The sequence below is a fragment of the Thunnus thynnus genome, chromosome 2 (assembly GCF_963924715.1).
Source record: "Thunnus thynnus chromosome 2, fThuThy2.1, whole genome shotgun sequence".
Classification (NCBI taxonomy): Eukaryota; Metazoa; Chordata; class Actinopteri; order Scombriformes; family Scombridae; genus Thunnus; species Thunnus thynnus.
In genome coordinates this window covers 5,725,690-5,841,355 of record NC_089518.1, presented here as the reverse complement: position 1 = coordinate 5,841,355, position 115,666 = coordinate 5,725,690, and the positions used below count along the sequence as shown (strand labels likewise).

The 115,666-nt window shown below is 39.0% G+C and overlaps 2 protein-coding genes and 1 long non-coding RNA gene across 7 annotated transcripts; all 3 read left to right on the top strand.

The window, feature by feature from the left end:
* The first annotated feature begins 430 nt into the window (after positions 1-430).
* Positions 431-91,752, top strand: si:dkey-61l1.4 (collagen alpha-2(I) chain). 4 transcript variants are annotated; one of them, XM_067600731.1, is made up of 69 exons: positions 14,657-16,188; positions 17,216-17,305; positions 18,100-18,247; positions 19,138-19,296; positions 19,548-19,740; positions 20,498-20,605; positions 21,774-21,851; positions 37,997-38,467; positions 40,483-40,527; positions 41,402-41,521; positions 46,572-46,610; positions 46,710-46,763; positions 46,919-46,972; positions 47,062-47,169; positions 47,256-47,309; positions 48,758-48,811; positions 49,321-49,365; positions 50,883-50,936; positions 51,026-51,070; positions 51,193-51,246; positions 51,357-51,401; positions 51,490-51,543; positions 53,309-53,353; positions 53,448-53,501; positions 54,991-55,035; positions 56,218-56,271; positions 56,730-56,837; positions 57,731-57,784; positions 59,460-59,513; positions 59,626-59,670; positions 59,768-59,821; positions 59,973-60,017; positions 62,037-62,090; positions 62,196-62,249; positions 62,490-62,543; positions 63,021-63,074; positions 65,354-65,407; positions 65,574-65,618; positions 65,717-65,761; positions 66,592-66,699; positions 66,850-66,903; positions 67,023-67,076; positions 67,265-67,318; positions 69,849-69,956; positions 70,042-70,095; positions 70,272-70,379; positions 70,475-70,528; positions 70,688-70,741; positions 72,583-72,636; positions 72,745-72,798; positions 73,230-73,337; positions 73,480-73,533; positions 74,376-74,429; positions 74,518-74,571; positions 77,284-77,337; positions 77,416-77,469; positions 77,620-77,673; positions 78,510-78,563; positions 78,657-78,710; positions 78,820-78,873; positions 80,817-80,870; positions 80,979-80,996; positions 81,081-81,134; positions 81,380-81,442; positions 82,200-82,365; positions 83,770-83,876; positions 85,754-85,834; positions 85,926-86,108; positions 87,544-91,752. In XM_067600731.1, exons 2-69 carry the CDS (start codon positions 17,251-17,253, stop codon positions 87,697-87,699), a joined length of 5,187 nt encoding a protein of 1,728 aa, XP_067456832.1. In that variant the 5' UTR covers positions 14,657-16,188; positions 17,216-17,250; the 3' UTR covers positions 87,700-91,752. The 4 variants fall into 4 exon arrangements, with proteins under 4 accessions (XP_067456823.1, XP_067456832.1, XP_067456815.1 ...); XM_067600722.1 differs by lacking the exons at positions 14,657-16,188; positions 17,216-17,305 and adding an exon at positions 431-969; XM_067600714.1 differs by lacking the exon at positions 14,657-16,188 and having other exon boundaries at positions 16,201-17,305.
* A 2,134-nt stretch (positions 91,753-93,886) lies between these two features.
* Positions 93,887-107,340, top strand: man1b1b (mannosidase, alpha, class 1B, member 1b). 2 transcript variants are annotated; one of them, XM_067600659.1, is made up of 15 exons: positions 93,887-94,164; positions 94,314-94,440; positions 94,989-95,107; positions 95,889-95,997; positions 96,197-96,315; positions 98,892-99,019; positions 99,109-99,218; positions 99,448-99,627; positions 100,161-100,309; positions 101,111-101,299; positions 103,019-103,209; positions 104,573-104,693; positions 105,027-105,221; positions 105,354-105,485; positions 106,885-107,340. In XM_067600659.1, exons 2-15 carry the CDS (start codon positions 94,434-94,436, stop codon positions 107,089-107,091), a joined length of 1,956 nt encoding a protein of 651 aa, XP_067456760.1. In that variant the 5' UTR covers positions 93,887-94,164; positions 94,314-94,433; the 3' UTR covers positions 107,092-107,340. The 2 variants fall into 2 exon arrangements, with proteins under 2 accessions (XP_067456760.1, XP_067456768.1); XM_067600667.1 differs by having other exon boundaries at positions 94,943-95,107.
* Positions 107,341-107,839: 499 nt separating this feature from the next.
* On the top strand, positions 107,840-110,449 carry LOC137190944 (uncharacterized). The gene is made up of 2 exons (XR_010930324.1): positions 107,840-109,949; positions 109,983-110,449. It is a non-coding gene; the product is annotated as an uncharacterized lncRNA (long non-coding RNA).
* Positions 110,450-115,666: the final 5,217 nt, after the last annotated feature.

Here is a 115,666-nt window from a genome sequence, read left to right as displayed (position 1 = left end):
TTATTAAGACATTCAACACTCTTCTTTAAAATAAATAAAAATCTCACCTCTAATCTGGAAGAAATAGGTGGACTTTTAAGAGCTGATCACGTTCTCCTGATAGCAAACAAACATCAATACATCAAAAATATTTATGATTATTGATTCTTCTTTTAGTATCCTGTTTAGTGGAGCCATAAACTGTTATAACGTGCTATGGCGAGTCAGTGTCAGAAATAATTGAAGTAAGGAACTGAGAGACTATTAGTTATCCATAGTGTTGTTAATAAGGATGGCTAGACATAAATGGATAAAGCTCTCTAGTTTTATACAATACTGCATTCAGTCAAATGAACAAAATGAACAGTTTCCATTATTTTCTGATAGTGAATTTGCTAAAAGCTAATTAGCATCTAGTCTTCCAGTGGGCGGGGCAAGAGCGCGTCAGGTGAATATGATTGTTTTTTAAAAGGGTCAAACGTCAAGTGAGAGGAAGAACAGAAAAGAGGTCAAACAAAATAAAAGCATTCACAGCATGCTTGTAAAGCACTGACTCATATTAACATGTACAAATATTAATGTGTGTATATAATATTATTGCTGTCTAGCTTGTTGTTGTTGTTTTTTTTTTTTTTTACTGTTGATAAAAGCATTACATTCAATATTAGTTTCACAGTACGTGAATGATTTGGCAGTCTAGACCGGAAGTACAACTGTTAAGTACTGCTAGCTTGACGCTGCTGAATAAAACTGATGGAAATGTAACAGCGGAGTTACTGATAACTAACGATGAAATATACATACACGTTTTAACATGAGGCTGTTTTAATGTTCGTCCAGACTTTTTTTATTTATTAAAATAATAACGTGACAGAACAAAAACGATGTTTTCAGTGCGGAAAGTTCAGCTACTGTTGGTTTATTTTGTGGCACTTGATGCTGTGGACGTAATGTCTTTGCATGGAAACACATGGAGTTTTCAGCAGACAGGTAAGATTAAATATATTCTACCTATAATACTTTCACATAACCATTCAAATATGAGAAAAATGATGCAAGTGGACAACCGAGAATTGCGCCATAAAACTTGTGAAGGTCTCAGTACAAAGTACCACTCTGTAATATTTCTACTTCACTCCTTTAATGTTTATGACATGAATATTACGTGTGTAAATGAGATGCCAAGTTGGCCAAGATTATCCTACAGGTGTTTCATAAATGAATGTATGATCTTAACTAAATAATTTTCATTGTGTGCCTGAGCTCTTAGTTTAATTGATTGTTCCTCACAAATCCCCTGAAATCTTTTATCATGAAGCTACATTTGCAGATGGGTCCCTGAATTATGATAATGAGTTGTAGTACCAGAGACTTCCACTGAGAGCCGCTGTTGCAGCACTAAAACATCATCTGTTCTGCTGTTTATATGCTCTGCCTGCAGTTAGTGTGTACTTCCTGTCCTGGAAACAAAACTTACAGGTAGACCACCCACCTGATGCACAATCATCACTCTGTAAACTTTTTATTTGTGCTCATTCAGTTGACTGCCTGCATATACTGCACACTGTGACTCTCACTTTGGGCTGAAGGAGTTTTCCATGCCCCCCTGTCACCACCCTGGTCCTAAAATGCACCTCCATATACTGGGGAAAGTATTCCCTTAATGCTGAACTACACTATTTTGTAGCTCTCTTGGGCTTTTAAACACACAATATGTTATTTCTGCCGCTAGTGGTCTCTCAAAACAATAACAAAAGAGAGTCTGATGATGTTGTGAAGTAGCGTGGGATCATGGGAGTTGTTGTCTTCATCAGTTTTCATCATTCAGAGGTCTCCTCCTCTCCAAAACAAACATACATGGGGATTAAAACTGGTAAAATCACTGAATAAAGCAGTTTCACATAAAAAAATCTCTGATGCTGTTTGGGAGGGGCTCTGTGTGAGCCAAGCTGCTGCTAAAAATGACCAAGATCTAAAAAGTTTATTGTAAAAATGTGGCTTAAAACTGAATAAAAGTCAATTTATGAGAGTTTCTAGCGGACAACCACAACACTGATGTATTATTCTTCAATGTGAATGGGCCTCTGATGTCTTTTAATTGAAGATGCTATACGCAGGCAGTTGTGGTGATTGTGATAACTAGTATCTAGACTATTGGCATGTCCCCAAAAGACAAATATTAAGGTTTTCTACCAGAATTGTATTAACAGTGTCATGGTGGAAACTCCTCTGAAACAGCTTTGTATGTCTCTTTCTCCTGAGAGGTAGGAGGTCTCTCCTTTCAGGAAAAAAAACCCTCCTCCGTCATGTTTAACAATTTGCATGATAATGGATGCTCACTTTCTATTGCTTGTGTATTCTAGAAAATGATACATAGAGTTGTTGAAAAATTCCAGCAACTTAAACATCACATGACCTGTCTGAGTCGTGTTGGTGGGACTGATCTTTTTTTTCTGCCTTGTTTCTTTGATTTGTAACATGTTCTATGATAAAAGGCCCATATTCAGCAGCCCTTTGTCCTAAACTACAAGTCAAACATAGGAAATATTGTAAAGATAAATGTAGTGTAAGGAAAGGGAGGCGCTCCTGTGTATTGTACTCCTGTAGGAACTTTTTTGGTGCTAACTGGTCTGATCCTGGTGTACTTGGCACCAAGGCCCTGCTGTATACAGGTGGATATGAGTGCAGTATCCTTCTGAAGCCTATTAAAGAATGAGTTGGGGTATCTCTCCTGAGGGAATTCCTTCTTTTGATGTGTGACATGCAGACAGTGTGGTATTATCAGCACTGTTGTATCTTATGTAATGTTTGAACAGTACACTGGGCAGAAAGCTGATCTGTGGGCTCTGTGTTCTCCTCTCATGTCACATCAAAGTGCCGTCCAGCTCACTGAGGGTGGGTCAGGGGATCCATCCAAGTCCACACTGAGTGCTGACGACCAGACAGCCAGTAATTAATGTCACTCAGCCTTCATAGCTGAGCCTTGAAGGCAGGGAGCAACTCTGTCTATGTCTGCCAGCTGGTTGTGTGTTTGGACAAATCAGTGTAACAAATAAAAAGCTTGTAATGAAGCCAAGACAAGACGGACTGAAGGGAAAATTGAACTGTATTTATCCTGTATTGGACAGAATTTAATTATTGAACTACTACAAACAAAGTGTATGTTTTCATTCCATGAAGTCCAAAGTGCTGAATGTAATGCCTTTAAGGACCAGTGTGTAGAATTTAGTGGCATCTAGTGGAATGGACTTGGCAGAAAGGGAATATAACATTCATAAGTATGTTTTAACTAGTATATAACCCCATGAAAATAAGAATTGGTGTGTTTTTGTTACTTTATAATGAGCCCTTTATATCTACATAGGGCCCACCATGTTGCACCGCCATGTTTCTACAGTAGCCCAGAACAGACAAACCAAACACTGGCTCTAGAGAGGGCGTAGGTTCTCCTACACACTTTGAAAGGGACAGGGAGGGATTTCCAGTTGATTGCAATCTGCAACGTCACCGCTAGATGCCACTAAATTTTAAATGGCTTGCTTGAGATGAAATGCTGAATCTTGTTGTAGTATCCACACTGATGGTCACAAGTTAAACAGATGGCAGGCTGATCAAACCTGGTGAATACTGGCCGTGTGACTACACAGTTTACACAATATTTAGCCACAAATTCTACTTCTAGTGCATGCACAATGACAAACCAGGTGAATTGGCTGAATATTGGCCACTTTCCCATGTAGCTAACGTTAGCCTTGTTATGCAGTGTGTCCATACTTCATAAACGCTTGTAGATGCAGCTGCTGCACAGATTGAAATTAAAAAACAAAGTCAGATTGTAGAAGCAAAAGATCAATTATGATCAGGGACTTCTGTGGTCTAGTGTTGTATAGTTTTATTGTAAGTTTTGCCTTTGCTGAGATGAGAGGATCTGCATGGAGCAGCTGCACAGCCAGAGAGCAGGATGACCACAGCATCAATACAGGACATGTGAGGGAAAAGAGGGATTTTAATTCAACAGCTCAGATCATTCATTACCAGGCTGCTGGAGCATCTACACAGAATTATTTAGACATGTACAGCATCAATTCCTCCTGACTCACAGGGATAGGACTTCTCAGCTAATCAACTTTACAGTGATAGTTCCACAAATAGAAACTTAAACAAACGATTCCAAAATCTTAATTATACATTGATCTGACAAACGAGAAATACAAATTTAGAAAATTGAATTCAATTTTACAATTTTCTATTTTTCATCTTTTATATGGAAAATTGAACTGATAAGTGTTACATGGACTGTTTTTCTCTAATCGACCTTCCTGAACCAACTTCAACAATTTCTTCATCTAAACCATCAACATGTCTCTTAGACTCTATCCCAACTAGGCTGCTGAAGGAAGTCTTACCCTTAGTTAGCACTTCTTAATTAGATATGATCAATTTGAGGAATTTCAGTCAGGATTTAGATTGTGTCATAGCACAGGGACAGCACTGGTGAAAGTTACAAATGACCTCCTAATCGCATCGGACAAAGAACTTTTCTCTATACTTGTCTTGTTAAGCTGGTTGAAGTCCTGTTTATTAGGGGTGCACGATTCAGGAAATCTCATGATTAGATTCGATGCCGATTCTTGGGGTCACGATTCGATTCACAACGCATTTGCGTCAAAATCGATTCGATTCGCAATTCAAAATCAATTCTCAATTCAATACATTCATAGATTTGATTTTAGAATGATGTTTTGAGTAACGCTTTCCAATTGACTGTGGTAGACACATTTATAGGTCTCAATGAAAAATATCACAATGAATCAAATGTAAAAATTTGCTACTCAATGTCAACCTGAGTAAGATTTATTTTCTTTTAGTCCACTCAGTCAATAGGAAACCAAAGCAGCCCTGAGACAAAGAGTAAAATGAACACTTAATACAAAAATAAAAGTGATTGCAAAGATAAAGTGCTAAGAGCAAAAATTCAAATAATAAGTTAAATTCATACTTCAAATAACAAAATCAAATAAACAATAGCTGCCTGCTACATTTAGCTGCAAGGTGCAAACCAGAAAAATTTATCAAATTGGTCAAATTGATCACTATAAGTGAATGATTATTATAACCAATTTTTCTTTCCAATTTTTCAATTTTTCTTTCAATGTTTCTTTTTCTTAATTTCTCATGCATATTACCATCTAATTGACATTTGTATATTTATTACATGAATATAAAATGGGCAGTTTCACTATTTAGGAAATTTTATTGTCTGTTTCAAAATACAGAACAGCTGTTTCAAACGCTTGTTTCGCTGCTGCATCTTGTTGGCTCGTTTTTGGCAGTTTTTCGTAAGCTTCAAGGAGACTACGTTTTTCATTGAGATAAAAAGACTTTCTCATTCCCGTTCTCAGGTAAACAGCTGGCAGGCTGACGAGTTGTGAGTTGTGCGTTAAACTGCTGGGGTGAGGGCCGCAGCGAGAAAGTTGAACCAGAACCAACTTTTGGAGAAACGTAACCTGTAACGCCACAAACCGTAGCATTTGTAGCATAGGAATAAAACGTTATTTTCTGATTGTTTCACGGCAGTCATAATAAATATGCCCACAACCACACAAACCTGCGGAGGTGTGCTGCAACGCCTGATGATGGCATTAGTCTCGTCAAGCTACTCCTATCCAAAATATGTCCAAATGATTGCCTTCATTGCCGAAGGGGCAGGTTGTATTTGTTTTTCTGTCAAGTAACGTTACTTCATTGCTCGCGGTCTCTCCATGACAAGCACTTCACTTCCTTCTTGCCCCCGGAGTTGGTTCTGGGCGGAAACCAGTGTGGCGTCATTGCGCCATCTATGTGATTTAGCGAGCTAACTCATGTCAGGAAAAAATGGAAAACAGCATTGTGGCAAGACTGAAAAATGTGGATCGATTCTTGGAATTTCTGAATCGATTCTGAATCAATTCTGAATCGGCAGAGATAGAATCGCGATTCTTATGTGAATCGATTTTTTTGCGCACCCCTACTATTTATCAGATAGACACAGAGCTCCACAAGCTTCTGTCCTTGGACCAATACTATTCACCTCATATATGCTTCCTTAAGTTAATATTATTAGAAAACACTCCATAAATTTTCATTGTTATACAGATGATTCTGAAATTGTCATGGTTGGCCCTAAACACCCGACATAGCTACTTTAGATGGCATTACACTGACCTCCAGCACCACTGTAAGGAATCTGGGAGTCATCTTTGATCAGGATATGTCCTTTAACTCTCACATGAAACAAAGTTCAAGGGTGGCCTTTTTTCATCTATGTAACATTGTAAAAATCAGGCACATCCCGTCTCAAAAAGATGCAGAAAAACTAGTCCATGCATGTGTTACTTCTAGACTGGATAATTGCAATTCCTTATTATCACGTTGCCCTATTTCTCCCATTTTAGCTTCACTGCATTGGCTTCCTGTAAAATCCGGAATAGAATTTAAAATCCTTCTCCTCACCTACAAAGCTCTTAATGGTCAGGCACCATCATATCTTAAAGAGCTCATAGTACCATATTACCCCACTAGACCACTGCGCTCCCAAAATGCAGGCTTAACTGTGGTTCGTGGGGTCTAGAATGTAGTAGAATGGGAGACAGAGCCTTCAGCTATCAATCAATCAATCAATCAATCAATCAATCAATCAATTTTTATTTATATAGCGCCAAATCACAACAAAAGTCATCTCAGGGCACTTTTCACATAGAGCAGGTCAAGACCGTACTCTTTAATTTAGTGAGACCCAACAATTCCCCCATGAGCAAGCACTTGGCGACAGTGGTACGGAAAAACTCCCCTTTAATGGGTAGAAACCTAAAGCAGAACCCGGCTCTTGGTGGGCGGCCATCTGCTTTGACTGGTTGGGTTGAGAGAGAAAGAAAGAGGGGGGGAGAGGGAGGGGGAGGCTACCAGACTCCTGTCCTGTGGAACCATCTTCCAGTTTCAGTCTGGGAGGCAGACACCCTCTCTACGTTTAAGAGTAGGCTTAAAACTTTCCTTTTTTATAAAGCTTATAGTTAGGACCAACCCAGGCTCTCCTTGAACCAGCCCTTAGTTATGCTGCTATAGGCCTAGACTGTGGGGGGACTTCCCATGATACACTGAGCTCCTCTCTCCTCCTCTCCATCTCCATCTGTATGCATTCATGTACCATTAATACATGTTACTAACTTGGCTTCTTCACCGTAGTTTTTGTGCTTTCTCATCTCACAGGTTTCTATGGATCGTGGTCTCTGACTGCCTGGTTATGGATCGCAGGCTTCCATGGACCGTAGCTGCAGACACTGTGCTGCTGTGGTCCTGCTTGATGCCCACGCCTGCTATTATTATTATTAGTCATATTTCTATTATTATTATTGTTGTTATTGCTATTATTGTTGTTGCTGTGTTCCTCTGTGTCCCTCTCCCCCCTTCTTTCTCTCTCAACCCAACCGGTCAATACTGATGGCCACTCACATAGAGCCCAGTTCTGCTTGAGGTTTTTTCCCATTAAAGGGGAGCTTTCCTTGCTACTGTTGCCAAGTTCTAGCTCATGGGGGAATGTTGGGTCTCTGTAAATTAAAGAGTACAGTTTAGACCTGCTCTATGTGAAAAGTGAATTCTATCACTGTCACTTTGTTTTTGGTCTCCATCCTGACGTCAGTGGATTGGCTTTCCAAGCACAAGGCGGGAAATGCTTCACTAAAAGCTGTTGTATCTTTTCAGTTACGGCTCAAAGGCAGAGGTTTGGCAACATCCAAGAACAACAGCATGCAGAGCTGAGGTGCTGAATGGAGCTTTAAGTTGTTTAAGATCTCTTGTGCTTAATAATAACTGATGACTGGACCTTGGCAACTGCTCTTCTGGAAACATCAACTGCCTAATCAGGCCACCTCAAAGTCAAATGGAGCAATAATGTAGCTCACTTAATGTGGACAAAAGACCACCTGACCACCTCTGATATCATAACTCCACACTGCCATGTGAAAAAGAATATATCACCATCTCTAGGAGGTTAGCGCACATAGATTTAGATTCCCCTTGAGTAATCACTTTGCTGGGGTAAAAGGTATATCACTTTACTTTACAAACAGTGGGTTGATTAGACTGTGACAGTTTTGGCACTGGGAGAAAAAAAAAGCCTTCTTCTGTGTCCTTATGTTGAGAACAAGACTGAGAGTTACATTCACACTACCGGCTTTGTGAAGCTGTACGTAGGCACAGTGTGTTTTCAGCTAAATGCGAACATCAGGGTGCTAACTTGCCCTCAATGAAAATGTAGCAGATGTTTAACATTTGTGTTTACCAATTAACACAAAGTACAACTGATGGGAATGTCTTTAGTTTAGCAGGTAATAAACCAAAGTACTGAGTAGTGAAGTCAAACATTTGACCTGATGATGGTCAGTTGTTTGACTTCACTACAGATCTCCATGGTTGTTACAGTTCTTCCTGAGGGGGAAGAATGCCTCTACCAAGTGTCGTGGGAATACAACCAATAATTGTTGAGACATTTCACTCTGAACCAAAAAGGTCGACGTCATGGTGGCACTAGAGAAAAGTCAGCGAATCATCACAGTCATGTCCACATGAGGACGCATCCTCCATCTGTGAAAAGGTTGCTCCTCTCCCTTTTCACTAGGCCCTGGTCCCCAGCATTACTAGTGTTTTTGTGTTAAATCACTAATTTCAGTCCAATGTGTCTGTTAATTTATCAGTGATATTACACAAATGATGGAATAAGGGTTTCATTTGGGTGGTTTGTGTTTCATAATGTTATATTTTATTGAAGGGCTCCAGTCCTGCTGTGATGTTTATTTTTTGAGAGTTTTGTGATGGTTGGACAGATCGTCTGCTTAGTGATAGTGTTAACAGGTGTGCATCATTAGCAAAACTAAGTAGTGAGTCACTAGGCTCTGTCAAGTTGAGGTAAGAAAGATAAAACTGTTCTGTAGTAAATGACATTCTGTATAATTTGGTGTACTCATGGCTGTGCGTGTGTGTCCATAGGAATTCTACATCCATGTTCTATATATTTTGAAAGCATGGTATCAGTGTAGCTCACCCTGTGGTAACCTGAGTAGATGGTATGTTCCAGTTATGTGCGGCTGAGAAGGTAAAAGGCCAGTCACTGTTCAATAAGATGGAATAGGGAAGACAGTAGGTGGCAGCTTGCTGTGAGGTTACAGATCTTATTTGTTTGTTTGTTTGCTTGCTTTGGCTTAAGTTATTTTTGAATTTGCCGGGGCTCATTTTTGCCTCTGTTTCACTGCTGAGCTGCTTCTTTAACATCATCTGCCCTTTATATGGGGTGGTGGCTCTACACCATCTAATAGTTGTTGAAATGGTTCAGTCTGGACCAAAGTGATGAACTGACTGACCAACATTTCCATCCCTAGAGCCACACTGGTAGTCCGGGTAAAAATGATATTTTCTGAAGCTGAAGTCTTACTCTAGCTTTGATTTGTCATTCATCTCTCAACTAAACTCAACAATTATGAGTGTGGAATATCTGAGAGATCTGAGCTTCCCAGAGTCCTTTAATCACCAAAAGATTTACTTTATCTACACTTTTACTCTGATCTCAACAGAAAAGCAACATTTCAGGCAGTATGCAAAAAGTCTCTAATCAAGTTCACCAGCTCTCAAAATAAGAGGATATCCTCTCTTTGCTGCGGAGACACCTTGTATACATTAACGTGACTGATCTGTATTTAGTGATGTGCTTGGTTACAGTCTTTGAAACCTGAGCTGATAGCAGCAGGGGAGCTTTATGCAGCCTGGCTTGCTCTCATGTCGCCATGGCCTTGATCTTTGTGACTTTGTGACTCCTGATGCTTGGTAGTGTCAGCTGCTGTGGATGTTTGGCTCTGAGCAGCTAGTAGCCAGCATGGGGTCCTGGCAACTCAGCTGACCTGTTGGCAACATAAAGCAGCTGCAGCCTGGAAAGCACATCTGATGTACAAGGGTCAGCTCTTTGGTAATGAGACAGTATCACGAGTTGACTGCTGTACAAGTAGACTGCTGTAAAAGTTAAGGAGGACTTTAACAAGGCTACAGATCATTTCTTTCAGTGTGATGCATGTGTTTAGTGCTGGTAAAATAAAGATTCATCATAATCATAAAATTAACATTACTGTCGTTTTTCAGGAAAATAGGATCTCAGGCTAGGCAGTCTCTAAAACCTACAATAAAGACACTTTACTTTTAAGACACTTTACTTTAAAGTGCACCACCAACCTGGCAAATCATCTGGGTCCCATACCACCAGGGGCCCCAAAAGCCCTGAGTGTACCAGCTGATGGTAATTCAATTACATGCAAATTTGTTATGGGATTTCTAGTAAAAGATCAATTGGGTATTGCATTGTTATGTAATCTTGTGGCCCTGTCTTGTAAAAAAGCCATCTGTCAAAATCTAGTACAGTGAACAATTTAAGTTCATATTGGGTTCACATAGTGCATATTCCAAAATAAAAGCATGTTCAATCAAATTATCATAAACAACCAGGGAGTAATCCAGTATAGGAGTACTAGTTGGTTTCTGCGTTTCTGAACAACATATAAACAAGCTGCCATTTCAGTACAGTGCACTGTGTGCTCTGTAATCAGGGCCTGGTTAAACCATTTGGGGGCCCTGAGGCAAAAAATTAGCTGTGGACCCTCATCATCTCACCCCCCAAGTTCATACATTGTCTGTGCATTGCACATGTATGAGTTAGTAATTAGTTTATAGCGACTACATTATTTAGTAAAAGCACCATTCTAAAATAAACCCTTTGGGGTTCTTACCTCTGGGTTGGTTTTCTTACCTCTCCCACATAATCCCTGCTATGCTTGTTTTTTATATACTTTTGTTTTTTATCACTTCCTTCGTGCTAATAAATAAACTAAACTAAAATAATAAAGGCCTAAAAATCTGATTTTAAAATTTTAAACTCAGGGCCCCAGTACAAGATGTGGCCTCAAGAAAAGCTAACACTTCAGTTGTAGTGTACCACAGTGCTGCATACAGTATTAAACAAAGCGCAGGAAAGGTTCCAAAATTAAGACTACTGAGAGACCAGAGGAGCTGTAAGTTGGTAACTGATTAAGTCACTCAGAAGATGGCAGTGGTAAATGAGAGACCAGCAGGATTTCCTCCTTGTCACTCTCTGAGGTGAGCTATCCATTGTCCAAACTGGGCTATTAATTTGCTGCTCAGGCTAGTAGTCTACCTGCCTACCTTGGCAACTCATTGGATTGGTAACTGACTAGACTCATAACCAGCATATGAGTCCTGAGCTGCATGACAACGGCGAGGATAATTACTTTTTCAGTTTCCAATGGTGAATTAAATAGTTTTTTCTTTCTTGCCAAGTTTATTATTACAGATAGTTTACAATTTTGCTGCTTAAATGCTTTTTCTCATAATATTTGCAGTGACATTAGTGGCCTTAATATGAGCATTAAAGCAAATCCATGTTGCAAACACATTTTACTGTCCATAAATTACTTTATGTTGTCTCACGGCACAGATAGGCCGATCATTACACACAGACAAGAATATCACTGTTTTATAAACTAAATTATAAATTCAGCAAATAAAAATACATCCCTGCTATTGTCTGTATATTAATGGGGATGTTAATTAAAATGTAGGCTTTAGTGACTAAAATAGTAAAGCTAATCACTAGCATAGGAAAGAAAGAGGAGGAAGAAGAAATAGGAAGTCCTGCCAGTCTCTCATTCACCACCGCTGTCTAATTAGTGACTAAATCAGTTGCTAACTTTGACATAGACATCAGCTCCTCCTGTCTCTCAGTAGGCTCAATTTTAGCACTTTCGCTGAGTCATAACCTGAAACCTTTTGATAAAGCCCTGTTTCTGGGCTTAGACTATTTTTCACATGTGATTGTCACAGACATACTGTACCATAATCCCACCAATATTAGTTTGATGTCAGAGGAACTATCTGAATACGTTTTAGTTTTGCATTGAATTTCTGATGAGTGTCATTAACCTGGCTGCAATAAATATAAACCATATGCATTTGAAATGTAATGCAATATGGACAAGTGATTGACCTGTAACAAGAAGCCCAACTACTGACACTCACATCACTGGGAAAACACAGTCATCATTTCTACAGGACCCTCGCAGGGACATTCTGACTTTACAATAAAGTCACAAGTAATGAAGAGTAATAGATATCTTTATCTTTATTTTATCAGGCTTTCCATTTGTCTACCCTGGGTTTAAAACAGAACTTTGAACAAATGAAGGGACAGTTTACCACAGTAACACTGTATATCAGTGTTTACATCTGGATTTGAAGGTTTCTAGGATTCCTGACAGTGTAAATACAGTAGCTTTTACACTCTTGTTCCATTACTGCAGCTCAGAATTTGCAGGCGATTTTGTGATGATGATTTGAAATAGAAAGTGTACTTGTCCTTTCAGTAGGAAAAAATCCACACACTGTTAATTAGCTCCCTGTAAACTATAAATGCCACATCTTCGTCTGCTAGACTTTATCAGACATTTACTATTTTTCTCTCCTGTCCTCTTCTCTCTGCTTTGGAAGCATGCATCTTCACTTTTAACTATTTGATCTCACTGAATGTCACGTTTTGCTGTCACAATAACTGCATGTCTCTGCAGGTATCACTGTTTCATCTAATTTCATAATAAGTACTTGCTTACTAACCTGAATAAGAACACGATACACATTGTATCACATCTATTTTTGAAATGTGGAAGTAATTTACAATCTCAAAATGTATTTAAAGGTATTCTTGTGTTACTATGTAATACAGATTGTAACTGCAAAGTCACGTATGGTCATATCTGAAGTTTTAGGCTAATAGCGTAGAAGTGTTGGGTTTCTACAACATTGGGTCACCCCTTCAAGTCTAAATATTATTCTTCTGGTAGGGGAAATGAGGAAATATTTTAGGGTCAATCTTGCTGAAGGCAGAGAATGTGGAGAATTTGAAAGCAAATGCTGTTGTACCCGTATCTAGGCCAGTAGGTTAAAGGTCATGCATCTGAATGAATTAAGAGGTGTTTGCTAGCTGTAAGACTATTGCTGAAACCTACAGATGATGCATAAAATGTCTAACTATGACTCACATCATCACTATCACATTACTGTCCCCCTTCAGAGATCAAGAGATTCATGTGTACAAGATGTTTTCCCTCAACACTGCTGAGTCACAATTATGTGATAAACACATAAGATCCATAAATCCAAAACATACTTTAACACATGGGTGCTTTATCCCAGAATGCCTGTGTCCTTAAATGGTTTTGATTACCTGGAAGCCACAATTAGAAGTAGCAAAAAGCAGCATAAGTTGTGTATACCCTCTTTATTTCCTAGGTCTATATAATCTCTCCTCATAGAGCAAACTTCAGTTAGGAAACCATAACAATATAATACTTGCTGGTGCTGATGAAGGTACTTTTTCAAGTTCCAATTAAGACAAAATGATCAAAAGGTTGGCTCACCTTCCTCTCTTCAAATGTTGACTGAAAACTTAATTTTGGGGAAAATGCCAAAACAACACTGGTGAAGTGGTAACTGGTGAAATAAGCTGAACAAGTGGAAATATTCCGCTTGCTACAGCTAATGTTGATATTTGCAATGTTATTTAAAGCACTTGTAACTTTGAATTTGCACAAGTGCTTTAATGGATTTTAAATTCATGTAATGGTCAAAATCAAACAGGTTTATTTAGAGAACTGAAGCTGGTAAAAGTGTGTAATATGTAGAAAAAAAAGGGAGTTTGGCACTAAAGACTAATACTTAAAGATATCTACTTGATTTGACTCATTTGGACGCAACTTCATGTTAGTTTCAGATAAGCTTTTAAATACATTTTTGCACAGAAGGAGGACTGTGGATTTTGTCCCTTGTCACTTACACTGTAAGTGCATTATGAAGGGATCTTCTAATGGTCAGTCTAAACAGGAGGAATGATTACAGCAAGAGAAACATGTTTCACTGTTCATTCGGGCTCCTGACTGTTGTTTTAAGACAGACTTGAAAAACTGAACTTGTCCTAGTAGATTTATGTGTCAATGATATCTAATGATGGGACTTTGCCGTAGTTTTAAATCAAAAGTTGACTGAGCTCTTCAATAATAAAATTGAACTATGTTATATTCATACCTAGAAGCTTTTTACTTCAACTATTATAATGTAGGCTATGTAATGCTGGCCACTGATAGCTGGCAGACAGGCTGTACTGGCCAGGTACAAACATGAATCCTCACCAAACTGCCATGAGGCTGAAGCCAATGTTGAAGAACCTATACCACCAACAGCTGCTAGATGCTGTCTCCAAAGATCCCTGTCTCCAACCGCCCCATTCAAAAAGCCTCAACTTCTCTCTAGAAATATTAAGTTAGTCATTTTTTTCAACGAGTCATTATGGTCTCAATCTCTAAAAAAGTTGCTGGTGGTCATTTTAGAAATTATTGCTCTGTTAATAAGATCTGAAGACTTATAGTAGCTTTGATGTCTGCTGTGTGGGTGTTGATTGACAGCTGTGATTGACAGTTGTCTGACCTGCTGCTCTCCCCAGCTCCTGGAGTCGGACTATTGTTGCAATTTTTCACCAAGTTTAATGTTACTTGATTATGATACCTGCCCTGTTAGCACAATTTAGCTAAAGTAGCTAACATTAGCCCAAGTAAGCTAGCGTTAGCTTGGGTCTGAGGTAGCAGGATGTTTTTCCACCCTGCACTCCTTTATTGGAAGGTCCCGGCTCCAAAAGGAAAATGTGTCACTGACCATAAGCTGCAACTCTGAGCTTCAAACCAGCTCCAATGTAAACCAGCGGGTGACGTCAGACCTCGCTATGTCTGTCTTTATATACATGCTGTGGTTCAGTCTGAACACCAACACAAGAGGACAGTATCGACTGTGCCCTCTGGCAGCTCCAGACACACTCTAGCCATGAAACTCTCAGTGTTTGGCGTGGCTCCTGAGAGAGTTAATCCCGAATTTACCTCTCATCTTCTCTCAAAGCATGGAGTCAGGATGCCAGTTTCTCTGCTGCTATCTGGAGACGTCAAGTCAATCTGTCTGCTTTGAAAAATAACACCTTTCCATCTACGTGTTCTTCTCTCTCACTGTGCATTAATGGGACTTGCTGTGATCATGTTCCACACATAACGGTTAGGAGTTTCTTCTTCCACTCATATTGAGTAGTCAGGAAAGCTGGTGGTCATTTTGGTCACAGAATGCACATACTACAGGAAAAAGAGTACGATATAAAATTAATACCTCCACACAAGAATGCATGTCTCTTTTTCAGCACCTCACTCAGCCTCATGCTGTATAGAATATACAGGCTAGTGGAATGCAGCTCGTGGTTTCAAGCCAGAGCTTTCATCACATTATCAGAGCCCAGTCATGTGTGACTGGAGTCTCGATGATGGAGGATGAGGAGGACAAATGCACTGAGTGATGAGCTTGGTGTGTGTCTTTCACTACACATACACAGACCAAAAAAGACACTATGTCATGACATTTCAAGAAAAACACTTGTTTACTGTCTCGCTTGATCAGATGAAAATTGTTGTCTGTTTAAAATAGACTTTAAAATAGACTGAATGTGGGTCAGATCACTTATATTTCTTGACAAACAACAGCTGGGTACATTGGGCCACTTACAAAGACAAAGATATCCACTAGCTTTGTTTTTGGCACATAGTGATGTAAGAGAAAATGTCACATCCACCAATGTTCCTATATTTAGAATTTTCTTCTAGACACCAATAAAATTCAGGAGTGGTTCAGAGTCAAATATAGTCAAATAGATAGTCTGCCTTTCTGCTGCAGGGTCTTTATGCACGTTGCTACCTGGGAGAACATACTCTGTTTTACCCAACAGTGTAACATCACATATAATGGTTTTCTCAGGGTGACGGCTTCATATTTAGGTCGTGAAGAAGTTTGCTTTAGCAAGATTTTTTTTGGCATCTAACTTAATGTCAAACTCTTCCTTCTTTATGTGTCACAGTATGGCATTTCCAGCTGTTTTATTTCATTAATTTTAAATTTGGATAATTTTTTACTATTTTGGGGGGGCTAAATTTTCATCTGCTGATTTCCAACAAGACTTGGAGCTGACATGATGTTTTTCTTGTGACCAGTGTTGGAGAGTTGATATTAGCTCTGGTCCTGTACATGCTAGCTTGTTGCAGGGTAACTCCAAAGTTGTTTTACTTTTTATAAGTTTTATAATTTCTTAGCTGGCTCACTAACGTTAGCTGCTGTTAAAGCTACATTGAGGAATCAGTGAGAACAAAGCAGCTTCACGGAGAGGACGGGACTTCATGCAGTCACTGTGGCTAATGTTAAGCTAGCTGTTGATGGTCAGTAAACCGCTGCTGGCTGCTGCTTGATAAACCAGAACATTTCTTTTTCTTCTTCTACATGTGTTAAACACAGAAGATGGAACATGTGGCTGCAGAGGCTTTCAAGCTGGTTAAAAGCAGCCAGACTCAGTAAATGAGTAATTAGTTAAGTAATGTAATTACTATTTAAAGGAGCGATATGTAATATGTAAAGGATTGCATTTTTCAAGTAGCTTGCCTTACACTGTCTGGAACACTTTTCATTCATCAAGTTGAGACAAGCAATTCACAAGTTTGTGCAGTTTTGTGATTCTGACTTGACTCATACAAGCAAACCTCACAAAAAAGAGTAAGAGAGATTTATGATAAGAAAATGTTCTTGCATGATGTCCAGTGACTGCACCCTGTATCTCAAAAGTCCTGTTGTCTCAGTGGGCTTGCTTTGTTTGCTAAATGTTGTAACTCCATTATAAAGAAAACCCAGATGACACTTATATGGATGCATACTCTTTGGGGATTAGCTCGATAACTGATAACATATGAATATATGCTGATTCCAGTCATTCTGCAGATGTAGATGGAACTGCCTCTGCTGGCTAAATGTGTCCTGTCTGAGGACATTCCCCTGTTTCTTTCATGTTCCATATTACTGGCAACAATAGAATTGGCTTTAAAGCAGAATGGCCATGCCAACATACAGAGGCACCCGTATGACTGATAGACCTGTTGGATCCTTATGTTGAATAAAATATAACATTTTGACACGTCACACTCTGTGGATGCAGTTACATGCTGTTAGTGCCGCTGACTCGCTCACTGTTGAAGATCCTCAGCAGTGATGGTGCATGTGTTTCCTTTATCCATGGCTATTAAAGTGCTGCTGAGCCCCAGTCCAGTCAGTGAGAAATGGATGAATGCTTCATTACCCCCCCACAGTGGGTGTTGGATTTCACTACCATACCATGGTAAATGACTTCATCGGCTCTGCAGTGGCATGTAACAAAAGTTCAAGTGTTGGGTCAGGAGATGAGCTAATGGTGAGGCTGCTGTTATGTTGTCTCATACAGAAATATGAGTCTAAGCATCTAAATTACAGACCCCATAGTATTCAACCCATTTTTTCCATTCCATATTTCAAGCACCCAGATTGCAAAACACATATAAATCAACATTTAAATGTATGAATCCACATGATTTCAGATATTGATTATAATGACCAGATTTTCAGTAACCACACCCAAAATCAAGTGATCATAATGCCATGACTTGTGCACAGCACAGTATGTAAAAATATATGTAAGATAGTTTTTTCAGTACAAGTGGTTGTTTTTTTTGTTTTTTTTAAATTATTTTTTAAATTAATTTAATTGTCTAATTTTAAGTAAGTAAGTATTTTTAATTAATTGTTTATGCAGCTCATTAATTGTTTATTAGACAAAGGAGTTTCTAATATTATGCCCCCCTCATGTATGTAAATGGAGTAGATAAATTATTAGAAACACCTTTCAATATAACGCACTCCAGTACACTACCAACCTATATAACCATAATAAGCAAAAAGTAGAATTATCACCTTTCTGACAATATCAACAAAAACTAAAAATGTATAAGCTTTGTAAAAGTAGACTTTATGGCAGAGCCATTGTATTTATTGCATTAGCATGAATGTTTCACTCATCTTTACTCTCTAGTTTGGTCTCCACTCTAGTCTTTAGCTTGCTCAGTTTACTTCACCAGTATTGTTTTGGTTTCTCAACAGAGAAAGTGGATTTGTTGCAGCATTTCTCCCAGATGGTGGTCAATGCCAACAACGTGTCCTTATCAATGGATGACCAGAAGTGTCTTACTCTTCAAATTGGCATTTATGCCAACCTGATAATGGCCACACAGCAGATGTTCGGACCAAGGTACTTTGTTTTAATTCTTTAATGAGTCTCCACAGATACACAGTCAGCCCTCTGTGTATGTGACCATGACAATAAGAATCTAAAATTTAAAGGATCATTGTGACATTTTTGGGAATATGACTATTTACTATCTTTCTGTGAGTGAGATGTTAAGATTGATATCAACCACATGTCTATTAAGTACAGAGCTGAAGTCAGGACACAGTTAGCCTAGCTTAGCATAAAGACTGGAAGGAGCTAGCCTGGCTCTGTCTAAAGTTTAAAAATACACCTAATAACAGCTCTAAACCTTACTTATTAACATGTTGTATCTCATTTGTTTAATCTGTGTAACACATTTTGTTCAATTTCCAGCAGAAATGAAATAAATATCAATTGTCATTGTTTAGAACCGAAACAATTAGTTGATTGAAAGAGACTTTTAATTGCCAATTATTTTGATTCATTTTTTAAGCAAAAATGCCAAAAAAGTTGATGTTTTCAGCTCGTTAAATGTTACGGAAGAAACGATTTCAGGACGTAACCTCTGAACTCTGGGAAATTTAATACATTTCAAAGACAAAATGATTATTCAAGAAATGTGTTGCCAGGTTAATCAATAAGAGAAATGATAGTTAGTTGCAGCCCTAAAGGTGTTGGCAGATGTATTTTTTCAGACAGAACCAGGCTAGCTGTTTCCTCCTACGTCCAGTCTTTATGCTAATCTAGGCTAACCATGTCCTCACTTCATACTTAGAGCACAGACATGAGATTGATATCCAACTTCTTATCATCTACATGTAGGTCCAGTATGTCTTTGTGTTTGCAGGCATGCATGTCACCGGGGGGTTTCTTCAATTGTGTTTATGAGTGTACAGTCTTCTGTTAGTGTTTGTGTGTCTTCCCTGCAGGTTTTGCGATGAGTTCAGTGTACTGCTGGAGCTGCGCAGCTCTCAGAAGGAGGAGAGCAGTGTGATGACTCTGTTAAACTCCCAGCATCATATCCACTTGCAGCTCCGCCTCGGCCCACATTCACTCACCTTCATCTCCACCCAACACAGAGAATATGAGTACGTCTGGTCAGTCCTCTCCTGCACTGTGATTAACCACGGCATGTACAACACACTCTGCTCCAGTAAACTAAACAGCTAGAAGCAGCAGTTGTAATAAACCAGAATTAAACTATCTGATGATCTGATTGTGTTAGATCTGAGCCATAGTTACGACTTTTTTGTTGTACAAGCAGCCACAACATGCTGTTTGCACTTTTATGTCTCCTCTCTCACAGGTCCTTTATCTCCTCTATCTCTTGCTAATATAGGTTTCCAGTGAGGTCTATGTGTGATGGCCAGTGGCACCAGGTATCACTGGGTGTGTCTACACTCTGGCTGGAGGTTTATGTGGACTGTTGGCTGGTGGAGAGGGTGAACTGGGCCTATCCTTGGCAGGGCATCTCCACTGATGGCCTGCTGATGGTTGGAGGCAGCCTGGAGGGCTTTGAGACACCCTTTGAGGTACGAAAGTGTACTTGCTTAATTTATTACCTGTGTTTGAACACATATTTTAATGTTTGCTTGGTAGTAATTTATGTGTGTTCAGAGGGCTGAACTGATTTGTCTTCTGCCACTTGGTGGCAGTAGAGAAAGGATGTTTGTATTCTATGTGTTCCGCATTTAATTTTGAATAGTGGAAATGACTGTGTTACTTTAGTTTTATTGTGAAGGAAATTTGCTGTTAACTTGACCTTACAATCAGCATTTTCTTCTCGCAGGAATGATCAAAGTATTGCTAAAGCACAGGACTCATAGTGCACACACAGGGTATTTAACAGGGTATTTTCAGTGCTGGAAGAAATATTCAGAGCTAACTGTGGCACAACAGTAGTACAATATACCCAGAGTAAATAATAATAATAATAATTAAAGCTTCATAAGTGGAACGTGAAGGTGAATTTCAGACCGCAGTTACAAACTGACTGCAATCAAACACTTTTCAATAATAATTTAGTGTGACTGACCTGAGTGTAGTTACATAACTGAGTAACTGTGGGTGATCATATCCATTCAGTTTTATGGTCAAACCCAAACACATTGCTCCCTCACCTGTGACACTTGAAGTCAAGGTCAGAGGGACAGTACGGGAAGATCCCAGCAGGGTTCCTCAGTTGGTGGAGAGAGAAGAGTCTGTATGATGAGAGGGGGGGTTGAGGGTCTGTGGTTTACCTACCTTTGACCTCTCTGCAGGGTCTCATTTTCCTATTGGTGTCCTCAGGGTGCAGTGAGACAAATGACCTTTGTGATGGGGGATCCAGACGCTGCAAGAGGCCACTGTACTCTCCACCAGCCTGCCTGTAACCCAACAACCTCCAACACACACTGGGTAGGAGAGTCAGAACAAAGGCTATAGATGAGATTAGAAAACATGAGAGAAACCATGAACATTTCTTTCTTTTTTTGGCATGAAAGTGGCAATAGATATGTAATCTTAATACTTAATACACACAACAGCCATCAGACTTGCATTCTGTGACAAGTAGACACAAACAAACAGTAAATCCATGGCCAGTTTGATGTTTTCTTTTTGTTTTCTCTCTGTTCATTTAATTTCAATGCAAATAGAAATGTACTATCTATTTTATGGATTCATATAAATGTGCATTTATTAGACCTCAACAGCAGGAATAACTGGTAAAACCACAAAGATAAGATCCATGTGAGGATAAACCAGAATCTCTTCAGCTGTGTAAGGGCACCTTTACACTGTATGACAACAAGTGTGTAAGTTTATTGCATGTCACTCTGTGCAAGAAGACTATAATAAAATCTTGATCATAATCCGTGTCAGACTGCATGATATCAACTTGAAGCTGTCAAATTATGTGATGAATGTGTGGTGAAGGTATATGAAAGCAAAGACATGTCATCAGTTCACATCATCCATCTGCTGTTTTGAAAATACATCAAAGCCACACACACTTCTTTCTTGTTTCACCTCTGTGGTTTAGGTTTGTGTTTTTCCCCCTAACTATAATTTTAAAAAATGGCACTTGTGAAATGTCACACTGGCCAGTGTATTCTGTGTCATTTCATGCGTTATTCCGATTGGTTGGTTTGTAGATATGGATTGTAGCAGCAGTCACATTAAGAGAATTTGCTCCTAAATTTCTGAATTTAGGAGCAAATTGTGTCAATCCAAAGCAAAGTTTTGGATTGACAAAGATTTCATCACATTTTCCTCATGTTTGTTAACTTTAGTCTCAAACAATTCAACCTCGCAAAGTGTAAGGAGGCCTTAAGCCGGTGTTGAGCCAGTTGATCCCACATATTGGATGTATGTGACTTTGCCATAACAGAGTTTACAAGCAGTTTTAAAGTCCTTTTGCCTTTTAAACTATGAAATCCAAAATAGTAACTGACTTTGAGTTTAGGCTGAATCTGTTGTTTTTTCTCTCAGAGTGACTGATGCTCATACTTATACCATTTATCGTATTAAATATAACCAAATGATTAGTTCACATCCATGCTTTTTCCCCTCTCTGCTCATTTAGAACTTGCGCTCTGGCACCAGGCCCCATGACTCATCTAACAGTGCAGAAGGATCTGCAGACGGGGAGTCCATACATCGGGTGAGTCCACAGTAAGAAGCTTGTGCACTGTTGACAAGTAGTTGATGTAATGGACTGTTTGCATTCATTGCACAGACATTGATTTAGGTTTGAATCCTGTTACCCATCTGAGTGATGGCTCATGTGGGGATAGCGGTGCTGTGTTTGCTCACATCATGTGTCTTCACAGTGCAGCTAGTGGTACAAGCTCCTATGTAATGGTTCTAACACAGTGAGGGCACAGAGGTGACAAGTGAAGAATGCAGAGGAACAACGAATGAATGGCTTTAAGTGTGTTCTGGGAAGTTAATTATAATGGAAGCAAAACATATATTACTGATTTGTAGTTTGTCCTTGTAAAGCACAGAGCTTCTATTTCCCAATGGGGAAGGGCAATATTTCATTAGCAGCATGGGAACAGGCCTGTATCAGCGCTCAGTACATCACAGCAGCATGTTGTATGTCCATGCACGTGCAAACGCTGAAGGATGTGTTGGCTCTGATAAACGCCCCTCAGGGAGGATTGTGGTTTGGCCCCTTGTTCATTCATTACCGCTTCTTCTAGCTTCATCCTCAGTACCGCCACTATCCACCCTCAAATGATATTCGCCAACTTTCCGCACTCAACAGAGGATGTACTCTTCAGGGTGGTGGGAGCCTAAAAGTTAGTGGTTCAGACGGCTATGCGGGTTGGGAAAATCTGGCTGGAGAAATTGGATGATTAAAGATCTGCTTGCGCAGATCTATTTTTTTCCTTCACCACATTTTGTACTAGCAGTAAAGCAAGCCTGCTTCATCTGAAGGAGTGTATTCTTGAATTTTGAAATAAATGGTGATGATCGTTTGAAAATTGTGCCACTGATGTCATACTGTAAACCACTATCACAGCACACAGGTCCATACTGTTTGTCTGATCAAACACAAGTCAGCAAAGCCAACTGTAATAGAGTCATTTTTCTTTTTATTTAGGTTATTGTCACTGTCAACTAATGTAGGCAATGAAACAATAAAAACTTATACACCATCAGAGATTTTGCCATTCTCTTTATATTCAGTTAGCTGTCACTTTAATATCTCTGGTTGTATCAGCCCACTAATAGGCCACTGTGGGCAATATTGCAAATCAATGAGTATAACTGATTTATTACAGTATTGGGTTTTTTATAAGATTTTTTTGCATCAGTATAAGCTAAAAGAAGCTTAAAGACTCTGGAAGGAACTGCAGTTGGCAAAACTTCTAGTCATATGTCCCATTGTTAATGTAAAACTATTGATTGGTACAGTTTTAATCCACTGGATTTGCATTGTAGAGGATTAACATTAGAAACATTCATGTCATAACAATTTGTTTAATGATTTTCCAGAAAATGTATAAACCAGTGTTTTATCCTTTTATATCGTGATATATATCATTACCCTCAAATAAAATGACATACTCCGTGTTAGAGGCCTACTGCCAGCTGTAACTGTGGTGAAAACCCTCCATATTCTTTCAAGTGTCCATCACAAACTTTAAAAAGTCTATTTACCTGTTTACTTTGTGACCCCTCTAAAACAAAGATTTAAAGTCGGAGGCCCTGCTGGCCCGAGGAAAGGTCAGGAGGTCACCAAAAGCAATTAAGATACATCCTCTGGTTACTGTGAATATCCATATAAGTCCATGCCAATAGTTTCAGTTAATCAGGCTGTCTGCTTTCAGACAGTACTGAACATTACTGACCATCACTGAACAGTGCTGAAAGAGACTATTTGTATTAATAAATGCTCACAGGAAAATGTAGCATTTGGTTACTGGATTTTCATCAGACCGTTTACTATTTGAAGCAGCTGCTTTTTCTTTAACTGAATGGCCTGACTGTTATTAATAAAAGCAGTATGTTGCTGACTGTAAAAAACCTTTCTCAGTTTGTTTTGGAGATGGGTGCACCCAGTAACATAATACAAAGATCCTCTTACATATGAAGCCAGAACAATGACACAAACAGCAGACAGACAAACAACGACACAAATTACAACCTCAACAATTAGCACAGAGTTGAGTCGACACCTCCCTGACAGAGAGTAAATAAAAACTGAATATTTTATTATTTTCATTTCATTCATTCATAAATAGAATTTGTTAGATGTTTTGGTTTCAATACTCAAAACGGTCTAGAATGAGTGGTAAACTTTACTAGAACTAACTAGAATTGTAGTTTACGAGGACCGAGGACAGGATGCATGACCTCTGTTTAACGGCGTCCGTAGTGTTGATTTGTACTTTTACACTGCTGAGACTTGCACCAGAGCCCCTGGGCTCCATCCACCTGTTCAGAGGTCAGGCAGAGTGTGACAGATATGTTGTCAGGCTCTTCTAGCCTACAGGAGGTAGGCTACCAACAAAAGTTTGGAATTCCCCAAAGAATTGAAAATGATTGAAATCATTTCAGCTCAAGAAAAAGTGCAACAGTTTAACATGGTAACACATTGGCCCTTAACTAATAAATGTGTTGACTTGCATCTTGTCAAGATGTTTGTTGTTCAGTTTTGGCCCATATAGCAGAATGTCAACACTAAAGTGAACACGGGCAGACACACAGGACGTACTGTTTTATACTACATTGGCTGTCTGCATAGCTGGATGTGTGCAGGCGCTATCATAAATTTTGGGCTGTAAGCTAACATCCACAGACCTCTGCAGACTTGGCCTGGTGATGACATTGACATCACATAGACCCTTGTGGCTATGCAGACAAGTCAAAGTATAATTTGAGTTTAAAGCAGCTTTTTAATGGATGTTTTGCCACTTGGGGGTAGCAGGGTAAACACAACACTGACATAAATATATCATACATACATATATCACCTTATAAAGCTGTCATGATGAACATGCCAGCAAACAGTTGCCTATTTACACATCTGGCAGACACAGAGCAACATTAGCATTTATTTATGGGGGCGCTATGGAGCAATGTTTTGATGAGCATCTCCCAGTTTTGTTGTATCTTTTGTATCAAGCACATGCACAAGGACACACATACAAGCAGGTGCAGATGACATGATAAGTACAGTAATGCAAATGTGTAGTGGTGCATGCAAGCCACACTATTTGACCATTTGTAACAATAGCATTCAGTGAACACAGGGATACACCAGCAGTAGGCAGGGAAGAGTAGTAGTATGTACACTACTTTTGTAACTTTTTAACTTTTGTCCCACAATGCAGTCAACACAAAATTATAGTTTTGTAACACTTCATCTGTCACCTGATCCAACAAAAAGTATTCAAAACCTCAATATCACCATCACTATAGAGTAAACTTTTATAGTTACAGAATACTGAATAATGATACAGAATAAGTTAACAGCAGAGTGATTTTGGATACATACTCTGCAATTATTTCAGGATGAAAGACATTTATATTGTAGTAAAAAAGAAACAAAAAATACAACGGCACTGCGCACAAACGGCAAATATTTAAAGGCACTTTCATAACATGTTATTATTACTGATAGTGAATTTGTCATATGAACATGATGCAGTATTCAGCCATGTGTCAGTGACACATGTTTGAACCCTGTGATGATGATGATGATGATGAGTTGGGTGGAGAGACAGGAGCATCATCATTCAGTTTGGAGGTCAGAGTGTCAGTCCATTCATTGCGAGTCAAGGCAAATCTGTGTCAGACATCAGCCCTCCAGATGGAGTGTTTTACAACACTGAACTATTTCACATCCAACTCAACTGTGAGTGAATGTTATTCATTGCAGATTGTCTTTCATGCTTCTTTGATCAAGACCGTCATTCATTCAGCCATTCTTTCACATGCTGTGAAAGGTTTGCCTGTGTTTTCGGCCCTGATCTCACTGAAGTTGAGATTTTGCTCATATATTTTCCCTCATTTAGTTCTTGATCTTATTATGCAGGTTAGTTTCACTGAGCATAGATGTACTTTTGCAGGAACACACTTAAACAGAAGCTGCACAGGCAAACCTGAACCTGAACCTGACCTGACCTGAAAAAAAAAGAATCAAAATTTTAGTAGTCAACTTATTTTACTTCTTTCCTGTCCCAATAATCACCCTATGACCCCTCTAATTTATCTTGTGACCCATTAGAAGGGTCCCAACCCCCAGGTTGGGTACCACAGCAGCTGCAGTTTTCTGTAAGTGAATGGTCTGCCATCACAGTACAGTATAATGATGTAGAGAGAGCAGACATGTTCATTTAAAGGTGTGAGCAGGCCAGCTCAGTCTAAGACAGTTTAATAGACGAGGTCCCTCGTCCATGGGTTAACTGGAGGGTAAATCCACCTGAACTCACTTTACTCATCTTTTGAGGTTGCCCTATAAATCTTGCATGCAATAGTTATGACTCATGGACTTTTGAAAGCAGACTTGTTAGCTTAATGTTTGACCATATTTTAAATAAAATGATTACATATGTCGTTCATCATATGTTACATATGTAATTTAATCTCTGGCAGAACTGACGAGGCTCAAAAACAGTGTTCAGAACATCACAAGATCACGTGAAAATCCATCTTGTCAGGCTTCAAGTGACGTTCGAGAGATGTGGATAGTTCTATCCTTGTGTTACTATTGCTTCCTGCACACTAATGATGTCATTTAGTTCAATGGAAAAAACTTTTGTAATTCTGCTTTTTTTTTTTTTTTTAATTTCACAAGTAAGTATTTGACCAATGTTTCATTATGTTACAATATCATTTCTTACTATTCCACATCTTATTTTGTGAATTAAAAATTATTTTGGTGATCCATGACTTGACTGTTTTGGTTTTGAGTGAAATGTTTCCACAACTATTGGATTGATTCACATGAAAATTGGTACAGATATTCAAGAACTCCACAGGAAGCCAATGACTTGCCAATGACCCATTTCATAGAAGGTCAAAGAGCATTAGCAGATCAAAGTTTTATCCAGTCTAATACAGTGAAATACTGTATCTCAACATCTGCTAGATGGGTTGGGATTGACATATTTCATCTCAAGAACTATTGGATAGATAGTGGCACCCACAGTATGAATTGTTGGTTTATGATCCAAATGCCTGCAAAACATTCCAAATGTTAGCAACACACAAAACTAAGATGTTGAATATGGAGGACATTATACCCGCAAAACGTCAGCATGTTAACATCATCATTGGCAGCAAGTTAGCATTTAGCTTAAAGAAGTACAGCAGCAACTGCTCACTATCTGAAAGCACTTCATAAAATTTAAGAGCAGGCTGATTTTGAAATTCTCCCCTGAACATGTAGTTGTAAACTATAATGTGGATGTCATTCAGTCATTCATAGTCGAACAGTTAAATCGATTTTTTTTTGTTAGATGTCAACATGTCAACTTAACATCATTCACTCCAAACAGCCGCCTTAATGTTTCTGACAAAATGAGAGCAATGAAGCCTCATGCAGGATACTGAAATCTGACTGTGTGAATGTCTTTTTAACTTTGCTGTCACTTCATATCCTGTAGAGTAGTTATCAAATGTGGGTTACATCTTTAGCTACACAGAAACAGTAATCAGTCATTATTCAGAATGAACCGTAAAGGCCTACAGTGTGAATGTAGCCAAAAAAATGAAGAGCGCAGAGAGATAAAAACCCACAACAAACCAAGCGCAAATCTGTTTGCATATGTAGAGATATGAGTCGAGGCTCTGCACCCGGCTGCTTGTCGCCGCTTGGCAGAGGAAATCTGCAGCAAAGTGTGGGTTTAAAGTGGGGCCTGTGCTCTGTACTTGTACCATATCCCAGATGTCTGCACTCTTTTCAATTGGCAGTGCTTATCTATCATCTCAGACCTCAGCCCAGTCTGACTTCACATCATACTCTGCGGCCTGTAATTTGGTGTAACCGACTTCAGCTGAGCACAGTGTGTGAGAGAAGAAACTCTGCTACCACATTAACAAAACACATAACCTGATGTAAAGCAGTCGCTGAGTCTATCTATGTCTGTTTCACACCCGACGGAAACCTTCCCTGAGAAAACATATCACATCCTAACAGCGTGCTGTAATAGAAAACAGACGGTGTATATTTGTGATGGGACTTAAACCTGTTTATTTGCTGAGGGATTTTACTCTTTAACACAATATATAGCCACACCTTGAAAGCCTCATTGAAGACAAACATTCTTAATGTGCTTAATGCCCTCACTCTTACTGACCACAGTTTCTCCTTCTTACCTCTGATCCCACTTTTTAAAACCTCTGAGACCCCCACCGCTCACTGTGCTGCTGTGGGTCTCCTCTGTAATTCTTCTATAGAAATCAAAGCAGCCTCAGTGAGATCATTAGCAGATTGTTGCTGTGGTTTTATGCTCAGAAGCCACTTATTACATGAAAGACTTCTGGGGACCATTTACAATCACTCTGACAATATAGCCTATTATTATGGAGAGTTGTCTAATTGTCTTTGACACCATCTAATGTAGTGAAACCTGCTTAAAGCCACCCAGCTGCAGCGAAGCCATCCCACACAAATCTGGAAAAGCAGGGAAGAAGTAGGAAATGGTTCAGATGTCCTGGATTAAACACTAAACAAGGAATTAAAAGTATGAAAAATATGTACTTTTGAAATGGAAAGTTTATGTATTAACACAAGGTGTGACTGTAAGGTTCTAGTTATATATTTTGGTTCATCTGATAAGAACAGCTATATCAAGTAGCCTGCTTAATATAACTGTTCTTGTCAGGTATAAAGTCTTTGATTATATAATAATGCAGAGTCATTTAAAATTAGCTTATGTGGTACCTAACTAACTAACTACCTAACACTTAACCTAAGGTATTAACTATGGTGAAAATAGCTGTTCCACAAAAATCTGGCCTTAAATTACAACAACATCAACAACAGTCTGTTGAAAACTTCTTAGTGTAAAACACTGCCCAAGTTAATACTTTAATAGTTACAAGTTTTTGGCAACCTAGTGGTGCCAGCAGGAATTAACACAGCATATTATAACACTTCTTCTAGTCCAAATAATGTAACTTTACAGCACAATTTCATGCAAGCATGTCAGTGTCATTAATTATACTTACCGCAGTCAAAATATCAAAGCAACTTTTTCTTTCCGCTGTCATCTTTTCAACTGTTCCAAGGAATAACTTCCATCTGCTCAGGGAGGATGAAAACTTAATTCTATCGCAACTCTACACTGTTTCTAACTTGTATGGTACAACCTATTTGTATAAATTGGTATGTTTGAACAGATCGCATTGTGTTCTACAACACATGATACTGACATGAATCCACTTTCACGCATTTGTCATGTATATTTCATTCAAAACTTCTTGTTCCTAGTATGTCCTGCTGTGCAGAATTCATTCACTCAATTTTTTACTTCATATTAAATTCATGTATTCCAATGATTGTAAATTTCACATTTTTTTTGTCCAACTTAACACATTCTACTCTAGTATTAATTTTAGCTCCACTTTTAGCTTTATTGTCCCTTATATCTCTCCCTCACTGTTTGATCCTGCATGAGTAATGGCTGATTTGATTTCCACATACATGGAAAGGTGCCAGTGTGGAAAGATGTTTTTAAATTTCCCTACTTTTACAGGAGGTAACAGTATCTCATCAGGCTTTGATGTGACAGCAGCAGCACAGGAGATAAGCATCCCACCTCCTTGGCTGAGTGAATAGTTTGGGGTGTGGCAGCATGTAGTGCAGCAATACTGTAGAGTGTGTATGGCAGCAGAGTACTGGGTGTGTCTCTGTTGGCTCCATGAGGGACAGTTGGAGGAGGAGAAAAGCCTACAGCTCCTGCCCTAACAGGACCAGTAGACTGCAGCATATGGACTCTGTACTCTGCTTGACTTCAGCACAGCTGCACTGAGTGAGGACATGCTGTAGCCATGTGGATTATGTTAACCTGCGTGCTGGGCTGCCTTTGGCTGCAGGAGACTCTTCATATGGGACTGGCTATGGATGGGCAACAGACAGATGTGGTATGTACTGTAAGGGATGGGACAGAGAGTCAGTGTTAGTTAGTATTAGAAAGTGCTGTGACTGGCCCTCCTGGGATGCATGCATTTTGTTGTGCTTGTTGTATCATGTTAAAGATGTATCTAAAATGACATTCTTGTTCTTGCCATGTAGGAGTTAATTTAGCTATGTTGTCACGGTTCTTCTAAAGTCCAGCCAGAAGTAAACGCCCTTTATTCATAGAGGCCTGTTTAAATCAATCCATATGAAGCACGTTGCTCTCTGCCAGCACATATGGGCAATTGTATGCTTTTTTTTTGTCTCTGATCAGATGTTCTCTGATGAACTTAAACAGTGTGCACAGAGCACGAGAATGTGAAGCAGAAGTGAAAATTTGGCACCGGAAATTCTCCGTGCAAGCAAAACAACAATGTGAGGGCAACTCAGACCTCAGATGCTACTAATGCCTCCTGACCTCCCCGCTGACCTCCCTCCACGCTGAGTACACACATCTCCTTACGCAATCAGACCTCCTTCAGCAAAATCCTGAACAACCACTGCAGTCGTTATGTATAGCTGCAGATGATGGAACATGTTTGCCCAGCTGCGCATTCAGACCCTGTTTCAGCAGAGGTCATTTCCTCACCTAGAGATATAGATTAGTTGATTTATTGCAGCTTATAGTTGTCGCTGACTGACTGGATACAGATTACACTCTGAGAGGGGCCAGCCTATCACAGGGCGGGATGTTAATCTGTCATGTCACCGGATGATGTGTTTGGTTTACAGTTATGTCAAAGTGTTACCTCAAATGAAACTGAATAGACTTCATTTTCAATAGTTTGATGCAGACATTGCATTCACTTCTCATCACAAAGTATACCATGAATCAGTGTATGACTGTCAGGTAAAGGGTCTTTGTTTTATTAAAAATGTCACACTTTTTCATAATGGCAGTCAAATCAAGAGCTGCAAGAATGAAGTCACACAGTGGACAGTTGTGACAGTAGCTGTGGGATTGTTGTGTTTCAGTCAAACTGCCAAAATACACAGAGTAAGACACAAGCACAACACACCTCTGGTTTAACTTCTCACTTTCACTCGATGTGAGAGAGAAACCCCTGCACTCACGTTTTACTGTTGTTTCCAAATGATCTTACTCTGCTTACATATCGCTGATAAGATTGCTCACAATCAACAGATGGATTAGTTCAGCTTCTGAATTCATGCTTAAGTAACATACAGTATTTACTATGATCAAATCTGCTTTGCTTTCACACCACAAACAAACAGCAGTCCTTTCGGTGCAGATCCTTTACTAGTGGTTTCCACACCAGGGTTTGACCAATCCAACCAGGCAAACATAGTTCATCTGATCTAATACTGCATAAGTCAAACTCCAAAAATACTGGGTTCTACATTTTTTTTATAATGCAATAGTAATACTAATACATAATTAATAGTATCTTTCATTAGACCCTCCCTGCCTGGTATATGTCCGTGTCTTTTAAACGTGTCTGTTTGTAATGCAGGCTTAATGGCCCTAATTACATGTTAGGGTCTTCTCAAAATATATATTGTCTTAACTCGTTAGTTGGGTTTTATCTTCCCTTTTCCCTCCTTTCTCTCAGCTCTTCTTCCATGTCTTATTTCCTTGACACCTGGGCAGAGGAGGAGTGTGTGCGTGTGTGCATGTGCGCACACACACACACACACACACACACACACACACACACACACACACACACACACACACACACACAGAATGCTGGAGGGAGTGATTAACGGAGCAATGAAAGATGCTTCTTGGAAACTCTCCTCCAAGGTAAACGACAGCATCTGCTGCTTGTTCCAATTCCTTTAATAACCTATATTTATGTTTTCCTTTACACTATTTGTTTATATACATATATATTTTCCTGGCAAATAACATAAAAAAATTATTCTTCTTGTCTTAAGTCTAATAAGTGATTTAGAGCTAAATTTCTGTATTTTTAATGTACTGATCCTTAAATAAAAATGAGAAAACTACCGCACGCCATCTCACTTACTGCTGGAATATTTCTTAGTTTACGATGTGTTTGACCTTCATCAGGTATATAATACACTATAATATATACTGTAATATAATAAGTGAGCAGTAAGCAAGACAGTCTGCAGTAGTTTTCTCATTTTTATTCAAGTTGTGCATTCCTCTGATGCACCTGTTACATATTCAGGTGTACAGGGACTTTTTCAGTATTTTTAATGCACCAACCCTGAAACATATATTTACTTTCACTGATGGAAAACAGAGACTAAGATAATACTACTGTATATTTATCATTTACCACACAACTACAAAAGTAAAAATAGAATTAAAGCTACAAGCAGCGATGATCAGGCCCTTGCATCTTTGTGCACGTTGGAGTGTGCCGCAGTCAAAGTGCTATAGTGGAGCAACATGACGCAGCAATACTTTTACCAGAGGGCAACTGACACGGATATACATCTTCATGAATACCAGACATTGCATGTAGGAGATGAGTATCACCTCCTGTGTCCACTATGTGGTGCTAGAAAACACCCACTAAATTATGTTGCTGCATATCAAATGTACACCACACACTTTGAATTTCATGTAAATTAAAGGAGCTTTGTAACATAAATCTTGCTTCCTGCTGCCACTAGGTGGTGCTAAACAAGTGAGTCCTTGATGCAGCAATGCATTCATTGGAGGTGGTCTGACATACATATGCATTTTCATGAATATCGGATGTTGCTCAAAGGAGTTATATATCACTTCCTGTTTCTACTACGCAGAGCTAAGAACACTTACTAATTATACGTTATGTCATTGTATATCATGTTTAGACCACACCATGTAAATTTAAATTGGATGATGTTTGTCACATAAGGCTGACTTCCTGTTTCTGTAAATGGCGCTATGACTATGAATCAATATTGATGTGTAGATGTGTTAAGGCCTGGACTCTTGTCAAGCATGAGAAATTCGGGGCAGATTGGACGATGAAAGTGAAGTTACAACAACTTCTGTTTCATCATGCAAATTGACTGGCACGCCATGTCAAGGGTGTTCCATGAAAACTCTAAATTTTGATAACTTTTCATCACACAGGTCTTTAGATGATATTGACCAAATTTGAAATTGCTCTGATTAATTCTCTAGGAAGAAGTTCATTAGTACAATGTTAATTCAAAGTAAATAAAAAATGGCTGACTTCCTGTTGGTCTTAGGGTATGGCTCCAGGAAGCTTTTTTGTTAGTCTTAACATGATAGATCTGCCTACCAAATTTTGTTAATTTCTGTCAAATTTAAAGGTGGGGGCTTTGACTTTGAAATTTTGTAGGGGGCGCTATTGAGCCATTTTGCCACACCCAAACACAAGACCCATATCGCATATCAAGTTGCACCACTTCTGATGAATCTGCAAAGTTTCGTGACTTTTCAAGCATTCCTAGCACCTCAACAATGCTAAAAGTAATTGCAGGGTGCTATAGAGCTGCCTTGCCACACCCCAGCCCAGTTGCAATATCAAATCAAAATATTTACTAGTTCGAACATGGGTGCAAAGTTTTGTGTGTTTTTGCGCATCCTGAAGGCCTCAAACCTGTTCGTAAAATGAAAATTGACACACAAAATCCAAAATGGCTGACTTCCTGTCGGGTGAAAAAAAATTTCTGGGCAGTATGATGAGAGCAATGATCCCACTGAATTTCATGAATATCAAAACAACCAAAATGGCCCTGTGTTTGGGGGTGCTATGGAGCCAGTGGGCCAGTGGGCACAGGGCCATTTTGGAAAAAAGTTGTTTTGATATTCATGAAATTCAGTGGGATCATTGCTCTCATCATACTGCCCAGAAATTTTTTTTCACCCGACAGGAAGTCAGCCATTTTGGATTTTGTGTGTCAATTTTCACTGGCCACTGATGCATGTGCAAAGTTTCATGAGTTTTCGAGCAGCCTTAGCCCCTCAAAAACTCATTGACGGTTCACAATTCATTTCGAAGAAGAAGAAAAATTCCTTCAGATACAATAGGTCCTTAGCACCACTCGGAGCTTGGGCCCTAATAAAGCAGGGAAAGCATCCCCAATGGAAATGACATTGTTGTTATTGTGGTAAGAAAATGTATTCTTTCATAGCATTCACATACAGTACTGTATTAGATGAGCACTGGCAAATCTTCTGAAATGACTGCCAACAGTACACTTCAAACATGGACAATTTGGGCTCAGCCTTCCTCAGAGTGCGTGTGTGTGCGTGTGTGCGTGTGTGTGTGTGTGTGTGTGTGTGTGTGTGTGTGTGAGGAAGGAAGAGTTCAAAATGTTTGCGGTGGGGAGTGGACTATTACCAATCATTTAATCAAAATGAAATGTAAGAAGAAAATCATTGATTGCTCACCTAATATGTGAATTCTATGGATAGTTGTCCCTGGCTCGTAGCACACTCAAGGATTTCAGGAGATTAAATATGAAGGATGATGTTCTTCCATTTGTTCTGCAAAAGAAATATATTCCCTTGTATTGCTTCACAACTGACAAAACATATTATCACTGACTCAGTGGGCCGGTAAAATGCCAAAGTCATGTAAGATGTTGCCTGAGTGCTTGATGATTTAATTTTTGACCTTTCTGTTCTATCCTAGATAACAGAGCATTTAAAGTGGAGCCACATCTCCTCACTGTGGCTGAATTGACTATGAAGGATCAGTTATGGCCCAACTGCAGGGATCAAGACTCTGGTGCTGTGTGCTGACTTAAGCAGAACACCAGACCAGGCCACTGTCATTCATGTTGTCCTGGTCCTTTTTAGTATCCCCTATACAGATGCAGCTGTAAAATGTCTGCACCAGATGTGTTTAAACATGACATGCATGGCCTCCAACTGTCCAACTGGACAAACAATATCATTTCTGGCAATGAGACAAAATGCAATAGAAATATGTTTTTTCTTGGCTCGCTGACACATGTGTATCCAAGAAGACTCATATAAACAAGTGATGTATGGTTTTCATTAGCACTACATTTCCAAGCAATGTGTTTTATGTGAGCCACTAACAAAAAAACAATTTGATCCATTTAGAATAAAGAATACAATGCAAATGAATTTTGTATTAAATGCTTCATTCTCAGCTTCTCGTTATAATGTAAAAAAAAAAATCTTGATTTAACAAGATCCTGTAATTGCACAAAATTAACATATCTTGTCGATATAAAAGACAACATACAGACTTATCTCATTAAAACAAGAAACTTTTCTAGATATAACATGAAAAGTTGATGTATTGTTATTATAAAAAAAGAGAGAAATATCCAAATAGTGCCTAAAGAGAAGCCATCGTACCCTTCATCGGCTAGAAAAATTGACAACAACTAATTTTGAGTTTTATTTCATGCTTAGGATGAGACACAGCAAAAGTATCACTCGTCCATCCTTTATCTGCACCACTTATCCTGTGCAGGATCATGGGGTGGCTCTCAGTGGTTACTAAATAGGATTTTGTCCTGATTAAAAACTATATATAATTATATGTTGAAATAGAACAATACAAATGTCTGGTCTATGGTGCAGGTGTAGGAGTGGTGGTGGTGGATACAGACTAACTTTATTCCTTGCTGTCAAGAATGGGAGACAGGAGGGTATGAGATGTCTCTTCTAGTCAGATAGCACCTGTGGTCTAGAAGCCAACACCGAACGGACTGGTACCCAGTCATAGCCTGGTTGTTGACCATCACTGATCTAACAGGATTTACACATAAACAAACAATACAGAAGCAGCCCACAGTCATAAATATGCAAACATCCTGTCACATTCATTATGTTCTACATTTATATTGATCTGGGCTACAGTGTCTCTGAAAGTAATGTAGAGATTGTTTCCAATCTCATATCTGTATGGTGAATATGAAGCTACACCCAGCAGCTGGTTGGCATAGCTTAGCAAAATCCTCCTAACCACCTCTAGAGCGCACTAATTAGCATGTTACATCTTGTTTGTTTAATTCGAACAGAAATGAAAAATGACATAATGTGGTTTTACAAAGGGTTAAATTTCATTTTTGTTGTATTTAGGTTGTAGACAATTTTGAGACAAATTATTTCACTACATTTTGTCTGCTTCATAGTTATTGTGACAAATTGTGTGGCCAAGGGGCTGAGGACATGACTACACCGAGAGGCAACCCTTGTGGCATACGGCTGGACATTAAAGGGGCTGATGATAGAACATGATCAAATCTCTACGAAACAATAACATAATTAAAATATAGGAAAGCTTAAAGCAAAAAAAATGATGTCCCTCTGTGGAATCTCTGAAGAAGCTAGATGTTTCTGGTCATTTGGATGTGGCTTACCTTCTCAACTTCAGTGTGGTCATGGTCTGTATGCAAGTGTTGGTTTAGGATTTGATTTCTTTGTCTTTTTATACAACGATTCCAGTCTGTCAGAGCAGGAGTGATGAGCAGTGTGGGCAGATTAGCTGGACAAATAGGCTCAGGTGCAGAGCGATCAAGTGTCTGCTGGCTGGGAGAGCTGCAGCAACAATGGCAGCCTGTCCGGGATAAAGGAGCATTGTGCTCTGCTGAATAAGGGGATTTTGTGCCTGTATTGCCTCTGTATTCAGCCTCCTCTTCATGCCACTCAGCTGAGCAGCACTATCTTCTGATTTTGTATTACAGGTGGTCTTTGAAGTCTATCAGTGCATGTACACGGTGCGTTACTTTCTTTAACACTGTGGCTGATTTTTTTATAATGTTACAGTTTCATTTAGCAGACACTTTTATCCAAAGTGGCGTACATCTGTGGGTAAATACAGCACAAACAAGGATCTAGTCAGAATGCGATTAAGTGGCATAAAACTATCATATCAGGTCTGATAGATGCCAACAGGCAATGCATAGAGTGCATAGAAGCTTTTCAGTCCATCAGGTGCAGAGGTGTTTGTGAAAGAGCTGGGTCATTAGCTTTTTCTTAAAGATTTAGTGGCACTCCGTGGATTGAACAGAGTTTGGTAACTCATTGCACCACCAGGGAACTACAGAAGAGAGGAGTCTATCTAGCAACTTAAGGCCCTGTTGTGGTAGTAGTACAAGGCGCTTTTCATTGGCAGAGCATAGTGAGTGTAGTGAGCTGAATTTGAATTTTTGTTTCAAGCAGCAGAGAGTTATCTAACTATTTTGTGCAAACCTTACATATTTTTGACTCCCCTCTGGGAGCATGAATGTGCTCAGCGAATTGTATGGAAATCTGCCTTTTAGATTTTGCTATTTCTAATAAAAAACATGAAATATTTTGACCTGTAGTTGCAGCTAGAAGAAAAGTCAGGTGGCTACCATAAAAATTAGGATTCATCCTCTTGGGACCCTGAATATCTGGACCAATTTCCATGTGTTGGTTAAAGGGAAATTTTGGCCTGATAGTGCTGATATATAACCAAAATCATTGACAACAATCCATTTTATCCTTGGGGTGTAGCAAGCGTGAAGCTTGTTCAAAATGGGAAAGGATGCATCATCTTGGGCACATAAATGTGCTCAGTGAAGTTCATGGAAATCGGCCCATTAGATTTTGATATTTCTAATGAAAATATTAAGCATTTTGGCCTGCAGATGCTGCTAGGAGAAAGGTCAGGGGGACACCATAAAGATTAGGATTCACTTAATTGGAACCCTGAATATCTGGAGCAAATTTCCCTTGCTGGTGAGGGAGTTGATGTGACCTGACAGTGCTGATATGTAATCACAATCATTATGAACAATCCTCTGTGGACTAAATTCAGCTCATTGTTTAACTGTCTGGACCGCAACTTTACTGTTTTGGTTCATTCTCAGCATAGACTATGAATTTCCATTCATAGTCCATGTTTCATGCCAATCTTGCCAGTAGCTGTCAAGCTTTCTTGCTGTAGATGAAATGTGGTGGACTGGCAGAAGATGAACTGGGCTCTCAACTGGGTGGCTCCTAGTGAAACATTTTTATTGTGTGGAATAGTATGGCCAGAGAAAGTGAGTCATATGCTTACGGCAGGCTATATTAAAAGATCCACTGCACTCAACTACAGTTGAGTGCAGGCAATAACTAGAGGGCGATGTCTTAAGGGATGTTATACAACCTACCAACTTGATGCTACTCGAGCTACTCTACTTCTGGTGTCTATTTTTCTGAACTACACATATAATACTGCTGAAGACACAACTGTGTGATTCTTTTCTGTCTCCTTCAGGATCACCTGCACTCAACTACATTTGAGTTGCTTGTTGATGAACCTCACATCCTGGTGGCCACCAACAGTGAAGACAGAACACTTCATGACATTGAATCCCCGCCAACTAACCGAACATTAGATGAAAATATCGTCCAGAGAGGTGCTGCGGACACAGACTTATACAACCTTGGCGACTTAACCTCACCTGATTCCCTGCCACAAAAATATGAAGTTAAACCTCACAACATTAATTTCCTGATGGAGGAGAACATGGTACCATCAGGGGTGTCAAAGGGACATTCGGAGACGCACAGCCATCACATTCTCCTAAGAAACAATGATGGAGTGAGGTTGTCCAGTCTGCAGCAGAGAGACTCATTGCTATCGGTACCTGCTAGTGGAACAGGGACCATCATCTATGGATCAGACCAGAGAATCTATCGAATCCACAAAGGCCCTTCAGGTCTGATTGGACCACAGGGGAAAAGAGTAAGAATCTGTTCAGGATGGGATTACTTAGACAAGGTTTAGTCCAGAGACCCTCTTTTATTATGATTTAGCTTGAATAACCCATTATGGAAGATACTCAATTGTTGATTTAGTGCTTAAGTATATAATCAGAGAGATGTCTGATTAATGTAGCAATCCAGTCTTCACATGCTATTAACGCACTGAAGATACAAAATACTGACTTAGGACTGGATCAGACTGCATGATGTCAGTCTGACCTAACAAATGTGGTGTGTCACAAACAAAAATTAGCAACTAACTTGAACCGTTCGATCCTGCATAGTGAGTGTCAGAATTTTTCTCTTTCTTCTCTTGCCTTGTTTGGCAACTTCTACAATGTGATGTTGAGCAATCGTTAAACTCTTAACATTGAGAGGAGAAAGGAGGGAGGGAATTGTTGGAAATGTGAAGTCGGTCTGTGACACTTCCTTTCCAATCACCTTTTGTATGTACCTCAAATTTTGAAAGAGCCATGATTGGTCCAACGTGTAGTTTTCCATGTTTCTCTGCCAAGTCATGGCCAGAATTTGACTCCATGATCTTCTCTGAAACCATTTTAACCATTTTAAAAGTCAAAAATATTGTGTGGTCTGATCACGGCATTGAGTCGGAGCTTCAAGTGCTTTGTATGTTTATCTGATGTTAGCAGAATGACTTTTTGCTTACATATAAACTAATGTTTGCCTTCTTTTCATTCATTACTCACTGGACTAATGACTGTTTTAAAAAAAATCTAATTGATGCTTAGTCATCAATGTAATTTATTTAATTTAGTTGCATTTAATTCAAATTTGATTATATTGACTTTAAAAAAATGAAAATAATTAAAGGAATACAAGACATCTCAGTGAGATGAAAAGACTGATATCAATTTGACTGCGTGTTATGAACAGAACCGGAGTTCAGACATAATTAGTGTAGCTTAGCATAAAGACTGGAAGCAGGAGGAAAAAGCTACACCTGGCTTTAAATAGTTCCAGCAAGTAAATCGATTAATCAATTTGTTGATTATCAGAGAATAAATTGCCAACAATTTTGGTGATTAATTAATTGTTGTAAGTAATTTTTCAAGCAAAAATGGCAAAAAACTAATGGGTAACAGCTTCTTAAATATGTATATTTATTTATATATATATATGGTTTTCTTAGTCTTCTGTTAAAGTACAGTGATTATCTTTGGGTTTTGGACTGTTAGCTGGAAAAAACAAGAGTGTTTGCTTGTTGAATACATCACCTTGGATTCTGGAAGCTTATGACATGCATTTCCCACAATATTCTGACATTTTATAGACCAAACAATTGATTAGTCAAGAAAAGAGTTGGCTATTTAATCAATAATGAAAACAATTGTTAGTTTCAGCCCTACACTTTGACAGAGCTAGACTGTTTTCCTCTGCCTCCAGTCATTATGCTAAGCTAACAATGTCCTGACTCCAGCTCTGTATTTAACACACAGACATGAGATTGATATTGATCCTCTCATCCCACTCCTGGAAAGAAAGCAAATAAGCTTTTCAACGTCTTCAAGGACTATGGGGGTCTGCAAACCTCAGTTTGGTATCCACTGCTAAAGGAAATAAAGTTCACTCTAGGAGACCTCTAGAACAGATATAGCTTTTGTTGCTGTTGGTACCAAAATATCATCACTGGTTTAAACTGTTTCTATTTTCAATGCAGCAGATTTCCCCCCAATGGCTTGTGTAATTCCCCAAATTACGTCTTTTTAATGTGCCTGTATTTTGGTTGTAAGTGGTGGTTTTGGTCATTCTGTGCAAACAGTGTGGTTGCATCAACCCACGTGAAATTGACTCATACTGGTTTTTATTCAGCTTGTAAAATTACAGGGTAAAGAGATTGCTTTCAAAACACATTGCATTAATAAGGTCTTGGCAAGACAACAGTGACCTTTTCTATGTAAGATCATCACACTGTAGGAAATGTCAGACAACATAAGCATATGGTATAAATAGCTCAATGACATATTGTCCTTACAGGGATGTGCTGGGAGAGAAGGCTATATTGGATTTAAAGGTGACAAGGTAAGATGTAAGCTTTTTTGTTTTTTAGTGATCATTAATGGAAATATGATCATCTTAGAGGACATGTGCCTTGTTCTAAGTAGCAGGTATATGAATTTAAACTTTGCTGAGTAAAACCCAGCTCGTCAAGCGTGCTCCAGGTGTTACTCAGCAAAGTTATTCAATTAACTCATTAAAACTGCTTTCTTGAAAGGGGCCCAGGTTTACTTCATTGTTTACAGACATTGATAATTGAATGTATTTTTTAAATTGATCTGAGTACATTACAACCTCATATTTAATTGATGTCAAAATAACACCTGTCAGTCAATTTAAGTACCTTTTACAGTTGTAATTCACCTCATTTGTCTACTATAGATTGTATATACACTTTATATATATGCACCAAGGAAAAAGTGTGAGTACATGGTTGCCTTTTAGGTCTACTATTATACTGGCTTATTACAAACAAATCTAGAGCTGTAAACATAAAGCATATGGACTGACTACATGGACCGTGTAGGGAAATTCAATTCTAGTGACTGACAGCAAGTTATGCAGCACTTTACCGCGCCATATGTGTTAACTAACCGTATCTCCTCTGGAGACGCAAAGAGCTTGTGAAAAAAATAACTGATTATGCACTTTATTAGTCCAGACTGCAACAAGACCTCATAGCATGTCTTTAATAACCAACAGCTACAAACAAGACTAAAACAAGATGTTTTACATCTTAATAGCCAATTAGTTAAGGGGGCCAGTCTACGCTATCAGAAGAGAACTAACTTTGCAATAGTTGTAACACTGAAAGGTTTATATCTGATCTTTTATCATTTTTCCATTCATGAAATAAGTGTTTAACTTCCTGTCAACACTCTTATCTTTTCTTATCTAGGGTTCTCAAGGCATACAAGGTGTGGATGGGAAGAGAGGGGAACCGGGGCCTCCAGGACCTCCAGGACTTCCCACTCTGTACCTATGGCGGAACTCTGAGGAGGACTGGACTGCTTTTAGGGTAAGTCTAAATGCAAACACTCAGACTACGATCCAGCTGGAACTGTTCTGAAACTTTGAGGATTTGGGCCACACTGTATGTTGGTCTAAGAAACAACAGGACAGAGTGCTCTTCAATGTCCTTTTTAACTAATTTGTCCTCTTGAGATTGTCCTCACCACATTTTGTCTATTCTTGACTGCTAATTTCACCCTGTCTTAATACCACAATATTCCCAGCCAGCTTCCTATGATTGAAAACAGTGGTTTAGTTAATGTAGCAACTATAAGAACCTTTAAATTGGTACAGTTCAGTGAACACATACAGACCAGTATGATGATGCCAGTGCCACAGGGACAGCAGTTTCCAGGAAGGTCACAAGTTAGACATTTTCAATTTGAAAATTACATCAGCTCTTGAAAATGAACAGATTACACACAGGTACCTAGGTCTGTACTTAATATTCTATAATAATAATATTCTATAATCTATATAAAATGCAATACAAAAAAAGATTGTTATTAGATTTCCTTCTTTATATCACTATATATAAATCAAAGAATCTCTGTCTGTCTGTATGTATGTTTGTCCTTCGCACATCTCAAGAACCGTTCATCCGATCTACTTCACACTTGGCAGGTGTATTCTAGGGGACACAATGCAACACATTCGGTATTAATAAACTTGGAATAAACAAGCGATCAGCGAGCCACTCCTCTCTGCAGCAGCTGGGTGGAGCCTCTGGGCTCTGTGACTGCATGTCATGATCAGAGCTGCACAACCCTGCCATGAGAGAGATGACAGGACGAACGCATACATATATATGGGGTTCTCCAGAAATAATAAGCAATCGGTCTGCTCTGAACAGGCACGTTTTGAACGGGCACTGCACTAGTATTATTAAAAATGTGAACCAGCCCTTAATACCTAGCTTAAGTCCTACTGTCAGCGCCCCTCTTCTCCTAACTAACCCCAGCTATTCAGTTTCTCTCTAGACGTTCTCATGTCTCATATAAAAAAAAACTCTTAAGGACTGCATTTTTTTTAGCACCCTTATCGTGAATCCTTTTTTAAAACCATTCTCCCATAACCACATTTATACACCACTGGTGGCGGAGTTGTTATGCTAGACTTGCTTAGCAGTTTGTATAGCTCATTGTTCAACCTAGTAATACAAAAGTGAGAACAAACTTCATAGAAATCGTCTTGATAAGTTTTAGTCCTTGGGATCAGAGATTTATAAGATTAAATCAGGCTTTACAGTGTCAGTAAAGCCTGCCGATGTAGTAGAGAGCTGTCTCCTAATAAACACAGCAGGGGAGATCCTGGCAGTGGTTCATGCAAACACCTGCAACAATTACAGACAAAAGAGCATTCACACATTAAATAAAGGACAGTACCTTTTTCATTTTTACACTTCATACAGTAATAACCATCCATCAGTCCCTTTTTAAGTTAACTGGTATTTGATAATACATGTATATAATTTTGTAGTGTGTAAATTTGCCCACTGCATCTTTTAACTGACCACCATGCCTTTCCATATATGCTATTCTGTGTATGAATTAAGAATCTTTCACAGCTCTTAAATTTTGACAATTACCCTTCAAATATTTGCCATAATTTTATAAAAGCCTCAGTGTGCGCACTGTCAGGCAAACACTCCAAGTCAGAAATCTTGGTGTAATCTTGGACTCAGAGTTCAGCTTTAACAGCCACGTCAAATCAATTATGTCCAGACAGGGCTCAGAGAAACTAATCCATGCTTTCATTTCCAGCAGGTTAGATTACTGTAATCGTCTATTCTCAGGTTTCCCCCCAAAGAACTCTCAGACAGCTTCAGCTCATTCAGAAAGCTGCTGTTGAACACATAGACACACACAGCAGTTCTCAGGTCTCTGCAGTCGCTTCCAGTTTTTCAGAGAATAGGGTTGAAAGTACTGCTGCTTGTCTATAAATCTATAAATTAGGACCAAAATACACCTCTAACTGTCTCTTACCATACAAACCCTCTTGGCCTCTCAGGTCATCAGGTAGAGAGATGCTACCTGTTCCCAAACTAAACTTGGTGAAGCAGCATTTAGTTACTCTGCACCACAGAGCTGAAACAAACTTTCAGAGAATATTAGACTTGCTCCAACTTTGATCATCTTTAAATCCAAGTTATAAACTTGTATGTTCTGCACTTAAGCTTGCACTTACATCGCTTACATCTTCCTTTAAAAAGGTTTACATTTTTATTTGTATTCAATATTTTTTCATGCATTGTGTAATGCACTTTGAATTGCCCCTGTGTATGAAACGAGCTATACAAATACACTTGGTTTCCCTTGTTTTGTCCCAAATGCCATGACAATCCATCCAATAGTTGCTGATTGACACCACAGTCAAAACCACAAACGTCAACCTCACGGTGGCGGTAAGTCAGGGCACCACCGAAGTCAGAAGGCTTCATTCTCTGGGAACCATGAATCTTGAAACCAAATGTCATGGAAATCCATGTAATAGCTGTTTAGATATTTTGGGCTGGACCAAAGTGGTGGATCCACAGACAGACATTGCCATCACTAGAACCACTGTGTTGTCAGGCTAAAGATGTAATAAACCTGATTTATTCCTCAGTGGATGTGAAAAAGATGTAAATATGAAAATCAAATCATACAGTCATCATCAAGTCACATGGTTTAGAATTTACAAGCAGCACATTAAAATATAATAAATGCTTTATGATACATTTTTAAATGTTAATTAATGTGCAGTATTTGTCAATTTCTCCCATGAAGACATATTTAATAGTATTACAACTGTGTTTTTCTATATTGTCATTCATTATCTGTTTCTACAGCAGCCTTCACTTATTGCTGAGTTATTGAGTAGTTAATGCATTAATAAACACTTATATCTGCTTACAATAACATTATAGTGTTATAAACAATATATTAACTGTTTATATACAGATTATAAATGCTAAATAGAGGGACTTAAAGTGAGGTGTTGCCTATGGTTTTCCCATGACAACAGTTATATGCAAATGCAGTGCTTGTGCAGTGTTTTTGTATGGATGGTGACCACATGGGGAGAAACGGGTTTTTATTTCAGGCAGGGCTGAGTAATCCTCTCCCAGTGTGTTGACAGTGTGTTTAGATGGTTACAGCTCAGGCTCAATGAGAGCTGATGTGTCTGCCAAGCATTGTAACTGGAGCCTGTCCAGACCTCATGCCTGGGTCAGGCCCTGCTCTTTGCTTTTTGACCAGCTATACAAGTGCGTCGAGCTGGCTGTGAAAGGCCTCAGTGTTGCCGCTCTCTCAGAGTACACTAAAGGCTCTGACTGCTCTGTCCACAGAGACACAGTGAGACTTAAGGGAGGTCCAGGCTTTTCCGCCAGTCTGAGCGTCACCTTGACAGGGTTGGCCAGCCTCCACTCATGCCCCTGCTGCAGCGCCACAGCCAAGACAAATATGACCTAGAGCAGCAGAGCTGGGTGGTTTAATAAACCAGAAGGACTCCTGTGTGCTGGAGTCCGAGTGCAGTGACAGTGAGCTCTGTGCCATATCGCTTCACAACCATCAGAGCACTGCAAGATGCACTGCATGGAGCTCTCAACACTCATGTCTTTTGGCTCCACCTGACTAAGCAGTCTCAAAGACGTGAAGTGTGAGAGCCAAGTCAGCTAAGCATGCTCAAACAGCTGTGTGCTCACTCTCAGCACAATGCTGTGTCTGGGAACTTAAAATCTATTTGAAATTTAAATTCTCCTCACCTTTCATGTAAGGAAATATCAACTATTATGATACTATAACTGTTGTGCATATTTTTTCCATTTTTAAAGAAGATAAAACAGTTTTTGGACATTTTTGTTTAAACTGGCTTTGCTTGGAGAAACGTTGTAAATGTCTGTGGTGCATTACTGAGGGGAGCACTTCATGTGTTGTACTACAAATGCTTTTCCAACAGGCCCATATAGGATTGTCTATTAACCATTAGCAGATGAAGCTGTCTGTCCCATTACAACATTCAACATTTGGGAGGACCCATGGTGCTGTCAAGTTTGTATTTCACTTGCTAACATTAGAACGAGATGTTAACTTTCATTCATGTTACTTCAGCACCTGCTGAGTCAAAGTTTGTCCCACATAATAAAAGGGAGGGGTTCTATCTACTGTAGAATTAGCTATCTCTCTTTCATGGGTCTGTGATGGTGATGGCAAAGACCAGACCTTCAAACTAAGAGCAACAAATAGTCCTTTGACCTCTGTACATTACCCCAGGATTCAAATCAGTCATCAGACATATAGCAATGTATGGAATCACAAGCTAAGTTTCTATTTAAATGTATGAAATGTACGTGTCCATCCACTACTGTTATGTGAATATTAGGAGTTGGTTCATCAAGATAAATAGCTGGTGGTGCTAATTCTCCAGCCGGTGCCGTTAAACCATTAAAGAAGAAGAGGACACAACAAGATGACGTCATTAAAAGAGTGGCAGTCGAAGCTCAAACGATGCAAAAGCATGTGGAAAACATTAAATTCACATAAAAAGAGGTAGATGGAAACACATTTCTAGAGTGATGGAAGTGCTCAAATTAGTGATGGCAACAGCTAAGTGGTTAACTGCCTGTGTGGCCATTGGGATTTCAGGTAAATACAGTAGCAACCCAGATACTGAACCAATGAAATAACAGAACTGACATTGTCAGTCATAACCAAAACTTCATACCCTCTGTATAACACTAATGTAGCAGATGCTATACCTGCAGAAAAATGAATGAAATTTAAATTTCTTCTTTTTGGTAATTATATTTTTTTGACCAAATAATTACACAAGTCAAAACAAACACCAAATATATTCATACTGATTTCGTAGCAAAAATGTACTTAAATCTCAGTTCAACTTTAAGAGTTGAATTCAGATGTGTCTCCTAAATAGCTGGGAGTAAGCTGTTCAGTAGAACATTACAGTAAATGTCCAAAATCTTCAAACCCTGTATAAGCTTTATAGGTTTTTTTCTTGGTGAGAAATTACTGTATATCTTCGTTTTCATTCCTAATGATGGTCGCTTATTTCTCCAGAGATCATCCTTCTATCAAATGCTCAGAGCTGGCTGGCCGGTGAGTAGCTCAACTTTTATTAAAAGTGAGTAGCTTAGATTGGATCTGAGATGTTCCATCAGAGTAGGTCACTGATATAAATTTCCCATGAATCTTAAGGTGAAGCCTGGCCCACCTGGAATGATGGGTGAAACGGGCAAGCCTGGCGCTCCAGTGAGTTTAACATCTATTGTACTAACATGAGTAATTTTGTATGATGATGTCTTTGTTTTTCAGTTTTTTTGCCTGTCCTCTTTAATCCTGCTCTATCTTTTTATTGTTCAAAAAAGTATTTTCAATGTTGTTATTAAAATGTATTTATCATTAAGGGTATTCCTGGCGACCCTGGCAATAAAGGAATACCAGGACAGAGAGGAGACATGGTAAATGTTGAAATTGAAAATCCTTTCTGCAGCATCAATAGCTGCATAGTACTTGCAGACCTGATAATATGAAATTGTATGTTTATTAGGGTTACTTTGGGCCAAGAGGTGTCACCGGCCAGGCAGGGAGGTGGGGCAGGAATGGCAGTCAAGGAGTGGATGGGCGTCGTGGGCCACCAGGGCTACCTGGCATCCAGGTGAAAGCTACTCATTAGTCACTTGGTGCTTTGCCAATGCTTAGCCTTTATCATCTGGTAACATTTGTACTTTTTTTCCCTATCAGGGTCCCAGAGGTTTTAAGGGTGAAGCAGCTCCACAAGGGGAGAAAGGAGATGAGGTGAGAGTTTCTTTTGGAAACAATCAGATAAATCAAGTAACTAAGAGAATGTCAAGATGGTCAGATGTGCCCAGCTGGTACCTTCAATTATTTAAACACTCAACACAATAGGATCTAACAGTGACTGAAGCAACTATTTTTACCTTAAAGGTATACTATGCAGGATTTGTCAGCATTCAATTCATAGTGAATGACGAGAGGGAGCAGCGCTGGCGAGAACAAAGCTGTGAATCAGATAAATAAAACATTAATCAGATTTTTTCACATTGGTTATGTTCTAAAGCACAAATAAACACACCCACACCTCCACACAACCCTACGTGAATGTGCCACCGTGCCGGATTTAGTGTGAATGCAGAGCTTCATCCTATCCGCTGTGGCCTTTCTGCTCTGTGCATTTTTAGCTCAGCCCCGCCCTCGGTCAAGCAGAAACACAGACCTGCAGCTCTTTATACATCCATGACACAGAGAGAGAGAGCAGAGCGGAGCACGGGAGAGAGACAGAGACAGCGATGTAATTTGGTTGCTACACTTCAAGTCCTGACCTCACACCCTCTGCACTTATTGGCTGGGGGCTGCACATCCACTGCCCAAGGGTTGATGCCCAGAAGCGTTCTTAACATAGCAAAACAATAAGAAAATACAGGCAGAGGACAGGGTCCCTGCAGATAAATACACCGCCACACGCATCTAGTGGGTCATGAGTGATGATTGAGAGGGATTACTTTTCTATGAGTCTATACATTGTTTTTTTAGGAAAATCCTGCATAACATACCTTAACCCTGTGAGGCCCACTGTTGCAATATTACAACAATCACTTTTAGCTATCCTAAAAAAAAATCTGTAAATGTTGTTTGTTTAAATGTAAATGTCTGTTTAAAGACCACATTTACATAGTCAATGGGTCCTATTGTTTATCCTTGCAATGCTATTGGATAGTGAATGTGTTTATAGGTCCGGCCATCTGGCCATGAACACACACTGCCTGCAAACTTTCTGTCAAGCTCATTTACTTGTTTTATTGGACCGGATTTGTCAAGAAAGAAGTAAGTAACATGCCATGAATATTTTTTTATGATGATTACAATGTCTAGAACATGTAGATACTTAGTGATTGTGTTACAGGTTTAAGCAAATCTCCAAACTTTCTTTCTGAGATTTCGTCAGAGGTCAAGGTCAGCAACTTACTGGCCCTTCTGGAGCTCATTGTGAGATATTTGCTGCCCTCTCACTTTCTCAGCAGAGTACTACATAGTATATGTTAGCCTGGTGGTTAGAGAGGAGTCAGTTTGTAGCCAGTATTTGCATCAAGGCGCCTAATTGCCACCCACTGCTCAGTGGCCAGCAGACTGCACTGGGCAACTCTGGGTATGAATGGATTGAGTTCAAAAAAGGATGTTGCTATAAAAGCACTACATTTTTTCCCCCTCTGTGTCCTCAACTGCAGGGTTTCACTGGTGAGCCTGGACCAACTGGAGACAGAGGGAGAACTGGGGGAAAGGTGGGTATAAAAAAAGATTGAAGAATATCTGCCTCCTCTGCTGTGATCCTGTTCCTTTATGTGAACTGCAAATGCCATAGCAAAGGTTTGACTACATCACCCTCTAGTGGCTTCAAATATTGATAGCTTCTACACCCAAACATACTGTATGTTGTAGTGCCAAAATTTTTGCTATAACTACATCTAATACTACTAATAATACTACTGATAGTTTGTGCACACTATATTATTTCACAGTCCGACTTTCATTGAATTCAGCCTACAGTACTTGACATGAAAGGCTTTTTACACAAAATAAAAGAATCGTGGAATATGTAAATATCACTGGGTAACATCATCCTGGTAGAGTGCATGCATCTCTCATAAACTTTCAAATGATCTAATAGAATATAATTCATTTGAAACAAGAGAAATGATCTCTTTCACTGTTTGAGTATGATGATATAAGAGAGTGGTTGGAACTGTAATATACCAACTGATTTCCACTGCATGTTGTTTGTGTCCTCCAGGGATCTAAAGGAGAACCAGGAGAAGCTGGACCTGTTGGCCCTCCTGTAAGAGTGACAATTTGTTAAAAGTATTTATATTTAAAGGAGCACTCAACTGATGTAACTGAGTATATCTCAGCATGTTGTATAATGTCTTCTGTAGCTCTCAAAGAGCTTTGTCTAGTCTTAAAAAATGACCCTAAACCCTGTCAGGGTTATCATGCCATAAGTTTAGGTTACGAAGGTAACCCCGGTTACAGCTTGCCCTGTTGTTGGATTTGTTGACTGTTTTGGATGCACTGTCTCACCCCCCTTTGAGCCTTTGGATATGGTAGATCTAAAAGTGCTTTCAGTTAAGACTGCTTTTTTGTTTGCACTGGCATCTGCTAAGCAGGTCAGCAATATTCACACATTTTCAGTGTACCCTGACTGCCTTCAGTTTGCCACAGGAGAAGCACGTGTGGTGCTACAGCCTAATCTGGCCTTTATACCCAAGAACCATACTTTGGTGTGTCTTCCTCTTGACCTAGCAAGGGTAACTTGGGCCATGGAGCTTAAAATGCGTGGGCATTTACAAGTCAGGGAGGGCCTAAAGATGCTATCGAGTTTCAATGTTGCCTGTACCTATACATGTAGGACTGAAAATCAGGATATTTTGGTGTCTTCCACATTTATTTTGACTATTCTCTCTATCACATGTTCACTAACTATAACTCTTTACTACTACAGGAAATATTGCACAAAATATAAATGAGAGGTGAAATGGGATCTTTGCAGAGAGCAGAGAATTATTATACTCAACTGATGGTAGACATAATTGACATCATTATTTGAAGCCATTGTTTGCGAGGCCTGGAAAAAAAATGTTGTTAGTTGTGTATTTTTTTCTGATCTTTTTGACATTTTCCTTCTCCATTATTCCACTGCAGCACTGTACTACAACTAACTTTAATTATGGTCACTATCAATTTATCTACCAATCAATCATTTGGTCTATAAAATGGCAGAAAATAGTGTCCATCCCAATTTCTTAAAGCTCTAGGTGACATCCTCAAATGTCCTTCTTTATCCAACCAACAGTCCATAACCCAAAGATATTCCATTTACAATGATGTAAAACAGAAAAAAGCAGCAAACCCTCACATTAGAAAAGCTGGGCTGTGAGAATTTTTGATATTTTTGTTTTTGAAATGACAAACAACTAATCAATTAGCAAAATAGTTGAAAGAGTTGATTCATTTTCTGTCAATCAACTACTTGGTTAATGGAGAAATCATTTCACTTCTACTACAGTATAAATAAAAAAAAATACAAAAACAAATCAGTCACTAATACAGTAACTGCTGGGTCTGTTTTTTTATTCCTAGATAAACAATTGTTTTTAACGTAATTAAACTTTTGAAAAATTTGATTATTTGCCAAATAGTCACATTTTTACATTCACAGTATCAGAGACTTTGCTCTTCATCTATTCTTTTTCTATCAATCTATTGTTGTTTTATTACGTCTGAACTTGTTGGGTAAAACTATGATATAAATCAGTTCAATTTGATGATAACCTGACTGCAGTTTGTGCTTATCAGGGTCCTTTAGGTAAAAGAGGCATTCCGGGGCTTCCTGGAGCACCAGGGCCACAGGTAAGACGTGTGTTTTAAGGTACTACTCTGATTGTGTGTTTATTCTCCTGACTGAAACATCTCGCTGTGTATTTGCCCCGCTTAATCAGGGAGACACTGGGGATGATGGAATGAAGGGTCCTGCGGGATCGGTGGTGAGCATGAAATAGTGTTTGTAATTGTGTCACAGTTTTCATACAGCTGCCTCCTACTAATGATGACTTGCTTTTTGGTAGAGATGACAAGAATTACTAATTTTTCAGTTGGGATTTTCTAGGGTGCGCCAGGGGCCACTGGCGGTATAGGACCACGTGGACAGAATGGGTCTGAGGTGAGTTCATATAAGGAGGCTTCAACATATTCCTTCCAATCATTTTAGTTTAGTCCAGTGAAATAACATCCATGTATTATGTTTACAGTGTTTTTCTGTATCCTGTACAGGGTGATCCAGGTCCAGGTGGTCCACGAGGCCGTAAAGGCCCTCCAGTATGTCTTCCAGTTCACCTATTAGACTTTCCATACTGGAGAATCAGTGCAGCAGTTTAATTTTTTAATCTTACTGCATCTCTAACAGGGACCTGCAGGATTAGCAGGAGTGACAGGCTCACCTGGACCTCGAGGAGCTCAGGTAAATTTAATCTGAGAATAACCACACACATGACCTCACATGTACAGGTTCTTCCCCTGCTAGATTTGACTAGTGTGGATATTTGAATGGAACATTATTGGCTAGTACATGTAACACAGTAGCCAAGGTCAAGGGAAGAGTGTTTCTGGTGTGTGTGCCAGGGCTCCTTATCATGTAAAAAAATATGGACGCACTGTGATGTCACCCACTGGTTTTTGGACTGCCGTTTTGAAGCCTTGAGTTTGGCAATTTGACTGTCACCATCTTGGATTTGACCATCGCCATCTTTGATTTTTGGAGCCAGAAGTGTCCACATTTGGATAAGAGGGTGGAGCTGACCCTAGCAATAGCTTGGTTAGCACCGGTTAGCATGTTGCATTTACAGTTTATGATTAATTGTGATAATGCTAATCTTAAGGCTAATTTTTGCTAGTGAAAAACAGGCTTAAAACCAATAAAACAAAATGTACTTACCGGATTAACTGAACATCCAACTCCTTAGAGGGACTTTTAGTACAACCAAATACTGAACATGACTATTTTAGGCAACCAAAATGTTAAAATTAACTTTCATGAACTGAAAACACACTATAAAATAGTGGCAGCTACACCTATACTAGGATCTAGGGTTACGCCATTGTTACGTTACGTAATCAACGTTTTTACTGTGGTAGTGACTTGTCAATCACAAGGTAGCCATGCTAAACTGCTCTATTTTACTCTAAATGAGCATCATGCTGTATTGAAGAAGACTTGAAACTAGCATTTGAGACCATAGACTCATTAAGAAAGTGTTTACTGAGGTAATAAATTAAGTGAGAAGTAGGGTCATTTTCTCATAGACTTCTATACAATTGGATTTCTTTTTGCAACCAGTGGAGTCGCCCCCTGCTGGCCATTAGAAAGAATGCAGGTTTAAGGCACTTGTAAGACATTGGCTTCCCTTTTCAGACTGGGAGTTACCCACTTGCTCCTTACTGTACTGATTGCTTGCAAGATGCAATTTGTGAATCATCCCAATAACAACATGTAAATGATTGCTTCAGTTGTACATTTGTGCTAATGCCCCATCAGGCTGAAATACTAATGCCTTATAGAAATAAAGCTGTGCTATCATACCTTTTTCAACAAGGGATTACTGTAATCTCTCAAATATTGTCTGAGGCTGTTATTTACCTCAACTACAGACAGAACCAGGCCTTATCAAGAGACTTATATTATTCCCAATTTTCCCTGTTTTATTTGAAGTATGTACATCTTACCATATTTTAATAAGAAGCCTCCCTGTTTCCTGATCTGCTCCTGTTTTAATTATTTGCTGTTAATGAAAACTTAAAACTTCCTCCTTGTTTACCTGTTGTCTTGATGAATCCAGTATAAATGTACAATTCCACATTCAACAAAGCCACATCATACATCCACTCTGTTGCTTTCACTTTCCCTTCTCTAACAGAAATACTGTTTTCTTTTAATGAATTCATATATTGTTTATAATTCCATAGAGTTTTTTGATCACTGTGAAGCTACAGTCAATGAAACGCAACATGTTTTGCACAGACATTTCACATTAAAAGCCTTTCATTGTCCTAAAGTGCATAATCACCCATCTTAATAATGGAATACAGAATATTGAGGATCTCAGTTAACTTGAAATCATCTGCTCACTTCAAGGAAAATAGCACAATTTGGTCCTGACATGCTTCACACTATCATAAAGTTTGGATTTGGTCTCTTATGCACTATTATACTGGTTTGTTGTTGTCAGGGACAACCAGGCAGTGATGGCCCCCATGGTCCAAAAGGGGACATGGTAAGTTTTAAAAGAATAATCTGCAAAGTTGTGTTTGCTCAGTAACCTAATTTAATCAAGACTATGATACTGATGTCCTTGCTCTCTCTGCCAGGGTGAAATAGGGCGTATGGGAACAAAAGGATTGCCTGGCATTGAAGGGCTCATGGTAAATGATATGTTTTTATTATGTCTTGTGTTCCATTGCTTGATTCAGTAACTGTAATTAACTGGCGTGAGTTATACTTTAAGTAGAAACTTGTCTTGTATGTAATGGAGATGGCTGGTCTGTGGTGGGTTTCTGTGGATCTACAGTATAATGTGTCTGAGTTGTGGCCAGAGCTTAAGACACAAGACTTGAGACTTAAGTCACAAAAATGAGAACTTAAAGCTAGACTTGGAATTGACTGCTTTAAGATTTGACTTAATTGACACCTAAAAATGTCACTTGACTTGAGACATGAAAGCAAAACACTCAAGTCTTGACCTGTGAATCCCATCACACCAATATAAACAGGACATGGAGAGGCAAGCCTTGCATGGCCCCACACATTGGATGTTTAATTGACCTTAAAGTCACAAGTCGCAAGGAAGACTTGAGACTTAGTTTTGTCTCAACTGATTTGACACTTGACTTGAGATTTGCTTTGACAGGACATGAAACTTGACCTGGGCTTGTCTTGATTGACTTGAGACTTGTTTTGACAAGACCTGAGACTGACTTGTACTTGTCTAAACTGACTTGGGATATTTTGAGACTTGCTTTGGCTACCCTGAGTCATTGACTTGGTTCTTATTCAGCTGACTTGGAATTGACTTGGACTTGCCCCATAAGACTTCAAAACAGCTCTAACAGTGACTCCAGCATGCACATGCTGAAGGTCCAGAGTGATAAGGTAATGTAGTGGCGGTGTACATACCAGCCTACAATTAAGTTAGGATTTTAAGTCTATCTATTTTAAAGGATAAGGCTGGTGATTTTCTATATTTTTCTTACTGTCAACAAATCTCATGTGCAGAGCCAAACCAAAAATGAATTGATGATTGCTTTTATTCCTCTTTGGAGCTGTTTCTAAACAAACTAACATGCCCATATTCTTCCTGGTCAAGGAACATGACACCCAGTGCAGCGGTGTGGCTCATTGAAGTGTTTTTAATAGGTTTTGGATGTCAATGGAGGTCTACAGCACAGAGGAATAAGAAATATCAGACTTTGGATGCACAAACAATACTTGATAGTAGATCAATTCATTGTTGGTTTGGCTCTGCACATGAGATTTGTTGAGAGTAAGAAAACTATAGAAAATCGCCAGTCAAATCCTTTAATGTGTTTGGTCATTTGGTCAGCTCATTGACAGCAACTATTTGAAATATTACATCTAGGGTATTATTGAAGACTGTCTATTGAATATGGCTGACATCTGACTCAGCTACTCCCTCTCCTTCCATGTTCACACCTGGCTCTGCTTAAAGCCTGTGACAGCTAACACTGTGGGAGTGTAGCAAAGGAAAGTAGCCTCAATTTGAATTCCAACAGCAGTCAACAGTGGCCAAGCTGCAAATGCTATTTGAGAGAGCATATATCTTCCATTTGTGCACTGTTACGATGCAGGCATGTTCATATTTCAGGATTTCTCTTTGTTCTGCTGTTCTTTTAGGGGATAACTGGGAGTCCTGGTCCAAAAGGATTTCCAGGTGCCACAGTAAGAAGCATACTCTTCTGTTTTCAATAAATGTCAACATTATTTTTTTCTATTGAGGTCAGTGATCATTAAACGATTTCTGGCCAATAGGGGCAGAAGAACTCCAAAACAATGTGACACTGAGCACTGATATAATCTTCTTATTAAGCTATTGTGGCTAACATGTTAGCAAACACTTGCCCATTTACACATGCAGCAGACACAGAGTAACATTAGCATCTCATTGGAGTCATGTTTATGGTCACTTAAGGAATTTAAGTACAATCTAAACTGGCTTTTATGTTCTGCTTTGGTCTCCAACAACTTCTGAAAAAGTATCTGGTGTATTAGCTGATAAATGTTCCACTTTCTTTACTGACTAGTCTCTATAGTAACTGTGTGTGTCTACTGTTTGATGCTGGGCAGGTAGTGTACAGTGGTTTTTATCAGAGCTTTGTCACTAAAAACAGCTGCTTGCTGCTGCTGGAAACAAGATTGATGAGAGCACTGAGACTGAACAACAACAAGCTAAATGAGACAAATCCTTAGGTCATCACGCTTAGTGACCTCTATAATGTTACACACAAGGGTATAATTTCCACTGAGGGAACTTGTCCCACTCATTTTTCAAAATCCCCCTCCTTCAAATTCTGCCTCTCAGGCTGCATACAAGCTGCCATGTCTTATTGATGAAGGTTGTTGGGGATATAGGTATGCAGGAATATCTACTACTCAGGGCTGTATAAAGGTACTGCCAACTACATTTTTCAACGAAGACTGCAGTTAAAAACATTTAATCTGTATTTTTGTTTACAGTAAATGTTGTCTTAGAAATAAATCAGATAGTAACGCACAATGCTTTTTGTGGTAAAGATGCAAATAAAACATTATCTATCAGATAGTATCAGGTAGACCTGCCTGTAAAGGATGGGGGTTACAATACAGAAGTATTGTATTGTGTTGTAGTACAGTATTTTTTGTTGTAATACCATTAATATGGGGACATTTAATTGTACCCCTCCCACTTCTGGAACCAAAACTATACCCTGGGTTACACACAATGTCAACATATTCCATGTTAATATAGAATATTGATTAAATATTGGAAATCAAGTCCGTTTAGTCTTCAACCTTTTTTAAGGAGTTAAAATGATTTCAGCCAAACTCAGAGGGCTAACATAGAAAAACAATGTTTATGTCTAGGGCTTCAGAGGGCTGGATGGTGACAAAGGAGAGGCTGGACCCAAAGGCGACAGAGTAAGTAAGAGGAAGACATCAATGACAACCTCTAACTAAAGGCAGAGAGACAGAGATGAAACTTTGATAATCCCCCAAGTTTCCAGTACCGAATTTAATTGAAGTAAATGGAGTCTTGAGAAATTTTAAAATGTATTTAAATAAAATCTAATTAAATTAAAAAGTGTGCACAGCATGTGAAATGTTTTTAAAAATGTAATATTATATATTATATATTTATTTGTGTAATAGACTTATGTGTATTAGTTATTTCTAGAATAATTAATAATCTATGTTTACTGTAATCATTGTGTAATTACAGTAAACATAGGTGATAATAGTGGTCACCAGTAGCATCTGTCTTATAGTAGAGATTTTGCTAGTGCTACTGTAGTGTTTTTCCAAATTCACACTGCATTTCCCATAACCCCCACATGCCACCTTTTAAAAGACTGAGCTACAACTGATTGTTCCCTTAGGGCCTTCCAGGTGTTTCAGGGATCCAGGGTAGTCAGGGAGAGAGGGGTGAACATGGCACCTCAGGTCTTCCAGGAGTGAGAGGTCAACCTGGGCCCAAAGGAAGAGAGGTATACAGATCATGACATCATCTGAAATCCAACATCACACTGTTGACACAGAAGTGTCTGCTTTGCTAGTATTTTGTCAGTGTAAGATAAGCCTAAACTAAAAGTCTTGATCCTATGACACCCATTCTTCAAGTAGTTTCAAAAGTAGTCATCTGTTTTGGTCATGGTGGCTGTATTTCTGAATGTGATAATATTTTTAAAAGCTAGGAATGTCATCAATTTCGCAACAAATTCATAAGCTTTCATAGTTCATTATATTTCATTTTCCTGTTACGTTTTAAAAATAACGGGGCAGCGACTCATCTCGAGCTGTTTGAGCAGAACTTTGAAACATTTTTGATGAAAATGGCTTCCCATGATTTTGAAATCCACAGAACATTGCAGGTGTAGTTTGACAAAAATAGCCACAAGAGCCAGCTCTTCCAGAACTTTTAGCCACATTTCATAGCCTTCATTGTAAACACTTAACTTTCGCCAATGAAGGCCTCTTTCGTCTTATCTCAAGTTGCATTTGGAGTCAAATCTTTTTAAGACTCAAAATTCATAACTCAGTTACTTCAAAATCAGTCAAAATGTTTTAGTCAAACTAAGGAAATTTTAAGCTCAATCGCAGGTCTAGTCTAGTTAAAAATGATGCATACTAAATTTACATGAGCGTATTATCCAAAGTACATAGAAATATACCATATAAATAAAATGTGCAAAATGTAAAGATGTGTCCACATCTAAACTGGAGCTGTGTCACCTTATTGCTGCTTGCAAATATAATGAAGAAGTCTCAGAAGATTTAAACGTTGTTTGATTTTATGGAGTGACTCATTTATAGTCACTCCATAAAATATAGGATGTCATGTGCTATAATTGTAACAGGTTTCCCTGTCATGTCTCCTCAGGGTGAAGAGGGGGAGACAGGCCTCCAGGGAACGTTTGGGAAACAGGGGCCAAAGGTCAGAGGCTTTTATAGCTGCCCGGTCAAGCAAAGCTGATAGAGTAGAGCCATATCTGTCACAGCTTATTGTTACATCGCATTGCACTTAGCAAAGACAGACTTACTACTACTACAGCAGAGGGTAATTTTTAAGAGTAGTAGTAGTTAACATGATTCCAAGTCTCCACATGATTGCCTCATAGTGCTGAGGGGAACTGCAGGGTTTTTGGATAATGGGTTCATCACTATGGGCGACCACTTTTAGTCATTTGATCCATTGTTCATGTAAAGATATTTATTAGTGCAGCTTTAAATGTGATTTTAAAAATATGGATGAAATTATAGAAAACTGGTCAAAATAGAAGAACTAGAAAGACAGAAAAAAGCCAAACTGGAGCAGGGAGAAAATTATGACTTTGGTAAAGGAGGAATATCAGAGAAAACACATAATTAGGAGAATTTGGTACCACAACAAGAAGTGCGGATAGTGGAGATGCAAGCAATTTGATTGCAGACAAAAATGTTTGCACAAAATGTGGTGTAACATCTGTATGTTTGGAGATACTGTAACAGCTTCAAGAAAGCAATCAGCTGCAAATAGAGGACTAAACCCACCCTATTCGTAATTACATATATTGCTGGAACTCTTAAATTTTAGAGCTTTATTAAGATAAAATGTTTTTATTCTTAAGCAGCTGTGGCTCAGGAGGTAGAGCAGGTCGTCCACTAATTGTAAGATTGGCGGCTCAATTCCTGGCTCCTCCAGTCCGCATGTCAAAGTGTCCTTGGGCAAGATGGTGAACCTCAAATAGCTCCTGATGGCTGTGCCATCAGTGTGTGAATGTGTATGAATGGTTAGTACCCTCTGGTGGTCAGTTTGGGACCTTGTATGGTAGCCCCTGTATCCATTCAGCATATGAATGTGTGTGTGAATGGGTGAATGTGACTCGTAATGTCAAAGTGCTTTGAATGGTCGGAAGACAAGAAACGCGCTATACAAATACAGTCCATTTACCATTCTTAAGTTTACAAATATGAATAAAAGTGAACGATATTTGCTCTTATCTTTTGGTTTGGACCACTGTCCAGGGTGCTGAATCTGGACCATAGACTGTATGATCTGGGCCTGTCCTGGGCATTCCCAAACATTCACACCAGAGCAGGCAGAAATCCCACTGGTTGGGACTCATGGCCAATAGTGTGATCAACCTCATGATTTGTCTCACATGCCAAGCTCACTATATGTACCTTGTTTTGTTGTTTTGTCTTTTGCCAGTTGTTTGCCTGCCCATTTTGGCAGAAGATTCTCTTGTTTTGATTTCAGCAAAGACAAGAAATATAAAGCTACTTTAAGTGAAAAATGACGAGTGTGTTCCCTGCACTTATAGTAGGTCCAATTAAGCAACATCACATGGTTTATATATACTTCAAAATAACCCAAACAAGTTTCTACTCAAGACAGGGCAAGTGACAGGTTTACATGAACTATGCCAGATAGCCTTGTTTAGTCACCACTACATCATCCTTTCATAGTTAAACCAGTTCAACAAGATTTAAAACTGAATGTAAGTAAAGTATCCACCTTAACCAGATACATGGTTGTTTTAGTGTCCTTTTATGAAACTGGATTTGAAATGGAATACTCTGTTTTATATTGTATGAAATTGAATGTCTGTTTTTTATTCATATTTAAGGGTAACAGAGGTAACTCTGGACAAAATGGGAAGTTAGGACCCAAAGGACCAAGGGTAACTATCACCTGGACAGTAACAAGTCAAATAAATTAATATCAGATTCAGTGTAATTGTTGTAAAAGTTGTTTTTATTTTTTTTAATCTTTCTGTCTATGTCCATTTGCAGGGTCGCACAGGACTCCCTGGCTTGTTTGGTTTACCTGGCCTGCCGGTAAGAACAAATAATTTACAAAGCAACTCATCAGAGCTGACAGTTATTGATAGTGCCACAGTTATATACTAAACCATATTTGTGTTTATTGTTGCAGGGTTTTAGAGGCCGAGGTGGGATTGAGGGACCGGAAGGAAAGCCTGGTACACAGGTTCCCATTTTATAACTTTTCATCTCATATCATTTATAGTTCTTTCGCTGCACTACTTACTGTTCACCAGCTCCCAAACTCTCATCAAGCCATCTCAACATTTACATTGTGATATGTTTGCAATGTCATGATATATGTTTAACTTCTGCAGGGTGGTCCTGGTTCTGCTGGCTCTCCTGGCCCTAAAGGAGACAGAGTGAGTTGTTTCCCTTTTTTTTTAACCCAGAGCGAGGGGACAGGATGGGGTTAAGAGCAGTTCAGTGTGTTGGTAGCTGAGGACTTCCATAAAGCACGCTGGTAATAGCACATATAAGAGGATGTTAGTTGGTCCACTGGCATGTTACAATAGTGATCTCTTAAGCCCCTTTTACAGATGCAGTCTGGCCCTGAAGTGTTCAGGAACATTTCCTGCATGGGGTCACGTGTGAATGGGAGCAGGGATTGATATTCAGGGAAATCTGTGCTGCCAATTTTCCACCTCAAGACCTTCTAACATTTCAGGGAAAATGCTGGATACACAGGTGGAGAAGAAAGAGTTAGTCATTTATTTCTGTCTCTATAAAGGTTTTTTTTCTGGCTATTCTTTTTGGCAGTAAGTGGGCAGATCCAGTCACCATTGTATCCCTAAATATAATTGGTTACAGTCCTCGGCTTTTATGATTGGCCGTTGTCTTTGTGTTGGCGCAAGTAAACAAGAAAGGACAAAGATATACTGTACCCTGTCACTACCATGGATGTATTAAGAGAACTGGATACAGGAACAGCGCATAGAGCATGTGCAGTATGTTTTCAACGGGAGGTGGCTTTTTTGGCTTCATGCAACACTGAGCAACTTTCATAGGAATGAACAGGGCCCCGCCTCCAACGCTTTATCCAGTTCCCTTTATACATCCTGAGCATAGACTGTAAAAAAATATGGACATAGTCACTGTGACATCACCCATTGGTTTGTGAATTGCCATTTTGAAGCCTCAAATTAAGCAATTTGTCACTATCTGGATTTGAATGTTTCAATCTTTGATTTTTGGAGCAATAAGAGACCATATTTGGACGAGAGGGTGGAGTTGACCCTAGTGCCAGCTGCTAGCTTGGTTAGCACAGTGCATTTACAGTCTGTGGTTAACTGTGATAATGCTAATGCTCATGCTAATTTTTGCTAGCGAAAAACAGGCTTAAAACCATTAAAACTCAATGTACTTAGCAGAAAAACTGAACAGCCGACTCCTTAATTGCTCTTTTTGTACAACCAACCACTGAACAAACTTTTTTAATTTCCCAAAATGTTACAAATAACTTCACAAACTGAAAACACACTGTGAAATAGTGGCAGTTATGCCTATGCCCTGGGGTTACGCCATGTTTATGTTATCAATGTTGTTGCCGTGGTAGCAACTTGTCAATCACAAGGTAACCACGCCCTAAAGCATACGCTGCTTTATTAGCAATTTTACTCTAAATGGGACCATAATTTACAAAATGAACATCATGCTGTATTGAAGACTTGAAACTAGTGATTGAGACCACAAACTCATTAGGAAACAATTTACTGAGGTAATAAATCAAGTGAGAAGTAAAAGGAGAAGAAGTCATTTTCTCATAGACTTCCATACAATCTGACTTCTTTTTGCAACCAGTGGAGTCGCCCCCTGCTGGCCATTAGAAAGAATGCAGGTATAAGACACTTTCGCATTGGCTTCATTTTTCAGACCGGGAGCTACTCGCTTGGATCTGACTCAACCGTGGATATGAGTCTTGCATGCGTTGGTCGGCCAGTCAGTCCACCACTTTGGTCCACACTGAAATATCTCAACAACTATTTGATGGATTGTCATGAAATTTTGTACAAACATTTATGGTGCCCAGAGGATGAATCCTACTGGCTTTTTTGACCTCTGTGATCTGCCATGAAATTTGGGACAGATATTCATTCCCAACTCAGGACGAATTGTAATTACTTTGATGACTTTTCTTCTGGCGCCATCATCAGGTTAAAATTTCAATTTGTCCAACACTTTGATTTATAACTAAATACCTGCAAAACTAAAAAAGAACATTCCCATCAGCCTCAGCTGTTCTTTGTGTTTACTGCTAATTAGCAAATGTTTGCATGCTTACGTGCTAAACTAAGATAGTGAACATGGTAAACATTAACTAACATCAGCATGATGCTAAACAGTGACATTAACATTTAGCTCAAATCTGTGTTCACATGAAGGGATTTCCAGGTGTGGCTAGTGATGCAGGGCAGACAGGTTCTCCAGGAGCCCTGGTAGGCCAACACCCTCTAGTCAATTTCTACTCACCATAATCTCATACCAGTGAGCTGATTTGAAGATTTGAATATGCTGACAGGAGTCATTTTTGACTCCAACAGGGTCCTCCAGGAAAGCCAGGTCAAGATGGGATTCCTGGACCAGCTGGGGAGACGGTGAGCAGATCCTACTTGTTTTGATGATATTCAGCTACATTTTTTATGTAGATATTAATTATTTGTGGTACAAACAACATTACATGATTCTGGTTGTATGTGAGGAATATTTTGGTGTTTAACTTCAAAGACTGCAGCAATAAAGAATAAATATAGTAAAAACTGAATTAAAGTAATTGGTTTTAATGATTTGCAGGTTTTATAATAAACACATGAATACTTTATTTTAATGTCTCTTAGGGCTTCACAGGGAAACCGGGGTTTATGGGCCCCCAGGGGCCAGTGGGCATGTATGTAAGTGACCTTTATCAATTGTTTGCTTGGCTACTATGCTGACTAAACTGAAGTTAAGATATTGATTTGTAAGAGGTGGGTGTGTCTGACCTCTTTTATTCTGACAAGATGATAGAGTAGAGTATTTGGAGCAATCATAAATGGGTTTTGTTCTTGCTTTGAGTTGAACATGTTTTTCTTTTTAAACTCCATTGTTACAGTTCAAAGTAAATGGTCAAGTGTTTTATTTTCCAGTATTAGTATTTTCCAGTTTTTCTTAGAGTTGTTTTAACCTGCTTGTTTGAATATGAAGCAATAGAAATAGCTAATAAATGTAAATGAAAATATATAAACTTTTTATTTGTAATTAAGCATCTGTTTGGTTAAGATACTAACATTTTCTAAGACAACAAATGGTTAACTCTTGAATCTTATTTCAAACATAAGTAGAAGTGGCCTGAAGTTACATGTAAATGTAAAATCTCTACTTCTCCACAGGGTTACCCAGGAGCACTGGGTCTGACTGGGAGACCAGGTCACATGGGGCAAAGGGTAAGGCATGGTTCCTGCCAAAAGGTGGCACAACAAAATCTGTATCATAATAGCCTGTGAAGACAGTTTTATTCATATATGCTTATATACAGTACATATGCATATAGCATATAGCATATATACATATATACCTTTTCTCATTTCTGTTTGTACATCCTCGATTCCTTTCCTCGCCTCCTCTCCTCATGTCGTAGTCCCTCCCACCTGAGATGTGAGCGAGGAGGGAAGGAAGAGACTAGAAGGAAGAGAAGTCGAGGCAACAGGCATTTAGCAAAATGAGACATCCTTGCTTTGGAGCTGTCATGTCAATTAAATATAATAAACCTGTAAAAACACTGAATAAAGCAGTATCACTTAAAAAATCAGTGTTTCTACGATGCTGTTCAGTGGATACAATTCTTTCTCATTAGTGACACCTGTCACCGTTAAATGAGCTGCAGTCAACATCCTGTTGCTCGTGCTTGTGTGCATGTTCACAGCATGAGACTATTGCAGGTATTTTCCTTGCTTACACTTCTTATAATTACATAAAATATCTCTAACGTTGTGCTTTGCACCGCGTTTCAGCAAAAAATCTCCCCCTCCCAGTCAGTACTAAACACCAGTCGGCTCAGTGAGCTGTGCAACAGGCTGCGGTCTTGTTGTGAAATGTGTACTTATTACGACCTTTGGACTACCAACAGGAAAAACAAAAGGGGTTTTTTACATACTTAACAGCCAACATAATAACATACATGTTACAGAAATACCAGAGTGGAATGCCAACAGTTTAAAAACAAAACAAAACATAAAGCTAATGGAAATCAATTTGTTTTGGTACCTGAAGCCTGCTACCTAGTGCTTCTGGTTGTATGACAAAGCATTCATGTCTTTCTACTGCTCAGCATTACCTGCCTCCACTCCACCAGAAAAAGTTCAAGAATAAAAAGAGCCAGTTTGAGTCTCTTGATGCATGTCACTCACCTCTCCATCACCAGTACAGACTGCTTACTGTTGCTTGATTAATAATGTAATCTTTTCATGTTCTCCTCTTCAACATATTTGCATTAAGGTAGTTCATGGAAACAGGCACTGATTCATATTTTATTTTGCTGAAATTTTGAAATCTGCTTAAAACAGAAACATAAATTCATATCCTGTATGGATTAGTTTACAGACCAGGCATAAACCCTAAATATATTTTGTCGTTTTTCCTACATTTGTGAAACATTTGCTCCCTCAATGGAGAATAAGGATATTATATCAAAACTATCAGCCAGATTGTCGTACAGATAAACCAAATTGATACATTCTCAAGTATTCTGATGATACAGTTCCTGTCCCGGCACCTGAGGGTAGCGATGCCTTGAACAGGTAACAGTTTGAACCCGTGTTGTTTTCAAGACGCACTCCAACAAAACTTGTCGAAACTTTGAGTAATTTATTGCAGCAAAAAAAAGGTTACAAACGCTCTTACAAATAGCTGATGGTGTGAACAAAGTGGTCGAGTGGAGTGATAATAATGCTTTTGAGATTAACACACACACGCACACACACACACACACACACACAAAAACAGAAGAAATTGTATTTGGTTCATCATCTGACTCTCAGAAAGTTCCTGTTGTTATCCATAATGAAAAAATCAAGCAGGTACTTTCATACAAATAATGATAGAACTGTTATCCCGGAAAGATCACATTGAATTTGTCTGTAAAAAGACAAAACTTCTACTTATGTGATTATGAGTGTTCTACAGTACTGTAATACTACATGGTACAAGTGTATGTCCACTACTTTAAAGTCAAAACTGCTTCACCAAATGAAAATTTGCTCAAAGATTGCAGGCCAACCCCTTGAGAAACTCTGTTAATCATCATAGTAACAGATTAAGGCTGGCCAACAGTATTGTCTCTGATCCCAACTATGTCCTGAACAGTGAATGCAAATTGTTACCATCAAAACAGAGATACAGGGTTCCACGATTTAATAGGGTTAGACTGAAGCACTCTTTGGTACACCAGTGAAAATTAATCCCAGATCAAATGTATGTTGAAGGGCCTTGAATATTGTCTTCTGTGATTGTAATGTTATGTTAAATGTATGTATCTTTGTTTTTTGTCTTATTTTCTGTCTTTTCTGTAATGTCGCAAACGGAGCTGCTGTGATACAAGAAAAAATTCAGACTTCAAGTATTAACATCATCAATATCATCATCATATATCAGCATGGTATTTGGTGAGGTCATTAGAAATAAAATCAATCATCATCTGTCAAACTAACTTTTGACTGTTCTGCAGGGAGATGCTGGTGTCAGAGGCCGTCCTGGCGTCCCAGGAAAGACTGGACCTCCCGTGAGTGTGTTTCATAAAGCTGGGTTTGAATCATGTGCACAGACATACACATGTGTTTCTGTTTGTCCTCTCACTTTCCACCACACACTGTGTTATGTGTAGACATTTCTACACATTTGTTGATCTTAGTTGTAGCCTACAGTATATTGATACACTGTCTTCTCAGGGTTTGCAGGGCCCTCCTGGTGAGAGAGGGTCTCCAGGACCACAGGTGAGAACAGGACTCTTCTAGACCTTAAAAACTTTGATTGATCAGACATCATCAACCACACTAATGTAAGAGGATACCCTGACCTTAACTCCTTTCAGGGCCGTCAAGGAGAGTTGGGGCCCAAAGGCATTCACGGACCACCAGTGAGTAGCTCCTGCAGAAAAATAACATCAATATATGCTGTACAGTATGCTGTATCTATGATCAATGAACAGTCTGACATCTGGGTGAGCTCATTACATCCCTTTCTTCTGTATATCAACTTGTTTCAGTGGCTGATATTATTTAAATATGTATATTTATGCTAGGATCCACCTCTCAATAGTAACCCATTCACTTCAACATACAAACTAAAGCAAAATTCTTCTAAAATTAAACTAGACCTTACATGCAAGAAGTGAGCAGCAGAAGAAATTGCTCACAGTGCAAATAAAAACAGATAAACATTGATAAAATATATTTCAAATAAACAAAACACATTATACATGATATAAAACAGTTGTCTGTAATAGAACTGAGAGCTTGATATAACAATTTTATTACCTTTCTTTACTTGGAGCACTCTCTGTTTTTTACTGGAGAGTTTGCATTTTGACAAGATATAAGATTTCTGCAATTACTTTGGGGAGTACATTGTTATTGTAACTGATAGAAATGATGGACAAAACTATGAAAATAAGATGTAAATTGTAATAAATAAATTTTCCCTTACATCCATTTTGCTTCAACATTCAATAAGCATACAGAGAAAGAAATAGCAGTTCCTACACCAACACCAACTGAAGTGGAAGAATATGGATAGAAGAAGTACTAAAAGATGAGGCAAAATGAGTGAACTGAAAAAGTAAATTCAACCCATAAACGGTGGATAGACTGCTTTGATTATCCTGATGAATTTCAGTGTATAGTAAGATTCTCTGCTTGTTGTTAACTCCAATAAATTTCTTTCATTTACCATTATCAATGTTTCCAGGGCCCTTCAGGCAAGCCAGGACCACAAGGTGGCATGGGGAGCCCTGGTCCCATAGGTAGCCAAGGGCCTCCAGGGCCACCAGGGTCAGCTGGACCTAGAGGGTTTCTAGTGAGTGGGTACTTTTCACCTTTCTCTCCGTTCCATATTTAAAAAAAAAAAAAAAAAAAATTCTGTGATGCTGCCCACGTTAAAGCATGTAGTATATACTCATAATATTGTCATGCAGTATGGTTTACTGTATATGTGTCTTCTGATCAGGGAACAACAGGGACTACTGGACTGATGGGTCAGGCTGGAGAGAAAGGAGAGCAGGTAACTGATTTTACCATACATGTCAAATATTCCTTCAAAATATCAGTCTTCACAAAACCAAATGAGTCCAAGATGAGAAAGAATCATTTAAGCAGTAATTAAGTGTGTATTGTTTTTAGGGAGCAGTGGGTCCTGCTGGTGATGTTGGTGCTCCAGGTCTGAATGGGCAGAAGGTCAGTCAGCACCAATTACAGTATCATATATTACGTTCAGAAACATATGAAGTCTTCTGAAATTATTCCAAAACAATGCAGTTTTTTCACCTAATTATCCTCAATATTTCACAAATGCAATTCTATAATAATCAGGAACATTGTGATAAATTGCACCATATTAATGAAAGGTATGATTGTCATGTTAGGGTCCTCCAGGGACAGCTGGTGAAGAAGGGACTCCCGGAACAAAAGGTGACCAGGTCTGTGACATTATTACTGAATTTTATTTTCAAAAAAATAAACACGCTCACACACAAACACATTATATATCAGATATCTAATGTTGTAATGGATAACTAATTCTAGGCTCATGGATAGTTTCAAGTGTGCTGCACCTCTTATCACACTGGGGTTGGATAATGAGCCATATTTTCAGATGGCCATTGTGTTGCTGATATCTGATATAATCAGGTAGTGGGGGGCTCAATCATGGTCTCATCACACTACCAGTGAAAGCTACACTGTCAGAGAGACAAAGATGTGCTGTGACATGCATGCAAACATAATCATATGGATAGACAAGCAGTTAGCAATGTGAGACTGACGCACAACATGACATTTGGCCTCATTCACAAACAGTGCGTACTCACAAATCTGTGCTTAATCCATGCGTACAAACGTTTTAAGCACAGATCCGGGATTAATCAATTAGACGATGTTTAGCCGGCTACAAAAAGCATCGTAAGCTGTGATATCTGCCAGAGGCGGTGTTACTAAGTATTGACTAGGTAGGGTGCCCAGACTTTTGCAAATGCCACCATGATGTTTTGTTTTTTTTTTTTTAAAAAAATGAATAAATGATTTATGTCATAAACAGTAACCATTGCATTACTGTTTCCAGAAAATATTGTGTTTTTTTCCCCATATCCTGTAGAGACTGTGTTTACATGTTTTCAATTTAAAAAATCACCAAAATATGTTATTTGTTAAGGGGAGGCCAAACTTTTGCATAAAACTGTATACAACATTAAAAAGTCTGGAACTGCTAATACAAAAAAAATAATAATAATAAAATAAATCACATCAACTTTTTTTTAAAGGGAATTTAACTTGCCATAACATCATCTACAGCCTATGCAGGGCACAAATAGGCTGTTCAATATTTAAAAAATCTGAATTGAAGCATTTCCATCATGTGAAGCCCCCCTCCCCTCACAAATGTGTTTTGCTTCTTGTTCCTTTAGTTGGATGTTTTTGTCTTCACATTGCAGAATGATATATGTGCAGAATTTGTTTTCACATTCATCTCCTGAAGGAGCAAACTTTATGTGTTCACAAATCTCAGTTCAACATCTGTATCTATGAGCATGATTAGTGACATCACAACTGGTTTGGTTTTGATGTGGAAACTTCAAGCCTCCAGTGCACATAAACTTCACAGTGAGGTTGGAGACATCTGTGTCCAGTAGTTAAACTTAGAAGATAATAGAGAATATTATATATATATTATAAAATTTGACATTGTGGGTGTAGAGTTACTGCAGGGTGTGGTTGGGTGTGCTCTGTTGCACCTGAAACCACACCTAACATTTCTGTCACAATGTACTGACACACCCTGGAGTACACTACATCACTGCTGCTGGGTGAGAGACAAACCACTGGAGGTCAGCAAAACAAGATTTTCTGGTTGTTAGGTTGTTATTTAAAGACCAGCTATTGTTCAGTTACTGTTGTTTATGTATGGGAGCTTGACATGTTAGCCCATATATTGGCTATTTGCATTATTCCCTCCAAAATTATTGGCTTCAGGATTGGCCAAAGAGTCACTCAGCCATTGTTCAGTTGTAGTCATGCTAGATTATTAGATTAGGTTTGTATTGTATTTAATTTGCTCTATTAAGTGCAAGGTAGCAGTTTCAGTGGAATGATTTGCTCTAAATCCAAATTGCATACAATGTAGACCAAAATTGCTTGTATTAAGAAATGTCAGTTGTTTAATGACAACTGGCAGTATACTTATTGCTCTGTAGTTACTGGCTTCAAAGTGGTCTCCAGATTTAAAAATAGATGTGACAACAGCAGATTTCCATTATATATATATATATATATATATATATATATATATATATATGTGTGTGTGTGTGTGTGTGTGTGTGTGTGTGTGTGTGTGTGTGTATCTATGTGTATGTGCATATGTATATATGTTTTATATTTCTTTATCATTGTTATTATTATTATTATTAAAGACAGAAGCAACAGTAAGATGATCTTCAATTAACTTTCCCTGTACTTTGAGTTTAAAATCTCCTAAAAATTTTGGGTCCCTCCTTGTGAGATTATCAATGTTTTTCCAGATCAATTTACTGTTGCCTTTTGCCTCATTCAAAATATTGAGATAAAAACAGGATTTAGCTTCTCTTAGCTCTTGGATAACTTTGTTCTTTAAACCTTTATAAACCAGCATGTCAGTGTCTCTTCTAGTTTAATTGCTTTCCTTAGTGCAGCATCTCTAGATTTCATTAGTTTCCACAAATTTTCATTAAACCACAGTAAACTGTTTTAATTTTTAGATTTTATCTGTATCCTCATATTAAATCTTTCTCTCACAGAGTTGATTCTGTGAGTAAAAGTATCACAGCCATTATTGTATAAGATTTGAACTTACAGGGCAGTAATTCCATGAAAGCTGAATAAGAATAAAATACATTGAGCAACAGATGAAATAACTCAGACAACCATAGCAGACAATATTCAACAATTGTCAAACTATGTACCATCCTGGTAAAACAGGGAGTTCCAGGCCCCCAGGGACAACCAGGGCCCAAAGGACCAAAGGCAGAGCCGGGACTTCAGGGTTCCCAGGGGCTGAAGGGTGAGCCTGGACTGAGGGGCAAAGAGGTAAGATGTACTGTCATTCTATGCAGCCATTCATGCCATCATGCTATTTGTGCTGCCCTTTCCTTCATTTTGTTTCTTTGTGCAGGGAGATGTTGGAGAGCCTGGCGTTCCTGGGGATCTAGGTGCTAAAGGAGCAAAGGTCATTTCCATCTCAACATTGTTTTGTTTGCTACTGTAGCATTTTAAAAACAGACATGCTATGGCTAACTAGGTATGCATGTTGTTATATAACTTATGAACAATTCCCATTTAGTTAGAGGCATACTTAATACCTTTTACTGCTCACATTACCGTATCATAAATTGTTTTTCACAGGGAGACGTGGGAAATCGTGGCTTATTGGGGTCAGAGGGACCCTCAGGGGTCCCAGGAACACAAGGGCCAAGAGCGTCAAAAGGAGAAAAGGGTTATGCCGGTTTAATGGTAAATGAGCCTTCTATCTATCAGTCTACCTATCTATATCACCATCTGTCTATCCACTGTCTATACCTGTCCTCACTGCCATGTTCTTCTCTCAGGGGCAGGGCGGCCTGGTGGGAAAAGTTGGACCATCAGGCTTATTAGGACTACAGGTGAAATACCTGCTACCCATGAAAACGTAGTAACTTTCTTACTGTGATACTAAATTTGATATGTATAACTGTGTTGAATAATTGTCATTTTTTCATAGTGCCATTTAGTATCTTATTTTCAAATTAAACATGTGGGAATTGTTGTGCATATAATTTCAGGGGTCTCCAGGGATTTTGGGGATTCCAGGGCCTGATGGACCACCAGGAATCAAGGTAGACAATCTCACAGCATGTTCTGCAACTCCAGAGTCAAAGAAAACACACAGGAAACACATTATGTGCATATCCTGTAAAACACCACATTGGTCTTAATGTGGTTTTTAGAGGATACATTCAGAATTTTTCAAGTCAGTCTTGCATGTACGTTGAAATAATGATGGGTCACCGTAATCATTCCTTATGTCCATAGTTGCCGTGAAATGACCCCTTTCTCAGATGATTTTACTGTAAAAACCTACAAGGACAAAATTCACAGTGCTCACTCTGTGCAAAAATATATTCCAAAGTTCTGCTGAAGCTATCTTTGTTGTGGTAGCTGCATGAAGGTTTATAACAGATGTTTTGTCCCAACAGCAAACCTACACACGATTCAGCAAGATCTATGGAAATGCACGCAAAAAGGGGAACTTTGTAATAAAAGGCTGAAACTTTGGACAATACGCGGTTATAATCTGTACTCCACAATAATGTTGTTAGCTAATAAATATCCTTGGAGCTTAGGTTACTAATTAGCCAGGCTAATGTTTGCAGCTTACATTAGGAATGTTTAATCCAATCCTTACACTTTTGCACTTGTTGGTTTTGAAAGAGGCACAATTCTCCAAATGCTTTAGATACCCAGTATAGATTTGCAGTTTCCACATGTGGAGTAATCCAAAGCTGGACAGACCTGCCACATGTAGTTGCCTTGCTAAACTATGATTGGACATACTCTGTTTGAGTGAGGGGTTTAGCAACAGGGGCATTCTATTGCCTATGAAATAATTTTTTCATTTGTAAGAGGGAGACGGTATTATTCATTCTTTCCAAAATTACATATTCTCATTTTAAGCATGTTTACATACAGTATGTAACTGATTAACTAAATAATATATATTTGTTCCACATCTTAGAAAGTTGATTTAAGTTTTGTCTGTTTTTGTTTTAATATGATTTTTAGTGGTGAAAAGCATAGGCAGACTGAACACACATAGAAAGAAAGAAAACCAATAACAATAATACCAACAATGGGGTGAGCAAATAAACACTTTAGGAAAAAAAAAAGTGGAAAAGAAAAATAAATAATAAAAAAAAGTTAGAAACATAATAAAATAAATAAAGTAAAACAAAAATTGAACAAAAAACCCTATTTCGACTTGATTACAAATTGACCACGGGATTAAGTGGTACATTGATCGGGGGCCTGCTACAGGCTGATGATATCAAACATAGGGATTTAATCGGATGAACAGAATGAACAGACAAACTCTTGCCACTATTTTAGAAAGCTAGAAAGCTTAGTCTAGATTTACTGAAGTGGGCTCTGTGCACCACCTGTAGTTGGATCAGACCAAGTCAAACACAGGATGATGAAGAATTCACTTTATCTAACGCCGCATCCCACCGATCCTCTGCCAACTCCATTCCCAGTTCCTCCTCACATCTGGACTTTTAACTTGGAGACTGTATCACTGTTCAAAGACATGGTGTTTTCATTCATTCCAGATAGAGGCCCCTTCTGAGTAGGAGATAGTTTGAAAAGGCTGTCCCATTTTGATTCTTGAGGGGACTTGGGAAAGGAATCAAACTTTGTACATACAAAGTGACAGACCTGAAGGTAGTGGAATAAATTTGAACATGGCAGACTAAATTTAAGACATAAAGAGTCAAAGCTAGAAAAAATATTATCATCATAGAGGTCTTTGCAATGATTGATACCCAATCTGCACCAGAGAGTAAAGGTCAAGTCAAAATTGGAGGGAGTAAATAAATGGTTATTGCTAATAAAACTGTATCCATATCTTTAAAGTAGACAGCACCAACAGGTTTGAGAACTGATCTTGTGCTCTCTACAGGGAAACAAAGGTCCTGCTGGTTTGACTGGAGATCCAGGGACTTCAGGTCTCAAGGTAGAACACTGCTGCTAATAATTGTAACATACTGTAACTGTTCCATGAAGCTGATCTAATACCATTGTTAGCTTCATTACCCTCACATTGTGCGCTGTCTGATGTCAGGGGGTGGCAGGACGCAGAGGTGTGAAAGGTGACATGGGAAAGACTGGACCAGTGGTAAGTAGTTACAGTACAATATGACAGACCAGTACAGTATTGTAGTAGTATGATGGTTGATGACCTGTCCTTCACCTGGAGGTCATGGGTAAAACTATCTGTCCATGAAAACACTTAAATTTCACTTTATATTCCCTCAACCAAGTATGCAAGAAATTTTCCTTTTTCAGTTTCACCTCCCATAGCCATTCCCCAATATCTATATTTTTCTTTTTCTTTTGAGCATTTAACCACACTTTTATTATCTGTAGTCATAGATTAAAATAATAATTCATTCACCATTTACTCTTTTTCATTTTCCCCTTTGATTTTATTTCTGGGTCAAATGATTCTATATTAACAAGGCACTGCACCTTTAAATTACTTTCTCTTTTAGCACTCATGTTATCCAATCATAACTCAAGATAACTGCTGATATTTTTATACTTGAGGGGTCTGCGGGGATTGGAGGAAGACCAGGTAAGCCTGGTATGAAAGGGTTTTCTGGACCTGTGGGGCTGAGAGGAGAGCCTGGAGAGAAAGGGGAGCCAGGAGAGCCGGTGAGAACTCCAGCTGTTCTGAGATTTATAACACCCAGAGAATGTATGTCTATACACAGCAGGGTTTTTATTGATACAACAACGTGATGGTTTTTTAACTTCAAGAGCAACTGATGGTGATGGTGCATCTTTATGTTTGCAGGGTCCTGATGGCCTGACAGGAATTGAAGGACCTACAGGATCATCAGGACCAGAGGTAAGACCAGGACCCACTGTTAGCATACATTCATCATCCTGTGAATAAACTGTCAGGCAGACATGTAAGAGTCCTGTCTGAAGAGTTAAAACTCACACCCCTGGTCTCTGGTTGTCATACAATATCTTCTAGACATATATGTTGTTTTAAACAGGATCAGAAAACATATTTACAGACAAGCCTTCCTTTGATAATGTGTGTGGTAGCTTGTTATCAGTGTGATTCAATGAGATCCCAGATAACTGTTGGCCAAGAGCACTAACAGCAGTATGAATAGACAACATGCTAGTTCAGTTCATTGAGGAAATACGGGACATTCCTTAAGAAGAAACCTTTCTTAAGAAAGCTTTTTCGTTGAATCCACCACTTTCACAGATCAACTGTCGAATCAGAGAAAATCATTCAGCAAATTCATCTTTTGCACGTATTAATTATTCAAACCTTATCTCACCCAGCACCTTTTTATACATCTAACCATTTTAAAATGTTTTTTTTGCACTTTGCGCGCATTGTAACATTTCATAAACACCATAATCACATTAAATTAGAGAAATATAAATTACATATAAAAGTGAAATTATACGGGATTTATTAAGCTCGGAGGCCTCTATTAGACACCACACTGTATTTTACATTGTATGTCACTGGGCAGAAAACCAGTCCCTTGTTACTGAATATGCCAGGAAGAAAGAGAGGGGACTAAAAGACAACAGGGTTTAAGGGAAATGTGGTCTTAATTTTGAGTCATAGCCTACTTTCACTAACATTACTAAGCAGTACCTCAATGTGAGTATTGTACAGCTCTAACATACTGTACACAACCTGTTGTTTCCATTTTCCAGGGTATAGAGGGTGAGATTGGACTTCAGGGTCCTGTTGGCCCTCCAGGACCTCAGGTCAGTGTTACCTCATGAACCACGCACACTGACATGATACATTCATGCATATTCTGTATACATCATGTTTACTCTGTATTCACTTCAGGGACCAAACGGTAGACCTGGACCGGAGGGAAGGACAGGACAAAAAGGTCGAAAGGTCAGCTCAGACTATATACAATAATACTCATCTGCAAGTGTATGACTACCTTCCTTCATGCTTGTACTTTCATTGTGGTCAGCACCTCTCCAACACTGGTGTGCGTTGCTACAATCTACAGTGAGCAGCTGTTTTAGGATACTATTGATCCTTTTTTTGAATTAAACTATATATTTGTGAACCATTTTTAAAATATTTACATCTTCAGTAGGAACCAGTGGGCTTGGGGCTGAAAGCCACAGACAAGGAAGGGAAGACAGAAAGTCGATCAATCAATCAAGTTTATTTGTCACATGTTATCATATAAAGTACAATCACAGTGAAATGTAATCCGCTAGTTCCTTCACTGCATGCATTAAAAAGAGTTTAAGTAGAATAGAACAGAATAATAAAAAAAATATGTGTATAATGGGGGGAGGGGCTTATATGGGACCCTAGTAGCCTGAGGAAGCTCTTCCTGAGCCTCTCAGCGCTGGCCGGTGTATCCGGTACCTTCTTCCTGACCGCAGCAGAGAGAAAAGGCCGTTATCCGGGTGGTTGGGATCCTTAATGACTCTGCTAGCCTTATTCTTGCAGCACCTGGTGTAAATATCCTTTAGCCGGTGTAGAGCACCATTATTGTATGTTCAGCTGAACAAACCACTCTTTTCAGGGCCTTGCGGTCCTGTTCGGTGCAGTTTCCATACCAGGCAGTGATGTTCCCTGTCAGGATGCTCTTGATGGTGCAGGACTAGAAATTCCTCAGTATTTGAGGGGATACCCGGAATTTCCTCAAGCGTCTGCCTTTCACACCACTGAGTCACCACTGAGTATGCAGAGCACAGATCAGGCCCTCGATGATGGCACTTGAAACTGTCCACCCTCTCCACTGAAGACCTGTTGATATTAAGGGGGGGTGTGGTTCCTTCCCTGCATCTTCCCAAAGTCCACTATCAGCTTCTTAGTCCTGACACTAGCGGGTCAGGTCCTTTACTTCCCTCCGGTAGGCCTTTTCATTGTGATCGGTGATCAGGCCCACCACAGCTGTGTCGTAAGCAAACTTGAGTCAAAAATGTTGGAGTCAAAAGTGGCTACACAGTCATGTGTGCAAAGGGGGCACAGCAGCGGGCTCTAAACACAGTCCTGGGGTGCTCCAGTAGAAGATGTGTGTCTGCCTACCCTCATCATCACCTGAGTCTGCCCGTCAGGAAGTCAAGCATCCACATGCACAGTGAGGTGTTTAATCCCAGGTCCTTGAGCTTTGTGACGAGCCTGTAGGGAACAATGGTGTTAAACGCTGATCTGTAGTCAATGAACAGTAAACTCACATAGCTCCCTTTCTATCCACGTGAGATAGGGTGGTTTGGAGGATGTGTGCTATGGTGTCTTCCGTTGATTGCTTGGGATGGTAGGCAGGCAAACTTTAGTGGGTCCAGTGTGCTGGGTAGCCAGGAGCAGATGTAATCCTTGACCAGCCATTCAAAGGACTTCATCACTTCAGAGGTGAGTGCCACTGGGTGGTGGTCGTTTAGGTAGGCTGGTCTTGTTTTCTTAGGAACAGGAATGATGGTGGACCTCTTGAAGTATGTTGGTATGACAGACTGAGCCAGGGACAGGTTCAATATTATTGTGAACACTGGCTCTAGTTGGTCAGCACATAGTTTGAGGAAAGTATTGAGATGGACTAAAACATTGTTGGTTTTAGACTTTTCGTGGGATTTGTTGACAGTAATAAAAATAAACGATATTGCCAGGCAGGTTATTTTGACTTACTAGGGCTCAAAAGGCAGATTAATCCGCCACTGACAATAGTCTCTAACAAATGCACTATTTTCCTCCTGTTTGAGTAGAAAGTACAGTGACCAGCTGTTTAAAGATTTATATTTTATGTAAGAATGAATGGGTTTGGAGCTCAGAGCCACAGACAGAGGCTACATCTGAAGACTCTTATTTGATATCTCCTCACTTCTTGCCTGAACGGGAAGTCATTCTGGTCCGCCACTTTGAAGTCTGTTTCAAAGCTCTTATTTCTGCTCCGAGGAGCGAGGAGCCATTATCGAGGATACATAAGAGCAGCCTTCATGGAACTCTTACCAGCCAATACGCCCCCTTATTGGATATCAATTATTGATTGGACACTGCAGCTGATTGGACTGATCTGATGCATCACAACATAACTGTGGTTTTATACCTGAGTGGAGACAGATAACAGATTCAACTCAAGTGTATCACACCCAAGTTTTACATTTTATTTGTTTTCTGATTCACCATTCTAGTTTAGGTCTTTTCTCATTGTCTTGTTGTACTGTTGACAATAAGAAATATATAGAACAATGCCAGATTTACCCTTTAAGTATGACAGCTTCTTAGGTGAAATCCCCACTGCAGAAATATGCAATATGAAACTGTTAAGACTATTTAGTCAAATGGGATTTTTTTTAAAAAACACATTTTTTTGGGTTAGATTTATTCACAATATATGTCCGTAATTCATAATCAAATAACTGTTGTCCAGTGATACTAATGGGAAAGCTGACGTATTTTAAGAAAATTCTCGGTAAGGGTGTAACTGCCTTTGGGAAAAAGTGGAATTATCTACTATTTTGTGACTAATAAAAGGGCCATGTTGACTTTCAGTTTAAAGTGAGACAAAGACAAAGGTTGTAATGTGATGTAACTGATATTTAATGAATATCTGGACTCTGTCATGAGATCTCACTGGGTTGTTTTCAGGGGGATGATGGCAAAAGTGGACGTCCAGGGAAGGATGGACGCATTGGGAAGACGGTAGGATGGCTCACCTAACATCTAAAGTTAATGTGAGTTGGAATTCATACTTATATATAATTTTGTTCTTTTGCAAAGGGGAAAAGAGGAAAAGCTGGAAATAGAGGCCTAAGAGGCAGGCGAGGTGAAAAGGTCAGTTGTAGAGTTTGACTCTTAAAACGTGTATCAGCTCTCACCTTCACAAAGCTTAACTGTGCCCTTAAAGCTTGTGTTTTCAGCTCTTAAACATATCTCAGGTCAGTATTACATTTAATCCGTCTTGGTTTTTCTCTGGCCTCGCAGGGGAAGATGGGTGATTTGGGTCCATTTGGTCTTCTAGGGAGACATGGAACATATGTAAGTTGTATCCTCATCAGGTTTTCTGGAACTACTCTGTTGTGAGTCATTCTTTTATATAATGTACCTTTTTGACATTATGTGCCTTCATGGTTTTGGATATTTTTATGGACTGGCCATTAACCCTTTCTTTACATGATCATATTTGTATTTTTAGATTGTTTCTATGTATGTGAATGAATTGTTGTGTATTTGTTTGCCTCAGATTGCCCATTGCGGGACAAATAGATTATTTTGGTAATGCTTTATTTCACAGGTCCTTTAATTTTATACTAATTACCTGGAAATTTTCTGAGTAATTTGCAGGTATTTAACGGTTCATTTTTAGGACATTTTACAGAGAGGGTGGAGTTGGTTTAGTTGATAATTGTTCTTTAACTGACGGTAAATACTTAGTTTTCAGTGTGTAGTCTTCAGTGTGTAGTTTCTTAAAAACTCTATAACAAGCACATTTCCTGTATACTACCAAATTACCTAATACCTTAGAATTAACAGTTACACAGCGGCTACTTTTAGGAAATTATTAATTATTCCTTATGGTATTTACCGACTAGACCAACTTAACACTTTTTTCAGTTTTTTCTTATAACTTGTACCAAATTGCACCACCCTCTCTGTAAAATGTCCTAAAAGTAACTGAACTGTTAAATACCTGCAAATGACTTGAATAATAATTGAATTATTCAGTGTGACCATCACTGTACCTTACAGTCCCCTCCCTGCTTGTCCTCTCTCTTACTGTGTCCTAGTCTTTCTTTGTCTCTCCTTTTGAATAAAAGGAATTTGTTTCATAAAAAGCACATATTCATCTCTTTTCTTCCAATGGTTCCCAAAAGGGTGAAGCTGGCGCCCGTGGAGAAAAGGGTGAAATGGGTAGACCAGGCTTCAAGGTAGGCCTTTAGACTTATCCTAGTCGTCCACCTGTACAAGCTGCTGTGCACAATAAGTACATTCTTTATCATTCTTTATATCCCACATTGCAGGGGGAACCGGGAGTTCTAGGACCACCTGGCCCTCCTGGTGGAGAGGGGTTAAAGGTGAGTTCATGTGTCAGTGTAGTATTCCATGTAAGGTCTTTTAAATGATATAGACTACTTGATGCTCTTTCATGTGTGCTCAGTAAAGTACATTCTTTTTTTGTTTTAGGGAGTGCAAGGTGCCACTGGAGAGCCAGGGAAATCAGGTCAAAAAGGAGAGCAGGTGAACATCCTTCCCATTTGATAATATGATTTAACTCAGCTATCAGTAAACACTGTACTACAGCACAACTGATAACACTATAGTCAGTGTAAGAAATAATATGCATTGATTTCAAATCATTCAATCTAAATACTGGATTTTCATCACCGAAATTATTACCAGAGCTTACTGAATAACTCAACAATGTAAAATGCCTTACTACTCTATTATATAGTTTCAAAGTACAGCAATGGTAGGTACAGTGTATTGTCAACATTTGAGCACAGATGTTCTTGTAGTTCAGGGATATTCCAGTATAGCAACTCTTCATTATCCTGTTTACTACAACTTTCATTTAGTTAACATTACCAATTGACGCTGATTCCCTTGATTACATTTGTATAGATAAAAAAACAGTTTCCATTCTTGGAGGTTAGTCGCACTGACCAGACATTTGTAATGCAATGAGCTACATCAGTAAGTATTTAGCTTCTCATGATACTTGTGTTGTTTTATTCTCTCTCCAGTTTGACATTCCACAAATATACAGTAGTTTATGAGTGCAATGCTGTTGAGCAGTATAAATAATGATGGTTTATTAAAACTTGGCCACTACAGCCTATTTTTCTAAAGTAGTCAGGTGCGAGCACCGGTCAAGTAAATCATATGCCATCTCCGAGGCAGTTGTTGCATCACTTCTTTCCATCCTGTTATTGTTGGACCATGAAGAGTTCTTCTTGTCTGACTCCTCTGTTTGTCACTGTCTTTTTTGACCTGCTGACCTCCTGCTGGTTTTACTCTTTTCTCTTGCTCAATACTCCAGTGAATGGTGGCTTTCCTCCTTTTGCCCCCATGTTAGTTGTGGTTCCCTTCCTTCTTGTTCTGAATTAAGTGAATCACCACTCACTACTTTGGACTGTGTCTTTGCTTTTCTCTCAGAACTTTGTTAATACCTTGTTGCTTGGATACACAGATATGACAGTACTTTCAGCTGGCACATACAACCACTTTAGAAAAAACAGGCTGTAGTGGCCAAAAAGGAAGTTAGGGTAGATGTGGTGCATGATTTTTATAACTTAGAAATCTAACTTTAGTGTTTTTATGAGAAAGGATGTACCAAACTTATTTGGAAGCGAAAATGAAGGTGAATTTATTGAAATTATTACCTAACTAAACATCCATTACAATTTAGAGACCCACTTCATGCTTCAACTTTGACCTACTGTACTTACTGTAGTTGTGTGTGCACATAGTTTTCCTGTGCAATGAAAGATCATTAACAATATTTCAGGTGAGCTCACCTTCAGTTTGACCTCTGAATGAGGTGGGTTGGATCATCTGGTTTGTTTGCAACCTGTCTGATAATCTGAATGTTTGAGTTTCTTGACCTGTTGGACATAATTTTGGCAATGTTGCTGTGTTCCCAGATCTTAGTAATAACTTATGTGAGTGTAATGTTGGCCAAGAATGATGGCCAAAACTATAAAAATGAGACCCAAGTTGTAATACATCAATATTCTCCTTAAAGTCTTGAATGTTTCTATAGCTTCCTATTAGCACAGGAATACAACAGACAAGCAGACCACAAAAATAATCTGAACTTGAACTGCATTACCATGTAACCATAGGGCAACTTCTACAATACTTCTACTAATAATAAAAAATTCTAATAAAAGCACAGCACTCACGGATGCAGGAGGAACACACCTCTGTTTCTTGCAGTGCCACACACATAGACTGCATTATCACTGCACAATGTGCTGATAGGATTAAGCACCACACACATACAGATGTCATATCCACTCTGATGGTTTACTTATAGTCCAGCATGTTAAGAAAGTTTCACATATCTGCAAGTTGATTTTCATGCTATATTGTTATTTTTGTAATTATTGTAAATAATTGCTTGAAGTGCGTTCCTTTAATTGTGTCATAATAATGATACAGTATCGACTGTTTCCTAGGGGGATATTGGTCCACCTGGCAGACGAGGTGCTCCAGGCCTGCCTGGGCTGCCTGTAAGTCATCTCCAGTTAATGAAATATTGGAAAACAATGACGAGTGCACTGGTGTTTGTTAGAATACACAACACTCTTAACATTGCTTATCTGCTTTTCTGTTTTTAGGGTTTGTTTGGACAAAAGGTGAGTAAATCCAACACCACTCTATTCTTTCCCTGATAAATCTAATGAAAAATATTTATAAATAGAGGCTTTTGTGATCATCAGGGCCTAAAAGGATTCACTGGACCACCAGGAACCTTTGGAGAGCGAGGGTTGCCTGTGAGTATATTGTATGCTCTCATATTGAAGTTATGTACAGTAATTCACATTTTTTAACTGCAAAAACCTCCCTTAAAGCGATTTAATCCTGACTTGCTTCATGAAACAAGGGAATAATATAATGAAGTTGTGTATGAACATTTGTGTCCAAGACATTTTGACGACAATTTTCTTGCAAATAATAACAAAGACTTTGTAATGTCCACTGCAGTAAACGTATTCATGGGTCACATTCTGTTTGTCAGGGTCCACCTGGTCCACCTGGACCCCCAGGCACCTCAGTGAACCTCACATTGACACAGCTGAAGGTAACTCTAGGTGATAAGGGATAGCTTGCACTAGTCCATCTCCTAATGGATGGAAGTCTCTAAAATCAGCTCACAAATATACTGTATAGTTTCATTAAAAAAAAAAAAAATCACTGTAGTGATCTATTCATTGTTGCTTTGGCTCTGAACATGAACTAATTTGTTGGCTATAATAAAATAAAAAATATCACACACATACATATATATATATATATGTGTGGAGGAAAAGGGGCTTTAATAATAAAATAAAATAAACAAACTTACAGGCATTGAGAAGTCCAAACAGGCAAATGAGTCCAGAGGGCAAAGAAGCGAGGCAGCATGTTAAGGATGACAGGATAAAGAGCAACAGGAACAGGAACATGTAAACAGGATTGGGATACAGGTAACAGAATACAGAACACAAAGGTATGAAGTAAATGGACAGTCTGGCAGGGAATAGATGTTAGAGAACCAGTATACAAGCTTCTGGGGTTTAGGAGGTAATGAGCAGCAGGTAAGGATAATTGTGGAGTGGCAACAGGTGAGCAGGTGGGTGTGGGAAACAGACATGTGGTGGACAGTTGGAGAATAGCAAAAACAAGGGAAGAGAGAGTGTGGGGGTGAAAGCAGGGACAGAAGCAGATTGGGCAAAGGAAATAAAATAAACAGGACCGGGGCAGGAATCATGACAGATTTTAATTCCAATCAACTTTATTCTTCTTCCTGGTGATGGTTGTACTGAATATCCCTCTTTATTTGCCAATTCATATCTCAGGAGCTCATGTACATGTCAGACAAACCCAACTACATCCTGATGCAGACGCTGTTGGAAGGCCTCCAAAGAGATCTCCGCTGGTTCATAAACCCACCAGACGGCAGCAAACAACACCCAGCCACTACGTGTCTGGAGCTGTGGCTCGCTCACCCCAACTCCACTAACGGTGAGACATCACAGGACTGTTCTCTGATGCTATAAGGTCTTAAAGGAGAAAAATATAATCTGTTGTTTTTCTGGGAATAATGTGTGACAGGGCTTATGGATGTTGGTTGGATTTGACTGTCAAACACATTGTCCAGTACACAAATTGATCTGATATTTACTAACAAACCAGAAAAAATAACTAAAAGTTATAATTTAATCACTGGCTTACCAGATCATAACCTAACCCTATGTGTGAGAAAACTGACTAAAAGTAGATTTAAAACCACAGCAACTAAGACAATGGTCCTTCAATGCATACCCAGAGCTAAGCAAAAGGAATTTAGCAGTGAAATGAAGAGCTTGAACTGGGATGATGTACTGTCCTCTGATGATCTGGACTATGGCTGTGATACTTTTACTCACATAATCAACTCTGTGAGGGAGAGATTTAATGTGAGGATACAGATAAAATCTAAAAATAAAAACAATTTACTGTGGTTTAATGAAAATTTGTGGAAACTAATGAAATCTAGAGATGCTGCACTAAGGAAGGCAATTAAAACTAGAAGAGACACTGACATGCTGATTTATAAAGGTTTAAAGAACAAAGTAATCCAAGAGCTAAGAGAAGCTAAATCTCGTTTTTATGTCAATATTTTGAATGAGGCAAAAGGCAACAGTAAATTGATCTGGAAAAACATTGATAATCTCACAAGGAGGGACCCAAAATTTTTATATTTTAAACTCAAAGTACAGGGAAAGTTAATTGAAGATCATTCTACTGTTGCTTCTGTCTTTAATCATTTTTTTTTGAGTCTGTATATGAGTTAGGAAAAAAAAAAATATGAAAAGGAAACTGGATATTGTTCCTATAGATGCTACAGGTCAGGTTTTTGAGCTGGTAGAGACTAATGAGTTACAAGTAAAAAAATCATCAGCTCCTTAAAAAGCATGAAAAGTAGAGACTCTTTCCAATTTGACATTATGTTTGTCAAATCACACAAAGATATTTTAACTCTCCCTATTGCTCATTTAATTAACTTGTCTTTTAATCACAGCTCCTTTCCTGATGACTGGAAATGTGCCATTGTCTGTGTCATTGTTTGTATCTTGTATGGTGTGTTCTGTGTCTTTTTTGCTTTATACTGTTTGCTGTTGTGCTGTTGTATGTTTCGGATCGTGGAGGACTGCAGATGTAAATTAGCTTTGAGCTAACTCTGGTGCAGTGCATCTTTTATGTTGAAAACTGTATACTGTCCCAATAAATAAATACAATCAAAAAAAAAAAAAAAATTGGGGATACCTTTGCTATGTTGGACAGGTGTTGCCACATCTGTGATGAAGTGATGATACTCTGATGTTAACAAAACTTTTAACTGTGTAGAGGAGTTAGAAAAATAATTACAATCTACATCTTTTTCAGGAATATATTACATTGATCCCAACCAGGGCAGCCCAGCTGATTCTTTTCAAGTTTACTGTGACTTCACAGCAGAACCAAAGACCTGCCTGTCTCCACTCCAGCCTCAGGTATCAGCAACACACACACACACACACACACACACACACACACACACACACACTCTCTCTCTCTCTCTCTCTCTCTCTCTCTCTCTCTCTCTCTCTCTCTGTGTGTGTGTGTGTGTAACTGTTCAAGTAATTGTAATATCTTTTGTAAGAATACATAAACAAATGGGATTGATGTTGGGATCATCAAGTGTAAAAGTAGTTCATTGCTTTCTGGATGGGTGTTGCTATTTATGCCACCTTCCCATCACCTAGCCTAGCTCCGAACAAAGTCTGGAAGCAGGACAAAATATCAAGCCTCCGTCAAAAAAAGGAAAAATGCACCTTCCAATAAATCAGTGTTGTATTTACAAGTTACCAATATACTGAGGCCGTTGGACTTAATATGGTAGACAAAAATACTATTGTGGAAAACTGTGTGCACAGAAGAATTCACTGTGTGTGTTAGATATCTGCTAAATCACTAAACTTTGAAAGTGAGACCTAAATATGCATCTGACCTTCAGAATGAGGGCCTGAACTGGAGTCTCCGAGATCATAGATGACTGTGCTGAATACTGAGCTAAAACCAAGTGCATTGCACAGACAGACCTCCACTTATTTATACACCCATAACACAGAGACAGTCCAGCGTGTAACATGTGAAGAACTTCAAAGGCGATTCTTGCTTTGCACTTTTTATTTACTGCCTATTTTTTACGACCTTACTTTGTGGAAAGGAGAAGGGGAACAACAGGTTATGGAGAATCCCTTGAAAGCACTTGTGTCACTTGTGTCAGTAGGTCAGCTTTATCCCGGGGGAATACTTCCAACTCCGGGAGTGATGTCCAAATAAGGAAATGTGCGTCATGTTGCAGGTGGATGTGACTCCCCTCGTTGAGACTGTAATGGGAAATTGCTGATCACTCAATAAACACACAAGAGAGCATTGTCAGGTTTTGAAATAATGTAATCAAATAATACAATCAGAAGTATAATGCATCATAGTTCTGGAGACAAAGATACATACCACCTAGCTATCTTTTCTTTGTCTGAAAGGTTGGCACTTAACCAGTCCCTTAAATACTACTTGTACAGAATTTATGACATCTGCTTACTAACCTTACAGGTCAGCAACCAACCCTCAGATAGAAACATAAGTCAAAAGTTCAGCTAACCTAGGAACAGTCTTTCTTCACGACCATATATGACAGTACATAAGCATACACCAAGTAGCATCACAAAATAACATCACTACTATATTAAATTAAGGACAAACCACACTATCCTCTAAAGCTTATCAGTTTTACACATAAACATCTACATAACTACAGTTTATCTTATCACTGGCTCAGGTAAGGGTATAACAGAATAGACTTAACTGTTAAACACACAACTACCTCATCTTACACAGCAAAGAACTAAGTTTAGAATAGATATAGCACAGAGGAATTTAGAACATGTGTGAAACACTAACTAACACTAAACTGAACTTAAACACTGTCTGAAACATGTATGATATATTGAAGAAATACATCGAATGATAACATGTGATTCAGTTTTCTTTTACAAGACCTGCTGATAGACGTATGAGGAGAGGGACTAAGAGATAATTTTTAAAATATTTGAATGAAATAAATGTTCATAAAAAATCCACTATTTGTGCTTTTCCAAATAACATATTTGGATTTGGGCACACCCCTACTATGAACGTCACCTAATCACAAAGTATGGGTAAAATGAGAGTGTTTGGGGAACAGTATGCTCACGATTGAGGTTATGTTTGGTGTTTTATTAATGGTTTAAGCCTCATTTGCAACCTTTCAATTAAAAAAAACAAAAATTGTTCGATAAAAATACAGTATTCATATTAACATGATAACATTAATTACCAATCACAGGTCCCAATAAAAGCTTGGCTGAAGGATTCAGGCACCAACATGTCATTTCACTGGCTGAGCAGAGTTGAAGATGGCTTCCAGGTAAGCGTCTGATTTAGCTTTTCCTGTTTCCTGTTTAATTTTATTTATTTCTCAGTCACATCTTAAACGCAACCCCCTATTGTGCCTTCAGTTTGAGTATACAGGAGCAGATGTGGTGCAGATGAGGTTTCTGAGACTGAACAGCAGATTGTCCACTCAGACCATCACCTACTCATGCCAGCAGGGAAGCAGACAGAGCCACACAGAGAGGGAAGTGAAGTTCCTGGCTGATACTCGGACACAGAGTTACCTGGGGGCACTGCGACACTGTGTGGTAAGTAACTAAGTGGCAATGATGATGATGATGATGATGATGATGGTGGATTTTGTATCCAAAACTGTGAGCCTGTTAGAGTTATTCTTTCTGTATGAACAGCACAAACAACAGTACTGTTAACACCGTCTTGTTTATATTTATTATAGTAGTGTACTAAACACACTGTTTAGCCTTCTTGGTGACACAGGCATGGCATGACCAGTTATTGAGAGGTTGCTCACCTGATGACCCTTTAGACCTGCCTGCATCATATTGAAACCATGTTCCTTTATTTGGTAAGACAGATCAACAGACATAATTTATGAAAAATTCCTCATTCCAGAGGTGTTGCTAATTACTGGGTATTTGTAGGACTAGTTATACATCCATGATGGCTGGACTACTGAGTGGGCCATGGCATTCAGATGAAGTTGCCTATCAAGCTAATTGGGCCAGCCCCTGTAGTTCAGCCTGAGCAGATACAATGTAGTTATAAGGCCAGGTCATGCTGACAAGTATCTGCTCTTTGCTAAGGTGAGGGTAGGATGCTTTAAATGTGAATTAAAAAAATTGTGTGGAAAAGTTTTCTGATATAATAAGTAACTATTTGTAGGAATAGTGGAGCTACAGTAGATATCAGGACCAACCAATGTAGTTTAGCACATACAGAGTAGATTTAAGGCTGAGTTGAGATGCCGAGTATCTATTTTCTTGGGTGAGAGTAGGGTTTAAAGGCAGTTAAAGAGTAAGTTGGGTCAGGGCTAGAGAATAGTGTTGTCTGGTGGCCCAATAGATTTATGATGGAACAGCCTAATATACTGCAGGGCCTCATCAGGGTCAAAACATCATTTGACATGAATACTGGGCTTCCATAGGAATGCTCTTCCAACTTTTGGCACATTTTACCATGTATTGATAACTGTTTATATAATGGTTTGGAAATAGGAGCATTAATAGCAGAGAAGAAAGGACTATTTAAAAATGAATGCATTAAATTAATAACAATTAATACTGTAGGAAAAATTTAGTAAAATTTCTAGGTAAAAGCAAATGTGAAAAGATTAGTTATTTTTTTAAGTTATAAGCAGAGTGCACACCCTCAACTCTACAGGGAGTTATTTGAAAATGATGAGAAGCATTTTAAAATTAGTTCCACAGAGATTTCAGTGTGTAGTCTGTTTTATCCTTAACTGAAGAACATTTTGAGCCATCCAATCACTCATTTCAGAAATGCAATTCACAAGACAGTCCTTGGGTCATCAGGTGAAGTAGAGAGATAGAGCTGTGTGTCATCTGCAAATCAGTGGAAACAGACTGTTTACAGATGATAGTTTAGTGGCAGCATGTAGGCAGAAAAGAATAGGGCTCAGAACTGAACCTTGGGGGCACACTAACAGTGAAGAGATGCACTTGTTTACTGACTGTTTTTCAAACACTGTTTCCTTTTCCACAGCCCTCAAAGGAACTGGAGTCAGGAGCCCAGAAATCTGTTTTTCAATTTGAGAGTGAAGATCTTCAGCTGCTGCCTCTCAGGGACCTGGCAGTGTTCGGCAACAAAGAAGAGACTGAGGAGTTTGGCTTCACCATAGGACCAGCATGCTTCAGCTAGGGAGGCACCCTGTCTCTTAGCATAACATCTGTGTGGTGGTCTGCAGCTACGAAGGCAAACCATGTATTTCTGGCACTTTGATACTGTCTTTCATCGCATTACATCATTTTTGAGTTGGCATTACTTGCTAGTTAAGCCTTGGCATACCAGCTAAGTTTCTGTGGACGTCCACTGACTTAAGAGATCTTGTTGCTTGCAGTTGGAATTATGGGTCAAAAATGAGCAAGCACAACCAAAGCAGGCTGAAGATCATCCAGGAGATTTCCTCTGCACAAACTAACTGTTGGCTTGCCCACTTTTTAGACCAAGGATATTTTGAACCTGAAATTCTTGACATTGACTGTCTTTGTACATTTTGTTTGTCTGTATTTGTGTTTTTGAAACCTGCTTATTTATGTAACTGATTGACATTCATGTAATTATTTTTAATTTTGATTCAGGTGCTCGTTTACTTGACAGTTGTGTTGGGTAACAGATAATATGATAGCTTCTTCCATTTTGGACTATACAGTTGTCCGTGTTCCCTCAAAGATCAGTAACATCAAGATGGTTAACAATTGGTTAATGGTGCAAATTCATATGTCAACGTCTGCCATATGAATTTGCATATGGCAGACGCCATATGGATTGACATCACTCAGCTAATCATATGAGTGCTGATCACAGTTTTGACCCTCTACTCATGTAGCTTTTATTTCAAAATAAGATTGCACAAGTAAGGTGAAGATACCTTCATCCTAGATCAACAAATCAATCTATTAACTGCATTTGAAGAACAGTCTGATATATTGGCTGATGTTAGGTCATCACAGATGTAACATATCGGCATATAAGATTAGATTTATTGTCACCTTAGGGAAATTTGTCTTGGGCTCAGCATCAATGTGTCATGGAGCATTTTTCTCCAGACATTCTTAGCAGCATTCTTACAAACATTCATACATTAAAATAGATAATAAGAGTCAAACTCCATACATTCAACAGAAAAAAACAATAAAGATTTATATAAGTATGTCAGTGCAGAAATGCCAAAAATATGTTTGAGGTCATTTACAAACAGTGTCTCCACCAGAGAATACTGACAAGCTTATTTTAACTGTAACATGTCCCGCTCAGTGCATATCTCTGTGACAATTCTTGAAAAAACAAATTCAAGGGATTCTTATCAAAAATGTAAAAAATCCAGTATTGGGCCCTGAGCCTGATACTTGGGTGATTTTTGGGAGGTTTGGGTGATTTGGGGACCCTGGCAAACTCAGTTATAGGGCCTCCTTCATGCCTTATTTTCACCCTTTCTCTATTTGAGAATGTTGCTATTGGTGCTGGTAGAAGTAGCCTACTCAAAACTTTTAAGTATTAATAGCACACCAAACGTAATCTGTTAAAAGTAAAAGTCCTGCATTCAAAAATGTGTTTAGGTAAAAGTGAAGAAGTATTATTAGCACAATGTACTTTCATGTACTTAATGTCTGTTTAAGGTGGCACTCATCTTAACTGCTTTTACTACTGGATACTTTAATCTATTATAATGCATTATATTTTATTTGTTGATCATCATATTTTGTGTGTAAAATCTTGATCTGTAAAGCAACCAGTAACAAGCTGTCAGATAAATGTAGCAGAATGACAAGTACAGTGTTTCCCTCTGAAATAGAAGGAACTGAATCCCTCCTAGTAGAAGTGGAGTAGAAGTAGCCTATACAGCTCCATACAATGGAAATATAAACGTACATGTACCTCATAACTGTAAGCATAATACTTGAGTAAATTTACATGGTTACTTTTAAGCATGTTAGTAAGGAGGTTGATTATTTCTATAACTGCAGTCATTTACCAGGTTTTTCCTCTGGTTCTCTGACATGAACTGTAAAGAAAAGTATCTCACTTCACTCAAGTAAGGTAGGCTACTTGTACTTTAGACTACTTGAATAGTACTTTATATTTATACACCACTACATTTGAAGATAAGGAATTTTAATACAAAATATATGAACTGATAAAATATGATGCATCATTATGGATTAAACTACCCAGCATTTGGCCTATATAAGGTAGTTAAAATTAACATTCAAATGTTGCTTATAAGGTAGTGCATCTGTAATATCAATAAAAGTAATGTGACATAACACAAGTAAAAGTTTAACTGCAGGACTTTGACTTGTAATGGAGTAAATCTGCAGTATTGTTTAACGATCTGAATAATTCCTCCATCACTGGGACCACCAGGTTGTTGTACATTGTCCTGAAAGCAGTTGTCTTTTCTTTATAGGCTACTAATTGATACTCTCTCTTCACTGATTGCAGTTTTTTTTCTTATATTATCATCATTCTCTTTGTCTGTTTTCATGAGGGTTTGGGGGGGAAGAGGGTCTGTGCTCCCCACCATCTAACAAGTGAGTCTGTGCGACAGGAAAACGTTAGTAACTGTTGTCCTGCCTGATGTTTGACCTGGAGTTTTACAATGATTGTTTTATTTTTCCTGTTATTTTTTTCTTTTGAAATGCGCAGTGATAACTCAGCAGTGTGGTCTCACATTGACAATGATTTTTTTAAATGTGCTTTAGGGGCTTTTGTAAATAATTTTGGGGTATAATGAGTTAGAATAGTAACATAATTTTATGTTTCATATCTAAACAGCATAATAAATCTATAGCAGTTTGGGGCCTACCTTGCTTAATAGTAAAGTCCACCCCTGATCAACCTACATTTTGAAGAAGCTAGAGAGCTCGATAAGAATTGAATGGATTGTTTTAGCTGAATCAGTTAAACCACATTTGAAGAACAGGCCCTCTAATGTCAGATCATTTGATTCTTTGAGTTCTTTTTCAAAGTGTTAACAGAGGAGCTGGATTGATGAACCTGAGTGTGGTGTGTGAAGTTTACTGACATCATGTGAAAACATGAGAAACATGAGGATAAGCCTGGCAATATTCTTTATTTTTATTACTGTAAACAAATCCCAAGAGAAGTCCAAACCAACAATGTTTTAGTCCGTCTCTATCTTTCCTACCTTGTCTGTGGCTCTCAGCTTCAAGCCCATTGGTTCCTACTGAAGACATAAATCTTTTTAAAATGGTTCACAAATACACATATATAAATATAGTTTCATTTTTTTTTAAAAAAGGCTCAGTAATATCCTAACACAGCTGGTCACTGTAGTTTCTAGCAAATGCTGAAACAGAAGGTGTTAGTGCATTTGTTGGGGACTATTTGCAGTAAGTAGATCAATTCATTATTGGTTTGGCTCTGCACATGAGATTTGTTAACAGTATGAAAAATATAGAAAATGTATAAACTTCTCAATTACATCATGTGGCTGTTGTAGATTTTTGAAGTTAATTTGTTTGCCTGTAGTCAATACTTGAGTCATCTCCATGCATCTCAGTCTTTTGTCAGAGTTTATCATTTATGTTGTGTTGATGTCAGGTTTCTCATTTGTTTCTCAGTGTTTCCTCAACATTTCACTGATGCTGCACAGAACTTGAAGCTGCATTAGTAGATTTTTTTTAGCCGCTTGGGGGCATCAAAACAAACTGAAGACACAGTGCAACATTAGCATTCATATGGAGACATGATTCTTAGGAAAATATGTGGCTCTTTAGCTGCCAAAATGCTCCACTGTGTTTACCAGCTAGTTGCTGTCTTTTCAGATATTTGGTGCTGGACAGGTTGTGTAAAGCAGGTTTATCAGAGCTTTTTTGCTGAAAAAGCTGCCTTTGGCCTGAAAATGGGGTTCGTGGGAGATGAGTTGAGAGACAGAAAACCAAAACAATGACTTTCAAGAGGCTAAAAAGATCTGTGGAGCTTACTACTCTCATTTTACACATAGTCATTCGATCCATTGTTAATAGAAATATCTGTTAGTGCAGCTTTAACCAATACATGAAGGGATTTCCTGGTTTATTTTGATATGGTACTGCATGACTCAGTAGGTACCATGCAGGGTTTTGTTTCTGTTCCTGTCAGAGCTACCCATGCGTCAACTGTATGTTACTGTAAGTTACATTTGCTACTGTATGGTGCTTCATCATAAATTAAATTCATTTAAATTGATGCTGTTTCAATAATGATGTCACAGCTTTAGCATGCAAACATAGTTTGTATATCACACTGCCAAAAACAGTTCTCATTCAACATGATGAAACACAACCACTAATATAGTTCTTCTGTCTAAAGTTGAACTAACATCACTGCTGTAAAGAAGTTGAAAACAGCTTGCTATCTGAGAGCTAATCTGATCTGAAAAACGATCTGCAACAAGGACATGGTCTTTTACTGGCTTCCCAGTGGTACAAGCTATTTTCTTTGCACCACCTGAATGCTCCAATCAGTGTGCTAGCTAAATTAACTTACTGTACTAACAGTACCTTAAAAGGTAAGTCTGGCAATATTCTTTATTTATAAACTACTGTGTATGTGTTCATCACCATGAACACTCATACTGTATTTAATTTTGACTCAAAGTCATGTACACCTTCCTGCTACCAGAAATACACACTAGCGCACCAAATGTGGATTCATCCACTGCTGCTAACAGTCCTGCTGCTAACAGATGCACTTCTTCCTGTGTGAGTAACCAGTGCAGTGCCCGTTCAAAATGTGCCTGTTCAGAACGGGCAGATTTCTCAATACCTAGAGAGAACAGTGCCTGTCCCTTAAACGCCTCTCATGCAGATTATCAGTAGATATTACAATTTAACGATGTTCCTTAAATGCCTCACACGCAGGCTATCAGTAGACGCTATAATTTACCCATGTTCCCTAAACGCCTCACACACAGAATATCTGGAGACTACAATTTTGAGTTGAGTTTAAGTTGATCTGATGAACTGTAGTACCCGTTCAAATGTGCATGAGACTGTCTCAGAATGTCTCGGTGAGATATTTAACGATGAAGACAACAACTCCCATGATCTCACGCTACTTCACAATGTCATCAAACTCTGTCTTTTGTTATTGTTTTGATTGAGATACTCCTAGCGTCAGAAATTACATATTGTGCATTTAACTCTCTAAACTTTCTCAATTCATTCTCTATGGTAGTTCTCATCATTACAGATGTAATCCCATCTCTGACCATAATGTGGGGTGCATACATGCCAAGTTTCATTCACAGTACACGGTTCAATAGTCGAGTTTAAGTCTCTTAAACTTTTTCAAGTCAATAAATACTACGGATGTAATTTTGTTTGTTTGTATTCCCGCATGTTAACTCCAATGGCAGAGGAAGAAGCAAATCAACATTGTTTATGAGGTATTTTTATATGTTTCTCAAGAACCGCTCATCCAAACAACTTCACACATCGACATTGCACTTCCTTTATTCCCCAGCAATCCACCTGCCAGGTATGAAGTAGATCGGATGAATGGTTCTCGAGATACACGAAGGACAAACACACATACACATACAGAGGGACAGGCACACAGAAATCTCTTGCTTTATATAGAGAGATGTTTGTTACAAACTACAGTGCCCAGTTGTTTGAGGAATACAGATTAATTTAGGAATACAAATACAGTTTTTAAAATGTATGTATTTCTGCAAGAACAAATGGGCTTGGGGCTGAGAGCCACTGACAAAGTCAGACTGTATTGAGAGACTGATTTTATTGTCATTCCAATATCATTTAGGCTCAGGTTGAACCAAAATTACAATGCCTAAACATTATAAATGACCCCAATGGTAAACCAACAGGAATGTATCTAGTGTCGTAAGGGCCCATTATGTCCCTGTCACTATTACATAAGGCTGATTATTCTCAAGGGGTGTCAGTATTAATAGTCCTGTTAGTGATATCTGTATCCAAGACATACATAATAATGTTTACAATAAACAACACCTCCATCATGTAATGCATTCAAAACCTGCCCTGCAATAAATACTACCATTATGCATTTTTATCCACATCGATCTACACCGGCGGAGGAATATTAAACACCACTGTAAATGCCATGTTTTACCCTTCTTCCTTAATCTGTGGCCCTGAGGAGTTTTTTTTCCATCTTGTATAATAATTTAACACAATGTAATAAAAATGACTGACAACTTTTGAATGCCTAAAATGAAACACAATAAGTATTGGATTCGTTTCCTTCCAAACATTTTAATTAATTGACCAAAGTGTACTGCTGTCATTTACGAAATTTCAGGGAGTCACTGAACGCAGCATGTGGGCAGCATCTGTATCCCGTTTGTTTCTGTCAGTGAGCGGCATCACATCCAAAGCTACAAGTGGACGTTATTCAGACATATTTTGTCATTGTCTGTGACATATTGATATTAAAATTAGGACACTGCTTGCGTGGCGTCTGGTTACGCTGTAGATGAAGTTTTTTTTAACATGAAGGGACCCCCGAGGCTATTTTATAAACGTTGAGCTAACCACAATTGAAATACTGACTGTTGTTGCTCTACTGGCGGTGGATTAGGCTGGTTACACATTTTTATGCTGGATACTTTCAAAGGTAATGTCTATTACATATTTAACATTTTCTTGACACGCTTTAAACCGTAACAAAACAGGTGTTTTGTTTTATTTTGTTTTTCTACAATGACTGTTTCTCTTGTTCTGGAAAAGTGCTCGACTTTTTACTCGTGGTATCGTTTGTTTTAGGCCTCAAGTCATGCCTCGGTCCACAGTTGGGCTGTGAATCCGCCAAAACGTTACTTCGAGTCAGCGCCGCGGATTCGAAGTAGCCGCTGCAGCGGGGCTTCACCTGAGTATACCCCTCGTATGAAAGGTAAATTCAGAGTTATTATTTAGTTATTTAAAACTATTTTACGTACATTGATCCAGTAGATGTTATATCAACTTGATAAGCCATGTATTGTCGTTAATGTAACACTGTTGATAAAATGAGCCTGTTGATAACAGTTGGCATTGTTTGGTGGCATTTGCAGATGCGATGACAGCTAGCTGTTGATGTTCATATTTTCCCTGAAATGAAGCGCTAGCATTGGATATATGATACTTAGGACAGGATAAGGTGTGTGTGAAATTAGGTCACAGGAACTTGTGGCAGCGTGAACGTACAAGTAAGCGCTCTTCTGCAAAGTTAAACGTGAGTAAAGTGAATTAGGAGGCGCAAAACTTTGCGTTTTATGTCAAACAATATGGTGAGTTTGTAATCACTTAAAACCCACACCTATATTTACTAGCCAGCCTCACATGGTGGCTGCATCTTGTCCCATTACGCTGTTTGGAGCTGGTTTAATATCACCACACCTCTCCTTTCTACCCAGCTCTCCTGTCACTCACGCCGTTCTTCGTTGTGTCTCTTCCTCCAAGGCTGGGTTGCAGACATGCACACACCATCTCGTCAGGGCTATGTATCTATAACCTTGGCTGGACAAGGAGGGGGCAGTTACAACAACAGTAAGCAGTGGAGGAGGCAGTCCTGCTGGAGAGTAAGTGGGTCACATCTAGGCATTTCTATAGTGCTCTGGTTTCCTACCCTGCTTAGAACACTGCTCTGGTGTCCCACTTTTCCCAGTGCTGGCTGACACTTGTATCATAACTGTGGAGATGCATATTGACTATCTTTGGGGTTTTGGACAAAAAAAGCAATTTGAAGATGTCGACTTGGGCATTAGGAAGTTGTGATGGTCATTTTTTGAACAATTTTTCTGACATTTCATGAAGCAAACGATTAATCAATTAATTGAGAATCTAATTGGCATCAATTAATAATGAAAATAATGATTAATTGCAGGACTAATCAATGTTTGAATTACAGTATGTGTGGAAAATGAACTGCTTGTCAATGAAGACAAATGTACTTGGCTAAGAGCATCTTCAGATATGCATGCCTGCTGGCTTCACAGTGAACACATTTAGGACTTTACAGTTCTTTACAAATTCTGAAGTTGAAAGGACTGAAAAAAAATAACTGGGAAAAAAATGTGTAAAAAGATAAAGTGGTTTCCTTCATCACTGAGGTCAATATAAGCTCATATCAAAATTATTTAATTAATGCTTCCTTGCTTACTATGCTAACTTGTCACTACACCAATGCATTCTGTGACTTTTCAAAACCTTTCTGCACAAGACCACAATATATTCAATCAGTCAGATGAGACCTGTCCACTAAAGTTCTTTCTCGGTGTAGAGAAACCCTGTACCTGAAAGTCTGGGATGGACAGTAATTGACAGCATTTCTCCCTCTTTTTGTTGGCCGTGTGTTTGCAGAAATGGAAGCAGCTGTCCAGGTTGCAGCGCAGCCTCATCCTCTTCATCCTCGTCCTCCTTTTTATTTGTGGAATTTCCTCATACCCTACTGTTACTGAGCACCTCAGAGGTAAGACTCTGTGTACATTTAACATGGCTGTATGTGAACGTTGACAAAATAATAGTTGTTTTATCTATGTTCAGATGACAGTGTGGGAGTACTAAGGGATTAAAATGCACGCAGTTGTGGGCTGTAATATTGCAAAATGTGACTTCAAAAATATAGTTCTAGTATTTCATACTAAATGTGTTTTTGCATGTGTGTCGAGGCCTTACAGGTGGAGAGCAGGAGAATGACAGTAACAGCGTCCTGAGGCCTGTCGTCCCTCATGTGTTGCCTGAGCCTGTCAAACAAGTCCAACCACTGCTGCCAGAACAACCCTCCCAGGTTTCTAAACTTCTGCTTCTCTTCTCTGAAGGGTTTCTAAAGAGACTGGATCTCTTCAAATATTTGGAAAGTGTGGAAAAAATTCTTGTGCTGATGTTTTTACATTTTTTTTGGTTAATAATTATTTTGGATAGACAAATTCAGCATCCTGTCAAGTGACTGCAGTGTGTTTTCGGGGTTGGAGTTCAGGCTCAGTAGTTGTATTACAATGGCAGTAGTTTAGTCTATAGGTATGTAGCAAATAGGACACTGACATTGTTGACCATTGTCTTTTTGGCACCTGATAGTTGGATATTATACTGAAATGAAGTATTTTATCTTTTTGAGTTGACATCCACTGCTTTTACATTTATGCATTTGCTTTTTCTTAGATTGTCATATTTAGCTCATTCCTCAAGCGCTCAGCATTCACTGTGCTGAATGCAAAAGATTTTCAAATGACCTCTACAAAACATGTAACATGTAACAGGCACAGTAAATATGTAGCAAACCTTATTTCCTTTTCATTATGTGACAGCTAAACAACTGTAGTGGCTCATCAAATGATTAAACCCACGTATATTCACCTACACGTGAGATAGGCTGATGACGATATTACAGGAATAACCATCATACAGGTCCAGTGGCTGCCTGTCAGGGCGGTAGATCATTTTAGTTTCAGATAATGTGAAAGTTGAAGCATATGACTGAAATTGTCATCACACCTGTCAGTCACTTTAAACCTAACCTCCACTATAAGTGGATTGCCTAACAATAGAAAGATGCATGGCAGAATTACAGGAGCGAGATATGTGATCTAAAAATTGTGCTGGTTCCACTTTTAAAGCATCTGCAATGAGCTGAAAAGAGCTACAAGGAGCTCAGTAGTGTCAGTACTAGGCTTGTCCATGTTGTAAGATGTACTGTGCATCTTACAGTATGGACACATGTACATCGTTGGTTGGTTCGTTGGTTATTTTGTCCTAGCAGTATCTATCCAAGCATATCATTTTGGTTTTATTTGTCCAGAGTTTGAGATATGAGTCAGTGTTTCCCCTGGGTTGAGTGGTTTGGCCTGGCGGGGTGGCGGGGGGCTGGAGAATTATCTGTTTAGTGTCGTCAGGCTAGGCTAACCCATTGTTGCTAACCCCTTCATTTTCCAGCAGTCGGGGAAACAACAGACGTGACTTTTCATGGTCTTGACAAGCTGCAGCGTTTATTAACTGACACACTGTCGTCTGTACTGAACATTTACTGCCAGACTGACAACTTACTTACTTTCCTCTGCTCCACTGCTCACTCTCTTGCTTAACCACTCACTCGCTTACACTCCGCCCTCTTCCTTAAAAGGAGTTACGCTACCCGCAATTTCCCAGGCAACGACACAGACGTTAACTCATGTTTTGAGACAGCACTGCTCAAAGGCTCCCAAACGCTGTTGATTTGCGAATGAATGGATATTTGGCGTTATTTTGACATTTAAAAAATGATTTTTTGGCCTGGCAGGGGTTCTCGTGTACTATTATAGGGGAAACACTGTGTGTGTCCCCAAAACAATGTAGGTGAATGGAATAATGTCTGTGGGGCTCACAGCTTCTAAAAATAACATTTAAAAAAAACAATATCCGTTACCCCAGATAATTCACAGAACTTGCCATCAACATTTTTAATAAGGACTATTTATTCATTGGAAAGTAGTTGCAACAAAATCCCATGACGTATGTTCTCAACTGTTTACAATTTCCAGCAGTAACTGTTAGAATGATTACTGAAGAGAAATGTGAGATCAAATATGTGGATGCAGTGAAAAGGAGGGATGACAAATGGCAAGTGAACAATAATGTCTGCAAGGTGAATCTGGATGATGGAAGAAAGAAATCCATTAATATGAATCACAGTTGTTTTGAATAGCAGGTCACCTCAAAGTATGCTTTCATCATAGACACTTAGTTCAACAACAAAAACAAAGGTTAGAAGGGGAGGCTTTGTGTAATCATCATTCATTTTGGTAGAGGTCACACAATGATGCAAACCATGTGCGCTTCCTCCTCTTCAAGCAGCTGAGTGGAGCTAGTGTTATGGAAAGCCTTTTATTGAGCTAACTTCTCAGGCAAAGACAGTAGAATTATAACATGAGGAGCAGAAATTAGTTCAACAAAATCAACATTTCCAAATATTCATGGAAAAGCGGTTGTTAATAGCAAAGAGGCTTGGGTGGTAGTTGGATAGGATTTGTTGATTGGAGGATGTAGCCTATGCCACAAAGGCTGCTCAGTGTTGTAGTGTAGTGAGACAGTTATTATGTTCTATGTTTTGTTATCTAATATGTTATTCAATAAAAATAGTGAAGGCATTTCATTCTTTGACATTTATTACAATTACAGCTATCTGGGCCTCCAGAGCCCTTCTGCTGCACACACACATCAGCACTACTGTAGTAGTAGTAGTAATAGAATAGACAATACTTCCTTTAAATGAGATATTTTCTCGTTAAATTGAAGCTGTAGTATCAGCAGATTAGATGTGTGTGTACAACTTGCTCACATAGAAAACAGTCATTTAAAAATGTTTCTTGTGCATGTCACCGTTTGCCACAGAGGAAACTGTCCAATAAGAGAGGACCACCTGCCCTCCAGAATCGTCTGCAGAAGAAAGGAAACACTTCAGACCCGCAGGACAAGGCAGCTGACATAAAGAAGGAAGGGGAAGAGGAGGGAGTCATCAGGTGCAACTTGGAGTGTGATCTCACCTTAAGATTGTTTCCCTTAATAATCAAACTCGTCATTTAGTTTTTAATCTTCTGCTGACTTTCAGCTGGCGTGGGGCGGTGATCGACACTCACCAAGCCACAGAAGGCACCAAGGACGAGGAAAATAAGGAGGATTCACCTGCCAACCATGAAGCCAATTCCACAAAAGATTCAGGTGTGTGCTGTTTTATTTGCATTAGAACAAATGCATCACAGTTTTAAGAGGCTTTTAGTTTTAGCAGTTTTTCTTTTTTTTGACTGCTAAATGTAATATCCACTTTTGAGTGACATTGTAATATTTAGAACATTTCCATCCCCAGACATTAGGCACTTGTTTCTGAATCACTCTCCAGAGTTAGATGACATGCTAAACAGGCATCTTGTGTGGATTGTGTGTGTTCCAGTAACCGACTGGCTGGAGGCGGTCCAAGAGGCTTTCAGACATGCATGGAAGGGTTATAAAGACTTTGCCTGGGGCCATGATGAGCTCAGACCCATCTCCAAGTCCTACAGCGAGTGGTTTGGTCTGGGCTTGACACTTATCGATGCCCTGGATACCATGTGGATCCTGGGGCTTAAAGAAGGTAGACTGACCTTTGTGCTGTCCAACTTTTAACTTTTGCTTCTGTATCACGTCACTTCTGTCTGCAGCCGTACTAGCAGCTCTGTGAAGTGCTACTTGAGCTAAATGCTCACATCATGCCAACATTCTCATTAATGATAATGCTGGCATGTTGATATTTAGCAGGCATCGTGTTTGGTGTGTTGGTTCAGCATGTTAGCATGCAAACATTTACTAATAGGCACTAAACACAAAGTACAGCTGAGGCTGATGGGAACATGAAATAATAGGTTAAGTTTAATCTTAATAAACCAGTTAAATAAGTCAACTTTTTATTGAGATATTGGGTGTGTATATATATATATAAATATTTAGTCCTATGATTATTTGATTTCCCATTGAATCATTCATAATTTGGGAGTTCCATGGGAAACAAATTCACACTGCAAGTACTCGTGCCTTAATTCTCTATTCAGGACACCAACACCAATTCTCTCTAATTTCTAGAACTTTCTAGAGTTGGACATTTTAAGATTTTGTCATGTTGTCTGGCAGAATTTGAAGAAGCAAAGATGTGGGTGGCCACAGAGCTCACATTCAACAAGAATGTAGATGTCAACCTGTTTGAAAGCACCATCCGCATCCTGGGAGGCCTGCTGAGTACCTACCATCTGACTGGAGACACCATGTTCCTGGACAAAGCGGTGAGTAACCACACATGCACTCATCTCAGAACTGTCATGCTCACATAAAAACTGATCATAAATATTGAGTGATGTTTGTAAGCACATCAAAGAATGGTCATAGCAGCCCCTTCGCTATCTACTGCAGACTTTCCCTGTCATCTGCAGACTCTATACCACCAAACTGTAGGTGTTACTCAGACTCCTAAATAGAAGCCAGACACTGTTTCACAAGGGCTGGTACTTAAACCATAGTGAAGAACAACTCCTTTAAACTTTACACAGAAATAAACATGTAAGAGTCTGAAGTGCTTCCAACAGTTTCTGATCCTCTCATTTGCTCAGACGTTTCTATCCATTGAGCCTTATTGTCTTACAGATACAAGCATGTACAAGATACATGCTTTAGGAAAACAACGCTAATTGGAACAGATGTTTGCTTTTTGTTTTGTTTTTTTAAGATAGCGTTGCATTTAGAATAATCTGTGTGTCATTGCCAAGCACCTGTCCAAGCTCACACTGGATAAAAATGTTGGAAGTGATATTTTCATTCCCCTTTTATTCCTTTCACAACCATCGACAGCAACTCTGAAAACATACTGTGACAAATCTATTTTACTATACTGTGTAAAAGGTAGACTGTTCAACAGTCTCCTCAGTAATCATTTTATTTGTTTACGGAAATTTTGACAGTATTGAGAGAAACCCAAACATAGTGAAGTTACTATCATATAAGACAAAGAAACTGATCATTTTCAGATTTGATGAACTGATTTAAATGCTTAAACAATTATCTATCTATTCTGCACTCTCCCTCTGCAGAAAGACATTGGCTCCAGGCTGATGCCAGCCTTCAACACCCCGTCCAAGATCCCCTACTCTGATGTGAACATTGGCAAAGGTACAGCCCACCCCCCTCGCTGGACCTCAGACAGTACTGTGGCTGAGGTCACAAGCATCCAGCTGGAGTTCAGAGAGCTCAGCCGCCTCACCCAGGACCCACAGTACGAGGTAATCAACTGACCAAGAGTCCACCCAGAAACATTTGCTTTCCGTCTTTTCTACTGCTGATGCAAAGAGCTGAAGATATGTGTTTCTGACATATGATAATTTCACTTATAAATGGCAACCTCATGGTGGTTCCTGATGACTTACTTATTTTGATTCAGTTACTTGAGTGTTTTCAGCCTTACAGTAAACTCAAAGCACAACTGAGGCTGATTAAATACAGCTGAGGCTGACAAAGTACAACAGAACCAAAATGTAGAGCTGAGCCTGACAGTCTGAGATGTGAATAGAAGGTAAACACTTCTGATTTAGGCCAAAATTCACATTTTTTGCTCCTCTTGTAATAAGGATCTAACAGCTAAACTGTCTCACCCTTTTTTCCTCCATCAAATGGTTTTGTTTTCTGGTGTTTTACCTCCATTCAACCCCACAGTGCCACAAGCATGTCAGCCTGTCAGTCATGTTAGATTAACTATTGAGGTTCAACATCTCTAGAGTAGACTGTGTGTTGGGTTTTTCAAATTTGATCTTGTATGCATTGATACTTTTGGGTTTGATATCAGCTGCTGCTTTTGTTGCCTTGCAGCAGTCGTGGTCACCTCTTCCAAAGAGACTTAAAACAGGAAACAGACTCTGTTACCATGAGATCCTTCAGGAATTTAAAATGCTAATTCCCACATAGGAATAGTCAGAACCCAGTTACCTTCAATCTTTAAACTGACTGCAGCAGCACTCAATGTTGTATCAATATTAAGTTAAATGATAATCATAATAGGATTACATAATCCTAATATGTAATTACTGGTAAAAGTACAAATTATAGTCAATAGTTTTAGTATAGTAGTATTTGATAAATTTGTATATTTTATAGAGTTAGCTTTTTCCTGTTCTTGGTTCCTCTTGGTTCTTGATTCTGCTTGAAAGGAGCTTCATCAAGAGGGTGTAATATGAAAAGATCCCATCACCATCCATGCAGGCACGTCGACTACCCAGAAAAAGATGTTATTGGAGTAACAAGGTCATGATCCCTCACTGGCTTCCCACTGACAAACACTAACAATAGTTTTTGTTGAAGCAAGCTGAAGGATTTATTTTTCCCCATTGCCAACCATTCTTCTGACTTGGCTCGATCTGTTTTTCCACAAGTATTACCAGGACTGGATAGAATCACAAGCTGACACAAATATTACTGAACTGAGTTAAATACATGTTAATCACAAGAAGTTAAACTCCTTGAGGGACTGGGTACGAAGGGGAAATCTCCAACACACTCGCTAGGATGTAATGGAAGATACCTCCCTAGCCTCATCTCATTACTCTGCAATACTGTGTGATAGGAAATACTGTTGATGCTCTGGAAAGCTCAAGGAATCAATACATGGCACCTGGGCCTTAGTCACGTACAATATTATCTTTACACAGTCACGTTTTCTGCCTGATTTTGTCATGGAGATGATCTGTACAACGTTGCTTCCTCTGGAAAATGTTTAGAGGAGTTAAGTTCTTACAACATTAACATCCATTTGAGCATTCAGAATCTGAAAAAACATTTTTGATTTGATCAGTTTTGAATCTTTTTGCAGGGCCCGGTGTCCTCTGCATTCAGAATTGGTTTCTTTTCATTTTTCTAGACATTTTTACTCTAAATCTACTTGGGATAAGGAATTAACTCTTAAGTTCTTAAATTAGAAATGTCACCTGACCTCGGTCCTTGGTTTCCAGGCTGCCGTGGCTGAGGTTATGAAACAGGTCCACAAGCTGGATGGCAAGCTGGACGGCCTGGTGCCCATGTTCATCAACACCAACAGTGGGCAGTTTACCCATCAAGGCATCTACACACTGGGAGCCAGGGCAGACAGCTACTATGAATACCTGCTGAAGCAGTGGATCCAGGGGGGCAAGAAGGAGGACCAGTGAGTCACTGTCCAGCTTCTTCTTTCACTCCTGTCAGATTCAGGGTTGGTGCTAATGTTGGGGCTTTCAGTGAAGTCCTACCAGCTAAATCAGGATTGTGTTCCACGCTGTCACAGCTGACAGTCCTTATACTCAGGGAGTCCTTGTTTCCTGACAGATCTGACACAGCGTGATAAGCTCTTCATCTCACAGTGTGTCTGTTACCTGCTGTGCTTTACCCACATCCCATATCGACAGCTAAACAGACGTCTGCCAGACATTAGTGAAGCCCCAGTCTGACATAGTGACATCAGTACTGGTAGACCTTATTAGAAAGAGATTACCTATCTGCATTACTTATTGTAACAGTCTAATTTTACTAGTGATGAGTATACTGCACAGCCCATATGAAGAGAAGCAGTCAATTGATAAATTGATCGACAGAAAATTAATCGGCAGCAATGTTGATAATCGATTGTCTTTAATATCAGTTTTAAGCCAAAATCCAAAAATTCACTGGTCGGTTCCAGCTTCTCCAATGTGAAGATCTGCTGTTTTTATTTGTTTTCCATGATCATTAACTGAATATCTCTGGACAAGATATTTCAATTAAAACAATCAATTAGTTGAATAACAGATGATTCATCTGCAACTGCTTTTAATCGTTTATTTAATTTTATTTTTTTTTAGCAGAAATGCCAAACATTCATTGTTACTAACTTTTTCAAATGTGAGGAGTGACGGGGCGCACCGTGGCTTAACTACAACGTCCCCAGTTCAAGTCTGTCTGGAGACGTCATCTCTCTACTGGCGCTATCATATAAAATAAATAATGTGAGGATTGTCTACCGCTCTCTGAATATCTTTGGGTTTTAGACTGTTGGACAAAACAGACATTTGAAGACGTGACCTTTGGCTTTAGGAAATTGTTTCATGGGCCAAAGGAGAATTGATGAAGTTGATTATGAAAATAATTGTTTAGTGCTGCTCTAATGTGAATATGTGAACCTGCACTTTGTGAAACTGCAGTGAACATTTTTCACTGTTTGATATTTCATAGCCTAAATGATTAATCAAGAGAATAGATTATCTGTTGACATCTAACATGTTGACAAATGTTTTTAATTTTGTCTCTAATGCAATACTAAATCACTGGAGTGTTCTTTCAAGAAGTGATGTGTAGTTACAGCCTCATATTTCTTTACACATGGAAGAACAGTTTTGAAATTGAAACAGAAACAAGGATCAGTGCAAACCTACAGGATGTATCGCTGAGCCTGTATTAGACAGAGTCACATGTAAGTCTGTGAAAACTTCCTGTTTGTGAAACATAGACTGCAATCCCTGAAGTGTCATCCACTGTTTGTGTGCGTCTTGTTTTAGGTTAATGGAGGAGTATCTGCAGGCGGTAGAGGGGGTGAAGAAGAACCTGTTGCAGAAGTCTTCACCTAACGGTCTCACCTTTGTTGGAGAGATCTCACACGGGCAGTTCAGCCCTAAAATGGTCAGTAACATTCAAAAACATCCACAAGGTTTTTTTGCTAGTAAAATTACAGAAATGTCATGTAACAATGAAGTTCACGTAAATGTTGCCTGTTTTATGTGGTGAAACATTAAATATGCACAGGGGGAAAAAAAGGAAATAATTATTGGGTTAAGTGTAGACTGACAGAAATGATTTTAAAAAATAAGGCCTTTTGGTTTAAGTGGTGATTGCTAGTTGCACTCCATATAAGAAACTGGGAACCTACGGAAATGAAACTCCATTTCTAAACAGATGATTGAAGTCAGTATGTTGTGTCTGTTCATTCTCGGCTTATGTGCTCTCTCTGTTCAGGACCATCTCGTGTGCTTTCTGCCGGGGACTCTGGCTCTCGGTGCTCACAACGGCCTGCCTGCTGATCATATGGATCTGGCCAAACAGCTGATGGAGACTTGTTACCAGATGTACGTGCACATGGAGACAGGCCTCAGCCCAGAGATTGTCCACTTCAACATGCACCAGGGCAGCACCCGAGACATCGAAGTAAAGGTACCACCCTCAATCTTCCTACTGATCACACAGCAGAAATGCAGGAAACTACCTAAAATATGACCGTGAACAATCCTGCAATGCTTTATGAAGACTCGGTTCATAATTCACTGTTTGTATTCCTTGTTGTAGCTTGCAGACAGACACAACCTCCTGCGACCAGAGACGGTGGAGAGTCTCTTCTACCTGTACAGGTTCACCAAGGACCACAAGTACCGGGTCTGGGGCTGGGAGATTCTCAAGAGCTTTAACAAGTACACCAAGGTGAGTAACATGAGAGCTAGGTCGACTCGCATCTCTTCCTCGTGTCTTCTTGCTCCTCCTAGCAGGGATGCGAGGAAGAAACAGAGGAATTAAATACACCAAACAGGACATCTTTATAATAAACACAAATAAACAATTAAAATCTAGTTTCATTTGTTTGTGAAAGACCACAGATACAGTAAGTCTAATGTCATCTTCAGGATAAAAAGTACATACTTAAGGAATTTGCCTCAGTGCTGTTTTTCTACAGTTTTTCCACTTCTGTCTTCAAAAGTTGAGTCCTCAGTTGCTTCTCTGTGTGTGTGTGAATGACGGGTAAAGCGTGTGCAGTGTGCTTGTCATCTCTTTGCTCAGTGAAATGTGCAGGAACGCTTGTGCTCACAGAGGTACCGTTTCTCATCTAAACTAAAAATATCTCTGAGTGTCAGTCTGCAATAATGAGGTTGTTCTTTTAGAGATTTTAGAAATATTTTAGAGGAAGGAATGGAAAGTGAAACTAATAGCTGCTTAAAGTGATTCATCATTGCAGACTGACTGATGCTACCAGAGGACACTGGGCTTTTTTAGGCACACAAACTGATAAAGACAACTTTGATTTTCTGATTAACATTTCAGTAATAACTGAAGGTAGAAAACATTTCAGCATCAGCAAAATGACATCAGCAAATGAAAATGAAGTAAATAAGTTGCATCTGTTTCAAAGACTCCTGTGTAGAGTTCTGCTCCCCGATCCAACAAAGTACCGAGATTTGTGTTCAGTTTGTCTTGACTCTGACAGCCAGTAACAGGGGTCTCAATATGGCGGCAGCAGAAGGGTCTTACAGATGTGGTTACAGGCTGGGTTCAGCTATCAGTTTAAGGCTTGTGCATGTTCAGACTGCAGGCAACAGTGGCCCAAATCCTGTTTTTTTTGCTCATATGTGACTCAGATCTGTTTTCATAACAGTGTGAACAGCACAAATCACATGGAAGCTGATTAGGTCACTTTCATATGTGGTCCTAAATCTGATACAGGTCTGATTTTTTTATTTTTTATTTTCTATTTTTTTGCACTACGACCTCAGTGTGTACAGTCATGTGAACAGCCAAACAAAACAATCAGATCTGAGCAATAAATCAAGGGTTGCAGTGTGAATGAAGCCAAAAGGCCGGTAATGAAATAACTCATATTCAACTTACTGATGATATTGTTAAGACAGTTAAAATGTTGAACTGCTAAAACGGTCACTTGTGCTAAGATCTTTCAGCTTTATTTCCACACGTGAACAAAATGTGTCTTGAACGCACCACCAGCTGTGTCTGTTCAGTTACATCTGCAGTGCTTGTAAATACTAAACGGTTTGCTGTTTATGTTCTAAAATATGGCCTACAGATTGAATGAATGTGTGTTTGTGCTCAGGTTTCCTCCGGTGGTTACACCTCCATCAATAACGTGCGTGACCCGGACTACCCGAGCCCCCGAGACAAGATGGAGAGCTTCTTCCTGGGAGAGACCCTGAAATATCTGTACCTGCTCTTCTCCGACGACCCCGACCTCATCAGTCTAGACCAGTACGTCTTCAACACTGAAGCTCATCCGCTGCCTATATGGCCTTCCCCTGCGTGACACAACACACACACACACACACACACACACACACACACACACACACACACACACAGAGGAATTCAAATTCAAATAAAACTGCACCTATAAACGCCATCAACATCTCAGGGTTCGTCTTAGACCAGATAATTCCTTCTTCTGTCTCAGTGACTGAATGTTGCTAAAACAACAACAACAAAAAACCAACCCTGAACACAGACCACAACTGGAAAAAAAATCATTTTTTTACTGATGGAATCAATTGTTTGATTTGTGCTAAAAGCCATGGAAAAATGACAAGAGCCTGGTTCCATTTGTGGCTACGCCTTGTTTATTTATTTGACTGTTTGTCTTTGTAGCGTGGACTTCTGATAGAGACAGAGTTCATGTTTCTGTCCTCCCGACCACCCGAAGGCATCAGCATTGAAGAAAACCCTGATTGTGACTTGAATCAAATCAGTCTTAATCACATGTTAAAGGACCAGTGTGTAAGATTTAGGGGGCTCTATTGACAGAAATGGAGGATGATATTCATAAGTATGTTTTCATTAGTGTATAATCCCATGAAAATAGGAATAGTTGTGTCACCTTAGAATGAGCCCTTTATATCTACATAGGGAGATAGATGGAGCCCGCAATGTTACACAGCCATGTTTCTACAGTAGCCCAGAAGGGACAAACCAAACACCGGCTTTAGAGATGGCCTTTTGCAGCCACCGTAGGTTCTCCTATGCGCTTTGAAGGAGAGGAGAGGAGAGGGGAGGGGAGGGGAGGAGGGGAGGGGAGAGGAGGAGTATGCAGTCGGTTGCAATCTGCAACCTCGCTGCTAGATGCCACTAAATCCTCCACACTGGTTCTTTAATGGATGAGTGTCCAGTTCAACTGATGTTTCCAGTTTAAAGCTGCTGATAGCTGATATTTTTGTCGTGTGTTTTCAATTCCTATAAAAAAAAAAAAAAAAAAGACTATTTTTATGCCAGAAAAAGACTTTGTCCCTCCAGCACTGTGTCCTTATCAGGGTGGAGAAGTTTCTTAAACAGGATGAGACTAAACCAGTAGCTGCCCTGTTGGTCTGACCTCAGTGCTTGGAGTGACAGCAGGCTGGTCGCCTTTGTAGTGAAACAACAGTCACCAGCTGTCTGAACTGAAACCAACCCTTGCCTGCAACTTACAACCTGACCGCTCTGCTGAAATGTATGTATGTATGTGTGTGTGTGACATAAGAAAGAGCAAAATCCTCGTCACACACTCTCTGAGTGCTTTGGCTAGAACTCTCCTCCATGTGTTTTCTGTCCCATGCTGCATTCATGTCATATGAGGAAGAGTAAATGTGACATTAGGGCAGTGACATTGTATGACAGTGTAGTGTAGGTTAAACATGAACAAAAATACTCAAAAAAAAGTATGAATGTCTTAGATGAGTTAACGTGTGTTCTCATATGACATGAATGCAGCATCACTCTCTTTCTGTGGGACTCAGTTGACCTCAGTTGGTCTCATTCCAGTTGTTGCCAAGTAGCAGATTTTCCTCTTTACTGTGAAGCTTTGGATTTATGAGGACAACAATGAGCTTGTAGCATCTGAGGTGTTTCTTTTTTTTTTTTCAGCTGCTATTTCCACTGAATGTTCCGTTTCGTTGATCTTTCGTCTTAAGATGTAGAGTACGTTTGTTTTTCTTTCAAGCAAGAGAAATGAATTATGAGATTGAGTATAAATTTAGCATAATATATTGATTTGTGTATATTTAAAGGTGTAATGAGTACAGCTATCATTGTGCATTTTTCATTTGTGTAGTAGTTATGTGGCTACAGAGCAGCTTGCTGTAAATACCAACAGTTCATATAGCTATTCATGTAGATGATTTTATGAATTTGTATTGAGACCAAACTTCTCTTGTACATTCTGTGTAATTTTTCCTCTTAGTGTTGTCTCACGTGTGCCTTTAATGTTGCTTCAGACAACATTCAACTGTTTCATGTCCATTTCAAGCTATTTTTCCACATGTGCTATATGGTCATTGTGATCTCTGCAGATATGAATATTTTTACAGTAGAATGGAATAAGGATTACTGTTTTTTCCTGCAGTCCCTCAAAGCAATCATCGGGTTTACATAATACTGATCTCTACCAGTGAGTGTGTGTGTGCATAAATCCTGCCTACAAGGGCTCTTTGTGATCCCTCCCTGGATGTATTTCAGCATAATGACTGAGCCAAAGATGCTGAAAATATAATCACTTGATGTTTGATTTTATTTGGGGGCATTTTTTAAACGATGAAAAGCCATCTCTCCAAAGCCACTTCTTTCAGGAAAAACAAACAAAGGAGATATTTTCAGTGCTTTTTATTATAGTCTCACTCGTGTGAGTTGTGAAGATTGATACTTAAACACTGATGACTGATTCACTTCTATTTTAGCTGCACCCACCAATCAGACACCTACAGATGTAAAACATAGACATAGACAGGCATTTCATTATATACAGATCAGTACCCAACAACATAAATTCATTAACAGTTGCACGACCAGAAGGCACATTTTAGTGTATTTTGCCACAAACTTAACTGATGACTGATTTGTAGAATTAAAAGCGTGGCATTTATATTGAGACAGTTTAAGGTTTGTTGGAATCCAAAGGAAAATGGGGACTAAATTGGATTTTTATATTGAAATATTTGTTAACGTGTGCTTACACACTGCCATTTTATAGCATTTCTTTGTTAAAATAATCTTTGGCTTTTTAGTAATAAGGCATATTTGTCATATACTGTATTCTCATCACTTAGTGTAAACATCATTATGAAGAGAAACATGTTTTAAGAAAGCGCTTTAGCAGGTAAAACCAGTTTCACACATTTAATGTGGCTGCGTTTCCGTTCTGTCAGATTTACTATAAAAGCCAGTTTCAGCTAGTGATCACCGAAGCATCTTCTCTTAGCTGCCCTGGATTGTCAACATTTAACTCCAGCATTAAAATCCCCCCAAACTGGAAGTTTTCTCCCTCATCTTGAATTCAGTCACTTTCAACAGATTCCAACAAAGATCAGCTTCTGCAGTGGGGAAAAACAAACACAAACCCAACGCATGCAGCAAAATCATAATTTTTGTAATCCAAGGAGGCTGAAAGTCCAAACTTGACCTGCCGTGTGCTCACAGGTGGTGTTTGGTGGATACAAACTAGATTTTTGGTGGAGCATCTTCAGCAAATAACCTTTGTATCAAACACAAGTTTTTGTCCTGTGTGTCAAACCTAACAGCCTACATCAGTCTCTGAAGGTGGAAAACATTTTGAAGGGCTTTGCTCTGATGGGGGAGGTGAGCGGGGGTCTGTTGGTTCAATGTATTTTTTTTTTTTTTTAATTTATTTAAATCTTTCTTAATTATACAAAATGTATTGTTGATGTCACCTGGTGTACAATAAATGCTGGATCGGCTTTAATTTTGTAAAAATATAGAAATTAAAGAGATTTTATTGAACAGAAACAGAATATTTGTGTTGATCATTGAATCATTAAACAAACCTGACACCAGATGTATAAACCATGTGTATGCACAAAAACATGCATACACCCTTTCTTCACACATAAACTAGTATTTATACAAACAGGATGTGTGGTGAGACACAGACTTCAGACCAGTGTACGCCAGACGCAGATTATATGATCTGCTGGAGATGGAAATATAAAGTGAGAGACGGAATCTAAATCTAATAAACATTGTTCAGGTTGATAACCAACTGATGTGATTTTTTATGCATCCACACATCAATGTAAAATGATTATTAATCACCTCACAAACACTTTTCTCTTGAACAACAACTGCAGAGTTCATGTCTATTAAAGTAAAGAAGGAAACATCCATCTGTGTCGGAACGGAACACAGAAACATTAAAAACCAGCAGGTGAACTGATGAGAACCAATCAGACCAGTCTGTATTGAAAATGTTTTTTCATTCTTCTCTCAGAAGAAGTAAAACCCTTGTCAGAATGAACTCAAACAAACAGACCACAGTTAACAGGAAGTGGTCGGACCTGGGGACGGGGCGCATGACGAGGTGTCCAGGCTGTGCAGGGGGGGGGGGGGCTCCCCAGACACTGCGGCCTGGACCTGGAGCTGTCCTTGTGCAGTGGGACGAAGCGTTACATGGTAGTGTCGGTCTGGTTGGGCAAGGATGGGAGAGATGGCAGGGGGGTCAGCGGCAGCAGGCTTCGTTTGGTGGGGGCGTTGCCTTCTCCCTCGGCCTCATTGATGACAGGGATTTGAGGCTCCAAGTCCTTGATGCATAACTCGGGGTGGGTCATGAAGTTGTGGATGAATCTGCGAGCAGCGCAGCCTTCTGAAAGCTTCCACAAAAACGCTCTCTAAGTCCAAACTAAAGGAAACAGAAGTGTCTCCTGGATTAGCTACTGCTGCTAAATGCACAGCAGTGGATCTACTTCAGAGAACATATGATCCTCTTCCAACAAACGCACCACAATAATGTCCTGATAGGCTTCCGTTGCTCTGCAGGGTTTTTATCACTGTTGCTTAACATGTGGAGAGTGAGCTGTTTGGACTTTGGGGAGGTGAAACCAGAGCTGTGGATTTATTGGAGTCAAACAGCTGGAATCAGTTGTGTTGCAGGCTGATCCTGTGCACACTTTGTGCACTATTCTTTGTCTTCCTTCTTCCATCAATTCAGCTCTTCCTCTGTGAACTCTGGTTCTGATTCAGTGACAAACAGTCCCAACGGCCTGGACTCTGGATAACCAGCCCACTGCAGGTAGTTTTCTTCAGTTTCCCAATAGGACAATAACGTAACGTGTCTCTACTTCTGAAGTATGACCACTTGCTGAATCTTCTGGGACTCTCAGCCTCACATGTGGAAACAAACAGCTGTTCATGTCAGAGGTAGATGATTCTGCTGTTAGTTACCAGCTAATCCAGGGTGTTACTTCCTGTGTTTACTTTGGTTTGCACTTAGAGGTTGCATCTGAAGTTTATGTGAAAAGCTTTAGGAGGCTCGCGCTGCTCATCTCTACAAACTTTGTTTTGTCAGAGTTCCTGAATGTCCACAACAGCGGTGGATTTATAAAAACACACAGTCAGAAGGTGAAAGCGTACCTGAGTCTGGACGCGGTTGAAGCCGCGGCACCAGAGCAATTGTCCCTTCTTCAGCTCCATCTCAGCGTGATCAATCTCATCCAGGTCCTTCCTCCTGCTGAGTGCCATGACCTGCTGTTGTCAGGAACTTCAGCCAGCTGTTGGGGATGCTGGTCACCAGCTGAGAGAGGACAAACACCGCCCCCCCCTCAGTCATTTCTACTTTTCTGTTAAAGTTTCAAGCAGTTCAAAGGCTTTTAATGTGAAACATCTGCAGGAAGTGTGGAGTTACAGTGACAGAAATAAAAATCCAGGTTAATGACAGCAGCTCCACTGGGTGATCGGCTCTATTGACATTTAAAATAATCACAGAGAATGTTGTTACCACATCTGAATGAGCTGCAGACGTGTTTTTAATTGGCCGTAAAACACAAAACAAATTGGAACTATATTAGTCATGTGAATTGGTCATTATTTGAATTTTGGCTTTAAATTTCTGGCTTATGATTTATATGTTCTTATCAGTGGTTGATCAGTAAAGCGAAACAAAGTTACAGCTCTTGGTGGTTTTTTATTTCCCAAACTCAGAGATTTTGCTTTTTAGTTCAAAACCAGCATCCTGTTGTTGTGGGCATAACAGGAAGTGATGAAGATGAGAATGACAATGCACGGACAGTTTTGCAAGTTTAAAAAGTCATTACTGTGTAAAAAACCTATCAAGTTCTATAATGATTAAAGAGTAGGCAGCAGCAGCTCCTTGAATTCGGAGTGGGAGACATGATGCAACAGGGAGCCGCTTTTGTCCAAAATGTGCTGTTGAGGTTTTGTCTTGCTCATAAGGACTGACTTGATGTACAGATCCAACAGGGCACTCTGGAAAAACAGCAAACAAAGTTATATGAACATTGCAGCCACAAAATATATCTATCTGAGAAAAAAAACATATGAATGCACTGATCAACAACATCAGACTAAAAATGTGAACTTAAAAAAACTCGCCCCCCTCACTCTGATTTATTTAGTGATTTAGATCAAGTCAATGCCTGAAGTGAAACAAAATGACAATTCAGTCTGATCAGGCTGGATCCTCCTTTTACGTCAACCTGTGTCTTTTAGTGCTGGTGTGTTCTAAACTCACCTTCTCCCAGAGGTGACTGAGATTCTTGAGGCTTGATTTCCGAGCCATAGATTTGGCTCCACCCACCACCTCAGCCACAAGGAGGCTCTGAACCTCCACCTAAAAGATGAAGGCAGACAAAGCATTAACAGGATTTTTCACAGACAGTAATAATATCAATTATGTCATTTCAATTTTAAAAAGGCAGTTTACTGACCATTTTCTTCCAGATGGCTCCTTCTCTTTTCTCTGGCGTAGAAAACACAATGGGCACTAATAGGCAAGTCCAAGACAAGCCGATAAAGGCGGCAGAGCCTGTGCTTTTACTGAAAATATAATATGGCAAACATGAGAGAGGGAAGAAACAACCAGGATAAAATGAAACAAAGAATAGGTTCCTAGACACACACACAAACACATATTTTAATTTAATCTGTAGTCTGTTTTTTTTAAATGTTCCTTTTTATGCTACTGTTAATTAGTTAACAGTAGTCACTCTCAATTGTGTGATTGCTTTCAGCAAAGTGTGATTGATTACAGCAATCACACTTTGTTCTTCTCACTCTTTATTCTTATTCCGTCTCCCGTATGTTTTTTGGCCCTTCTCAACTGCTGCATACCTTGTGCTATAAAAACCATTCAACTGTCAATCTGTGCAGCTCATTCAGCAGATATGTGCTTGTATTTTTCTGGAATGTAACATGTTTCAGCGATTTTATATAATTTTTTAAAACACTAAAATTCATAATGGGTGTATGGGACGAACCATCCAACTGAGTTGGAACCTTTGTCACTTTGACACTCAACTGCTCGGACGTCTCTTATCCTACAGACACCATTCAAACTATAAAATGTTCACAAAACTTTGAATTTTCAAAGTTATCAGATTGTTTAGTGATATCTTTTATAATTTTTCAGCAATTTAAGCCAAAAATCAGGGGTTTTACAGACGTTGTCAGGTCTCACCAGTGTGTCATGTAATCAGGCACAGTGGAGATCACGGATATTATTAGACCAGAAAAGATTTTTTAAACAGCTCTGCAGGATGTGTGTCTCCTCTCACTCCAGTTTCTTAAACTTACAGATTCTCTCTCCCTTCAAACACTTTTTACACATATTATTCATTTTCATGGTAAATTAGTCTTGCTTTCAATAATGATGTACAAATCTTTGGGCTCCAAGCTCTAGTTTGAGACAAATACATTTTCATCATCAAAATGGAGATTTTTTTTCTTCTAATTATTGTGAATGTCTGTTGGCTCAGTGGTTAAGAACACTGTTCTCATGATCAGCTTCACCTTAGATGACAAGGTTGTGTGTTTATTACCCGCTCACTGCAATGCTCCTCATAATATTGCTCTCATGCACAAAGTTGCTTTACATCTTCATAATGTACCATAATTCAGTTCAACTCCAGCTCTCCTTAATATTATTACCTATAATGTACATTGATATGCTTGTTAAATACATCTTTTCCTATTGCTTAAAGCATGTCTGTGTAGTCCAGTGGTTTAAGATCATGTCACATTACAGTTCCTTTTAGATCTAAAGATTTTGAGTTTAAACCCTGCTTTGGGCAGAACTCAGTAGGGTTGAAGGTGGAAAAATGCAGGTCTACACAGCTGTTGTCAATCTGCTGATTAAAAATGCAAAACACAGTCCTTGTGATAAAACCTCTCTCTTTCTCTGTTTTAAACTGTTAGTCACCTTGAACCTTCAGGTTTCATTTACAATTCAAAATTACCATCATCTCAGAAACACACACGCACAAAAAAAAACAATACACACAAAAACAACATCAGATATTGGCGTGCACACATAATAGTCAAGAAAACTTTGTCTTAAAATTACAACCCATATATTTCATATAATTGAAAGTCTAAGGAAAAAAATCTGACCAGGCAAGTTATGTGACAAATTAGTTCAGTGCATAGCATGTCTGTCTTACAAACACGAGGATATAGGTTCAATTCCACCCCTTGCTGATTTTAATCATGGCAGATTTTTCAATAGTGTTCAGCTTCCAGTGATGCAATCTAAATCAGCTTTCAACAATCACACGCAATTTCTACAGAAATTGCATTTTCTAGTTGACACTCCAGTCAGATGCAGCTCCTGCACCTTCTGCATTACTGTGAGCTGAAACATGAGTGCAGCAGCAATCAAGTGTTTGGACTGTTAGCTGGGAGAATCTATACAACAGTGGCTCAGTGTGTTTCTACCCTTTGATTTGACATGACCTTGTGTCCATCCTGTCTTAGACTTGCCTCTGACCCAAATCCACACGATACTGAACTATTAATTACACTCTGTGCTAATCCTCAGTGCACAGTTTTTTGGGAGCCGGGATACAGGGAACTTAAGGTTCTATGTGTTTGCTCCTTAACAAATCATAAAT

Bases quoted from the DNA above. Each gene is read 5' to 3' on its own strand.
- si:dkey-61l1.4 (XM_067600714.1), top strand. From the start codon at position 17,179: ATGGTGCATGTGTTTCCTTTATCCATGGCTATTAAAGTGCTGCTGAGC. The intron at 66,700-66,849 runs GTGAGTGGGTAC...TCTTCTGATCAG, and splicing joins CTGGACCTAGAGGGTTTCTA to GGAACAACAGGGACTACTGG. The intron at 77,674-78,509 runs GTAAGTTGTATC...GGTTCCCAAAAG, and splicing joins TAGGGAGACATGGAACATAT to GGTGAAGCTGGCGCCCGTGG.
- man1b1b (XM_067600659.1), top strand. The intron at 104,694-105,026 runs GTCAGTAACATT...CTCTCTGTTCAG, and splicing joins GGCAGTTCAGCCCTAAAATG to GACCATCTCGTGTGCTTTCT. The intron at 105,222-105,353 runs GTACCACCCTCA...TCCTTGTTGTAG, and splicing joins CCCGAGACATCGAAGTAAAG to CTTGCAGACAGACACAACCT.